General features: G+C 39.6%; 2 protein-coding genes across 10 annotated transcripts; one reads left to right on the top strand and one right to left on the bottom strand.

Moving 5' to 3' along the window:
- Positions 1-424: 424 nt before the first annotated feature.
- SHC3 (SHC adaptor protein 3) lies at positions 425-76,353 on the top strand. 7 transcript variants are annotated; one of them, XM_032095967.1, is made up of 15 exons: positions 425-518; positions 17,910-18,050; positions 18,341-18,425; positions 19,310-19,474; positions 34,857-34,927; positions 47,165-47,228; positions 49,894-50,013; positions 53,126-53,179; positions 57,329-57,380; positions 61,380-61,506; positions 62,538-62,691; positions 63,666-63,762; positions 64,679-64,873; positions 66,979-67,274; positions 70,308-76,353. In XM_032095967.1, exons 4-15 carry the CDS (start codon positions 19,325-19,327, stop codon positions 70,434-70,436), a joined length of 1,509 nt encoding a protein of 502 aa, XP_031951858.1. In that variant the 5' UTR covers positions 425-518; positions 17,910-18,050; positions 18,341-18,425; positions 19,310-19,324; the 3' UTR covers positions 70,437-76,353. The 7 variants fall into 7 exon arrangements, with proteins under 7 accessions (XP_031951858.1, XP_031951856.1, XP_031951855.1 ...); XM_032095965.1 differs by lacking the exon at positions 425-518 and adding an exon at positions 16,978-17,406; XM_032095964.1 differs by lacking the exon at positions 425-518 and adding an exon at positions 16,978-17,390.
- A 3,456-nt stretch (positions 76,354-79,809) lies between these two features.
- Positions 79,810-89,813, bottom strand: S1PR3 (sphingosine-1-phosphate receptor 3). Of its 3 annotated transcripts, none has more exons than XM_032096996.1 (3): positions 89,689-89,813; positions 82,891-84,210; positions 79,810-81,842 (listed from the first exon to the last, which is right to left on the bottom strand). In XM_032096996.1, exons 2-3 carry the CDS (start codon positions 84,026-84,028, stop codon positions 81,793-81,795), a joined length of 1,188 nt encoding a protein of 395 aa, XP_031952887.1. In that variant the 5' UTR covers positions 84,029-84,210; positions 89,689-89,813; the 3' UTR covers positions 79,810-81,792. The 3 variants fall into 3 exon arrangements, with proteins under 3 accessions (XP_031952887.1, XP_031952886.1, XP_031952885.1); XM_032096995.1 differs by lacking the exon at positions 89,689-89,813 and adding an exon at positions 89,507-89,631; XM_032096994.1 differs by lacking the exon at positions 89,689-89,813 and adding an exon at positions 89,285-89,391.
- Between the last annotated feature and the right edge of the window lie 54,366 nt (positions 89,814-144,179).

A 144,179-nucleotide genomic window follows, 5' to 3' on the forward strand; every position in this document is an offset into this window, starting at 1 on the left:
TGTATGAAATATTAGCGTACTTTTTTTAGTGTAGAAAGAAGATTCATGATTTGAGATGGGTTATGTGCATAAATTCCTTGCATTCTTAGATGTCTGTGAATTTCTCTCAGTGGTATACTAAAGAGTATGTACACATCGTAAGAGTGAATATGTTCATTTTTTAGCCTAGAGGTCAAAATGTGCATTTACTTCCTCACTACTTTCCATACATTTCAGGTATCCTTTCAAGAGTGTTTAGCAGCATGGGATTTTCTTTGACTGCAAAGTTTCTATGGTGGTTTTTTCTGTTTGGGTTTTTTTTGGTTTTGTGGGGGGGGGGGGGTGTTTCCTTTTTTTCTTTCTGTTTTCATGTAATGCCTTCTATTCTGTTGATATGGTGCATGACATATATCACTGAAATATGAATAGTGAAGATGATGAGAATTAGAAGGAAGATAATGGTAGCAGGATTTCAGTTTGGTTTTAAATGAATCTAGACATTTTGTTTTGAGGAGTTTAAGACGAGCCTTATAAAGCAGGTGAGAAAAATTCCTGTAATCTTGCTCTATTTCCATATTATTAATTAATGGGCTTCACTGAACTTAACTGACTCCTTAACATTGTAAATGAGAGTAGCATAGTATTTACTTGGTCCTGATCTTTGTCTTAGATTATTCTGTAAAGCATATCCTATCCGAGGGAATAGTGAGCAGTAAAAGTTTCACAAGAGAACTGAAATATCATTCCATTTTATAATTGCATGAAATGTATGTTTATTAATTAACTTATTCATTTATGTATTACTTCACTTCCAGAAGTTTTGCTATCTTCTCACAATGAAAGTAAGAAAATACAGTGCCCTTCTGAAGTGTTTATAATAGTGTTTATAGAATCAGTATATATCCACAATTAATTCCTTTAAATGTAGTGGGGCCCTGCACAGGTAAAAAAAGGTCTGCTGCAAGACTGATTGTGGAGTTGCCTCTCAGATTCTCATAGGATGCAATAACAAAGGAGAAGTTTCCTGATTTTTTTTTTTCCCGAATGAAAGCTAGTATATTGCATGTATGACAAATACTTTAATATGCAAGGTAAATACCTGGAGTATCTTATGTATGGACTTCCTAGAATATCAAAAATGGTAATGAGGAAAGCTGTACAGATAGATTTCTGAGTGGCTATGATGGCATGTAGAACTGAAACTGTAGGAATATATTTTTTTGTCTCAGGATATATGTCTGTTTGGGGTTTTTTATTTTTCTGAAACAAATGTTTTAATAAGTATGTTTTGTAAATTAGTAATTAGAAGATAATTATATAAAAAGATATTTAAAATTTAAGTACATTTGAGTTTGTTGGGTTTTTTCCCCCACATTTCCTTTGTTCTATTTTTGTAGTTGCAGCCCATGTTTCTGCCTCGATTTAGTCAACTATATTTGGCTTGGAAAATGTATCATTGCATTATATACACTGACTATATGGTTTCCTGTATTCACATTTTTAGTATGAAATGCAAAAGGCAATAAATGCCCTTACTTTTCCTATTACCATTTTCCAATACTTACTGTTTCATCCTATAAAATAAATTTAACTGTGACACGTTCTTTGTCAGAGATCTTGCTTTTTAGAGTAAAATTGATAAATAATGATACCTTCCCAGGCTTCCAGCAGAGGTTTTGGTTGTGAGAATAAAAAATTATTGAACACTAATCAAAGTATTTGGGAGCTACAGATAATTTTAAAGTAATCTAAGCCATTAGGTGGGCAAGTTGCTCATTCACCTGTAGTTACAAAAATAACCCAACTCTGTTGTGCTACTATGTTAGGGACTAGATTTTACTTATTTGCTACCTAAGGAAACAAGAGTAGAAAGGAGGAAGAATTATCTCTTTAGGAAGATAATAAAAAGAGAAAGAATGATGATTGAAAGGCCAGCAAGTTGCTGTTCATAGAAGTAGCTATTGAGAAGACTGAATAAGGGGAGAAAGTATACAGCTCATTTAATGATTAGATGGAATTTGTTTGTTCTGAACAATATTCAAACATTTGATCTGCTAATAAGCAGATAGCTTCAGTCTGAATACTGAACAGGCATTCACTAGATGTAATTCAGCTGCACTAAAATCTTACCAGCCCTTAGTCACTATCTTTCCATAGCCTGTAGAGAGAGTTTAGGATGACTTGGTTTCTAACTTTAGCCCCTCCACTAAGTGCCTAAAATTAGGTGGGTTGAAAATGAATTTTGGGAACATGCCACTCAGTGGAAAAACTAGCTTTGAACCTAGAAACTCCCACCTGCAATCTGCATATTAACGTGTCAGAAACATGTGCTATATATGGGTGGGATAAAAACAGTTGTACTGTTTATGGACACGTTGCATTTCTGCTGAGATTCCATAATTATACTTGAGATGGCTTTCTGTGGCTATTTTAAACACATTGAATTCTCATTGGCATATCTGAACTTTCCAAGCAAACATTCATAGTTTTCATTCATCACCTTTATTTGTTGCTCAGAAAAGACTTATGTTGGTCCACCTCTTGATATCTAGGAATTGAATTTTCACAAGTACCACATATGGCAATAGTGAATTTTAAAAGCCATGGGATCTTAGCCAGCTTTTTAAAATTGAAAATCTTTATCTTTCTTTTTTTTATCTATGCCATGAACATTGAGAGAATATTCTCTTTTCTATAAAATATGCAGTCAAAAAAATCTGGCTTACAGCAATATTAGCAGTGCCCTTTTCCCAAGTTACTAACATTTCTTGAGCTAAGCCCCGAAATGAACCTATCATGGATATGACCAGCATTTTATGACCTGGCCATGATAAATGGAGAATTAGTCCTGTGTTACTCTTCCATTCCAGTTAATCATTTTTCAATTTTGAAACGGCAGAGGGAGATTATATTACATTCTTTATTGACATTAGGAAAGCTATTTTCTCCCAAGCAATGTCACACAGTTCTTAACATCACACAAATGTGGCGTTACCTAGGAGCTCAGTAATCTTGGTTCCCAGCATTAACAATGTTTGATTATATAATATGATTTATTGCAATGTTGATTAATTTCCTTCAAAATGTAAGGCAAATGTTTAACAACAATGGTAATCATTAGTACTACATCATTGGGAGACAGGAAAATTTTATGCTCTTTTGATTAATTACATCTCATGTTGTCCTGTCCTAGCAATAAATTTTTGTACTAGAATTTCAGTGAAGAGTCTGACCAATGAAGAACACACAGGACAAACTTTGCCATTTTCAATGTCATATTTCATATGCTCTGCAATGCTCTCCTTAGCTTTAATGCAGGTGGAGGGGAGGAGTTTGTTATCCAAACTTCCATGCTGATTCCTAAGTCTGTCTGATAGCAATGCTTTTGAAAAGACCATTCTCAACTCTGAGAGGTTCTCCAAACTCTTAAGTCTGGCAGTAGGATAAAACACTTTGTGTTTTTCCAACTAATTGTTTAATGTGTCTCCTTGAAGACTTTGCTATTTTCAAATTTACCAATTACTTCTAAATTAAATTTGTTCTATTACAACCATTAATAGATATCCAAATTTCTGTTTTCATTTTCTTCTTCTACTTCTCGACTGCCCATATATGATTTTCTCTTTTCCTACTGTGAGGACCTTAATTCTTTTTCTCACGTGCATGCATTTTTTTTTCTGCAGATGTAGCATTTTGTATATATAATATATATATTTAAAATTTACATTATTTATATATTTAAATAACAGGGGTTTTCATTTTTAAATCCCCTTTGGTTTTTTTTCAGTTTCTTTTTTTGGTTTGTGATAAGAAACAAATTAATTTCCCTCATTCCTGTATGCTTGAAATCTGTGGAGAGTTCTGTTTTTATGTAAAAATAAAATGAGTTTTTATTCTGATAACATTTCAAGCACCCGAATTTGTCATTAGGGAATTCTGCAGCTTTCAAGCCTTTCTAAGAGATCATTACTTTTCATTATAAATGAAAGTTAAAATCTTTTGTGCCTGTGCTTGGATATAAGATATGAAGCTGTTACATCTGCTACTAAGAATGATGTAACTGATCTGGTATTTAAAAATGCCAGAGTGAGTAGGTAGTTGTGGGAGATGATATGAACACTTTTAGCAGGTGCCTTGCTTTCCAGTAACCATGGACCTTAATGTATGCTTATAGATACCCAAAATTTTAGCATTTATGGGTTGATTTTTTCACTAGAGTCTTGTTTGAGTTTCACCTTTGTATGTGGTATACAAATAATCAAGCAAATAAACAATTACATCTAACAGTAGTTAGTTAACACGCATATGAGGCATCAAGCCAAAGATAGAATTTGTAGTGAGTTAACATGGGATAGGAATAGCAATGTGAAGGCGGAGGAATCTATTTTGGAACAGGGAGTTGTTCTTGTGCTTTAAAAACCCTCAGGAACTTATAACAGGCTTTTTTGAGCTTCACAGCTAAAATTGCTTTGTAGATTTTACACCTTTCACTATTCACTTTATTGAAACATTTTGTGTCAAAAATTTTGTACCACAGATATTACAAGGCATTGCATTTGTTTTGCTTCACCAATTAATGAATTCTTTTATTCGTTATTTGCTATGAGTTTGGATTTTTTTATCTGATAGTTGTCATTGACACGTGGGAGATACATGCTGAAAAGAAAGTGAACAGGTCCTTCTACCTTAAGGCTAATATTTGCTATTTTTACTGCATCCAAAGAAAAATATTCAATGAGAAAAAGTATTTTTGTGTCATTCTAGCATTAGTCATAAGAGCTAAAGCATTAACCAAAGGCTGCATGCTACACCTACAGTGTAGCATTTTGCTCTTCTGTGCTGGTACTGTTGGAGTCCTTTCCTCGTTGCCTTGAATGCCTTGAATTCAGCACTGGATGCTGCAGTCTTCTATTGTGGTGCAGGTCACGTAGCAGTGAATGAACAAGGTTGCATGAATAATGTGCTTTTTATTCAGCGATTGGATAAAAATTAATGCCCTCAACACCTACGTACATCCAATCTCCACTGCTTCCTGTGTGCTTATTCTTCCAGAAGCTTTAATTATTTATCCTTGGAGAGAATTTGACAGTTACAAGTAGTCACGACTCAGCAGATTAACCATACGAACACCAGAACCAATCTCCATGTCAAGTACACTCGAATGTCTTATGGAATCAAATGTTGATTTTGAAGTGATGTGACTCCAAATTAAGAGGAAAAAAAATAGCATCCCTAACTGCTGCGTATTTTTAATCTAACAGTCTTTAATTAAATTAAAATTGGTTTAATATTCTTGCTAATTTCAAGAGGTAGTCTGAAGTGTGTGATATGCTCTAAATACTGACACAGACGTTCTGCAATGGGAATACATTTTCAAGAGAGAATTAGGGGAAGCAATATTAATTAATAAGCCAAAATATGTGCATAGTTTTCCCATCATGCAGTGTTGCATAGTGATGAGGAAGACAAATGAATTACATAAGATACCTGCAGAGTTTGCCACTTGATCTTTACGAAGTATGTTCGAATTAAAGCAAAACTGCAGGCATAGTAGGAGTCAGAATAGCTGTATACACTAAGAGGAAAAACAGCCTTGGAAATGAACTGTAACTTCTTTATATTGGCTAGAGAGGTAGAGAGGGAGAAAAGCATGTGTGTGCATGTGTGTCTATATATAATTAAATCTATAAACACATTTTGTCTGCTTGCTCTGTGTGCAAGAAGATCACCAAACAAACAGTAAGATAATTTTTCATGTGACTTTTTTATACTAAAAATATTTATTATATGGCTGTATTTTAGAAGGCAATGCCAGAAAGGCCAATATTAGACTACCTTGCTGCAGCTTGTTGAATAATGCTACTGTATTATTTGACTGGACCGCATGAATCACAGCAGGTGGGAGCAAATCTGTCTGCATCATCAGACTGCATAATGTAGGAGTATGCCCAGCACTAATGGATTGTAGCTACTAAGGGATTGATTTAAGCCTTAAGAATTACCCAGAAAAACTATACCTAATACTGACCTTCTCTCCCCATGCTAAGAACAGATTCGAAAGTGTAATGTGCAGTGGTTTTGTTTTGTGCTTTTGCAACAGTAAGCAATTGGGTGACTGATTACAGGAGCAATTCACCTAGAGTTGTGACAGCCTCTCTGAAGTTTTAATAAACACCAGCTATTTTCCTTGAAAGTCACTGACTAGTTCTAGTAAGAATTCACTCACAGAAGACATGTTCCTTGTGTTAAATGAAAGAACAGAGACGATATTAACAGCAGCTCCTTTTTACCTTTTGTTCTAGGAATTATTAACTGTTAAGCTTACTTCAAGCCAGCTGGTAAACTGCAAATTGCACAGTATCATATTTAGTTGCATTGAAATGAATGTGCAGCTGAACACCTGGACCAGTGGTTGAGTTTTGCCAAACTAGTGAGAAATCATGAGATGTGTATTCTATTTAGGGACAGTAATCATGATCATGGTGAGATTAATGTCTGAAGGATGAACTGAACTAATTGCTTTTGTATGTGGAACTTGGCAAACTCAGATTGTTGTAGTGCTAGGTTTAGTTTAGCAAGCCGCAGCTTTCTCTGAGAGCTCAGCAGAGCTGCTGAGGGCAGGGCAGCCATTCTGTCCTCCCGTAGTCCTTTTCAGATGGCTCTGCACTCTTGCTCCAGCAGCTATCAGCTCTACAACACAGTGACGGCAAAGGAGGCGAGAAGGATCTCTCCATAATGATTTCAGAGGATCTTTAATGGTTACATCTTCTCCTGGCAACTCCCAGAGGCAGAGAGACCTTGTGATCTGGGCGCAGGGGGGTTTTGTCAGATCGCAGGGCCAGTACATAGGCGGAGTTGGGGTACAGGAACCAATAGGGAGAACCTGAGGGAGTGGCCAGGACTAGGGGCAAGGGAAAGCCGGGGGGAACAATATGGGATAGGAAAAGCAATGGGTGAACAGATCACTACATCAGATGTAAAATTTTTGAGTGTTAGCATGAGAGATATTAGATGGGGTAACCATAGTGAAAACAAGTGTGCCAAAGTATGATGGTGTGCCAAGGTACTGTCAAGTGTCTCTTTTAAGCATTGATTACAGGTTTATTCCACTCTGCATGAAGACACGGGTGACAGGCAGGTTGGCATACTTCGTAAGATAGATTAAGGGCATTATGAACAGCCTTAAGATTTCAGAGGAAGGAAAATGGGATCTAAAATTTCAAACTTTTATTGGAAAGTCATTAATGATTCTATGATTCTTATTCGCAAATGCAAGCCCTGCTCTGTGGCATATACAAAATCTTTTTGTTCCAGTAAAATGACAGCAAAACAACTCCTGCTAACCATGTTGATTATATTGCCAGTGTCTTGACATTTATCTGTGAAGTTTTGTAATACTGGTAATACCTCAGATAATATGGAAAGCATGTTTATTAAAAGCGTTAGACTTCAAGAAATACAGGCTAATATTGTGGTGCCTCTCTCTCTGGAGATATAGGTATAATTTCACCTTTTTCTCTTCCTGCTTATTCCATGAGTGTGTTGTTACTTAACATCTTCCAAACCTCCCCTTCTTTGTAGTTTTTGGCTGAATTTGGTCAGTGGTTTCATTAACTGTCAATCTAATGATGATATGCAGGTAGAGGGTACTGAGCAGCTGCAGAGGTAACCAAGGAATGGAAAACAGGCTAAAGCGTCATGTATCTCATAGTCACTGTGTATATGTAAAGGATGCTTTTATGGTAGATGCTTTTTATGGTAGGAGCTAATTTTAATTTTCTTTGGCCAAAGTTCTATTAAAAACAAACAAATTAATGATAGTTTAGAAAAGCAATAGCTTTCCCAAAAAGGCACTTAACAACCCTTAAAAAGTATTTTCATGTGGTGAAGTTCAGTTACATCTCTAGCGATGCCAAATGAATATTCTGCTGGTTTAACCCCGTGCTTATTTATTATTAGGATTATAGGCATCTGCTGTACTGGGAAGTTTCATTTTTTTTTGTCTTGAAGTAAAAATTAACTGATAAAAAGGAAAACTTGAAACAGCCTCTTTATTTTTGACTATCGATATACAAAAATTTACCTGGGTTTTTTTTTCAATCATCCTTTTGATCTATTTGCAGTTTTGTAACTACAATATGTTTTTCTGGGCATAATTACAGAAAGACCAACCATATGATCCTACCTACACTGCTCATATGTCATGCTTCTGCATCACCTTTCCTGGCAGTATATATCCCTTCTTTTCCTTAAGTGATGGAGAGAGAATTTCTGTTGCAAAGGACACCCCCAAGGCTGAGCAAGATGGTTTATGTACTGATGATATTTTATAGACTGCTTTCTTTCATGAACACAAAAAGCTGAAGGAGCAATAGATATTGGGTTGCTGGTCAGTACTCTGTGCTTCTGAACAGATGACACACTCAGGCATGACATTGCTGCCCTCTTAAACTGTGGTCTTACATTTTGATGGTCCACACTCACTTCTTGCTGCCATAATATGGTGTTGCAGTTTAACCCCAGCCAGCAACCAGGCACTACACAGAAGTGCTCACTCCCCCAGAAGTGGGATCAGGGAGAATTGGAAGGGCAAAAGGTAGGAAACTTGTGGATTGGGATACACACAGTTAAATAGGGTTTGCACACTAGCAAAGCAAAACAAGGAATTAATTCAGTGCTTCCCATGGGCAGGCAGGTGTTCAGCCATTTCCAGCAGAGCAGGGCACCATTACATTTAATGGTTACTTGGGAAGACAGACACCATCACTCCAAGCATCTCCCCTTTTCCCTTCTCCTCTCCCATTTTATATCCTGAGCATGATGTCATAGTCTGGAATATCCCTTGGTCAGTTTGGGTCACCTGTCCTGGCTTTGTCTCCTCCCAACCTCCCCTGCACCCCTAGTCTCCTCACCAGCATGGCACTGTGAAAAGCAGAAAAGGCCTTGGCCCTGTGTAAGCCCTGCTCAGCAATAACAAAAACATCTCTGTATTATCAACCCTATGTTCAGCAGAAATCCAAAACACAGACCCATACTAGGCATTGTGGTGAAAGTTAACTCTACCCCAGCCAAAACCAGCACGTGGCCTTGCCGGAACTTTTTTCATTCTCCTTATTCCATCTTGTGAGTGTGATTTGCTGCCTGGGAGGTGATTAAGCAGCCTGTAGATGCTAATGCTCTAGAGAGAATTAATGTGCTCTGTAGAAAGAAAGAGCTCCTTCCAGCTTTGTTTGCATCTTGGACAGCAGAGGGCAGGTGTTAGTTTTGTGTGACTGAAAGCTTGTGTGGAATGGTTGTGTGTAGACATTTCCATCTGCATGCTAGAAAGGGTTAGAAAGATGTAGTATAGAGCAGTTAAATACAGGTTATGCTTTTTTGTGCATGTAGGAAGTGTTTTTCTAGCAGAATATTCTTTTGCTCTTCCTTAAAAAAAATGAACTATTGTTTTGGCCAAAAAATGTAAACACAAAATTAAAATGCTATTGGCAAGGTAAGAAAGAGTGTAAGTCCAGGAACATTACCATCTACCTATGCATCACTATACTGAAACCTCCCAATATCCTCCTGTTCTCTCATTTGACTCTCATCATAGTGGTCTGTATATGTATTATGACACAGACATGTATAAATATTCTGAAACAAAATTTTATATAGTAGACTTACTTTTGCCTTAACTGTTGAGTTTTTGATTTAATTGCACATAAGGATTTTGTTGCTGCATGCAGTCCTCATGCTTGTAGCTAAACAACAGATTTCTTCCAGTTTAGGTATTTCAATCAAGCATATGTTGGTCAGGTGCTGTTCAAAAGCAGGCTTAATATTTGCACACTGTTAGGTGCAAAGTTGTGGTTTTATTGGTAAAGTTTCTTACATTTGGGTAGAGGAGCAGCTTTACTAGGACAAGGAATCACTGTGACTCTGTCTTGGTAGTCCTCGACAGATAAAGTTCTGCTAGTCATTAAAATAAAGTCTTAGTTTAAGGACAGTTGCAGTTCACAGTGGTCAGTAAAAACTGTTAAAACAGACATGTAACAGGTTGCTTCAGTGGCACATGATAATTTCATAACAGTATGGATCCTTACCCTTTCATATCCTAGTCAAAGTGAATAATAACAGCAGACAATCAACATCTATGCAGTGCTAACATGTTGACTGTAATGATAGTGTTCAGTCAGTCTCAGATGTGCTGTCATTTAAACTTGAACTAACTGGAGACAACAGCACTACTGTTGCCACTGGGTAAAAAGGCTGATGGTTTTCAGTCCACTTGGTAGGATTTTTCCTTCTGCTTTTCTAATTGCCATAGCACGCCTTCTCAGGCCGTGTGGTGGTTTCAGCATCTCTTTTTCCTTTCTCTCATCTGGAAATGTGAGCTGGGGTCTGTGTCTCAGTGGCATTTCTCCTCTACGTCTTCATCCTGGCACCAGTACTTTATTGAAACCCAATTCAAAGTGAGAACTGGGCAGTTCTAAGGTTGGGCTGTTGATGCATGATTTCTCCACAGACCCTCATAGCTGACCATTTTTCCCCATTCTGGTATCTCCTCTGACCTGGATACCCATCAATTACCTGTGCTTGGCCAGTGGGCTTTGGTTTCTGCATGTCTGTTCAAGCACTTGACATGTTTTTGCTCCAGCCTTTCTTCTGTACATCCTTTGCTATGTGTCTTTACTGTTACTGAAATCTGGTCCTAGTGCATATGCCTAAGGTTCTTTGGAGAACTGCTGACCCTCAGAATGCCAACAGTTTTCATGCCAACTGAGCCTTAATTGTACTGAAGCTTCTCAGGGGCTTGCCCTGCTTGAGCAAACAAAACACATTTTCTGAGTACTACAACAAAGAAATATACAAGTTGCTGTGTATGACAGTAGAGCAGTAAACACATCTTTGTCTCAATTTCTCTGCCATTCTAAACATTTTTTAATCTTGGAGTCCCTTTTAGAGTTAAGGGTGCTTGCCTGCCTTCTGCTCTGGTTCAGTTCATGGAGCTTAAAACAGAATTTCCCAGTCTTCACATCTCCAGCCATTTCACTTAGTGCCTTTCCTTACATTACTAGCAATGTAATTTGTAAACTTCAATCCAATTAAGTGAACATTTAAACAGATGTTTAAATCCTGCCATCCGGCCCTGCCTCATTATCATGTCTTTCACAGATTTGCCATCCTACTTTCCATATGTATTGTTGTCTCTAAGGTAGGCCAACTCAAATGCAAGGAAGAAAAGCAGCCCAGCTAAGAAAAGAATGAATCCTTAACACATGCAGGCATGTGGGCATACCTGCACATATACACTTGTCTGCAGATGCCTCTTTCATTTGACTGTACCCAGAAAGAAGTGAACCATCACTTCAGGTCAGATAACAAGCAGCATTAGCATAAACAGGTATGGTGATTCATATCAGCTATATGTACAAATAATGCAGAAAGTAGTCCTTATTCTCAATTCACTGGGAATGAGTGCTGTGAGTGCTGCTGTGAATAACCCTCCACTGGTGCTGTTATCCACTACTGCAGAACTGCCAGAATTCTTTCAGTACTGAAGCTGATCGATAACAGCTTTGCGTGTAGCTCCATGTTTGCCAAGAAAGTATGTATCGTTTTGTGACACAATTTAATGGATTCTGTTTCAGGGTGAAGTGGGTACAAGTGGGTATTAGACACTTGTCCTGGCCTATGCAATTCATTTCTTCTCCCTCTTCAACGTTCATGACTGTGAAGTGATTTGAGGTCTAGAACTGATCTATGAGAAAGGCACCCCCACAACCCCACAACAGTTTTTTCTGTGCTATTCTTCAGCCAGATGCCACAGCATGCCACTTTATGGCAACGTGGCAAAGGTGGTGCAGTCTGAACAGCTCTGCTGTCCCCAAATCTCTACACACACTGCCAGAATTTTGATCTGATGTGCAACATAAGACAAAGATGGTAATTTATACTCTCCGTTGCTTTTTGGTTCTTACAGTTTCGAGGATAACCTTTTAATTAGAGGAGGGGAAACTAATGGGTTTGGGGAAGTCTTTTTTAATGGATTGCTGTCTGCTCAGACAAGGTACAGTTAGCCCTTCCTGATACCAAGAGTTACAACAAAGTGAACTATGCATTTTTTCACATATCCTTTTCATTGCTGCTCTTCTTGCCAGTATTTCTATCGTAATAGAGTAGATACTAGAGCATAAACCTTCTTATGGTGGTAAAGAATATACTGGTGTCTAAGCTGTATAAGTATAAATAATTTTTTCATGGTTTTAAAAACAAAATATAAACAAAGACATTTACGTTTTCATAAAAGTAAGCACACTTTATGAGTGGAAAACAATCTAAGAAATCTTGTACAAAAGGTCAGACACAATTAAAATTCCCAGACTTGCATTTAGATTTGAAAATGGAGAATAAAATTTGACTCCTATTGGAATCAATAGGAAATTTGTGAAGTCAGATTTCATATACAGAGGAGTTTTTAAAAGAAACTTTGCAAACCATTCTTAGAGAAAAAAGATATGAACAAAATAAAAATAAAATGCGGAAAAAAACTATCAAAACCCAAAAATAGACACATTATTACAATGTAGAAAAGAAAACTACTGCATTATTAAATGCATTTCTTGAATGAGAACCAAAAAGATGCTAGGTTAACAAATAAGTAAATGACTGGCTTTCAATCTGAAGAAGACAGCAAAAAAATTTCTAGCATAATTTGTCAGTGAACTAGGTTGCTATTTGCTTTCTCCTCCAAATCACTGGTTTTTCTGATTGTTTAAAATAGAAACACCTGGAGACACTTGGACATTAATACATTATGCCCAGAAGAAGCACCGTTTCCATCAGTATGAATAAATTGTGGGACCGTGTCATGGGCCTCTTATTACATTATTCACAACGCAGTACATTTTGTACACCATGCAACGGTTTGTGGACACAAAAGAAAATGTGACTGGGATGTATTTCTTAGAGAAGCAGAGTCTGTCTCTAGGGCAAAGCTCCAGCTAGAGTGTGACTCTTGGTGCAGAGGGTGGAAGCTTGGGACAGAGAGAAAGAGGAAAAACTAGAGAAACACAGGATCATTTAGGATGGAAAAGACCTGTTAGATACAAAGGTCTGCAGTGGGTGCAGGTATCCAGACAGACATGGCAGAGCTTTAGACTGTGTATTTTTTTAGGAAATACAGCTCTGTTACACTGCTGCTAATTCTCTAGCTTCAGTGTCCAGCTGAAAGAAAGGAATAATTTACTGTAAAATTTGGGGGTTAGTAAGAGTTGATTTAGTGTTGGTTTTCAGATTTTAGTGCATTTCCCTGTCTGATCCTTCTTCACAAAAGCTCATTGTCATGTTCGGATTTGGGTATTATCTCAGATCCATCTTTTCTCTGAACTTCTGTAGCGTATTGACTTTTAACAGTAGGCCCTTAGGAACCACTAATGGAGCAGAAGGAATTACAAGTCTCATTTTCTTCCAAATATTTCATGTCATATTTCATATGGTGAACATGTCTAAAGACAAAATTGTTTCAGTATTTCCAACTAACAGAAAAAACAGCCTCCTAAACATTGTTTAGGGTCAGCTTCTGGTTCAAAATATAAACATCTGCACAAAAATTTGTAGGCGTATTTGAGACCTTAATTTGCACTGATGTAATTTAAGTTGGAAGTTCATCATTAATGATTAATGATCAGTGATCTTGGATAGTAATACTTCCAAAAATATGGTTAAGCCACAGATAATTCTCCTATTTCCTGATGCAGCCCACCCTTAGCAATAATGTTGCCACGGAAACAGCAAAACTCTGATACAGTGAAAGAAAAGGGGTGAGGATGAAAGGGAGGTGGGGGCAATTTATAACACTTTTTTTTTTTTTTTGGTAATAAATTAACTAGAATTTGTTAGAATAGCTTTGGTTTCAGGTTGGCCTTTTTGCGGGGAGGGGATATTCCTTGGATTTTGATTGGTTGGTTGGTTTTTTGCTATGGGAAAACAGCAACCTTTACCTACAGGCCTTCACATTTTTTTGTATAGGACAGTAAGCTCAGGTCAGACTCAAACATCCATTATGGAAAAAAAATCTAAGTGATGTGAGCCCAGTCTATGCTTTTATTCCTGCAAAATGTTTTGAAGTTGAGGTATATAGTGATGGCAGTGATGGGAAGTTCAGTGCCTTTCAATATTTCTGGCAGCTGTGTGATGAGCCCCCCTTGAAATCACAGTAGGATGTAACTGAGTTCTGTGTGCACATAAATCAGAGAAACAGGAATACGGAATATGATATATTAAGTGTGTACAAACAGAACAGATAAAATTGTTTAGAATTTTTTTTTTTTTAATTAAGATAGCTATGCATCTTCTTAAGAAGATTAGATCATAATGCCTTTTAGCTTATCTTGATGTTATCTTGCTTTTTTGTTTCTATATTGTCTGAGGTTGTCTCACATAAAGGAAGCTGGATTAGGCTGATTAATAAATACATGGATAAGAGATTTCTGATATACATCTATCTCATGTTGTGCAAAGAATGCTGATATTTTTCCTTCTTAATTATTGAAAGAAGATATGTTCCCACAGGATATTAGAAATCTTTGTACTATATAAATGCTATCTTTTTATTTGATTAATTGACCATTTGTTAATATTAAAGATTCTGCAAGAACGTTTACTAAAGCAGAGCATTAACACTTGTGTCCATCATATTACAATGTGGGGAATAGCATCCTGTTTGCTGATGACTTAATGTTACATCACAGTAACACTAATTGGGCTTGTCATAAAGGAGAATGTCAACTATGATGGCCCTATGGCTACTTTTTTTGTGTAGTATTAAAACTCTTAGCAACATCTATATTTATGTTTGTCTGACATATTCAGTGTGTCTTATAACTAACTCAAATTCAGTTTGGAGGGTTTTTTTGGTCCAAAATCAAGGTCTTTCTCATTTGTCTTAAATTCAGTTTAGTCTGCAAGTAATTTTATTGCTACTGGGCAATAACCCTGAAAATGCAAATAGTTTTTCAGCAGAATTTCAATAGTTTCTAGCACGTACTTGTATAGAGTACATACTTGACCACAGTGTGTTACAGGAACAAAGGTATTTTTGCCAATTCTGATTATATGATTAATATTTCTCTGAATATGATCACTGAAAGTCACCTCTTTTGCATTCGGGAGAGTTTCTTACTATAGGTTGGGGAACACAGTGGTTGTATTCCCTGTGTTTCCTCTTTATGGTGGTCACATCATCCTACCTGGTTTAGCTTGTGTATTGGTAATGTCTCCTACATTCACAGCAGTTTAAAACCATTTAAACCTCAGCAAAATGTTGTTTCTCCCTCTAATCATGCCCCCAGCAAAATTTCTTTCCTTGCCCTTTCCGGTTAATAAAAATTACTAGCTTCTGAAATACAGGCTACAGAGGTTGTTTAGATACAGAAGGAAAAATGTAGCAGCTAAGGATAAGCTCGTAAGAGCTGCTTGGAGGAAGAAAAGAAGGAACAGTGATGTGAAACAAAAACTGAATCAGGGTAAGGAGAGTATCCATGAAAAAACAGAGCTGAAAAAAAAAACCAGAAAAAAAAATCAAAAAGGAAGGAATGGTCTAAGATGCCAAAATTACCAGTGGTTCATAAGAAATGCTGTATTTTGTCAGAGGCAGTGTACACCCCCTGACTGTGTATGTATTTCTGGGATTATATATTATTTTGCACTTACTGACACTGAATTTCCACCTGCCATTTTATTACTGGGTCAACAAAGAAGTAATTGTTCCATGGCCATTTATTAATCGTGTTGTAGTGTTGGGCTCACAGCCTTGCAAAAAGAAATAAGAAGAAAAGAAAAAGGCCCATTTTCAACTTGGATTCACTTTATGCACGGACTTAGAATTGCTTGCAAATAGAAGTAAGAAATAAATAGTGCTCTGAATGTCTTGCTGTCTTGCTATGATAATAGCAGCAATGAGCTTGTTTAAGGCAGGCGTGGTACAGTCAGTGTACAAGCTCCAGACACAGTGTTGGAAATGCAGAAGACATTATAAATGCTCTGGCAATAGCTAGAACGAGCTAGATCCTAATTTAAATTGCAGTTTATGCCCATTACACAGTCTCGTAATTTCATTCATTATTTCCTGGAGTTCGATTTGAACCTGCTGCCTGTAGGGCAAAATTATGTACTGTTTCTAGTCCCAGGAACTATAAAAGGCAAGGTTTTAAAATGTTCAGTTCTCCCACCTTAGGGCTGAATTTATAAAGGAGACAGTTTCCCAATCACACACTGAAACAGGCACCGGATTGCAAGCCCTGGGTAATTCAGTGGCTTCTACTCCTCTGCAGTGTCTAATGTCGGATTTGCAGGAGAGCTCTGCATCCAGTGGATGCCTTGGAAGCGTTTCTATGTCTAGGGAAAGTTTCAAAAATTAGACCTTTTGCTGGTGCTCTGGGAAGCTTTTATCCTCTAGCTTTCCCTTTGCCTACCATCCCATGGAGTGATGATCATACTGCCTTTAAATATCTACTGTGCTAACAGGGTAAATAAGGGAGAAATAAGCATATGTAATTTTTTCTCAAGCAGGGCTTTGGGTTTGTTTTTGTGGTTATTTTTATGGGGTTTTTTGTTGGTTGGGTGGGGTTTTTGTTTGTTTGTTGTGGGTTTTTTGTTTGTTTGTTTTGTTTTTTTCAGAGGTCTCTGAAGACAAACCTGTAAAATCTGTGAATCTGCGGGCGCACAGAGAGCAATCGAACATCAAACGAAATGTGCGCATTCATGTTCCTATCCTGAATGTAAATGAATTGGCTGAATGAACACAGTCGGGGAGAAACCCACATCTGACTCCACGGTTTTCCTCACCTGCTGCTCCTGTGGACACCCCAGGCATTTCTGTGGCAACACCCTGTGTTCCACAAGGGCTTCGCGACCCCCTCCAGTCTGCTTACACGCCGGCTTCATTTTCTGGTGTTGCAGCAAAAAAAGGTGCCGCCTGTGCTCGAAATGGGATCTTCCACTATTTAGCAAGGCTTTGCTGAATGAGTCATCAAAGCCGGCTGGTATTGGCTGGGCTGGTGAGCACCCAAGGGATTGCCTGGCAGAGGCTGCGAGGCCTCGCTTCATTCACAGAAATGTGGGGATGCTAGCCAGCCCTTTCATTCACACGCGCAGCATCTCATTCACATTTTGCGGTCCTGCTAGCCGCTTCTAATGAAGAGAGCCATTCGGGAGCAGTAGGGTTTTCTGGGCAGTAGAGACACGTAAAAATAGGCTGTGGAGTGTATATTTGCTGTTGCTGTGCTAGGAGGATGACGAGAGGAATGAATGCTGTGAGGATGCTGTAGCAGGTTTGCAGTGTGGTGATGAGAGGCTGTTCTGCAGATCAGTAGAAAACTGCTTTACATTGACTAGGACATTGCTGTTATTCATCACTGCTGGGATAAGAGGTGCTGACTTAATTCAGTATGTCATGAATATACTAATTAAATACCTGTATTTGAGCCGGCTGTTTCACTGTATTTGCATTTTGTATACTGCAGCCTTTAGCCATGGGAGAAGGAAGGAATTCCATAGGATTTTTTCCTTTAAGTTGTGCTGCAGTTAGTAATTTATTAAAAAAATTACTTTGCACTATACAACTTCTCTGGTCTGAATTTGTTTATAATGCAGTGTATTGTCCTACATCCAAAAAATGTTTTGCAAAGCAGATTGATTTATAGGAAAAAGCCATATGGCTTGTGATGGGCATTGTGTATCACATTGCCGTAAACATTTTGACTTTTAAAGAAATTGCAGGGGAAATGAAATACCTGTTTTCTGCATGGTTTGCTACTTCTCCAGATCAAATGTTTGTGACTGACATTTATACTTAATAAAGGCGCTTTTTTTTTTTATTTTTCACTGCAGGATGTCAGTTTGCTGCTACCTGGACTTTTAATATTCTTTCAGGGTTTTTTTTTTTTCAGTTTTTCAGAACTAAACCAAACATTCCGGTGAATTGAAGATCCTCTTCATGTTTTTCTTCGGAGTGAATATCAGTTGTGAAAGAAAAAACATCTGTTAAGCCTGTTGTTGGACATCAGAAAAATACTTTTCTTCACACATAGGTACTTATGTAATTCCTGCATTAAAATAGAATGTTCTTGTGAAGTAACAGGGGAGAAGGATTTCTTTCTCTATCAAAATTTTGATATAACAGTTTCTGTGAGGAACAGCATTGACAAAAAGGCACTGTTAGGCTGCTTTTGTGGAAAAAAATGTATATGTTCTTTAGTTCTGCTCATCTGTTCTGAAAGTCTTTAAGGTGCCTGTGTTTTGCTGCAGGGGCAGGAGAGGGGGACTATATGTATGTAAATATTATCCAGATATTTGCTATCTAATTGTGATTTCTTTATAGGTTCACAAATATGTGAGGTGGAAGAACATTTTAGCAGAAGAATAAAGAGTGGTGTTTCATAGAGGCTATTAATTCAGTTTTAAAGGTAATTGCCTTTGGTACTAAAAGGGTGGTGGGAGGGGATAGGAATTAAAGGTTGGGAGGAAGTATCTGTTTGAGAAGATAGGAAAAGGGAATTTGAAAATTGATTGGTGCTAGTGTGCTGTAAGTGGGTGGATGTGGGTTTTTTTTTCTTCTCTCTCCTTTTTTTTTGGCTACAGGAAGTGATTTGCAGTGTTCACAGCCTTTTGTTGAAAAGGGTCCTTCTCATTTGTGTGAGTCATGCTTTTGCTGAGAGCGAGTTGGCAGCTCTAAGCAGGACTGGGATCTCAGTCACAGAAAACTGTTACTTCACCCAACCTTAACAGGGAACCAAAAGAAATTTCTTAAAAATATACTTTTTTTTTTTTGCTTTTCCTTATACTCTTTTCTTTTTTACCCTAAACTCTTGTTATCCATCCGTGTCGTTATGAATTGCCTGCTATGTTAGTACAGGCATCTCCTGCATTGGCATCAGACTTGCCAGAACATATGCAGGAAAGCAGATAGAAGGGCATGCTTCAACGTACCAAGTATAACCGCTTCAGAAATGATTCTGTGACATCTGTTGATGATCTTATTCACAATTTGCCCATGAACAGCAAGGTCTCAGCAGTTGCTACAACTTCAACTTCACCTTCGTACCTGGTCTCACCAGAGGTTCTCCGCAAGGACCAAGAAGATGGACCCAGCACCCTGTGTACCCTCATCCATAAAGTGTCCCACTTGAAACTCTCTAGCACGGGGAGCCTTTTGGGTATCAAAAACCTCTCCTCTGCAGTAAAGGAGCTTGCTGTCTCCAAATTGCAGGGAAGCTCGAGTGCTTCTAGTTCAGCAGCAGGGGCTTCAGACAACACATGTAACCTTGTCTCTGCCACTTCGTGTTCTCAGCAGGACGTGAGCAAGATGAGTATGGGGAAAAAAGCACGGTCAGAGGAAATGCACCTGGCAAGTGAAGATTGGAATCAAACTAGCAGTTTTGCCAATAAATCCTCTCAAGGATGGCTGCACTCGAGTGAGAAGATCCTGGGACCTGGTGTGACGTACATTGTGAAGGTTGGTCTGTTTTCTTCCATTCTCTGCTTTTATCAATGAAAAATTCTCTGCTGGTTTTGCTGACAGGATAGTCAGGCTGAAAGGATCTCTATTTGAATTTTTTTTTTTTTTTTGGTGCATAATACATGAAATGTAAATGCAGGAAGGCAGGGTTGGGAAGCTGTGTTAATTTGTAACATTAAAGCAAAACTGCAAATAATGTTCTACAGCTGTGTAAAAATCTTTTTCCTAAGCTAAAAGCTGATTTGGTTTGGGTTTTTTAGCCTTCTTCTGAATTTAGGTTTTCAGTGTTACCTAACATACTGTATATATCTTGGACACGTAGGCTTTCAATATGTCTGGTGCAATATACAGGAGGAAAAAAAGACTTCTTGATGTGAGGAGAACTGTTAATCATGCATGAATTTTTCAGTTTGAAAAACCTCTAAGGGCAAGTGTTTTTTTAAAGTGAAATGATATTTGAAATCTTACAGCCGTTAGGCAGAAAGCACAGTTCTTACTGTGTTTCACAATTAGAAATGATGTTATGGGTAGAGCAGGAAAATGCAGCTTGTTTTACATAATGAGGATTCAGCCACCTTAAATGTTATTGCTCTTTTCAGTTAATTGATACAGCATGTCAAGAGCAGAGGGTCTTAAGTTTACAGGGTAAACTTAATGTTTCCATATGCTTTGAAAATATTTTGAAACCACCTGTTAAAGTAGAGCCTTCAAGATAAGTGTATGTGCAATGTTTCTGCAGTTAGGTGAGAGTCTGGTTACACCATTCAGCATAGTATCCAGAAAGTGTAAAAATAACATTATTGTCCAGAATTCATTCTCCAGTTGCCATGTTTCATTTGCCAAGAGGCTTTTGTATCTTAAGTGTTAAACTGTTTTGCAGCAGGCTATTAATATTACAGGTCTATTTTTAGTGTTATCTTATTTTTGGTGTAAGAGTCACAGGTGACTTTATTTCAGGATGCTTTAAGACTGAGTGGCACCCTTGTTACTTAACTCTCACTGCTTTTTCTCAAGTCTCATTATCAAAAGCAGAGTGCATATTTAACTGTTGGGGGACTAGGAAGCAGTTTTCATTTCTTTGTGTTAGTGGTGATAATAGATTTAGCAGGTGGTGGTAGATTGAGTAAGTTGGCCAATTCAGAGCTCTGTTGAAATTGTACTGTACTGTCTTTTTTACTACTCTGAAATTTACTGGAACTACAAAGGAGTCAGTGCCACCTTTCAAGCCACAAACTGCTGCTCTGTTACTCTTCAAGAAGTGTCTTGATAAAAATAACCCACTGATGCTAGACATAGTGGTGTTGAGACTCTGATGTTCTTTTGCACAGAAATACTCTGGTTAACAGAAGGTCATTTACCATTTTCACATTAGCTCAGGGGACTCAACCATTTTACTTTTTATTTTTCTTAGGATATTATAAGCCCAAAAATTACTGTGAGAATACACTGCTGCTGTTTGTTTTACCTGAAGTGATCACTATGAATCAGAACAAACACAGTATTCAATTTCTTAATCTTTACAGTAGTTGGCCTACTATATGCTAGAGGAAGGTGGTATCTTTGAATTGAAAAGAGAATTAAAGTTATATAGAAGTGGATTAGCATTTAAAGTCATTTACCCATATCTAACAGAGATAGTAGAACAAATATTTAATTAGTGCAATTGATGTTGAGTACATGAAAGTACACTGTATATATCAGAATTTTCCAAATCAATTAAACAACTTACTTTTAGGTGTTTGTTAATAGTTTATTAGTCATTAAAATGTATGGAATCTAGGTTATTGTTTCCATTAAAAAAATAGGAGGATTAATTTAACTTTGTGGTTTCTGGCGTAAGAGTTGCAGAACAGTACTCTAAATGTAAAAACAAAGGTTGAAAATAAATACCCAAATAAGTGGTTAATGAATGAATGAAAATAAACTGGTCTTGATTAATTCCCAATTTGCTTGCTTATTTTGTATCTCAGTTTTCCTTGGCAACTGCAGCATTCATATGGATAAGAATAGAAGTGCAGTTCCCAAACCCTTAAACATTGTTTGCAACCAGGACTTTTGTCCATTCAGACTATCAAATCAATACACAGATAATGTATACTGAGGGGTAACATTCTTTGGGTACCTCATGGCTATACTGACTGTTTGGGGGACTCATACCATGTTTAATTAGTACCATATGCCTTGCAGAAAATTCCATATGCCATTTGTTAAAGGAGACAAAAATTAGATTTGTTGTTAACCAGCAAAGCTTTTATCTTTTTTTTTTTTTTGTGCAAATGTGCACTGGGTTACAATTTTCTCATTAATCCACATTTAAGACAGAAAATTAGTCATGGGACAGGGTTAATTGTAACTACTGGGCAGTTTGATAACTCACATTGGAATCTTCTGAAGTAAGAGACACAAAATTCCTACGTGCAATGTATGAAAAATCTGAAACTTCACTGCTGTTCCCACATTTTCACATATTACTCATTTTTAAAATAGGCAGTGTAACTCTGTGCTTAAAAAGGTGTAGGATTATGGTAAACTGTAGCTATATTCTGATCTCCGTGGTCTGCTGCAATGTAATTGTTTTCAACCCTAAAAGTGCTGGCACTTTCTGCATTTTTTCCTCCCAGTGGATTTCATGTTGCATTTTTATATATTATAACATAAAAATTTTCAGAAAACTACCCCAAAAAACATTTTAGTAAGAAATTAGACAATGAGCATAATCATATTGGGGACATAAGGTGGTCAGGTACTGATATGTTACTTAATGCTACTGCTGGACAGTTTAACAAATAATGAATTAATGAAAAAAAAAGTTTGCTGTGATGGAAGTCCTTAAAGAGCTCAGCGCTTTCCCTATAGTGGGACTGATTACTACAGGGAGAGATTATACATGTTCATGTTGTCAGAAAAACAAATACATAGAATAAAAAAAGTGTAAAAAACCCAGAGTAATGTAACAACAGTTAAATGTTTCATTGTAATCTGTTGTTTCTGGTGATGAATATCAACTGATGAGTATAATTGGGTAATGCTATAGACATTTTGGAGTTTGTTTCATTTGAATAAGAGCACAACAGTCGAGAGGCAAATGCATTTCTGTCTTCAGGTAACTCATGGCTGGATTTTGTAACAAGTGTCAATGAGTTTAAAATGAAGTTGAAAACTAAAGAAACCAAAAATACTGTCTAATTTTATATACCTATATGAAGTGTGTCTGAAAAAGCCTGTAAGATTTAAAGCCAACACAGTAGTATAGAACAGACCTGGGTAAATCTAGTTTTAAAAGCCAGATAGAAATATAGTATCTGAGAGAGAGGAAGGAAGAACTGTTTCATCCAAAAGAATCACTGCAAGTTAGGCAAATAATATTTCAATTAAAAGGACAGGAAATTATTAATATTATAGCAAAATATTTCAAGAATACAATCCTAACTGAAATTATTTCTTTTAACATTTTTAACACTTTCATTCCTTGGGAGGGAATAACAGCAGTTTATATCTGATGTGGAAAACAGACATCATTGTGAAGCTGTTCAAACACATCACCAAGTAAAGGCTTCAGTTCTGCAAACATTCCTGCATGACACTGTTTACGAGAGCATTCTCATTGAAATAATTGAGGCTACCTTTGTACACTGGAAGTTAAGTGTGTGCTTAGGGATGAACTGAATGGCTGTGTCTCTTTAGTGGCTAACCCAAACTGCAAAGCACAGCCTTAAATGGAGCTAACAAAGTGGGAACTGCATCATATGTTGCCTTCCTCTAGAAGACTTCAGGACTCTTTGAAAAAATATTTCTTTTTTTTTTCCCTTTCTGTTTTAACCAGAATTGATTTACTCTCACTAAAAAAGAGAACTTCACAGCAAGACTTTTTCATATCTCTTTTTGGTTAAATTTATCTTCTTTGTAGAAAAAACTTGTGCAAATTTGTTTGGCTTTCTTTTAATCAGATTTAAATTCAGCTTTTGTCAGTCAAATTAAGGTAGTGCTGTTGGTTAATCACTGATTGTTTGGCATGGCCTGGCTAAAAACATACTCAGTAGGATTTAGTGCATGTAATTCTAATAACAAAAAAACATAGTCCCAAAGCATCCTGTTTGTAATGAGGTTTACATGTTTACAAAATGTGTTGTGTGTTTCAGTCATATGGTAATAATAGGATAGAATACTGAGTTTTTACTTCAGAGTCTGCTACCCTCAACCCGGGTACCCAAACAGTGTTAACAAAAACTAATGAAACTGGCTTATCACTGTGAATTTTAAAGCTGCATGCATGCAGATTAGGGGAGAGAGAAGTAAGTGACAAAGACAGCATTGGTTAAGTAAATAATCCCTCCTATTGTGCCATGTTCCTGAGAGATCAGTTAGTATCCTTTCCATTTTCCTTTACTGTTATTTGGACTATGAAAGAATTATATTGCTGCCTGTTGCTCAGTTGAAAACCTTTCTTTTGATCTTCATGGACCTGAACTGCTGTGGGTCTGTTGTACAGCCCAATAACAGGAAGAGAACATTTCTCAGAGAAACTAGATCAGATTCTACGAGCAGAAATCATACCATAGAGTCTTTAATTATAATATTATTCTAATTACATGAATCAAGTACTATTACTGTACATTTGCACACGTTCTGTACAAAGCAAAGCATGTATTGATTTCAGAGTTGAAGGATTCAGCTGTCAACATGAATGTCTGTTCTCCAGTACATTTGGAGTGTTTGCACGGAGTATTTTTGTTTAAAGCAAAAATTATACTCTTGCTAGTTATTTATCCTGCTAGTTATGTATGTCCTACAATTTTAAAATCCCTAAATGAATTTAGCTGGTCAGTGTAGGAGGTAAAATTGCATTCAGGCAGAATTCCTGCTCTGTTTTTCCTTGGGAATTGGATGGTTGATTTTTTTACTCGCCTTCCAACAATGTTTACAGTAAGAATATCATGTGCCCAATGTAAATATTTGCCACTACGAACATAAAGAAAACACACAGATGAATCAAGATCTTCAGGAAAACCCATGCCCTTCTTTGCTGCTGGAGACAAGGCTCTCCTTCGTCCCAGTGGTGGGGTGCTTCTTTCTCCCCTAGCCGAAGAGAAATCTTGTCTCCACTAACACAAAGCTATACTTGTGCTCCAGCCTGGCTTCATTTATAGCTGAAAGTTCAAGTGAATGCACAAAGTATCAATATTAAATTTTCTTGTTTACAATGAGAAAAAGCTCAGATCTGCTTTGGTGTAGTGTCAGAGACAACCAGCCTTCCCAGCTGCTAATGCTCTTTCAAGGTGATTTACTGCCCCATGCAATGAAATAAATTTTGTAGAGGGAGGGGTTCAGTATTGCTTCTCTGCAATTCTGCATAGTCATGCAATATTAATTTCATTTGATGCTATATATTTATGACAAAATGTAATGCAGCTCGACCTTTGTCAGCTGCAGTCAGGTCAGATCTGAGGCAGAGCCTGTCCATTTGTGTTGTGATAGGAATAATGATGGGACTCAGTGCAAGCACAATTTCCAGTAATCCCTTGTTTTCTGGAGGGACTAGGTGCAATTCAGTAAGGATAATCTAGAATGTTTGTTTAATAAGCTAGATATTCCCCTAGGTTTTTCAAACAAATTTTCATAGGGCCAGGTAAGATTTCAGTCTCAAAAGGCTGAATCAGACAATCCAAGTCACAGCTAAAAGTCTAAAGATTGAAAAAAACAGATTTGAAATTAGACAGAAATGGCAACCAGAACCATAAAAAATAAAAGTAGACAGGGTGTAGAGTGACACAAAGAAAATAATGTGAGGTAAACATAAAAAGCTATCTAGGTTGTTTTTTTGGTACAGCATCATCACATTGGATTTACTGATACAAGTATTTTTATCTTTTTTTTTACCTGAGAATAAATCCTGAAATTAGAGACATAAGTTGAACAAATACCTTAAATAACAAGGACCAGACCAAAAGAGAGAGGTTTATCTTAAGATGTTGTCTTAGCTTATTCAGCATCATTTCCATCCTTTGGATATGTTGTTGTACTAAGATGCCTTTATTTCTATTTTTAGCTCTTACTAATTTAGGAATTACACAAGAGAGAGCATGTCTTATGGGGCAGCAACATCCTTCCTGACTGACGTTTGACACTGTTTATCTGTGATAAAGTAATTAAAAGAAGCAGTATTGTCTCTTTTTTTATAGATGAATTGCTTTCATGAACCACAGGACATTTTAGAATCACCTGTAACTTCCCAAGGAATTGGAATGTTTTAGAAACACTGTTTTTGTCACCAACTGTAGGGCCCATGTTTTGTCACCACATGTTGAATGCAGATGCTACCATGTTATTCACTTTTACTAACTTTTTTTTTGTAAATTAATTGTGTAGAAAAAGTAAGCATCAAGCACTAAGTAACTAGAAACATTGTATGAATGCTCTCTTGCAATATATTTATTTCTGGCAAGGAAAGAAAAGATGGAAAAGATGGAAAGGCAGGGCTGCCTGGTATTGGGCAAAGGCTGGAAGCTGCAGGTGCCGATTCTGAGATGACCCTGGCCTTGGAAGTTTTGGGAGTGGCAGTAAAAAGGGGTCTCAAGTGAGCCTGCTTGGGGCCATTAAGGGCCTGGTGGTACCCCCAGCCTCCCAGAGCTGCTCTGGTTCTTCATAGCCTTTATGCTGCAAGGATACCTTCTAGAGATTTTTCATTATTTAAATCCAGCCTTGGAAATCTCTCCCCTTATCCCTTTTTTCTGCACAGTGGAAGTCATCTTTTGGGGACTCTTACTAAGAACACAAGAAACTATGGCTTCAGCATAGGAGAGTTAAATATTGATAAAGACTCAGAAAAAAGATCTGGTTTAATTGCTGAACTCTTGTGATGAAGACAAGAGGTATGTGTGGCATTCATATAAAAAAGTACTCCCTCTCCCTCCCTGCATGTTTTGGATTTTCAGTTTTAACAGTGACAGGTCCTTCCTACATCACACCTCCAAATGCACAGTTTAGAAAGCAGAACAGTATATGCATTTCAGATACTTAACATGGGTTTGTATTTGGCGTAGTGGAAAAGCACCTGTTAGATCGTCCATCTTCTGAGTCTGTGCTTTAGTGATACTCATCATCAGGAAGTTCTACTTCCTAATGACTCTCTTACTCTCTAATGACTGAGGAAGAACAAGTTCTTTAATAGTTAGATATATTTACAGTGTCCATATTTACAGTTTCAAATGTCTAATATGATTTCCAACTATTGAAGCATATTGTTTTGGCTGCAGAAGCTTTTTTGTGTTTGTGTTAAAGGAATTCTGATGCAGAACATAAGCTGCTGGAACTAATCTGCATGGTGCTTTAAAGGGAAGTATATCTTAGTGGATATTCAAGGTAGCAGCAATAGAGTCTGGAAAGTGTTCACTGAATTAAAGTATGCAGCTGTGAAAATGAAGCAATTCATCTATGCTACTGCAGTGCATAATCTAAGTGGTTCAAACTGCAATAATTGCATTCACTGTTATTATGTATTTTTAAAATTAAACCTAAAAAGTATAGAACTAAAACTTGTGGGTTTTTTCCCTCAAATATAGTGCTTTTTTAAAGGAAATTTTTGGCCCATACAAAAAATTGAGGCTTAATACCAAATGTGTTTACATTTAAAATAATAGAATAAGTCACTGTCCAGTGTGTGAACTTCTGATTCTAACATTTCTGAGGTTTTGCATGCAAGAACAGTTATCTGTAAGATAAGAACATAAGAAATATTGTTCATGCAAAACTACCAATATGGGATTTTTCTGAAATCTTATGAAGGCCTCATTTGTTTAACATGTCTACTACAGAAATATTTTTTGGCATGATGTTGGCAATCTTGTTTCACTCACCTGCAAGTAAGAAATAAGAAAAAAGTATTTTATTTGAAGATGTTTTGTTTTCAACCCCATTTGAGATGGAGATTAGAAAATAGTCAGACACAAAATTTGTTTCTCGGTTATGTCTTTCCCCTCACTAGCAAGAATGAGACCTCAGAGTTGACTTACTAAATTGCTTTTCAAGATAAGATAAAATACCTTCTTCTTTTCCTAGCTGAATCATTTGCCTTTTTTAAGGGATTCTGAATCCTTACTGTTGAGTTGATTGTGAGATGCTGCCAGTATGCTTTCATAGGGTAAGACAATTCATAGAAAGTGTTGGCTATTATTTGCCACTTAAGAATTGTTAATTTGAATATATTGAGACATATAACCTGGTTTTTTGCTGTAGAAACCAGTTACTGTGCAAGAGGAAATAGGAAGGTGTTGGCCAGAGTTGGAGGTATTCTTGGGAGAACTGTGTTCTCTCATCCACTGCTATAGAAGCGAACCACCTGTTTTCAAGAGGAATGCAATTGATTGTCATATCCATCATCATTTCTGCTAGTGTGAAAGCTCTGTTGGTTTAGTTGTCTCAGGGAGGATTTTTGTGATGATAAATTTACACTGAACGGTTGAGGCTTATCTGTAGTTGAACCCCAAAGAAGATTTTCTGTTCCGTTTCTACTCAATCAATCCTTACTTAGAGTTTTCTGTCTTGATTGGAACATGAATTCTTTAATGAGAAAAAAATCTTTGGGGGAAATATTGATTCACTGTAAAGCTCTGTACATGATTACTGGTATAAAAATTACCAACTGCAAAAGTATGAAAGCACGGAAGAGAGCCTTTCTGTTTTTCATGGCAGCATATGTTTATGACACATTTTTGGTGCCGGATTCTGACAGTGTCTAAATATAGGGCCTTTTCCTCATTCAGAACAAGGCTGCCAGTGTTTCTTTCATGCAGGATTGCTGCTTCCACAACCAGGTATGCTGTTTTGCATATAGCAGGAAAGCACGGGGCAGAGGTACAGACTGAGGGCATTGGCATGTACTGGTAGAGCACAGTCATCAGGTGCCCCCAGAGACCTGCATATGTGTCTGAAGATACGTCTTGCCCCAAGGGGAGGGAAGGGCAGGAGGCTATGGCATGGTTGGGAGAGTAACACCCATGTTAGCTAATATTTTAATATGGTGTTAGGTGATAGTTAAGCAGAGAATTTAAAGACAAATACCATTTATATTCCAAACTATTCAAACTTTTTAGAGAAACTGAAATCTCTAGCATCTGACTTAAAACTCTCTGACTACTGCTTATACAAATTTATTTCTCTCTGAATATCTAGTCTTGGTTCTGCCCACAGCTTTTTCTAATATTATAACTTAGTCTACATTAGAAATGTCACAGAACAAATTTTCCATTCCATTCTTCTACTGGAAGTGTCTAGGTAAACTAGCATAAAACTGAATGGTTTTGTGCATGTAGGACCTTCTCCTAACAACACTGCTATCTGCTCAGCTGATGGGAGCCAGCATTTTCAAAGGCTGCCTCTTCTGCCCATCAAAGACTTTGCATTTTCAGCAACACCTGAAGTGAGAGGGTATCCCGCAGACTTCTGTGATGCCAGAGTTTGGGTGAAATGTTTGCTGTGATAATGGTAGGACAATGGTTGTCCACCTGCCAGGTAAAGGTTTCTCTGACATTTGACAGCACCCTCTTAGCAATGGGAAGCTCTTAAAGTAAAAAAGAAAACAAAGAAGCAAAACCCCACAAAACAAAGAAGCAAAGCCCCAAAAACCCAAGAAACAAACGAAGCCCACAAAAACAAAGAAAAAAGGTTTTTGCACGTTAGAATGCAGGTCTTGCTAATCATTGAGTCCAGAAAGATTGATCAGATTCCCAGATTATGTCCTAGTTGGGTAGCTGAGCATCCTTGGGTTAATTACTAGCATATTATAAGGGGCCTTTACATGTACTTTTCTTCAGTATGAATGCAGTACCTCTATATTTAAAAGGTTTCAAGTGTTGATTCAATCAAATCATATAAATAAAATACATATAACTACACTATGATCTCCCTATGAAGTAAAGAAGGAAATGTATGTTTTGGTAAGCTATCTTCTCTTTTTGTACCCATGTCTTGCTGATTAGCAGAGTTAAGTAATTTTGTGGTGCATGTCTCAGTCAAGCTAGTAAGGTATTCAGGGTAATAAATGTTCATGTAAAGCACAATTAAAAAACTAGAAAGCATTGTGGCACTTACTATTTTTCTTTAATTTAATTTATTTTATTAAAGGGAACACTTTCTGATTGCAGTCCCTTCTTAGGCTTGTCCCTCTTTTTTAAATTATCTTTTAAAATTTGGTTAAAATTTTTTTTAAAGTTTTTAAAAAAAAAATTTTGTGGGTGTTTTTTTCCCTACTTCAGTGGTTTAGAAAGTGGGTTTTGTAAATTCAGTTAAGCTGGGAATTTCATCTGACATGATATCAAAGGGATTGGAGGATTGAGTTTCATATTAATTTGCTAAAGAGAAAAATTCATTTTATAAAATACTTGTCAATCTCGCAGTCTCTGGCTATGCCTTGGGCTGCTTTTGGCTGAGGCTGTTTTTGGGTTGGGGTTTTTTTTTTTCCCTCCCCTTCTCCTTTTCACACATCAATATGGTTATTAAAAATCCTGACTGTATCCACAGTTACATGTGGACAAGCTTACTATCTTGAAATCAAGTTCTGGGCTGTTGCTATTTTTATATTATGGCCTGCTTGTTAGTGTGCATCTGGATTTGAGTCTTAATATGATAGCAAACCTGAAAGTAATTTTTAAGTATTGTGAAACATTGTGGAACTCTCAGTGCACATTTCACAAGCTCCTTTAGCTGTTGATGGTGATACCTGAAATTAGAAGGAACTGTCACTTTGATGCATAAATAAATGCATATTGCGGTAGTAGCAATAGAATCTGAAATAAAAGCTCTTATTTTTAAATAAGGGAGTCCTCAGCCATAGTTAACTAGCACTAGTCAATTCGTACTAACTAACTACTCCTTTACTTCCATGGCATAATGTAATTCTGGATTAGCACTTTGGCTAATGAGAATAAAATGTAAAACAATAAAACCCACAAAACCAAACAAGCAAATTCCCCCACCCCTCAAAAAAAAAAAAAAAAAAAAAAAAAAAAAAAAAAAAAAAAAAAGAAAGAAAAGAAAAAAGAAAAAAAAAGAAAAAAGAAAAAAGAAAAGAAAATGTAGGCATATGACTTGAGATACACATGAGAACCAGAGAACCAGATGTGGCAAGTAAAAGATGCTCACTTTTTCTCTTTTGCACATGACAAATAAAAGCACAGCCTAAGCCCATGGGTGAGAAAACTGCAGTGAATTGCCCAGTTTATGACAAGGTGTTTTATATCTGTTTTCAAAACTTGTATCTCCATACAACACACAGAACTCCAGAAATCACAATCTAATTTTTGAGTCCCCAGGCTATTATCTGCAGCTGTGTAATCTTAGAGCGTACTTGGGATACATCAATATTTGAAGGCACAGGCTAATTTTTGTCTAACAATGCAAGTGTATGTCTGTTTGGTGATGCAACCATGTTATCTCCTACATGACTTGTACTGGGCAGGTACAAGCTGCAGAGTAGTGAACCACTCAGATCTGATGGTGGTTGTCTGGTTACACAGATTAAAACCAGTAAATCTTAATTTACTAAGAGTAACCATGCAGTTTTGATGAGTTAATGCTACTCTGGTAGTTCAGATTCAGAGACTCGGAGTTCTTATTTTGTTTGAGAGTAGCTGATGGGTAGATCTTCATGCTATGTACAAGGCAGACACTCATCTGCTAGACGTGTATGTAGGCTGGACTGCTTCAGTGTTGTATGGAGCTACATCCTGATGCAATAATAGAATAAGTCTTGCTATGTTTTTATAAATGTATTTCTTGCAGTTGTTACTGCTAGCTTCTTGGTCCAACAGTGGAGAATTTCTTCCAGTAACTTGGTATTTTGAAGAGCTTGTTAGGAAGCACCGAACAAGGTTGTTCATATTTCTGGAGCAAAAGGCTTCTCTGACAATGACTATTCTCTTTTTTTCTTTTTTCCTCTTGGCTCCAAGTACACAAATGCACCCAGCCAGCATTCATGTCTGTTTCTGACAAGTGTTGGGAGAACTCAATATCCTCTCTTAGACAGGCTTCAGTAAAAAGTTTTAGTTGCTGAACAAGAATTTTCTGAGCCATAAGGAAGACAGGTACTTTAGGGAGTACAGAAGAAGTCTTCACATATGGGACAAACCAGAAATCTGGGACATATAGCCTTCTCTTACACTAATCTGTCAAAATTGTAACTAGGAAGGATGTTGGAACCACATGGAATGAGAGCTACATAGTCCCACCTGTATGTGGCACTCTGCTTCCTGCAAGGTACTGTTTAGCATGAAAAGTACAAGTTATGAATCTAAAACCTCTGAATGGGAAGGTATTCATTCATGTGAAAGACTTTTTCCTTGGGACATAGTACCTTTCAATGTACACAAGCTGGAAACTCATTCAAATATTAGAAAGTCAACAGAAGGCAGAATGTTTTCTGAGAAATCTTGGAACTAGTAGTCCCAAATCCTCCTACTTCAAGGTGGGCTGCATCTCGATATATTTGGTTCCTGAGCAGTGAGAGGGAGGATGATAGTGGGAGCTCATAAATTTCACAGTGCACAGTAGCTGATTGGTTAGAATATACATTAAGTGCTGGGTGAAGAGGAGCTTTTTTTAGAAGTACACTGTTTTATAACTATATTTTAAATGTTTCATGGAATGCCTAAAGCAAAAGATAGCATTTCTTTTTAATCAGGGTATTTATTTGTTGAAATAAATGAATAATTTATTTCCTTGCTATCTTGGTTGTATGTCTTCTTTCTGTGGATCCTTGTCAGGATGTACTTCAAATGGATATTTTTAGACAGCAGTGTTGGTCTTGGGGAATAATTGAAGCATAGCAGTAGGTGAGTTATATGTCCCTGTAGTTGGCCTTTGGACCTTTTGAATGTCAATTTTTATAGTAATTTCGTTACTTGAAAACATGCCGTGGTGATTAAGTGTTCACATCTTTTATCCCAGAAAATCAGTTGCCATCTTTGCATTGATCAGTCAGGAAACTGCAATCCTTACTATGTTGTGTTCAGCTGTCTCTGTGATATACATAAAAACAAGTACAGGGTAATTTTTCCATCTGACCTTCCTTCAGTCTGATCTTGTCTCTACTTTTGTTAATGCAGATGAGGTAGTATGACTCAAAGGAGTCTGAATGCACGTCTTCTAAGTATGTTTATGAGTTTTTGTCTACTTATTTGTCCGTTTATTTTGACAGTGACTTGTGTGCACATGTTTTTGTGTATTTATTTGCACGCCTGCATGTACTTGTCAAAATACCTTCCAGAGTTTGCTTCCAAAATGCTGGACCTGGTTCTCAAACTTGTACAATTACTTTGCTTTAAAAGACTTGTGGCAAATATAGGTAAGTGAAGGAACAAGTGCAATCCAAGAGTGTTTTAGTATTGAGAGGTCTAAACTAACAGGTTGATGAAATAATGAAATTTCTTTAACAAAAAAAAATCACAGGGATACCTTTAAATAGTCATACCATTTACAGCATATTTAATTATAAAAGCATTTTGTATGAAATAAATAATTGGCAAAATTAATTTATGAAAGCATCATAGACTAAAACAAAATGACAAGGAAAGAAAACAGGAAAACATTGATCATTGCTGTTTATTGGCATAAGTTAAATGATTTCAGCTGATTATCTCAAGTGATGCTAAAGAATTTAATCTCCAAGAAAATCAAATCACCCTCTGAGATAATTAAAAATAGAGTTAATGGCGTAACTCCCGTCATCAGAGCAGGAATATGTTTTAAGTACTGAGGCAGAAGTAGATGTAAAAAAAGGAATTTATTTGTAATAAGATACAAGGATTGTCTAATTTTGCACTCATAGATGACAGTTTGAGAGTATGATTTTTAACTTGAAAGCTCCATGTGCCAGGGTCTCTTTAGACAAGATACTTTCCACTACCATTTTATAAACTTTCAGAAAACATAAATTTGCAGGAGATTTCTAAAATATTCTAGGAAATGAGTCTTGAGATAACCCTTCTCAGAAACTGTGTGCTATAATAATGTAAGTTCGAGCAATTTAACGAATAAGAGTCAGTTGATATTCTAGCTAATTTTGTTCAGTATTGTAATGACTTCATAGCCTTTGATAGAAATAAATGAAATAATAATGAATATGTGAAAACAAACTAGATATTTCCTCAGCCTGTAAACAGTTTATGACATACATGCTTCTATGGAAAATATTTTCTGAAATTGTAGATATTATAGTTACTGATGCAGTAATTCTCTAATTAAAAGATTACTTTTTCAGCAAAAATAAAATTCTCAAACAGCCAAAAATTGTGGCCTCACTTGATTTTTGCACCATTTTCATACCCAAATAGATTGCATTATGCTGTGAATATAGAAAAACTGATACAAAACTGATATAAGAGCTGATATAAAAACATAATGGTAGAATAGCGTCATGATCATCATTATTAGGCTCATGATGTAAAGACTCATCCCCAATTCCCTTGACTGTCAAAAGTCAAGTGTATGGTTGAATACTTAACCTACACGCAAAGACACTGCCATGGGATATGCCAGTCATGAGGCAGTGTGTACAAAGCCACTATCCAAATACCTGATAAGAGCTTTAGCTCCTGTAGACTTTAGCATATGCAAGTTATGCCCACTTTTGGAAGCAAATCTAGAAGATGCACCTGAGCTTTTCTCACTCCCAGTGATAGATACTGTTGAATTTTAACATCTTTCATGATGGTTCTCCCTTTTTCCCACAGAGATGCAGGGCAGAAATCTGGGTCAAAAAGTCTGGTCTTGTCTTAATATTAGCTAACCTTCATGTCATTCCTTTCTTGAATGACCCTGTTAAAGCCATTTCCCAGCATGGGTTATTAGTATATTGAATTAGCATTTTTCATCTGTTTACTACTATAATAAATGAAAATACTAAATCACATCTATCCCTGAGCTGTTTATTAAGGAATTTGGTTGCTGGTGTTCTTTTCAGCTTTCCCTGTTATAATTTGCCTTTTTTGTTCTAATGAGACTTAGTTCTCTCCCTGTTAAATAAGTTTGTCCTAGATGAATTTCCTTTACCGCACTTCCTTTCTCATTAAGATTATTTTTTACTTTGATTATATCTAAAATGGATCAATTAAGACAGAAGAAAACTAAAAAAGCACATCAACACATTATAAATTGGGTGTATTAAAGTGACTAGGTTAAAAATAAAATTATATGTTGAATGAAATGTGACAAATAAAATAAAATGTTTATGGAACAAATCTGTGACATACAATAGCAAATTTAGACATAGGATAAATCAAATGTAAAAATAATAATTGCACATTGCCTTTTAATGGTTAGTTGCATTTTCTCCCAGAACTCAAGCACAATTATAATACATTTTCCAACTGTTTCTTTTTCCTTACAGTACTTGGGGTGTATAGAAGTCTTACGGTCAATGAGATCTCTTGACTTCAGTACTAGAATGCAGGTTGCAAGGTAAGACTTTGTACAACTATGTTTTTTAAAGTAACTTCTGAATTGTGTCCCCAGAGTGGAAAGGCCAGAAAGATGGCAAAACACACAGTAAAGAATTTTTGGATACAGTAAGTCCGCTTTTCAATTTTGCTTTTACAGGTAAATCCCTTACATGGTATTAATACAGTTTCAACAGGACTTAAAAGATATTTTCTCTTTGGATTTTTGATATGCCAGGAACTACTTTAGAAAATTTTTGCCATTTGTTATGCCTAGTAAGGCACTTATCTGGGTACCAATTTCAGGACATTTAAGCCAGGGAGAATTAGAATATGCTTAAAATCTATGATCTCAAAATTAATCTAGGGAGCTGGTTTGGAGTTTATTTTTATGGGTTTTTATAGTAATTTCTTATGAAAAGTTGTCAGATAACAAACTATCTGCACAAAGGATATAAATGAAAATGTATCACCACGATGATACCAGAGACAAAGCCAGAGAATGTTTCTTTTTCAAACTGTATGTAAGAAACAATAAGCTTGTATTAGATTCCTATGGCAATTCTTTTAAATTCATTCTGGTATTTTTGTAAGAGCAGTACATAAGTACAACACTAAAGAAGTAGAAGTGTCCATGAATCATTTTTTTCTATGAAGAATATTTTCTGAGAACTATAGGAATGGTGTTTTGCAGGCATTTTCACTTGAAAAGCTGAGTCATTGATTTCAGAGGAATGTAGCACTGATGTCTTCTAGGAACTGGAGACCACTTCTTCGAATTCTGGATTTGAAATGATAAAGAAATACTTTTCAAAGAAACACATATAAAGTGATATGACTGAATACAGTGCTTGAATTTCACCTCTTTGAGGCGTCTTACAGTTGACTATAAATAAATCTGTCATAAACCATTTATCATGCCATAAACAGCTAAATATTTATTTTATTAAATGAGAAAAATCACTTGGTTTTAGGCTTGGATGCAAATCATATGGTCTATATGCATTGACTTTGAGTTACACTTGCATACAGCAGCTTTGAATTGGACTATATAAGTCCTCACAAAAAATTAACCATTAATTTGTCAAGATACTGCACTGAAGAGAGGCGTAGAAGCAAAAGGACAGGTAAATGACAGAATCCTGTTTTTCAAGCATTGCAGAGTATGGAGGCATTTGATAATTTTACTACTGTACTTTTTAAAACGTAGCATGTACATTTCTGATGTATTTCAGCAGTGACCTTTGAAAATTATTTCATATCTAAAGCAGACTTGTAGTTCCAATGCAGGTGGTACATTTATGTTTACCACTTGGAAGTTCAGTGATACTGGCTTATGAAACAGTTGTGATAATTATTTGGTTTGTTTTCTATATCTGGAAGTGAATTAATCTTTATTTTTCTGCACAGTTTCCTTCACTGTATGCTTTCATTGGAATAGTGTTGTACTTTTCTCATTATCTAGCTTAAAGGCACTACTCGGACATGAATGCATAAGCATATTTGGTGATCTGAAGCAATATGGTCTACACAAACTAAATATCTTTGCCTTGTAGTTCCTCCAATAAAAAACCAAAAATCTTCTTGGCTTTTACTGTGAAACAAATTTGGCATTACATTTTTTTTCTGTTGAAGTTATAGCATATTTCACTACATGAAATCATTTTGTTATCCCATGTTCCTGTAATTATATCCAGAGCAAAGTATTTTTTTTTCAAGCAGAAAGCCATATCTTCCTGTTTTGCTTTTTTATTTTTCATTCATGATTTTCTGTTTACCATGAAACAATGAAATCTCATCATTTATGTAATGTAGTTCCTGATCTAAGATATTTAGGTTTTTAGGTAGCTTTTGAATCAGGACCTAGCATCTTAATCTGCATTTCATTAATTCATCTGGCTCTAGAAATCCCCTTGTCATGTCCTAGGTTTTCAGTACTCACATGCTTTGTCATGTAGTATTTAATGTACAAGCCTATTGTTTATTAAGAAAATATTATTAAGAAATTGCTAAAATTTACACATGCTAATTAACTTTCTGGTGTGTATTAAGAAACATAACATAGGCCTCAAGGTATGTCCTGAATTAATAAGGCTGATGTTCTGATATTACAGGCACCAATTCCCTCTTAAGAAGACAGCTGGCACCAAGTGGCCTGTGCAGACCTTTGATTACAAATAAAATAAAAGCACCTGAAAGTTACATTTATATCTATTGCATCATACATGTATTTTTAGGTACGTCCATTGCTGACTTCTCTGCAGCTTTCCAGCAGTAAAAAAACCTGTCCTGGTAGCCTGATGGCTTCTGATGTGGTGTGGCCAAGGCTTCGGTCTGTAGTGTTAGCTGTGACTACATCAGGCAAGGAGCCTCGGTCCACAGCTGCAGTAAAAGCTTCTCTGTGTAAACTTCTCTGTGCTGTTTCCTCTAACCAGAGAAACAGGTGTCACAGCAGCTGCGATCCCTTTCTGACCCGCAACTTTATAAATTGATCCTACTGCATGCATCACACCTGTTTGATCTGTTATTTTTTCAAGACCTTTCAAGACCAGTCTTAGAAGAAAGTGATCTGTCTTGTTCTAACTTCTGGCATTATGCAGTATTTACTAAGTATGATTAAAAAACAGAAAAAATGAGTCAAGTTTCTTGATTTAGTGTGGAAGCCTGGATGCATTTCTTCCTAATAAGTAGACATCATATTTGACACATACAAAGCACTTACTCCCTTTCTAGCACTGTGTCACATGCCTACCCCTGCCTCCTTTTACAACCTTACTTTTTCTCCATGTTGCAGAGCTTAAACATAGGAAGTCAGTTATTAGGAATCCTAAATTTGCTTTTTTTCTGCCTTCTAGTTACTGCACGTGTCCTTTTATGTCTCTGTCAGCTTTGAGGATGAACAAATCCCCAAAGTAAAATAAGCAGCATCAATTCCTAGAAGAAAAAGCTTGTGAGACTCAGTAATGGGAGGGTAAGACATGTAGTCTTTGGCTCTGCTTGAAAACTCTGGGTATTATTTTAGACAAACTGTTAGTCCCAGTCACAGACAACTCTGTGATTAAATGAATTAGTGCTTGTAAATGGCACTTAAATTGTTGAGTGAGCACTTAGAAATTACTTAAAAATCGGACTGAGATTTCCACTTATCTGGTGAATTAGAGATAAGAAATTCATGGGAAAAGGTTGTGTAGACAATTTGAATGGCTTTGAAAATCACAGCTGTTATAATGCATTAGGAAAGTATATACATCAGCGTGCATGCATGGACGTATCTGACAAATGAAGAACTTTGGCTTCAATTTCAGGACCTGCATCAAAGCCCCAGAGTAAATAGTTTTGTCAGCAGTCTTTCCTTCCTTATAGCTGTCCTGTGAAATATCAACTTGTGCCATCTAATGCTGTCTTACCTATCCTATCCTGTAACTTGTGTTTGTTTTGCCTTTTCACTTTTTGTACATTAAAATGTTAAAACTTACAGTAATACATTTATCTTCATGTGAGAGCAGTGAGCAAACACTTTACTTGGCATGCTCTTCATCAGATCTGAGTAACCTTGGTGGTGCCTTGCACTGCTATTACTGTCCTAATTTTGAGTTTGAGGAAAAATGAACAGTTATTTACAATTTCTAACAGTTTTTTGCCTTTATCATTCCACATTTGAAGTCACAATGTTCTCTCACTACAGGAGAAATAGAGGAACTAGATTAATCACTTGTATTGCATTTATTCTTTCCTGTAATGAATGTCATGTGAATTCTTGAGCAAATAAATGGATGCGCCAGACAACGGTCAGCCGTTACACATAATGATAAATGAAAGCCAGCTAAATCCACGTGTTGCATCTTTAATTACCCAGTGATAATTCTTGTAACACATGTGAAGTCAAGATGACTTTCTTGGGCAGCAAGACAAACAAAAGCATTTAATTTTCAACATAGTGGAGGAACAGGAGGACTAGCACGAGACTACTGAGCTAACTGCTGGTGGCAAGTGGTTAAAGTTCATCCGAAACCTACCATCATCGTCATAGAAAGGGGCCACTCTTAAGCTTCTGTGGCCAGGCCCTTTGTGCCTTTCGGCTTTTTATAAAAAAAATAAGTTAAAAATCAGGTAAAATTCTTTTGCAACATGTGCAGTGTTTGCAGTTCATGTAAAATGTTTGTATGCGTATTGTTAAAGCTGCTGTAGAATAATGAGTCCTCACTTTTGTGTTGTAAGCATGAGTGACTTACGCACTTGTTGGAATTCGATGTTGCATGCACTGTTTGTTGTACATCCAGGTCTGAACTACAAGGATGCATGTTCATTGGCATTTAATTGAGTGCCATCAATTTATTGCATGCAGCATCATAAAGTCACACCTCCCCATGCTGAGTAAAACATATGTTGCATGCTGTTTTAATAGCAATAGGTCAGAGGACTGAAATGCCTCATATCAGCAGTGGACCCAAATCCAAACTCTGATCCCAGTCGTCTCCATTAACTGTATTGGGATGGACAGTTTGAAAAATATTCCGCTCCAAATATGGGGCCTGAACTTTATTAATAAAATTATTAAAACAAATTCATTTGTGCCAATATCCCTGGAGACGAGATGGTGGAAATCTAAAGTTTAGAGCTGTATTTGTGCCCAATGCTAAACAATATGAATGAGTTCAGTTGATGTACTGTTTCACCTGTATCTGTATTGTTTGCAGAAATTAATTGCCAGCAAGCATTACTGAAAAAAGGGTGGAAGACATTGAAAGGAAGAATGTTTCTCCTGTGATTTTTGAATGCAGATAGGTAATCTGTTATCTGCAGTGAATTCTGTATTTGGTATCCTCCTTAACATGCTGTGTTGCTTGAAGGTGAGTGTGTTTTCTCTCTGCCTTCTTCCATGTGAGCTCTGGATGTGGGGTGGTGCTTGGAGGATGGCAGAACACATAGACCTTTTGCAGTTTGCATACACAGCTGTATGCAGGACGAGGTGTGCCCAGTTAGTTCAGAGTTAAAGCTGCGGGAAGCATGGGGTGCTGGCTGCTGCTCAGTTCACCAGGAAGCAGGAGTCTCAAAAGTGGATGGAGACAGCCTTATAGTTCATACAGCACACCTCTGAGTGGGGCAGTGACAGCTATAGTGCCTGGTAGTTTGAGAATAATTTATATTTGCTAGTTAAGCTGTTATTAGCACAGCAATGGGGTAGAATAAATAGGGTTTTGTGTGCCTACGACTGGAATCTTTCATTTTCAATGTAGTATTAGTGTGGAAATTGTTACCTAGTATTTGGAATTATGGAATAATATGGTAATACAAAGCCAGAGTGGGAGCAATTAATTGATCTCCCCCACTCCATTTGCCTTTGTAAGAAAACAAAGAGCCTCTTGGGGGATGGGGAAGGTGGAAAGTTGAAAGCCAAATAGTCAGGGAAGCTGTTAGGGATATAGCTGTATCCTGGACTTTCAGAAAGATGATGACTCCACATGAGTCTGCAGAGGCAGGACCTGAAGCAGAGTGGCCTTAACATGTTTTAAATGCAAACTGCAGTACAAAGCTAACAAATCCCAGAAACCTGGAAACCGAGACACTCTCATGTTCTGCTAATAACACCTAGCAGCTTGATTTCACAAAGAATCGATGGCATAAGGAATTTGTGTGTTGTTCGCATGACATGTCCAGTCACACCAGAGAGTTCATCAACACTGAATAGTCCTTTTTGGCAAACACAGCTCAGATATTTATAAAGTATCATCTGTCTTATACAGAGCTTTTGTAAGATACCTGTCTCCAAAGTCCTGCTTTGGATGTGAAGCCAGTTAGGCATTAGAGAAAAATATTTGTTAGACTAAATGTTTTCACTTTACTTTTGTAAAGTTTCTTGTGTCTGCCTTTGAAGTATCTGCTAATATCTACTCTTTGAGAGAGAAAATACTTTAGTGAATGATCTGAGGCTGGACCCAGTTTGGAGATTACTATGATCCTAGCAACGGATTTAGCAACAGAAAACAGTTTCAATTTCTCTCTCTCCATTTCTCTGGCCAGGACTATGATAAATAGCTAGAGACCCAGCTGAGTGGAGAAAAGCCTGGTGGTCATAAAAGAAATTAAAGGATTGAGCTCCTTAGCAGATCTAAAACTTAAAGTACATTTCAGTTTAGATTTTTTTTTTTGTGTCATTGACCATATTCTTGACAGTTGGAGGGTTGTCTATAAGGAAGGTTTTGTAGCTGTGCATTCAACACCAAGGTTTTATATGCCCTTACTTTATGTTCATCAAAGCTGTGTATGCGTGCAGAGTTTAGAGATATAGCTGAGGTGTGCTGGTAGGATAAACAAGTTTCACTCTACATTTCCTAAAGTAAGACCATTGTTCAGAACTACTGTGTTGGAAGAAATCATCAAGATCAGGTAGACTGCTCCATTACTGATGAATGAAACTGGATTTTCTGAAACTTAGTTGCATGTTATGAAAGAAGGTACAAATTGTACAGAAACTGTCTCAAATATTCCTTAAAAGGTTAGGTCATCTATAAATACAGAGAACAGAGCATACCAATGGATAAAAAGTTTCTTTGCCAGTAAAAGCAAAAGAGTCTTTTGAGGTGCATTTGTTTCCCTTAGGAGATTAATGGAAATCTCACACTGAAGATGCGGGAGCATAGGAATAACTATCATTAGATAGATTGCCTACTACACATCTAATGACATGTGGTATTCTATGCCTAATAGTTGCCAAAGCCAACCACTTGAGTGTATAAAGTTTATTCAGTAAACCAAAAATTAATTTGGCCAGCTTCCTTTCATTTTCTGCTTTTAGATTTTCTACATGTGAGAAAACTCCATTTGAAGAAACAAAATGAGGAGCTGACAAAAAGAAAAAGAAGAGTTGTCATCTTGATCTACGAGTGACATCAGCTTGTGTGACACATCTGCTTGATGTCACCTTATTCCACAAGTTTAAAAGTTTTCTTCCAGGCTTCCTACCAAGACAGGCTTCACTTCGGTCAGGATGGTGACAAATGGCATCACTCAGTCTCTCTGCACGAGATTCTGTGGGGGATTCCCTTCAGGGGTGCTGCTGCACAGTGCTCTGGATTTGTGGCAGTAGGTGCATCTCCGCCGCAGAGTTAGCCTCCCCTTCCTCTCCACACCCTGTGATTCGTTCTCCTGAGCTACTGCTTCAGCCTTCCATCCTCCAGACATGGTCAATCTTCCATCAAATACTGGTTTAGTCTTCAGACGTTGGGAATGTCCCCTGTGCTACTTCAGACAGCACATGCTCATTTGCCTTTGCAAATGAACAAAAAATATTCCAATTATTAAACAGACTTCTAAAAATATGGGTTTTGTCTCTGTTTTTTTTTTCTATTTTCTCAGAAGCAAGTTATTTTTATATTTAGTACAGACTTTGTTTCTCCTCAGCAAATACTGGTACAATACTTGGTAATGATTAAAAGTTACTAAAATTGACAGGAACTTAGTAATGTTAAGAAATAACTGTGAGCCTTCTGAACAATTCTTCCATTAAGAAAGTCTTTCTTTTGATGTCTGTTTTTCAACCTGTGTAGTCCTAAGCTTTTGAGGTGAGGAAATATAAACTTGGGAACTACAGGACAGTAGAATATCTTAACAAAAGAGTATTAGTAGGTTTTAAATATTGTTACACAAAGCATTTCAGACAAAAAGTAGTCACATTTTCTCACCTCATTATTTGAGATGGCTTTACTTTTTCCAAACATGTTGAGAAAATCTGTGGGTTTTGTATGTATCTGTTATTTCCCTGAAACAAGAGTTCTGCAATTCTGGGGTTTAATTAATTAAATCCTATTAATTAAGAACAGGAACAATAAAACATCACAATCAAAAAATGGAGAGTATTTTCATGTGATGATGTTTCCTAGAGGAGCACATTTGAGCTTCCTGTTATACTTTGTATAACAGAATAAAATATCACTAAAGCTATGAATGACACCAGGGCATTAGCCTTTTTAATGGAACTAAATGGCAATATAAAATGCCCCTTTTTCTGTCTCAGATGTCAAACCACTTTAAAAAAGGGTTGGTCAGTCTCAGAAAATGAATATTGGTGATTTTTTTACTGAATACACTTGAATGCTGAAATTATATTCAAAATATGCAACATGTTTTGTGCCAAGAAAATGACTCCACAGTATGGCCATCTGCAAAGCAGAAAATACTCTTGGACAGATTTGGAACTCAGCATGTGGTCCCTACTGCAGACAGCACAGTAACTAATTTTACAAGAGATCGGCATAACTCTATACTGATTTTCGTCTGAGCCTAGCTAATGAAGCAGGATGTAGCTTAGAAAGGTGTAATATGTGTCTGTGTCAAATAATTTTCATATTGGAAAGGAACCAAATGTAGTCGCATCCAACTTTACCAAACTGCACAATATTTAGCCATGCAGATATATACAGAACTTTTATTTTTGCCTTACTGAGGCGAGTGTTTCTTTGCACAAGTCAGGTGATGGCAGCCTACCAGCAATACCTGTTCCTGGGCTTGATTTGTGACTCAGGTGTTTGTGCTGCTTAGACATTTGCAAATTTGGTTTGCTGCAAAAAAAAAAAAGGTTACATCTGCCTTGTGCTACCTGGCAATGCAAGCTGGGAAAAAATCTTTAGGCCAGTCTTTCCACATCACCAGGCTATCTGTGCACAACCTCACCCCCAAAATGATCTGGAGTATTCTGAACAGAGTGATCTGGAAACTATTATAGAATCATAGAATGGTTTGGGTTGGAAGGGACTTTAAAGACCATTGAGTTCCAATCCCCCTGCCAAGGGCAGGGATACCTTTCGCTGGACCAGGTTGCTCAGAGTCCCATCCAACCTGGCCTTGAACACTTCCAGAGATGGGGCACCCACAGTTTCCTTGGGAAACCTGTTCCAGTGCCTCACCTCCCTCACAGTGGAAAATTTCTTCCTAACATCTTGTCTAAACCTACCCTTTCAGTTTGAAGCCATTCCTCCTTGTCTTACCACTAAATGCCCTTGTAAAAATCTCTCTCCATCTTTGTTGTAGGCTCCCTTCAGGTACTGCAAGGCCACATTAGTTCACCTTAAAGCCTTCACTTCTCAAGGCTGAACAATCCCAATTCTCTCAGCCCATCCTCGTAGGAAAGGTGCTCCATCCCTCTAATCATCTTGGTGGCCTTTGGATAAAATGCGTATCAGTGCAGTGACAGATGTTCAGTCGTCCTTTTTTTTTTTTATTATTTTTTCAAATACTGCTTTTAGACTCCTTCACTCCCACACAGGAAAAGTACTGTGCCTTCTGTTTCAGGCATGCGAAGAGTTGCTGCCAGGACACTCTGACCTTGATTACACAGAATTGCTCTATGAATATGTTTTCTGAAGTTCCCAGCATTTTCACTAAAAGCATTGTTAACTTTAACTCTGCAGTTGCTTGAATACATTTAGTATTCACAGAGTTTCAAAACCCAAAGGGTCCCAGTCTTCCCACAGCCTTTGGGAACACTGAGTTCTGTAAAACTGAGATATTTTACCAAAAGGAAGACAGGTAGCTGGAAATTGTATAGTGCTTTTTTACTGAGTGAGAGGATGTGTAGCCCAGCTTTTCCACTCTCAGTGCTTTCTCTGCTCTACCAAGACAGGGCGTGCAAGGAGTAGTCAAGGCTGCCTTGCCAAGTCTTGCCCTGGCCTTCAGCCTTTTCAGCTAGTGTGTTTCCTCACATATGCTCAAGTGGTAGTTTTGATCAACAAGGTCCTTGAGTCAGATGGATCTATTGAGTAACACACTTAATGTCTGTTTGTCAGGAGCTGGCAGATAGAAGAGCTAGTAGCAAAACTGCTACAAAACCCAACCCTGCACTAGAAAAATCACAAGATTGCACACATTTTTTCTTGGGTGCAGTGGCCTGGAAATCCCCTTGTCTTTCTATAAGTTCCATGCTGCCACTAGAGAGAGAAGATGATGGGGGCAAATAGGAAGAGAAAGGAAGTTATAGACTAATTTATGTCTCAAGAATATATCTCTGAAATCCAAGTCTTTCCTGTGAGACGCAAAACCTGCAAGGTATCTCAATGCACCAGTTGGAGCACTGGAAGAGACAAAGATGAGACAAGTGTTGGTGATGTCTCTCTGAGAGCAACTTGCAGTCAAAATGCCTGGGAAACGAAGACATATCTGGTGAAGCAAGAGGCATGGGTCTGAAAGACTGAAGTGGGCTGGAGACTGCCACTGGCCTGGACTTCCCATTCCATTACCTCCAAATGGTTTGCTTCAGCAGAAGAAAGAGCTGGGAAACAACAAGTTTTAGCTCATTAGCCAGGGAGGCTGACTCTGTAAAAGATGATGTCTGTTTGTTTTTCTTGAGTCAAAGACAAGCATTTATGGTGAATTTTTCTATTGAGAGGTATACTATTTACTTTCCCCTGATTACATTTTCAGGAGTGACCTATGTCTCAGTATCATGGTGATCGCTGTGTGATGCTTGCTGTGCTTTATTTCTAAATTCATCAGACCTGTTCTTTTAAACCAACTGCTTTTTACTTGCTTTGTAAGAAAATCTAGCAATTACTTTAAAATGCTTGTTTGGAGTAAAAAGAAATTGTGGTAAAGGTGGGAACTAAGTACAAGCACTGAACCATGAAATGGGGTGCAGTTGTAGCTATAATGGCCTGAGTGCATATGTAAGGCAGGATTTGTAGTGAGAGGCAATTTTATTAGATAAACAGATGTAGTTGGGGGAATAAGACAAGTTATGGAACAATCAACCTCTCCTCTAGACCTAAGGAAGATAATGTGCTTGAAAGATTTTTTAACCATCTTAAAAAAGATTTTTTAACCATTTATAGCAAGAGATGCATCTTTATAGCATCTCTTGCTATAAATCTCACACTTCTTCAGAATGGCAGGACTGTAAACCTGCTTCAAGGCATGTTCCATTCCCACAAACACCCACTTCCCCAAACCAATAAAATGTGATTCTTTCAGGTGATTCAAACTTTGGATTGGATCCTAGCTAAAAGCTCACAAGGCATAATGATATAGCAATTACTGATTGCCACCTGATACAATCTGTAGCGCTTGCTGAGTCGTTATGAATTGAATGCTGCTATAAGTGTATGACATTGTTCTCCTGACTCACCTGTTGATCCTGTGCATAGTTGAAATACACTGCATATGGCACAAAGTTAAAATCATTTATGTCTTTATCCAGATGATGTTTCAAGGTTTTGATTATTTTGACTATTCTTTAGCTTGTAGTTCATTGTCTCCCATTCTGTTGTTTTCTAGTTTGGGTTGGGTTTTTTTTGGTTGGTTGGTTTGGTTTGCGGTTTTGGAGGGGGTTTTTGCATAAAATATGTGTTATTTTCATGGTTTTGGCTCTAAATATAATGTGTTGTTAGTCTCAATACATATTAAAAATAGTTAAATAAGGTTTGGAGTCACCTTTGCTCATTCCTGTGAAGCTATTCTCTCTTGCAGTATCAGGGGGACAAGCCTATTAAAGCCTTGTACCTGGTGGTCAGAACAAGGTCTGTGTGTACAGCAGCAAATTCTAAACACTGACCAGGCTGACTATTCAGATAATAAGTTGCTAAATACTGAAAGGAACTATAAGATTTGTTTGAAGCAGTATGATTTCAAGAGTTTTTTGGTGTGCAGTTACTCTTCTATGAAAGGGTATGGATTCAGATCAGTTTTGGACATACATTTCTTTCAGTCAACCTGAGTGTGATGGGAAAAAATGAAGCAATATTAAAAAATTGAAGCAAAAAGTTGATGGCATTAATTTTCTTTATAATGTAAACATAAGGCCACTAATAAATTACTCAGATTGTATTGAACTAGTATCAATTAAAATGTTGTACATCTCATGTACTGTATAGAATGGACATATTACCAGGAATATTTTGGGTTCTGATACTATCTAAAGCCTGGTGGTTTTGCTCTCACTGGAAAAGTGCATAGTATAGTAGTAAGAAAAATTATGATTTCTAACTCTCTTATTAAAATAAACATTTTTTTCAAAAAGAAGATGTTAAGCAGTGTACAAAAGTGAGACTTGAAGGATGGTATTAAGAGCAATATGCTAATTTACAGTGAGAAAAGGTCTTTTTAATAGTGTGAGGAAACATTTTCTTTTTTAGAACAAAGCTAACTGACCTGCTAGCTGTCCTCACTTGTGAACAGAAATACAGTCGAAGTTGTTCTTTCCAGTGTATTTCAAGAGTAATGAAGAAACCCACACATTCTTTTGCCATAAAGCTTTTTTCTGTCTCTTCAGGGAAGCAATCAGTCGTGTTTGTGAAGCCATGCCTGGTGCCAAAAGAGCCTTCAAGAAACGAAAGGTATTTTTCTCTCTTGTAGTGCAGTTGACTGTATTTTCTGTGTTCAGCACAGTGGAGACCAGGCACAGCAGGCAGGTGACTTTAAGGCAGCTTTGAGAATTGCAGATGATTAATCATTTAAAGTATTGGCTGTTTTCACCCACTGTATATTGTTGCTTGCCCTTTTGGTCAGGATCTGCTTTTCTTGGCATCTGGAAGTATAAATACATCCAGGATGAAGGCTGTGCCTTTATGCTCCTTCCGTAGAAACCTCCTCCTTTTATTTTATTTCTTTTGTAGATTGGAGGTGGAAGAGTTAAAACAAAAATGGGATGCCTTTTCGTAAAATGCATAACTAAATTATGAAAATAGGTGCTGGAAGATACCACAGAAGCCCAAAACATATATAGTTTTGAGAGTGACTAGATTTGTTATTGAAGCATAAATCTACTGATGACATTTAATGAGTTTGGTAATCACTGATTTCTGGAAATGGAAATAGCATATGAGGTGATCCTTTGTTCCCTGTGTTCTTTCCGTAAATACCTGTGGCTGGTGCTCAGTGCCCAGCGCTGATGGTGAGTCCACTGTGTACCTGACATTTTGTTACCATGCTTTTATTTTTGTTTGTGTGCTGGGAGTTAGAGGCTTCAGACAGGGAGAGAAGGAAGCCTTGGCTCAGCTCCGGCACTGATGGCTCTCAAGAGTCTCTTCCAGAGGCCTGCTGGCAAAGCTGGGATGTAATGCTGTCTCTAAGGGAAGAAGCATAGAAAGTAGTTAATTATAGGCCTCGTGTGTGTTCTTAGGCATGGGAGGAGAATGGGCAGGTGAAGGGAAAGGTCTGCCTGCCTCCCCAGCTGCTCCACCATCTAGGCAGAATCTCAGCAAAAAGGGATGGGATGAAATGCCGCTTGTTTGCAATGGAGAATCATCCCCTGGTAAAATCAATCATATGTGACAACGTGTGTCACGGTGCCATGGGAAATTGACTCAGAAATTAAGGTTACGGTTTCACCACCACCAAATTTATCTCATTGGCTTTTCTTGGTTCTCTGGCTTTTCATTTTAAATCAGAAAGTAAAGACGAAAGTATCTTTCTTCTTGGATAGCAAAATGACACAAAATATAGTTGGAAAAATAAGTTAAACAGAGTTCCAAGTGCCTAGTGACACACCGTGCTGCATTACAGGTTTTACAAGTAATGTTGCTTATCAGTTATTGAAAAGACATAGCAACAGAACTTCAGATAAATGTGAAAGACATGTCTCTGGTATGTATATTCATCATGTTTCTGCCAGTAGTGGCATATGAATTTGGTTAAGGTGACATGTACTTCCTGAGGCCAAGTTTTCACACTTTACCCACACTGTGGATAGGTGATCCTTAGGCATGACCTGGGAATCATGACGGATTAAGGAAAGAAGAGATACAAGAATATTCAAAAGAGTTTTTTTTATTGCAAAGTTAATGAAGGACTAGCTCTGTAACATGACATGGTTGAAATAGTGCAGCACAGGTTACACAGGAGCAGTATGTAGGTAGTGTATTTTTAATGAGTTAATCAGAAGGAAAAGAAACTAAAATTGAAAGTATGTAAAATTTCAGGACTACAGAAGCTCAGGTGTGTCCATCCTGCTACGAACAAAACTATGTAAGCTTGCAGGCAGCTTAGGACAAATGCAAATATAGTGGCAGAAGAACACTGCCTCCAGTCACAGATTTGCTTTTATGTCCTAATGACCAGTATAAATATTCATCAGTGAAAGTAGAGCAAGTGGAAGGACTTGGTCTGTTACTGCTGGGCAGTCTGATTTTTTACAGGCTGTGGTTACTTGAATGAGGCTGCTCTCATGCAGCTATGTGGCTCCCCATAGTTGTCAAAGGAGAGAAGTTTGTGAATTTTGCTTTGACAGCATAACATCTATTGCAAAAAACCTCCTAAAAGATGGTGAAATGCCTACAAAACTTATCAATATTATTACATTCCCTGTATTACGTTCTTAGACTTATTCTCTGAGAATCTTTAATGCATGTTGTACCCCAGCATACAGAGGTTTTATTTCATCTATATCTGGCTTTTATCTACTGTTAAGTCTGCAAGCAAAGTCACAGAATGGTTTGGGTTGGAAGGGACCTTTAGAGGTCATCTAGTACATAACACTCCATATCCCATTTTGTGAGCATCCCAGTATCACTACAGTCCCACTTTCCATGTGGCAAGGGGGTAGAACAGTTGGTAGATGCAAAGCAAACAACAGATTTCTTTTTGAGAGTTGAAGCTATTTTTACAGAATAAGAGCATTGTCATTTTAAGATATTGACTGAAGGCATTCATCTTAGGCAGCTTATTTGGTCCCTTGGTGAAGACGAGACCTTGCTGTCTCACAAAACCCCTATATTTTTGGTCAAGGGTAGATGAATAACTGCTTGGCTAGTATCACTACTACTACTACTACTACTACTACTACTACATTATTATTATTATTGTAGTAGTAGTAGTAGTTAGTAGTAGTATAAATAGAGAGAGAAATAATTTCCAGAGGAAAACAGCTGTTGCAATTAAATGATCTTTGAAAAGTGATAAACTTTTGAGAAGCCTTTAAGATCACCACTAACCCTGCATACAATGAAGGTCATTAAAAAAAACCAGAGAACAAAAATCTGCTTTTTCCCCCCCTCCTCACAGCCACCAAGCAAAGTCCTTTCTAGCATCTTGGGAAAGAGCAATCTTCAGTTTGCAGGAATGAGCATAATGTTGAATATCTCCACCAGCAGCTTAAATCTAATGAATCCAGATACAAAACAGGTGAGTGTAACTTCTGTATTAATTTGTGAGGCTTTTGATGAACAGCCTGCTGCACAATTATTTGCTGTCTGCCAAATAGTTGCTCAAAGTCATTATTCCTCAATAATATCATAAAATGAATGAACCCAAAATATAAATCAGAGTGGAAGTCAGATAAATTCACTAATCAAAACAACTTTGATGAATTATTTTCTTCATGCCATGTTTCAGGTAGATTGGTTTTGCTCTTAAAAGACCTATGATGTAAAATACCATTTTCTGGTCATGGGAGTTCTTACTGAATAAGATTACGAACTTTCAGAGTGGTAAAAGAGATGTGCTTGGAGTAAAAACTAAAATACTGAATGTACATTCCCAATTTTGTTGTTTTCTTCCCATTTGGAGTCTTAAAGGGCAAACTATTCCTGAGGCACGGCTAAAAATACAGCCTCAGGGATTTTGCAGTGCAGTGAAAGGCCAGTCTTTTAGAGAGACAGGGCAGCATTTTTAAAGTAACTCATTTCTTCTTCTCTGTGTTGAAGGTATAGACAGACTTTGGGGAATCACTGCAGTGGTTTGTGAATGATGTATGAGACGAGAAAAATCCTTGCTCAGAGTATATATAAAGAGGAAGCAGACAGACATGCGTAGTCACTGCTGTGCTATTTGCTGTGAACCACATACTGCGTTGGGGCACGCAACTTTCTGCCCAGATACAGCCAGAGAGGAAAAAGTAAAATTCCTATTGTCCTTTGGAGCCTCAGGGTTAAGAAACAAGAAAAGATATATATACTAAGAAAAAGCTTGCTGTTTATTACTATGTTTTCATTTGTATATCTTCATTCTTATCCTTATTTAGAAAACATTATCCTTATTTATCCTTATCTTATCCTTATTTAGAAATCTTCTACAGTGAGCACTGAGACTGTGGGAGGAGTGCTATGACGGGCTGCAGTAGTTTGTAGCTTTACTATGGAATATACACAGCAGTGCTTTTCATAAGGACAGTTACCCCCCATCAGAAACATAAGCACTTGATGTTAATTAGGTCTACTAGGAAAGTGCCAAATCCTGAAAGTCACCTTGTAGTCAACCAATGCTAGGGCAGAAATGTAGTTAAACTGATTTATTCCAGAGAAGAGTCATCCCCCACATGTTTTGCCTTTTCTCTGAGTTGACAAAACTGTTGATCTTTCTCTCATATCATTCTTTTTGAGGCAGATTCTTCTGGGTGCTGCAGGCCTGGGAAATGTCTGGTTTCTCAGTGCTCCCTAGTCTGGCTGTGGCCGCCCCTGTTTCTTGTTTATGCCGAGGATTTGATTTGCAGATGAGCACGGCCCAGCAGCTTTGCCCTTTGAGGCCCCCAGCAGGAAGATGGCTGCAAACTTTTATTAGCCTCTTTTTCCCAGCAGATCTGGAAGAAAAGACAGTGTTGTTGGCCCGTGTGGTAGAAGGAAAGTAACTGCACGTACCGCTGCAGAACAGTTTTGTGAACATATTAAGCAGGGATGAGTGGTAGACGATTTTGTTTTGTTTATTTCTTTAAAATGCAAGTTGGCATAGATTGAAAGGTTTCTGAACTATACGCCAAAATTAGCGAATTATTTTATTTTGAGCAATGCAAGGCATTGGTAATTTGCTGTGTCTCTTTTCAGTATTTTGGTATTGGCAGAAGTGAGGTGGGGAATACCCCTACCTCAAACTAAGCTAAACCAAATAAGCTGTGGAGTTAAAACAATAAAAACCCTGACTTGAAATAATGGTTTCAAGCACTTTTCAGCTTTCTTAAAATTTGGAAAAAATTAGTTTAGTGACAATCTGAAATAATTTGTCTTTTATATGATGCTGAAGTAAAAGATTGGGTTATTTGCATAAGTCAAGACAGTGGTAATATGAAATAGAACATCAGTTCTATTGTTAGGCTATTCTACATGCTGTATGTATTCTATATTGCATATACTCTACTGTTACTTTATCTTTATGGGAAAAACAGAAGGAAATTGTCACTGATGAGTAACAGAACACTAATTCACCAGTGAACACTTAAAAACTAACCACATCTTCAGAGGCTGTTGTGGGACAAGCAGGGCTTTTGGAAATGAAGGGCTCTTTATACAAAAGAAACACTACAAATAGTAATCAGCTCTCTCTGACTTAGCAAAGCAGCAAGATACAGAGAAAGTCCTGTCAGGCTTTTTTCTTTACAAGGATGGTAGTTGATAGTTCAGGTCTTTAAGAAGCAGATTAGAGGAAACAGCCCAGAGAATATCTTTCTAGCCTATATTGTTTTTTCCATAATGGTTTTTTGTATATGGTTCCCTCTCCATAGGCACTAAACAGGGGCCTGTCCCAACCCAGATTAATTCCTTGGCATGGCTTTTGTGACTCAAATATCAAATGAAAGTTTCTTTCAAATGATATTTTCTTTCTTGGTTGTTACATGATTTCATTATTAAAAAATTCCGTAAGTTAATTCTCAGAATAGCAGAGATGTTCTGCTTTTATTAGAGGTTCAGGACAATTTGTCTCTTCCCAGAGAAATATTGTATTAGTTCAAATTGTACATAAGCAATTTGAATTTCAAATGCCCTGGAGTGTGCCTGTGAATTTGTCCACAATGCTACACTGCAGCTAGATTCACAATTCTGTTTGTATATTGCAAACATGTTGATGTTTGAAACATAAAATGACAGTAGATGTTGGATGCAATGTTAGGAGCCTTAGCTGGTGTACAGGTTGGCATGGTTTCATTGATTTCACCAGAGTGGCATCAGCAGAAAAATGGTTTGATGAATAGGACCTTTTGTTTCATTTATCATTATCTGTAATAAAGAAAGTGAGTTTTAGCAGATTAGAATTTCTCCAAAGATACTCCCTGACAGGTCTGTTTGATTTACTGGAGTTCTGAGCATGTTTAGCAATTTTACAGTGTCCTGGTACATTTTTAAAAACAGCAGAATAGATACATTCATCCTAAAGTTTGTTTATATTATCATTCTACTCTTTTAAGTCCTTGTAGGTAATTTTGATCTTGATTTTGGATTTTCACCAGCATACAAGCAAAAAAAGAAATCAAAATTGCAAACTGTAAGAAAAGGATCTGACTCACTTATTCTTTTTTTGATCCATACAGATCATAGCAAATCACCATATGCAATCCATCTCCTTTGCGTCTGGAGGTGATCCGGTAAGCATTTCTCTAAAGCCTTCTCCCACATAGATACTGCTTTATGAGGACTGTGTGATAAAATTTAGTGCATATCTTACTAACAGAAAAATATAACCACAGTAGCTCCTGTTTCTTCTTTCATAAATTTTTCTTGATTGTTGCCATCAAGTACTCTTTGAGGGGAGCGCCTGACAAGCGTTCATAGATCCTCCCCTTTGAATGACTGAAACAAAAAGGATCAAGGGACTATAAGCATTCACATAATAACTGGTAAGCAGGGCTTCCTTTTTCAGAGTAATGTAGTATAGTCATATGGGCATTGTATGGATTTTTATCCTGACTGTTTCTCATCTTGCACTTTTTACAGTAATAGAATATGTTGCAGTTATATTTATAATATTTATAGTAATGCATGCTTGTTTTTTTATTTTTCTTCTTCTCAAGCGTAAGTGTGCATTGAGAAGACTGTGCTAAATTCTGCCTGCAGGTATATTTGATGCTCTCATGCAGCTTGAAGACAGGCTTTCAGGAAAAGCACAGATCTTCCTCTCTTGTTTTGCAAAGCTTTTAGATACACCTACAAATTTGATTCATTTAGATCAAAGGGCAGATTCCTGCTTATTGTGCTTTTCCTTATTTTTATAAGCTGTTCATCCAAAGGTATATTAATAAATGGGCTTAAAATGTATTTGTCACTCAGGAAGCAAGGGGAAAATTATAAATTAGTGACAGTGCTCACCTCTTACCCTAGAGGTTTGAAAGCTTTTAAACTTAGATTAATTGAATGAGTACCTTTTTCTTCGTCATATGATTATCTGTCATGTATCAGTCATGTTCTAGAGGTAAGGCAATTTCTAGCCTGCTTTGTGCCTCTCAGTTCAACTCTGTTAAGGTGAAGATGCTTGGTGCTTTCTCTGTTCATTTTGCTATTGTCAGAAAACATAAAGATGAATTTCAGTCTTAGTATAGCTTTGCTGAGCTCAGTACGATTACAGAAGGGAAAAGGACACAATATCACAATAATTTGGGGAACAAAAAATGGATCAACAGCAGCTTTGAAATACAACAGATTGCAATGGATGCTGTAAATGAACAATTCCTGAAGTGGGCAGAGGAGTGATTAGCACAGTTCCCTGCCTCCATAAGAAGATTCTTTGCTGCCCATCTGCCATCCCAAATGCTAAGTCCTGGAAACACCATTTCACACTGCCCACTGATGAAATGATTTACCAGGAAAGAGGAGAGGAACAGCAGTGGAGTTCTGGATTTGGAGTAAACAAGATCTTCCAAATGTTTTAGAGAGAGAAAAATCTCGCTACTGAGTCAGTGTGCTACCAGAGAAATAAAATTGCATGGTGCAAGGGAGCCTACAAGATACAGTGAAATTTTAAGTTTGTGTCCCCAATTAGACTACTGCATGAATTCATTCTGGAGTTGGGAGGAAGAAGGTATTTATGAGGATCTAATGTTGTTCTACCAGCTTATCTCCGTGGTCTAGTAAGGACCAACTTTAAATCAAAAGCTTGTGCATAAAGCAGGTAGTTCTTTGTCCTGGGTGCACATAGAAGATGATAAAATGCAAGGATGTGATTTAGGTTACAGCTTTATTTACTCATCAGAGGGCCTCCTGGATATAACTTTCATAACTTTCATAACTTTCAAGTGATTTCCACTTGGTGGAGGACTGCCACCAGCAAACTGTGTCTCCCAGCCACAGCTGGGCTCCAGACCATAAGTTTATCTCCTTATATGTGTTTTAAACTGGTTGGAGAAAGGCCATATTGACCTAGAAAATTTTATCTGTGCCCATGCTTCTTCAGTAAGTGATTCCCTTGTTTTGAAGTAATTTTGGAGTTTGGTTTATTAGGAAGTGAGACTGCTCTCACTTCTCTACCCCATCAACCTTCCCGCTCTGGATATTTGCCTCCCATTTGTGAGAGCAATTAGCTTTATAACCTTCCTCACACTCCATTACCATTAATTGTATTATTCAAAATATAACCCCTGGAGAATTGTTCCATAGGTTTGGAGAACAGCTTAAAAATCTACGTACCAAATCCTTCTATACATCATTTCAGAAGCATTTTTAGCTCACTTCCAAGACTGTGTTCTCAATCCACTTTAGCTCTCTTCAGCCCCTCCTTATGATACACTAAGCAATTTTGCTCCATAGTAATTTCAGGTGGCTGTTTCCAGGCTGCCAGACAAGGCATGTGTTTTTGAAGATATCTGCAGAAATTCTGGGACAGAGGATCTCATAAAGTCTAATAAGGCAGGTCTCTCAGAGGTCCCTGAAGGCAGTAGTTTTTCAGCTTCAGCCATACCTCCAAATTTTAACACCACAATGCAATGTCTTTAGGTTGAAAATTATAGTTTATTCATGCTTGTTTTCAGTCCTTGAATGTCAAGTATCACTTTGCTGCATCAGCCAATCCCTGTATAGTCTTTGGATGGGGGTCTTCTAACTGAGCCATGGTGAAAAGTGCCCACCTTAGGTGCTTCATGGTTTGTTATAGTCAGCTTCAATCGCAGAGCTTTGGACGAAATAAGGAGTAGGTGGTCTCAGACTGTCACACCCACGCTAGCTATGAGATAGATCTATGATTTACTCAGGCATAAATGTATCCATTAACTATGCCTGAAGTAGTAAATGAATTGATCTGTGGCCCATTTTCTAGTCTTTCTAGCCCTGAAATAAATAACACAGTGCAATTTGCACCAACACATTCCCTCTCTTCCCTCATAGTGGTCTCTTGGGGTTGATGCTAAGCGTGTGCTGGTCCCTCAGAGAGTTTCAGGGCATGCTGTGAGAAAACAGCACAGAGAGACAAGGGCTCTGTATTATTTGCTACTATAGACATAGTCACTTTTGTTTTCCCCTTGCTTGTTGATATGAATCCTTTCTTCCACTGTAGTCACTGCCCAGACACTGTGCCACACGATGTGTGAGAAATTACTAGACAAAATGGTAGGGCAATGCTTTTTTAACAGACCAACCTCACTGCTGCTGTGTCTGAGTGCCTTCCAACAATGCATTAAATGATATGGTTACACATCTGTCACCAGAACCAAGACTGTGCTTCGTCATTTCCCTTGCTCTCTCCTTAGGAAGGAAATGGTACAGACATTTGGTACAGTGACTTGTTTTGGGTGGGTGGTGGTGGTGTGTGCTTGCGCTAGAAAAAACTGTGCTGAAGAAGTCTATCTTTTAACTGAAGAGTGATGTTCGTTATGACATTAGATCTTGGCATAATTGGGAAAGGTCTTGGGTCAGTCCCCTGAAAAGGCGTTGGGTAGATTTACACAGCCAGCTGTAGTGTATCCTGTATATCCTTGTGTTTAGTTGTACCTGACTAGCCAGGCATGTCAGGAAATACCAGATCTAACCAGGTCTTCCTGATTCCATCAAGGCAATATGGCATTTTTCAGATTTATCAGCAGGCCTGAGTATTTCCCAGAAACACAGGCCTTTCTGTTTCATCTGCATAATGATAGAAGTCTGCACCACTTGTGCACAGGAGCATAAGGGCGGCAGGAGAGGAAGCAAAAAAATCCCCCAAGAAGATGTCTATGTGCTTTTGCCAGAAAATCCACCAGGCGTGTGGCAACAGGTGTGGCAGGAAGCAGCCTAAGGGCTGGCGGAGGGTGTCCTGGGATACTGCTTGTCAGAGCCAAGCAGGGGCTGAGCACCTCTGTGCCATATGGCACTGCTGTCAGTAAAGTAAACACCTGCTTGTCACACATGAATAAATGCCATTGCTCAGTATTTCTGGGAGCAGCACTGTTACTCCCACTCTTTCTGCTACAGAACCAGATGATTATTCATGTTATGAACCGAAATCTCTGGGTAGTTTGAAGATAAGGACTTGTAATTCTACTCCCTCCTAAATGAGGCCTGAGCCAAATCCTGTTGAGTTTGTTTAATTGACAGAAGAGATTTTAAAATTCTGCTGGATTAGATCACATTCTCTAAAAGGTAAAGTGGTGCAATCAGTACCAAAACCCATAAACATTTATATGAGGTTAAAGTAGTATGCAACTGTAGGGCAAAATATGTCATTTGGGGCTCTGCCCACAGGACTGTACTTACTCTGGACTGTGATCTTTTGCTGTAACCAGTGAAAATATTTTTTTGCATTCATTGTAGATATCTTAATTTTTTGACAGGATACTTCAGACTATATTGCATATGTAGCTAAGGATCCTGTTAATCGTAGAGGTAAGTTAGAAATATCTATTTGAAGTCTGTTTTTCCTTTGAGAAACACAAATTATTCATGGTTTAGGTCAGATTCCACCCCCCACCTCCCCCACCCTCCACCCCAAAAAACATAAATGTAGCACAATCTAAGGATTGCCTTTGACAGAGTCATGGAAATATTGTGCAGCAATAAGAAGCAGCAGTTTGTTTCTCGGGCTTGGAATAGTTCATATTTGCTGCTCGTTCATACTCAAATATGAGTTTGGTTCTCTTCATCTCTTAAATCAAACACTTGCCTTACTTGGCTGTGTGAGCTACTAGGCAACAGCCGAGTCTTACCTACACCCAATCACTGTGCAAGAGCTAAGCAGCCCTCTGATTAAGTCATTTGATGAGGCAGCTGAATCTGCTAGGTCTTCTCAGTACATGCCTAACTCTTCCTGGCAGAATCAGATTCTTTATCAAATAGCTAGCTTTTGAGCCAGCTTGCCATAATTCTCTTTTTCGATGAAGTTTTCTTCAAGGTTGTATTGCTTTAGTAGCTATCAGTCAGGGACAGGGACCTGCTGGTTGATTGTGTTCACTAGGTCTTAATGCACAGTATTTTGTAGTGTACTATTCATAGATCATAGACAAGAACAGATGAGCTCCAAAAAAATGACATTAAGTACTTCCAACAGGATTTCTGGAGAATTCAAACACTTTTAACTCCAAAATGCCAATCGTGCAGACCCTCAGCTGCCCACCTTACCATTGGCACAACTAACTCAATAGCTTCTATATGTAGTCATCTTTAATGATACCTGAAGAATCTGCTATGTCCATGTGCAGAAATGTCCAGGCTTGAGGATATTAGTTCATAAATAATACCTGCACTAAGCATACTAATATGCTGAATATCAGTGAAATACCTAGAAAATTTATGGGGAATGGGAGGTAGGGAATAGTCCAGCTCTTTGTAATGCTTGTTATATTACAACCTGATGTGTCCCCTGTCAGAGAAGTTCCAGTGTCATACTACAGGCTGCATGGTACAGAGCTGCTCTCCACCCCACCTGCTTTAGCAGTACCCTTTTGCTAAATCCAAGACTGATTTAGTTGTTCTGAGAGATCTCGGTCCATTGACTAGGGACTAGCATTGTACACCAGATATTTGCTCTGTAGGGTTTGGAGGAGCCCTGTGCTCCGTTTTCTGTCCCTGTGTGAGTGGATTTTATATACTATATTCCTTTTGTACTATGTTCTTCCTGCACTATGTTCCTTCCATCTTACACTGAATATGTTTATCTCTAGCTTCCTGTGACTGCTCCTTGTTGAGCTAGGCTATCCTAGACTGGGGAGTCATCTGAGCACCTGATATCGTTGTCTTCCTTTGGTGTATTTAGGTCAAGTAACTTCTTAGTTTTCTTTATTTGAGATTATATAAGATTGACAGATTGAACTCTGCAGCATTCCAGCTGCAGTGCACATCCTCCATCTTTCAGATAATTTCTGTACCTCCTTTCTTCATTTTTCTGCAGCTGTTTTAGAAAGGTATATGATATCTGCATAACAGGGGCTGCCAGTATAGCAGAGAATGCACCTTCCTTGCTTTTGTCCTCATCGTCAGCTGGTTCCTCCTAAGCCCTCTTTGCTGCAGTGAAGCACTGTTACCTCATGTGAAATTCCTTCACGCTATGATCTTTAAGCCTTCTGCATTACGGCTTTCCCATGCGTGGTTTCCCCACTCGTGTGTATATACATCAGTGGTTTGCAGATCGGTGACTTTGTATGGCACCTGTATTAAAACACATTTTTTTTAAAGGGTCTAATTTACCAAGGGACCTGAATTGTCATCTTTCACCACCATTTGCCATTCTGTCATTCTTTGTGTTGTTTGCAAATTACCATAAAAGGGAATTTATCTTTACATCTGTATCTAGCAAAAATTGACTGCTATTACTGACGCTACCCCACTGCCAGTGCTGTAGTATAGCTTGCATATTAGACTCATTTCTTCCCAAGGATGGAGAAGCTGTCTTTGTGCTTTGCATTCTGGGTCTAGCAAGCTAAAGGCTGTCTATTTTCTGCTGTAACATTCACAAGAAATCATCTCTGTGTGAGCCAAGCCTTCTCATCCTTTTACAAGAAGCATATCTCCTACCTGCTGAAAGTCCATTCACGTATCCAAGGAAACAGGTTACTCATTATGTCACCTACTGAAACTACTTAGTGACTCATGCTTCATTTCAGCTCCAGAAAGGTTTAGCAGTGAGCAGTGTCACCTCTTTAAATTCGCACTCTAGTTATAGGGTGCAAACATTTTAGCTTTGTTTGGCCTAACTACTTTTGGTCCACATTTACTGCACCTTCCATTGAGGCTAATTTTTCAATGCCAATAGCAGTGTTGTGGAGGGCGTCAAAACAAACGTCTCACTGCTAGTCAGGGATGTCTGCCTCTGTCTTTGGACACACGGAGGTCCTGTTTTGTCTGCTGAATCCACTTTCAACATGTAGCTAAGGGCATTTTCCCTGGACAAGACATTTCAGCTTGCTGGTTGGCACAGTAGATGCTCTAAGGTGAGAAGAGAACACCACTGTATCTGTTTAGCACTGTGACTGGTGCCATCTCAAGCTGAATGAAGTGCTGCTGCTGCTGAGGAAGAGACAGCAGACATTCCATACTCACACAACTGCAGGTTTCTTGGCCCTTTATTCTGGCCTCTTTAGAAGTCTGTCTGGTATTTCAGCCTCTGAAAAGTCATATCTAAACCTACTTAGTCTCCCTGTATTATTTTAACTAAAACAATTTCACACAAATGTCATGACCAACCCTTATATGTAGGCCACTGGCATCTAATGCACTTGTTGAGTGAGTTGGACACTGGGCATGTACTAAAGCACAGTTTTTCAGCTGAAAAGTTTATATTCAAGTTATTAAAACAGTCAGGGGTGAAAAAATCAGTAACTTTGAACAAGAACCCACTTTCCTGTGGCAGGACTTGGAAAAGAACCATAGTTTGAAATCCAATCCAGGCTATAGCCAGTAAGGCAATATGCTTGTCCAACTCTGAATATGGAAGATTAACTCTCTTGGGCTTCTCTGGATATCACTGAGATGTTGTTCATACAGATCTTTAGCTGCCAGGTATTAGTACCCATCTATGCTCCTGTAATGTTGAGTGAGCTCCTCACAAGTTCACCTCTTTGTGTTTTCACATATTTTATGTCTTCCCATATATTTCAGACCTCCAAGCCATTCTCTGGTTTAAAACCGTTACAGATTTGGCTGCTCAGACTTCTTTAAAGGTTTCTCAGTCTTCTGTAGGAAGAGAGCTTGTGTTACTAGCCTCCCCCTTTACTGCCTCTGTCGCAGTGGGTTCAGGGAGGTTGCACATGGGGAAGGGCTGGAGTTAATCATGTTGCTGGCTCTGCACTCTTCACCGACCCGTCAGTTTGCTGGGTGTGTCTCCATGCAAAGAAGCAGGAAAAGGTACCAACATTTGTACTCTGTGTTCCTGGAATAAGATCAGGGGTCATTATCTAGAAAGTATCAGTTGATACTGCTGCTCCCTCAGACTGTAATTTGGGAAGAGAGAGCAGCTTGTGAACTTGGGGTGATTGGACATAAAACTGAAGTGGTAATAAAATTGAAGAAAGCAAATAAAGCTTTTATTATTATTATTATAATAGATAAATATTTTTGTAATTTCAATTTAAAGCTTAGAATTCTTGCATAATCTATTGCATTCAGGTAATAACAAGTGAAATTTTATGAGGTTTTTTCTGTTTGTGGACTTGTTAAAATAATGGAACAGATTTGTGACCTTGTCTATCGCACTTATGCATCAGTGCAATTTTGTGTAACCTTTAAAAAGTTGAGATTGCCTGAAATTCACTGTATCAAAATTGGGTTTTATTGAAATGTGCACATCACTAACAGGGTGACTAAGCTTGACAAGTAGGTGTTTTGTCATAGGTCAGTGCATCCCACAATTACATAAACAGTGACTTGCATGTGTCAATCTTTTTCATTTAGCTTGTCATATACTGGAATGCTGTGATGGCCTGGCCCAGGATGTCATCAGCACCATAGGGCAAGCATTTGAGCTTCGATTTAAGCAGTACTTGCAATGTCCCTCTAAGACACCTACTTTCCCTGATAGGTGAGTGTTACTGCAGAAGACTGCTAAAGGATCTTCCTTCGCTTTTGGTTTACTTGATAAAATGTGGACAGTGTTGCTGGAGGCAGACAGGATTTGAATGCTTTAATAAGATTTCTGCTGTATTAGCTAAACAGTGTTTACCTAACGAATATGAAAGGAGCACAGTAAATTTGAAAGAATAGGCTAAATATGGATTTCACAGCGATGTTGAAATGATCATGTGTTTTGTGCTGTAGTTAGGCAGAGTTGGATGGCCAAGAATGGTTGTTATTTGTGGCATTTCCTCATTACTGTCATAGCAGCTGTGTCAGTTTAGATGGAGTAGGTCAGACTGCTGGGCTTCCAAAATGACTAATGATGTTTCTAGGAATATGATGTATTGCAAGGAGGTTTGACTGCATTTTTCTCTGGAGGATACAAACTCTGTCTGTTTGTATATGTACAAAAGGCTGGGATATAGCATTCTGTTTCCTTTGGAGACATGGATTGCTATGTGCCTACTGACATTACTAGAAATCCTTGTGAACTTGTGCCCTCCGTAATGTCTTATATCAGAGCAAAACAGGTATATGGGAAATATAAAATGCTACTATCCTAATCTGGGAGCATGCCGTATTCACATCTCTTGACTTTGTGAAGTTCTTACAGAATTATATTTGTGATAGAGCAATCAGAACTGAAGGCAAAGATTTAGAGCCTAGTCAGTCAATCAAGTCATAATATTACAAGTGATATTTTAAAGTTAGATGAACTGCTTTGTTAAAGCAGTTTATAATGGTCTTTAAAGCCAAGTTAAAACATCCTCTAGTCAGCATAAAGAATTTGGTCCATTGCAAAGGAGGTTTATATCAGTCTGTCTAAACAGAGAAGATCTGCTGCATGATCCATCATTGCTTCCTGACTTAAAATGGTAGCTGGAGTGTCCATAAAATATGCAATAGTGATCCCCTGACAGGCAGTTTTAACCTGCTGAAAGTATCTGTAAGTGCTTTGCAAGTGAGGGGCAAAACAAACCACTCTCTTCCCTACAGGATGCAGAGTTTTGAGGACCCATGGACGGAGGAAGATATCGAGGAAACAGAGCATCCCTATTACAACAGCATCCCAAATAAAATACCTCCCCCTGGCGGATTCCTTGATGCCAGGCTCAAAACAAGGCTTCCCACTGGTGCAGACACAGCTCAGGTCAGTACAGTCTCATCTCTACTCTCCCGTTGATTGATCCAAAATTTTAAAAAGACGTGTGTTGTATGGCGGATATCTTGGGACCGTCTGTAACTCACAGCCCTTCCTGTGTGGCCAGTTTCCATCTGAATGGCCACTGCAGATCAAGGGGGCAACACATTAGGCAGGTTCAGAACAAATTAAAGGAGATGAAATCCTCATGGTGTTAAAAGATTAACTGGGTTCGAGGAACAGAGATCCTCTGGGGGCTACTATAGTTGTAGAAACTATGTCTGCTTCAGAGTATCAAATAGTATACATTAACTGGGAATGATTTAATGCAGAATCATTTAAACAATCTAGTGCAGTCATTACTAACTGTTCATTATGTTAATGACTTGGCAGCAATCAATACTCAGCCAGGTTCCTAGGTAGGTTTTCCACCTCATATTGAACTAAGGTCAGCTTTAATAATTCTGCCAGCATTCCTGTTGGAAGTTTGACTGCAGTATCAATGTAGCTCCCTAAGAGGTGTTTTCAGATCCAGCACAACTCTGCTTAAATCCAGAGGGGTCCTGTCTGTAGCCACATCCTCCCCTCAGTGCATCCCCTGGTACCAACGTGACTCTTTCAGCTCATTCTTTGAAGAGTGCTGGGGCTGTCTTCTGGTCCCACGTGTGTTTATGTGGAACACTTTTCCCAGCAAAAGGTTGTCAAGACTCGCTGTGTGAGTACAAATGTACAATAGAAATGATGCATCATTTGGTATCGTGGGGGTCACTAAAAGCAGAAAGCAGGGAAGAACACATGAAGGTCACCAGTAATATCTTACTCTTTACACAAATGTATTTGGGATATATATATATGTTCTGACATTACGATGAATTGGAAAGGAAGAGTGAGGGTACACAGAATACATCCAAGAGAGCCACTTGTGATGTATCTGAGCATTTTAAAGGCAATTGAAAAATTCCTTGCATGTGTGTCTGTTCTAGTCTGCATCAGAAGTGGGAGGAGAGCAAATTTATTATCAGAGCCATCACTTAGGAGAAAAATTCAGTGAAGAATGGCATCATGGGCCTGTTGAACAAGGTGAGTTTTGCTACTTTTAGCTGTAATACTGCAGGTGGTCTTGGGGGGCATGTGAAAGTCTGATTCCTCAAAGTTTTAAGGCAACGAACTGCTCTTGGTTGATTAGGTTCCCTTTGTCTGAGTTTTAGTGTTGATACCAGTGAAAAGCATTTGATAATTATCTCTGGATAAATTATTAAATGCACGCCTTCATGATATATTTTCTTCTGCAGAGCAGTTCCTAAATGGAATTGCCCAAACTTTCAGCTAATTTTCTTAAAACTCTATGATATTTAAGGGTCTGCTGCATGATCTGTTGGGAAAATCTGACCCACTAGGGTATGCAAAATGGAATTTTCAAATGAAAAGCCTGAAGTGAGAAGACTAATTCAAAATGTGAAGTAATACTCTCTGCTCAACAAATAGCAAATAATGTATAATGTTCCTTTTGTTGTCTTTGAATTTCAAGTAAGTAATTTCAATACATGTATAAAATTTCACCCCATCCGCCTTTATGAGACAACTTTACTGTGTTTCTAGGGACACTTTCATTCAAATGCCAGAATGTGTTCTCTGTTGTTAATCTGCACACATCTGAGGATTTTATACCTTCTCCTGCTCTCATGAACTCCCCAACAGAACACAATTTTTGAAATTTACAGTATTTATTTACAAAGGTTTCCTTTTCTCCTGGAAAACAGCCCCACCATATCCTCATTGAAACACAGTTCTGAATCCGTTAATCAACTTTTTTTTCTACTAAATCCAGCAATTATTGACTTTACATCTCCCAGTCCAGGAAAATTTAAACCTGTGCTGATGAGGTGTGATGATAATTGGTGATAATACCAACACTGTTCTGTCAAATAAAAAAAATAAAAAAAAAAAAAAAAAAAAAAAAAGAAAAGAAAAGAAAACAAAGTCTTGCATTTTCTAGGATCTCTGGATATTTGTAGTATGTCAGAAGACAAATCAGAAGTAGCATCAACAGCAGAGCTGCCAACATATGTAAACACCCAGCATATAAATAGAGAAGCTCTACTGGCACTTCAGGCAGATGCTGAAAGTACCTTCAGTGGAACAACAGAGAATGCTGAAGCAAACAGCCCAGGAAAGGATCTGTTTGACATGAGTGAGTTCCCTTCCTATTCACTTCCTTTCTAACAAGGGACCAGATATGTTTATGCATTATTTCTCTATTAAGAAAAAAAAAAATCCAAATTTAGTGTTCCCGATGTAATTATGGTGAATTTTAGAATCCATTGTGTTTTCATATTGGCCTGAGCTAAAAAAAAAAGCTGGCTGAAGACTTGAAGCCGGGCTATATAATAAGGTGAGTTGCAGTCTATGTTATCCTTAACATAACAGGCAATTATGCCAGAAGAAAAATTAATCAGGAAGCTTGCCATACAGGAAAGTGAAGGAGGGTGAAGGTGTGGATGGGTGGAGAACCATCTTCAGCCTGTCCTGTGAGTATGTTATGAGGAAGTCAATACATATATCAAAACCTTTGTGCAGCAAGGAATCTGGCATGGAAATCAAAGTGCTGAGTTACCTCTTGCTCTGGGTAGGCCTGCTGTCCTACCTGTTCCAATTTTGAAGGCAGCTTGTCCTAGATTAGAATCATCTCCATAGCTGCAAAACCATGGCTTAAGCATCAGCTGTAGTTTGGTATTGGTGCTACTAACACACATAGTTTTCAGCCTTGAGGAGATACATAAAGTGAAGTAATGGTGAAAGCATTTGATGCACAGAAAATTTTCTTGGTTTTTTTACTCTTCCAACCTCAAATAAACTGTTTGCCCAAGCTTTATTTAATTCAGTTCACATAATTAAAAGGCAATGAGACAAAGCAGTTGGTGCCTACAAATTATTTGTAAAATAAAGTATCTACAATTCAGTTATGTCAGTATAGATAAAACCATTTCCTGGCATGTTTTTGATGAGATATGGCTCTATTTCCACAGCTTAGTGAGACATTGGATTGAAAGAAAGGAGGAGGGAAGAAAGTTGAGAGAGTATCTATCTGTGAATATAGATCTGAAATGAGAAAAATCTGCTGTTTGAAATCAGGGATGTTAACTCTTATCAGCCATTGGAACACCAGAGAAAAGTAGTACTAGAAAATGTGCCAATTAGCCCAAAGTTAGTGGTTTGACAAGCTAAACATATGTTGGACTTTGTGCAGACTGCAGTATAGTGAAAACATTGATAAGCTACTTTTAATAACTGGCTGAGATATAAATAAGCTGTGATAGTACAGTATTTTTCCTATTTCTCTGACCTAAACTTGCCTCTCTGTGGCCCCATGCAAGCATGGCTGTGTACTGCTTGCATCTGAACAATCTATTTACAGCTGGTATATCACTTCACCATACTGCTCTCCAGATGTCCTTTTGTAAACCTAGTGGGCACAGAACAACATTTCTTTTTGATATGTACTGGTGGGGAAGATGAAGGTCTTGCAAGAGTAAATAGCTTCTGAGAGGTCAGTACAACATGTAATGAAGCACCCTATGACGTATTTGCTATTTCTGTATGACTGTTGGGATCCATGGTGGCACACCTTTCCATGCAAGTCTACAGTTGCACTGAGTTCAGGACTTAGCTGAGGTTTAAAAGATGCTTCCCCAAGGCTGATTTTAGCTACGGAAATGATGGTAAATGTGTTAACCTGTGTCTGTTTTGCAAGGTTCTCTTCCTAGATGGAGCTAGGAGTAGGTAAGGGTGAATGTTCCCTTCTAGACATAGCCTTGGGCCGGAGACTCAGTAATGGACAATTTTTAAATGAATAAGTTGTTTGAACAGAGACCAGATATGAGTATAATGACATTAGGTACCCCTATTATGCAATTTATTTGAAATTTAACTGTCTGACATACCTAGAAAGATAGAAGGAGAGATTTGCCTGGTACCAGATCATATAAATACAGCTGTTGACAATAGCCACTACTGAAATAAAACCAGTACCTTTCAAGAGATTCTGACAAGGTTCAGTCCGATTTTTATCAGTATCTTTCTGTGCATAACATACATTTTAAACATTACACTCCTCAGTAGTAATATATTATATAATTCAGTGAGTCTGTTAGTATATCTTCCCTCATTTTTTCATAAAGATAAAGAGAAGCGGCTGTAATGCAAAATAAATCCAGTTTTAAATGACCAGAATATCACCATTTTGCTACATGGTTTACCTCTGAATGATCCTGCCCTTGTTTCTATTTCCATAACCAGAACCATTTGAAGATGCTCTCAAGAATCAAACATCTGAGACTATGTTAAAGAAATCCACCTCCATGGGATGCACCAGTCCTCCTTTATCCAGAGCAGCTGTCCGGACTGAAGCTGAAGAGCTGAGTACAGAGCCGTGGTATCAAGGAGAGATGAGCAGGAAAGAAGCAGAACAGCTATTAAAGAAATGTGGAGATTTCCTCGTGAGGAAGAGTACCACGAATCCTGGCTCCTATGTGCTGACAGGCATGCACAAAGGGCAAGCCAAGCATCTTCTTTTGGTGGACCCAGAAGGAACTGTAAGCACTGAGTCCTCACTAGTAGATGAGGTTTCTGACTCCACACTTTTTCTCTAAATGTCTTTAATCTTCTTTACAGCTTATTCACAACTGATCATAAGCACCACCTCATATCTCTAATATGCCATCACCTCTCTAATTTTCTCCCTGATGCCTAGCAGAAGACCTAACTCATGATTTCTGCACATTGCAGGGAGCCTTAGGGACCTGACTCCCACGCAAGTTCACACTTTGACCACTGCTGCACAGTCTTGGTCTAAAGTGCAGCTAAGCCACTTCAGCATTGTTGCTAAAGGAAGGAGGTTTGGCTAGCCTGCATGCTGGCAATTTCCACTTTCTCTGTTAGCTGGGATATGGACCAGGCCCTCTGTGTTTTCCTGCATGTATGCCCAGGAGAGAACTGGGCTAAGCCTGCTCCATCTACTTGCTGCACAAAGACTCCCTTACCTGACGAAGGAACCTTCCCCACAGCAGGATGGAGGGGACAAGGGAGCTCTAGCTTTCTGTAGCTGTTCTGTCCTGCTTCTGTGGAGGCATAATCTCTTCAGAGAGATTGAAATCATTGTCATGGGTTTTATTCTTGGCCCCTGGCAGCTGCAAGTAGGCAACTCCTTTTCTTCTGTAAAGGACAACTTTAGCTAACCAGCCCCAAGGTAAGTGAGAAACTCCCATAAAGGACTTGGCCTGTTGGCATCTGAGCTGAGAAAGCTGTGGCAGAGCTATGCCAGTCCTGCAGAGTCTGTATTGCAGTGGTGAGGAACGCCCATTGCATTTAATTACATTTGCCACATGAGGCCAGTCAGAGAATGGTTTTGCACTTTTGAGGTGCAAGCTGCCTAGTCCTGTGTTTGATGGGTACACGAGCCCAGGAGAGTAGCTCTACACCTCTTTAGGGGCAGCCTCCATCGCTAAAATTTGCCAACAGTTTTGTGACTCCTGCAACAAGGTCCCCTAATTCTCTTTTCAGCATAAACCCACAAATAACCGTTACAGGCTACTGCAAGGGAAGCACTGCTGTGTGACGTGGCAGGAATGCTGTGTCCCACCGGCAGCTCTGCTGGAGGGCTGACTGGCATGGAATACTCAGGTCCTGTGGTGACTTCCGCGGTATTTTCTTCCTGCACAGGTTGCAGGGCCCCCCTCCATCTTTGCTGTACTGCCTCTAGTGCAGCTCTGATTTACTGACCTCCTTGGTTAGGGACCTGCTTGTAATCTGCACCTATCCTTTCCCTCAGCCTGCTTGTATCATCACGGCCCAAATGGCTCTGAAATGCCTTGCTTGGGAGGCGCTGTTCCAGAGCAATGATTTTCTGCAGCTGCAGTTAGTTACAGACAGCACAGCTGTCTGTACGATTTGTGGGATCCTGACACAGCTTCTGAGCAGCCCTATCTGCAACTTGTCAAAGTGGAGAACCATCAATAAAATGCCAGTGTGTGGCCAGGTGCCACAGTGTGCCAGTGGCTTGCATCTCATCTGCGTGGTCTCAGCATGATTGTTCTTAAAGACTGATTCACACAAATGTTGCCTGAAAATTAATTTCACACACATTACCCAGTGACACATAACAGGTCTTAAGGGTGTGTTCTCAGAGCAAAGTTAGCTGTCCAGTTGCGTCTGCTCTCATCCGGCTAACAAAAAATTAAAAAAGGAAAAAAGATCCCTCGTCCAGGTAATGGATGTTTAAAATAGAGGACTGCATGATTTTTCTGGATTTGGAATTAGAACTCTAGTGATGGTAGAGTGTCTAACTTATGGTAAGAACATCCCAGAATATAGCTAAGTAAAGTTACTGCTTTTTAAAGATATCTTTTAATTCTGAAAATATAGTTTGATTTTAGAGAAAGTGACGTTTCAAAGCAGTATGCTTCAGAAATTGGGAGAGCCTGTTGGTTTGACCGGATAGCATCATATGCCAAAGTTATTTGTTTCCTCTTTATTTTACTCTGTGACATCCTGTGCTAAGCTTCTAGAAATTTTCCCAGAACTTAATGTTGAAGACTGAATTATTTCAGAATAGGTGTCCACCGCAGCGTAAGATGACTTTTGAAAGTTTTAACACAAGTTGTTCTCTCTTCCTGAGAAAAGTTCAAGGAGAATAGATGACATTCCTTACCCAGAGCAGTGCTCACAGGCATTTGCTTGAGGCAGTGTAGAGCCAGCCCAATAGAAAGTTGTAGTCCAACATGGTGTTGGCTTGATTAGACCTGTGCTCTGCCTGTAGCAGATGTATGCCTAACTCATTTGAAACATAGGAGGAAAAGTTTTGTGAACATATTTGTGGCTAAATAATTAAAGATCGCTTTGTAATATAGGTTAGTTTTTGGCTTCTGGCAATTTTGACTGTTTCATCCTGCAGTGTCAGTTTATTCCTATCATGTGTGTACTATTGTGTACCAGCAAGATGCTAGTATAGAGAGCCTTTTTCTAGCCCCTGGGCTAGAAAAATGATGTTTCCTGCTCTGAAATGTTTCAGTTCCAAAGGCACAGGGATGTACTGTGCAGCACAGGGCAAACCCAAGCTAAGCACATATGGTGGCTGTATCACTTTTTAGGAAGGGAATTTTCGAGTAGCAGAAAAGGAATGTCTTTTTAAAAGCACAAAAATGCTGAGGTGCACAAAGAAACTGGGTTCTGACGTACCTGGAAGGATAGCTCTTTCTAATTAAAAAAGTGCAAACACCTGAAAGAAGTAGGTGGTCCCTTGAAGAAGAAAAATTGATCTAAAAATCTGACTTACAGAGAAACAAAATCAAGTACAGAAAGTTTTCAAGCAGACCTATTCAGAAAGAGTAATAAGAGTAGGCTGGTCCATGGAATTGCATTCAAAATATCTGTTTAGTGAAAATAGAGGGAGGAAGAGGTAAAATGGAAGCCACTCTCAGTAAGTGCCAAATTGCCACCAATTTTGATTGAAGAGGAATCAGTCTCTAAAATATGATTTTGTCATTTTATTCTTAGACAATTTTAGTGTGAAGTTAAGGGGAACAGTACCTTACTCTTTAATCTATCTTCTTGCATCCTTTTTTTTGAAGGTTCGTACAAAAGATCGTGTCTTTGACAGCATAAGTCATCTCATCAACTATCATCTTGAGAATAATTTGCCTATAGTTTCTTCAGTGAGTGAACTCTGCCTGCAACAGCCTGCTGAAAGAAAACACTGACTCCAGATAACTCTTCTAGTTATTGCAACTTGCAAGCTATAAGTGGTAGAAATTGCAGATCTGAAAGGAAAATATACATTTAAAAAATGCGTATTCATATATTCACATACATTTCACAAGTATGTTTTATTTAGGTTTAAGAAGCCCCATTTCATATGGTACACTTGAACATTTTCAATGCTTTATGTGACATGAAATCACAGCAAAAGGCTTTCTTAAAAGTAATTTCAACAAAATTGTTCAGATTCTTTAATGTTAATGTTGATAGTGTATATACACATTATATATATAAATACAGTATATATTTATATTTTTCAAGTCAGTCTGTTGACAGTATAAAACTATCTTCTGTGCCATGTGTTTTTACCAAAAAGAAAAATGACAATTGTGATTGTTCAGATAAAAAATAGAATTCAGCAGTCTCAATTTCTTGAGAGATTTAGTAACATGAATCTTATTTCTGATTTTGCCTAAGAAGCACAACTATGGGGATTACAGATGGATTATGCTAGTTAACCATGGAAGGAATCTGAATTCAGTAACTAGTATTCCAACTGAGAAACTTAGCATAAAATGTTTTTTAAAAGCATTATTCAGTGTCACTGATATCAAAACGATTTTATCTTTCTGACGTCAAGTTTGAATTCTTATACGATGCTATTTAAAACATTTGTATCTTGCTTTAGCAATGACTTGGTGTGATCTCTCTGTGTACAAGGTGTGCGCTTTGATTTTTCTAATGATATTGTAACAATATACTGTAACTTTATTAATTTCAGTGCTAAGTTTATTTATAATTAGTTTTCTGCTTATGGTGAAGATCTAGGTGTCCTTGAACTAAGAGTCTCAAACAAGATGTTGCGTAACGATTAGACAAGTTCAAATAACTTGTGTTTAATAGGCTTAATACAAGATGTACATGACTGTTCAAAGACATAGCTGAAAAATCTTTTCTTCTTATAAGCAGTGAAAACTATCTGAACTCAGTGGTCAGTTTTGCAAATGATGTCACTTGCATTTACTTGCCAAAGCATAACTTCATTTTGGCCTTCAGCAAGTGATAAGTATTGCAAATACACTGTTTTTTTCTAAATACCAAGTTTAAAAAATGAACACAAAATAAAGATGCATTTCTGGCAGAAATGCCCTTGACTTTTGGTACTTGGAAATGCTTTAAGGGATATTTGTACTGTTCACATTTAAGCATTATATAAAGTTATTCTCCCATTCTATGAATCTTATTATGAGTCAAATTCAATAGACACAGTTCCTGTAAAGGCAATACTTGTGCCAGAGTCAAGATTTAGCCTTCAGCAATCAAAGATCTTCTCTAGCACCAGTCTCTCAAATCAAATCTTCAGACTTGATTCAGAAAAACTCAGCAGGGTAAGTCTAGGTTAAGTACCTGCCTACTCTGCACTATACTTAAGTTACATTTGGTTCTAAGGATTTGCTAAGTTTCAAAATTTGTCAAACCATAATCAAACTGACTAAAGAAGTCACTTAGAATATATTCAGGCAGGACTATCATGTTAAAATTCTGAAATAATTTTCTTGTACCTTCTGCTTTTAAACATGGCGAAGTTGCAACATGAAGGTTTGATTTTGGGTAATCTCAAAACTGAAAATTATTGAGACACCTAAGACTAATCATGTAATCTGTGCCTATGTAAAAATTCACTTGATTCTGTAATTAAGACATCCAGAAGCTAAACTAAGACATTAGTGAACCAAATGCTTGTGATTAATTTTACTGCAGATAGTTATTATTTGATATTTCTAGGTCTGAATGGGAGCTGAGAGCAAAGGAGAGCAATTAAATGCTGCATTTGAAAACAAATCAGTATGGCACTGAATTTAGTGGAATTCTTAAAACTTTGTTTTACCAGACTGGGAGTGGCAAGGAAACAGGAACAGATCTTATATCCCAAAGTAGTGTCCACCAAAATGATTTTATTCAAGAGTCTCAAAAAATGACTTTCTTTATCCATGTCTCACCATATTCCAGTTTGAATTATCTCAGTTCCCACTTTTTTTCATATATAATGCTTGTTATTCCATGCTCTAAACTTCCCTTAGCCGTGTTCTGGAAAGTTTTCAGTGTGATGTCACTACCTATAAGAGAAAGTGTCTTTTTTTCTTTGAATATTGCATATCATTTCAGTAAAAGTCTGCTGCATAATGCCCTTAGGTATCTCCAAAAAGCCCACCTGCTTCCTATGTCTGTTTTGGAATCCTAAATGTCCTGGAAAAATGTGGCAAGATTTGGGTGTATGAATTGAAGGCACAAAACATACACTGAAATAAATGTCTTAATTTTTTACTGCTGTCCTAGCTGTAGCTTTAATAACTTAGCAGCCACTTAGCTGCATGTTTTGGAAATTTAAGCAGGTATCAAGGAGACACAAAATGAAACAGCTTGACAGAAATATTAAATTTCCCGGACTGCATTTCACAAACTCCGCCTCCGAGGAAATGTGGCTATTTCAGCACAGCCAATTTTCCCAGCTCAGCATACCCACTGATGATGCAAAGGTTACATATATCTTGACTAGATGCAGTTTGGTCCCAGGTGGCAATAGCGCCATTGCACTGTGACAGTGCCCTGCTGAAACAACAGGCCAGCGGATCCTGTCTGGCCACATATGGGGATACAGAGGCTTTTCTACATCACTGGGAGCCAAACGGGCTCAAAACTGTCCAAGAAAGAAGAGCATGTGTGCCAGTCAGTACTCCATTTGTAGATCCTGCCACATTTTTTGTCTGTCGCTCTGGTGAATTTGGCTTTCGCCTTTATGAAAAGGGCAAATAAACTGTAAAGCTATTTGGATAGCAGTTCCAAAGCAGTTGTCGTTAGAGTCAAAGACCATTTTAAGCTGATTTCAACAAGAACTAACTGAACTTGCTAGAGCAGCTGAGCTCATTTCTGTGAGGAGCCAACGCTGCCACCAATTTAAGAGATGCAAAAGTAATGAGATAGATTTAAATGCTGAGAAGTTAGCTGAAAGCCTGACTACTGGCAGCATAATAATGTGAGTCTTTTAATGTTCACCTTCGGTTTGGAGTCCCTCATCCTTATTTTTTTTTTTTTTAAATGCAATCTCAAGGACTAGACGCTTGTGGTAATTCAGTACCATGACTTCAAGAAGCTGGATTTTACTGAAAGAAAAAATTTCTAGACTCAATAGAAATCACTGAGATTAGGCGATATTATAGTATCTTTCGATGTTTTTCCAACAATAGCTGAGAAATCAGAACTGAAACTCTAAATATTCTGCAAGACTGTCTACATTGGTTTTGAGTCCTATCTGATAACAGTTTTGATTCCAGTTGTGTTGCAACTATAGGAACTAATGGCAATGAAAACACGTTCAATGCCTTTAAACAAAGAATGTTTATATGTGAACCAGATGATGCTCATTACTTTTATTGCACACCTAGACTAATTATTAAGTTAATGAAATTCATCCAGTGTTGCTGGCAGTGATAGGCTGGACATCTAGGTACAATCATGTTCCCAAACTTTCAATTATTTCAGATTCTTCAGAAGCAATGGAACCTGAAAATGTGGTTTGAAAACTGAATTACCTTCTGACAAGTGGGAATTTGCTCAGAATGAAGAGTCCCAGCTTCCCTTCCTTATGCAAGAAGAGAATGTTCAAACTAACCATGTCTGGCTGGTCACCATATAAGAAGTTGCAATTTCCATGGCTTAATGCCTGCCTTCTTGCCCAGGGCTTCGCACACACAGTGTGGATACAAAATCATACTGTAATTTCACTCGACTTCACTTCCTACGGGGTTCACAGTGGGAGGTAACACTGGTTCTGCCAAAATCTCTCTGCCAGACATGTTCAATAAAAGCTGGAACACAGGACACAGTCCTGGACCAAGACTTGATTGCAAAATGTGCACTGTCACTGGAACAAAATGTTTAACAATCTGGTAAATATCACCTGCCAGCATTAAATATTTCTTAGCCTGTATTCATACTTTTTCCACACTGTGGAATAATATAGTCACATTTCTTATCACCATGGTCCCCAGGCATCATGTGCAATAAGATGAGGAGAATTTTTAAAAAATTATACCACAATGTGATTGCTGCTGACACATCAATGCCAGATGCCAGCTAGAATGTATTAATAATAGAATTGATGCATATTTAGATATTTGTCAGTAGATTTGATAACCAGCAAAGTTTTGCACCTTCTAGGAAATTTGCAGTTACAAGAGGGATATTTGGAACTTGTGAATATTCTGAAAAAAGCTTACAAATCCTGCTTTCAAAACTTTGTTCTTAGCTTCCAATGTTTATCCGAAGTAAGTGTTAGAACCAAGAATTTATATTAAGTAAACCATAATCCATATTTGCATAAATAAAGTCTAAGCTGAAGTAAGAGAAATACTTCCCTTTTTATCTTCCAGACAGTTTCAAAATATGTCTGCACAAGGTCTAAATTCAGATATACCTTAGTGTACTGTCAAAACCACTTGACTTTTTTGCCCAGACTGAGGTTTACACTCTTCACAAATCTGTATGTGTTCAAAGCTGTCAGGATGTGGGCGAATTTCCACTTAATGCTCTCTGATCAGCTGGGCTTACTCTACTCACTCGCACACAGTGTCTGTGGACCTTGGTCATATCTGCATTGGATGCAGCAGGAATAAGTGCACACCTGTGGAAAAGATAACATGGATATACAGTTTGCCTGCAGTTAACTAGAGGCTTGGGTAGAGAGTGAAAAGCTGTCTTGGGAGAGAAAACTTCAGGAATAAGAAATGTGAAACCTGGAAACATGAGCCAGTAGGCATTTAAGCCACTAATGAGAATAGAGAGCTGTTGCCAAATTATAAACATGCTAATTGGTTGATAGAGTTAAAGCAGAACCTCTGGGGATACCAAACCTACTGCTCATCTCTTATTGAGACGTTTATGTTCACAAGCCCTGATCTGTTCCTCTGCACACTCCGATGTAAATGTCTCCTAAGCCTTCCGGGGAAAAAATGCAGAGGGCAGGGCCTTTTTTTTTTTTTTTTTGTCTCAGTAAAGGGGATAAGATTTCGGAGCTACACATTTCTGGCAAAAGCACCATATAAAGAGTGTTTAAACCTTGTTTGACAACAGAATGGGTCACGGAAACCAAAGGAAGAAAGAAGCTAGAACTGGGTGACTCATTCTGCTACCCCACTGTGTAAGAGACAGTGCAGATGACTCAGAAAACAAAGGTGGCTTCAGAATTTGAGATTAAGATGCAGATTTATGTAGCTAGCATGAAGATCAAATACAGTCCAGGTCAAATGAAAGTTTTTCCAGCAGTCCTCCTTTTTCTTCCATGAGGAAAAGGACACCAAACACACCCAGGCATACATTAATTCAAAATTAAGTGAAATTTTCTATTCAGTGGAGAATGTGAGTATTTTAATTAGTATATATTTGTGTCCTTTTTGTCTGGATTGGTGTGATAACTGCTTCTCAGTAAAGTCCTGCAGAGTCAAAACTTGAAAGAAGCTAGGTTTCTTCTTTCAAGGTAAATGTCTTTCTTTGCATTGTGTGGGCAGCAACAACAAAACTAAGAAGTGACTATTTTGCTGTAAAAGGGAGTTTTATTGTACAATTGTTATTTAATAATATTTATTACTTTTAGAAACATTTTTAACTGAGAATTGCAGGAAAAATAATGTATGTGGAAATATTGTGATAATTTATATTCCTAACCACTTTTGTGAATCTCAAGTTTTTGCCTCTCTGCTGACTGTGATATTCTAGCTATAGAGACAAATTTTGTCTCTGAGGAAGTCCTTGAGCAATGTAGTTTGGAATATAAGTGTCATGCAACTGTTTTCTGATTATTCAGTTTGTATATGTTTAACCAAAGTAATAAAACGGTGAGCACTATTACTAGATTGAAATGCATGTAGAGTGGGCTTGAGTCTGTTCTCTTATGCTCAGGTTCCTTAAAGGATTTGTTTGTTGGGTTTGGGGTTGGGCTTGGGTTTTTTAATTGACCTGAAGGGAGGCACATTTTGTAGCAGAATGTGTGCCATTCCAAAAGGTTTACCTGGATACTGAATATTAATAAATCAATGAATTACTCAACCCAGTAGAATCAGGGATAAAAAATGTCAGAGGACCAAACAGCACATGGGGAGCTAGACCTCAGTTACACTGGTCTTACACCACCACAGGAGCTCCACGTACTTTGACAGAGAAAACACGTGTTTGTTCTCAACAAATACTATTTTCATGAATGCATGTAAGTGTTAATACAGGCCCTCCTTCTGAGCCAGATGATGCCCTATCCTCGAAAGGTAGCCTTTCCATTTGGCACATTAAATAGGTGAGAATAGAAAAGGGTAGTCCACTCCATGATGTTTCTGTGGAGAGTGACTGCAAGGACAAAAGCAGCCATTTTGTGTACTGTGGACAGGACAATGCTGTGCTGAGCTCTAACCCTAATCCTCTTCCTCCACTGACCACGTGTCTTCTTGCAAAAGTCCTTCCTTCCCTTTTGACCACTTGGAGAAAAGCTGAGCCTGAGCATGCCCTGGGAAGTTACACTGCTCTTGGAGAGAAGAAATGCAACTCTGAATGCATCAGGAGTACCTGCAAACTCTGCATGCCTCTGCACGGTGCTTCCAGCCCTCTTCAGGTGCTGGGGAGCCTCAGGGCAGCAGCAGAAACCCCCAATCCCTGCTGCTGTGCCTGGCCCCCGTGAGTCTGGCTACAAGAAGGGCATGTCTCCAGGCCCGGTGTGGCCTAGGTTCCCAGCTCCTGCTGGCAGTGTCCTTAGTTGTGTTGGCAGGTGAAATGGCACCTGCAGGTGAACACCAGCACATCTCCTCTCAGCAGCAGCTGATCGCTCAGTTTTAGGACCCCAGCTTTTTGGTACCTGACAATTCACACACAGGTATGCTTTCCATTTCCTTACTCGAGCAGTCGGAAAGAAGCCTTGAAGGCAACACAAACCTTCACTACAGGTGCTTCTTGCAAAATATGCCTTCCCAGGGAGCAGCCATGCCTGGCATAACTGCAGCAGACAGTCCCCCAAGCAGATAGGCCAAGGGACTGACCCTGCTCCCAGAAAGCAGGGACAAAGCCTTCCTCTGGCCCTGGGGTGGTGGATGCAGAGCCTGCCACCCTCAGCTGCACAGCATTCACAGAATCATATAATAATACCCTGGGTTGGAAGGCACCCATCAGGATCATCGAGTCCGACTCCTGGCCCTGCATGGGACACCCCAAGAATCACACCATGTACTTGAGAGAGTTGCCCAAATGCTTCTTCAACTCTGTCAGGCTTGGTGCTGTGACCATGTTCCTGGAGAGTCTGTTCCAGTGTCCAACCACCTTTTCCTGATGTCCAATCAGAACTTCCCATGACTCAGCTTCATTCCATTTCCTTGAGGTCTGTCACTGGTCACGACAGTGAAGAGGTCCCCTCCCCTCATGAGAATGCTGTAGACCGCAATGAGTTCTTCTCTCAGTCTCCTCCAGGCTGAAAAGACCAAGTAACCTCAACCACTCCTCACACGGCTTCCCTTCCAAACCCTTCACCATCCCCATGGCCTTCTGTCGGGAATTCTCCAATAGCTTAATGTCTTTTTTATATTGTGGTGCCCAAAACTGTCCCCAGAACTCAAGGTGAGGCCCACCCAGTGCAGAGCAGAGGGGGACAATCCCCTCCCTTGCCCGGCTGGCGATGCTGTGCCTGATGCACCCTACGACACAGTTGGCCCTCCTGGCTGCCAGGGCACCCCTGACTCATGTTCAACTTGCCAGGGACCAGGATCCTCAAGTCCCTTTCCACAGTGCTGCTCTCCAGGTTCTTACTCTCCAGCCTCCCTTTCCCTGGTCTACACACACAACCAGGGCTCCCCAATCACAGGTGCAGAATCCAGCACTTGCTCTTGATAAACTTCATATGGTTGGTGATTTCCCAGTCCTCTAATTTGTTGAGGCCTCCCTGAAGGGCCTGTCTGCCCCTGAGGGAGCTGGCAGCTTCCCCAAGTAGAGTACTGTCAGCAAACTTACTCAGTATTCTGTAAAGTACTGCATCCAAGTAATTTATGAAGATGTTGAAGACCACAGACTGAGGACAAGGCCCTGTTGAACCCCAGCAGTGACAGGCTCCCAGTCTGATGTCACCCCATTCACTGTAACCCTTTGCGCCTGACCCATGAGCCAGCTGCTCACCCACCACAGGATGTGTTTATCCAGCTGTGGGCTGGAAATTTTGTCCAGAAGGGTCCTGAGAGAGACATTATGAAAAGTTTGGCTGAAATCCCGAAAGATTACATCAAGGGAAGCCCCCCTTGATCAACGAGGTGGGTTACCTTGTCATAGAAGGAAATCATGTTTGACAAGCAGGACTCTTCCCCTCTCATGAAGCCATGCTGACCGTGACCGATGACTGCATTGTTCTCCAGGTTTACAATACCTCCCAGAACAAACTTGACCATGATTTTACTGATTTACTGATTTTACTGATTTTTACTGATTTTACTGATTGGGCACTGAAATGAGATTGACAGGCCTGTAGTTTCCAGGGTCCTCCTTCCTGCCCTTTTTGAAACTTGGCATAAAATTGTCCAGTTTTCAGTCAGCTGGGACCTCTCTGGATTCCCAAAACCCCATGAAAATCATTGAGAGAGGTTTTGCAATGACTTTAACAGCTCTTTGAGGATTCCCAAGGCCCCATAGATTTGTAGGGATCCAGCTGGAGCACCAGGTCCTGCACAATTTCAGGGTCCACTGGGAGTTGATCATTCTTGCAGCCATGGTCCTCCAGATCAGGGCACTGAGACCCCCTTTGTCTGTCATCTGTGTTGAAGACAGAAGCAAAGAATGCATTAAACACCTCTGCCTTGTCCATGTCCCTGTTTGTGAGGTGACCATCCTCACCCTTAATGGGTTGATTTTATTTCTAAGCTGCCTTTTGTCACTGATATTGAAATAACTCTTTTTATCATCCCCACAGTTCTGTCAGCTTCATCACTAATTGAGCTTTGACTGCACTAATTTTCTCCCTACACTGGCAAACAGCATTTCAGTATTCCTCCCACGTCACTCGACCTTGCTTCCACTGGGCACACACCTTCCAGTTTAGTTTCATTTCCAAGAGAAGATCCCTGTTTAACCAAGCCAGCCTTCTGGCTCTGGGGTACTGCCTTCAGGCACAATACTCAGAGTCTAAATGAATGTTTTCCATAGAAGGCCAAAACCTTTTCACAATTCTTTGAAAAATGACTGCTACTTGACACCTTTAGTTTAAAGGTCTGAGACTTTTATTAGAAGTTTTCAAAATGTTTCTGGTACCCAATGAGTTGAAAACACTCTCTAAGACTGTTGGGAATAAAAGACTCTTGGAAAGCAGATTGTGAAAACTTTTATTTTCTACATACATGGCTGGATTTGCATTTACTTCATAATCCATAATCAAACCAAATATTCCAATTCACGAAATAATATGAATGAAATATTAGTCTCCTTTGTAGCCTTTTCTCCATGTAAAACCAATTGGAAAGGAAAATCTAATTTGGTTTCCTGTATGCGCAAATCAGCCTAGATAAAAGACTTAGATTCTGGGATGTGTTTCTAATATTTTAGGGTGAAAGAAGATATTCATCATCTTTTCTCAGCTTCAAGGGTATGTTATTTTCCTGGCTGTTTAAGGTCCACTGCTGTTAAACCCTTGACTTGTCCTAATTTAAAATTCTGCTCTGAAATCTTCCACAATCTATCCCTTATCTAATACTTCCCAATGGGATGTACTCAGTGAAGATTGTATTGACAATAGGTTTTTTTCTCTTCAGTCATAAGTACTTTGTAAATTGTATTATCAGTGTTACATGTGAACCCATGAATCTTAGAAACCTGCTTCAAGTACAGCAGGGCAGTGAACTAACAAAATATCCCCACAGCTCCAAAATCAGAGAAGGAAATCAAAGTAGGATGAAATGGTTTTGTACTAACAAGCAATCACATGGCCTTTAACAGTGGATTTCTTTGCATCACTTGCACCTTGCACCAACACTGACAATAGCTAAGGGTCAAACGCAGAAGTTAAAACTCACTTTTATGAACATTTTCTTGGACTCTGTCCGTTAAAAATTTTTCTTTATTTTTCACCTATATAGCAAGAATCATGTAACATCATTGACATGAGGGTTGGTGTGGGTTCAGCCACCATGTTTTTTCAAACCATTCTGTTCCTAAGGCTTATCTGCTCTACGGTAGCAAGGAAGCTGGCACATGCCACCACTTTGGGAACTAACACAAGTATACAAATATTTTAGCTGGCAGTTTTAAAAGCCACAACTTCAGGGGAGAACTTCCACAATACAGCCCAACAGCAATGTAACATCTAAAAACCTAATCAAGCCATGGCAATGCAATGTCACCAGTTCTATTTCTCACAAAGCTACAGAGCCTGCAGCCTGTATCTACAATTCATATAGTTACATCATGCTTAGCTTGGTTCAGCTTTTTCTTTTTGTCTAAGTGCACTGCTTGTCAACATTTTTGGTAGAAATTATTTAATATTTACTACTCTCTTTCACAGTTATTTCATTCAAATACAATTCTTTGTTCTTATACACTTTTCTAACAGCATAAAACATTTACAGACTGTTAATTTGTAAAAGATAATCACAATGCAAACCTCTACATTTCAAAGGCTTTTGCTACATACAATACACAACTTATGCACTATCCATACATGAGGAGCATCTAATGCTGCTGCTTTAAATGATTAAGACCAGAGTAAAGCTAAGGATGAGACCTTTCAGGCTGTGTATTAAAAAAAGCCTCAACTACTTCTGATTGTGCATAAGGCAAGGTGTGTTTTGAGACATTAAACACAAATCTTTGAAAGAGCCCAATAAAGTTAGATGTATACATTCTTACTGAAAGACAATGGGAACTTGTCCCAGAATTTCGCATCAAATTCCACTGAAGCCTCCAGCCATAAAATACAGTTGATGGAAGTACCACAGGCCACTTCCATGGGGACCTGAAACCAGATGTCTGTGAAGTCTTTACTGCTCCAGGACTCAGGGAACCCCTTTGACACTGAACACTATCCTCTACTCAGGTTGGTAAAGCAGTGATGAACTATAAAGTTGTTTTCAGGTTTCTCTGGAACAGCCTCTCAAAAGGTCGGGGCTGGGGCTCAGGTCTTCCAAACTAAAGAAACGTTCCTTCCAGATCCAAGTCAGGGTCGGGTATAAATGGAGATATGCCCTTCAGCATGATCCTGTTGTACCGCATCTTCCCTCTTGTATCTGCAGAAGTGTCCAGAGATGGCAGAAGCATAGGGTCCCACTGACAGAAAATGGGACATTGTCCCACTGACTAAACTTCCCAGGGAGAATTTCTAACACAATCCCATGCTGTGGTAGGGCCTGGAGAGGAAAGAAGAAATTCCACAGGAAACCACTGTGGTTCACTGCTCTCTGAAATGATACGTATCTGTTTCAGAACTGAACGATCTCAGCTTAGGTAGTGCATTCACAATGTACACAGGTTTACATAGGTTGGACATACATTTTTAAATATATTGAAAATAGTAAGCAAAAATATATGCATTGAAACAGCACATACACTTGTTACACATGTATTGAGGGATCACATTTTAACTACTTTAAATAGCAAACATATATATATATCTTCTCTCAACGGTTATTTACTACTGCTTACTTAAAATATGTTGTGAAATGCCACAGTGACAACTGCCATGTTGTCTTTCACTAAACATGACAAGTTTGAATAACAGTGGAAAAAATAAAAATACTGCATTGATATGACTTGCTAAACTTTCTGACAGTTAAAAGCTACTACTTCATTTTAAATATCCCCATTGTAACGCATCTATTTGTACAATTAGTCACCTTACACTGTATACTGCAATACAATGTTTAGCCTGTTGTAAACTTTTACCAATCAATGACTTTTTAATGAGAAATTGTACAAATATACAGCTATTTATACCACATACATATAAGGCCATTAACACAACAGCAAGATACATATAGAGAACTATAGTCACCAACTTATATCATGAATTCTCCCAGTTGGCAATAATCGGGCTCATCTTCCAATTGTCAGAAGTCTTTAGTGAATGCTGAAGTTTCTAAAAGGTTTTAATGATGTCTTGCAAGATCAGGAGGTGCCAAATGAAGCCTTAGCATGCAACGCCATTGTGGCACGTGGTGTCGTTAGTTGTGCATGGACTTTGTCCTGGCTGCTGGGTAGCATGAAAGGCTTTTTCTGAATCAGGTGTGTTACTGAATGAACACCCAAAGCAAATGATTGTTGATAAATAAGTCCTCAAAGTTAAATAAATGGTAGTGTTTTCCCCTATGACTGAAGTGCATGAATATTTAAACTACACTTGTAGCTTAAACCTAAAAACCACAGAAAAATATTTGTCTCAAGGAGTCCTTTACTTACAGAAGTTTCCGTTGTGAAATGAAGATTCATTTTTCTCAGCAATACATGAGGGAACATTCATTGGTGGGAAATCTTCCTTTGGCTTCTGGGTATTGCTGCTGCTCGATTTACTTCGACTGTGATCTGGTGTGGGCTGAATAGGCAAAGATCTGGCCACCTTGGATTTCACCAGGCAGCCACAAACAAGGCGAAAGAAAGCCCGACGCATTTCCTTACTGGCCAGGGTGTAGATGATGGGGTTCATTGCGGAATTGATGACAGCCAGAGCAATAAACCAGTGGGCTTTGTACAAGATAGAGCACTCCTTGACTCTGCAGGCCACGTCAATGAGGAACAGGATGAACAGTGGAGACCAGCATGCAATGAAGACACTAACAACGATCACAACAGTCCTAAGGAGTGCCATGGACCTCTCCGTGTTATTGTGGTTGGTGACATTACGACTGCTGGACTTAACCAGTATGTAGATACGGGCATAAAGGATGACAATGGCAACCAAAATGGCTATGAAGATACTAATGCAGAACACAACATACTTTTTGGAGTAAAGAGGCAAAATTGTTGAGCAATCTGGTAAGTTGTTTATACAATTCCAGCCGAGGATGGGGAGGGCACCCAAAGAAATCGAAATAAGCCAGCATGTACCAATGAGAAGGAACACTCTGTATTTTTTATTTGCGTCGTAAGGCCTCATTTTAATCATGGTCAAATGCCGCTCAATAGCTATTGCTAGCAAGCTGAAAGTGGAGGCTCCCAGGGCAACAAACATGCTACCTTCCCTAATGAACCAGATTGTGGAGGACAAGCTCAGAGTTTTCTTCCCAGACATAAGAATGTTTACTTTGTAAACAATCCCAGCTAAAAGATCACAGAGAGCTAGATTGCCTATAAAAAAGTACATGCGGTTGTGGAATTTATTGTTTTTCCATATGGCAATCAATACCATCAAGTTTTCCAGGACTATGAAACTACACAGGATCAGAAATGAAATAGTGGGCAGGTCTATTTTATCAGTTGCCTTTTCCCTTAAAATAAGCTTTCCTGTGTAATTATAATGCAGTACAATCAGAGAGTCCACCTCTTCATTTCCTTGAGGGCTGACAAGAGCATCAGGTGGCATGGTAACTGCTGCCATCATTCGTTCCCTGATGGATCCTTGACTTTTTTTCTTCAGTATCACGAGAATATAGTTCCAATAATTTTCCACAAGAGGGAGATCAAGCCACGTTCCTCCCAGTGCTCCTCTGGGCAGGCGTTGTGTATCCCCAGCTCCAGCAAGCCTCGCATATTAATTCGGGAAAGTGGCTCTCAAACCAGGCTCTGAAAATAAAATTAACAAATGCAACATAAATATCACTGTCTTATCATGTCACCCAGTGCTTAAGTTGCAACATACATCCAGGAGCCAAGGGCGAGGGACTGTGACTGACGAGGCACCAAGGTCAAGCACTGCTGCACGCCTCGCACGGGAGCTGTAGGTAAGCTCAGACACAGCCTGGATGCAGAAATACAAGGGCAACGTAGTGAACTGCTCAAAGGTGTTTCCCCCCTACAAAATTTCCATGCTGAAAAACACACAGAAGAGCCATGAGAAGGACTAGAGCAAACAGACCCAGCAAGCCCCAGTGCGCACAGAAAGCAGCTCACCTCCTCTCAAAAAGACTAAGTGTACATTGCACTACCAAGACACTGCCCAGTCATCACTGCCTCCACAGCAGTAGGGCAAACTCTATGCTTTCTAAGCTTATTCTTGTTTGCCATGCAGACCCAAGGTAGGACAGACCCTGAGAAAGTTGGTGTCAAGGCTTGATGGCAGTGTGCATGTTGTCAATGCCCAAAATAACTTTCCACAGTTAATGGTATAAACTCATGCTATCTACAATTGAGAAGATGCACTGAAAGCCAGTCATCAAAAAGGCAGTCCTACTTCCCATTCAAATTAATTGGATTTCTGCTACCTTTTTTAAAATAAACATTGCAAGTCATATTTTTATAAGTATTGTTTTTCTTTATGGTTAATTTTATTTTTTTTCCTTTGCATAGGTATACAGGACATCTATTTAATGTTCCTTGGTTTTTTTATAAATGAAGAAGAGTTACACCAAATTTGTCTTTCTCAGAAATTCTGATTTTCTTTAAGTTACAACTTATATTTACTGCAACATCTTCCCATGGACTTTGAAGTTCCATTTGCATAGCAGATCTTCCAATATGTCTTTTTTTCAATAAATATCAGATGAAATCTGCACAGTAAAAATATCAGAAGATGTCAGAAGCACTTACTATTTTACCAAAAATGTTGCAGTTTAGTTGCTGCATACCCCAATGACAATCAGTGCTCATGCCCCAAATGTATGCACTGCAGATGAGCAAATGGCCAATTTTTCACTTCTCTAAGAAAGCAAGGATGGTGATGAGGACAGCACTTGTTTCACGTGAAGCAAATTTGTGATTTTTTTTTCTGGGAAGGGTAAGAAAAAAATTTGTGCTGAAATAAGATATTTCTCATGGGCCCAAAATTAAATAACTTCGTTTGGGGAACTTTTTAAGAGTTAGAGCTCCTGACCACAGCATTTATTTACTCAAGGGTCATAAAGATTTTCCAAACACATTAAAGACACTTTCAAACGACAGGTATCAAGGGAAGGAGGGATGGAACCAGACGATCTTTAAGGTGCCTTTCAACACAAACCATTCTCTGATTTTATGATTGTATATACAGGTTTCTTAAGATCAGAAAAATGTGTGGGCCACTGCTGACCCAACAAACTGTTTTGGGCACTTGGGAAGTCAGAGATGCATTTTCAAGTGCCTTCTGAGGATGAGGGGAGCAGCAAACCACATCCCAGATGAAAGTAAAGGGATTTAAAGGATGACACACACCCTGTATTCCCACCCTTCCTTTTCCTTGATTCCCTCCTTCAGCAAGGAAGTCATCTGATAAAAGCCTGCAGTGAACTGACTTGAATTCTTTAGTACAATTTAAAATTACTTTCTGAGAAAATAATTTGGTGTTTACCCTTTGTTATTTCCCCATTCTAGTTCATAGGTCCAAACTACTTTGGTTGAAGAGGTCCACTGGGAAAGACATCCGAGAAACACACAGGCTGCTTGGTGTCCTTGGTCCTTTTTTACTCTGAAGATGATAGCAACCACCTCATTCCTTTCCCAAGAGCTGAACTGGGCCCTTGAGCTGTTAAATTCTTTTCTGAAGCATGCTAACAGTGAAGCTCTCAACAGAAAAACTTCACCTCAGCTAAGGTTCAGTGTACTTGTAATTCAGTTACAATCTGTGCACTGTTATCACATAAACTGTCACAGTCTTTCATTGTATTGGCTTATAACAAAATCCTACTGTGTCCATATGAATTGCAAGTGCTTTCCACTGTAAAATAAACAATTACATTTGACTAGAAAAGTATTTTTTAATAATAGTTCAACCAGCAATACTCACCACACTGGCTGATGACTGCCAGAGAGAATAATATTCCTATCATTTAAGAGCACCACATGCAACAAAATAAATGTTTCTTTAAGTCATTTTCAAGTGAGTTATCACACTGGTCTATCAAAGGGCAAATACATTTCTTTCTGTGAAGAGAATTATATGCCTGACATAGGAGTTTATCAGCCACAACTCAGCAGATGTAAAATGTCATGACTCTACTAAAGGTAATGGTGCTATACCAGTTCCCCTGGCTGAAGGCAAGGATGATGCACTCAATCAGCAGAAATCAGTCTCTGCCATTGTTGGTAATTACTTCTCTTAAAATTATTATAGCAAACTTAGTATCACAAAAGTAAATCTCTGCCTCTGACGAGCTAGTAAGACAATGAAGGTCGTAACATTATTATTTGCCAAGACTCTCAGTGACTGAGTATCACACATTTGAAAGACATTTGAAAGTTAATATAAATAATAATGTAATAAATTAGAATTTATTTCCAAGTAATATCTTTCAGCCATACTCTTCTTTTGTTTACCTCCTGCTTTGTAGCCAGTAATTCAGAAAGCACATTCTTTCTTTAACAATTAGAAAAATTAATGTAGGTTGTGCATTACAATAACAAGACAGCGACAGTCAGGTTCAGGATAACCTGTGTCACTGCTTTGTGACAGCTCAAGGATTTACTCCTCAAAACAAGTTTGCCCCAGTCACATCCTAGCTGCAAAGTATGGACCTCAGTTCAAAATATTTAAAAATAACCTGAAGTACCTGTCTGTGGCATGTTGCTTGCCCAGCACGGCCACAGTTAGGTTCCTCAGCATCCCTGACTCTTGAAACCACTGGAAATGAGTTTTATTTTCTTTAAAGCAAAGAAGAGGATCCCTATTGCTGCACCACCAGGTACCACTAGAAGGATAAGCCTCTTTGCAGGGCAGGGGCAGTCTGGCTATACTTCCTCATGGATGTGCTGGCTAAAATGGTGATTGCTAAATTACACAAATTAAGGCAGTGGTACAATGTCAAGAACCACAGTCATGCGCAGGACAATTCAGCTGCCTTCTCCAGCTATTTGGCTGATGTCTGTCATCCCAGCTCCAAGGACAGAGAGAGCAGTTGGGGTCAGCTGCGAGCACCAAGATATTGCCCATCCTATGCAATCTCCTTGCCCACCAGCATGCTTTGCGGTTTCTCCAGTGGTTAATGTGGTCTCCTGCAGACGTCAAGGATCGTGGGAGGGTCAAGCACTCCTTCAAATTAGAGTAGGGGCTCTTTAGCGTGGATAATATCTCTGGGGTCCACCTAGGGTCCAGTGTCTGTATGGTCCCTCTGCCACACATGCCATGTCCCCCTGTTTTCTGCCACACGTGCTATGAAAGAAGCAATGCTGTGTGGAAGGCCACAACCCCTTGACCTGCCCTACTGCAAGACAAACCTCCTCTGTGTTCTCCAACTGAACCACAAAGTGGTACAGGTAGAAGCTCAGGGTCACAGTTCTCACTGGCTGCCCTGGCCTGCAGCTTTTCTCTGGGAATACGCAATTCCCAGGGCCAGGACGCAACAGGGAACTTGTGATAATGGGGATGCCAAAACCCTTCAGCATCCATCTCCCTCCTGTACATCTCTGCTCTCTGTTTCCAGTGGGCTCTCTGGTTATGAGTCTCACAGGGAGCTGAGAGCTTTTACCATCTCATGAGTCACTGGGCACTTTGTATCTAAAAGAAATAATTAATTTCTGTATTCAAAAAGTGAGCCAAACTGCTCTCAATTTTCCTGAAGTCAAAGCAACAAGTGAGAATAAAGTGAGCATAGGACTTGACCTTTCTCTACCTACTTTTGCCTGCAGAAGAATACATGATACCCTGCATTCAGTACACTCGTAATTTCATTGGAATAGTATTTTCCTGTTTTCCAAATAGACACAAACAGACTTGACTGAAGAAACCGGATGCCCATTCACCACCACCACCACACATACTGCAGTTATCCCTTCTCTTCCATGTACAACAATACACTCTGGCCAAAAAAGAGAATTTTAAAAATGGCAAAGGGAAAGACAAGAATGCAAATCCGAAACCAAACTTTTTTATATTTTATGTATCTGTAATGCCTTTCCAAATGGAAAGTAAACACATCTAATTTATCAGGCAGACCCTGGTAGTCTCATTAACAGAAAGGGCTTTTGGGAATAGCAGCACATTTCAATACACATTTCCACTGAAATTAAGCTGTGCTAGATGCAAATGAAGTTTAGACAATAAACATCTGCTACAGAAAAATGTCTTAGACAACTCAAACAAACTCAAAAAATACTTTTTCTTAAGTGAATGTGCTGGCTTTTACAGCCTCAGAAAAACAAACAGTTATTTTTCTTGGCTTCTGGCTTTTAGACATCAGTTTAAATTTTGTAATACCGAGTAGCACTCATGCACACCTCACAGGGGAGCTCCCGGACGGTTTAATTCGTGGTCGTTAGAGGGAAGGCACTTTGACTTCTTCCCCCGCCTCCCAGCGCTCCCAACCTATTCCCCGCACTCCAAACTTCAGTAATTGTTCTCAAATTTCCATTAGAGCTGCGGCCTGAGCCTTCTGGGGTGACAAACGTCTTGTTTAAGTTACCCGACGTGTCCGCGGCGTGACGGTCTCACACAGGGCACACCGCTCTACCCACGGGATGTGAGGACCCCTAGACCCGGGGTTCCCACGCGGCTCGCCGCCGCTCCGTGCCAGCCACCACTCCTCTACGCCACACCCCGAGCGGTGGCGTCCCGCTCCGAGAGCCGGACTGGCACCGCTCTCCCAGCCCGGCGGCACGGGGACACCTCCGCCGCGCTGGCCGCAGCGGGACGCGCCGACGGCCGGGCGGGCAGCGGCGGGGCATCCTGGGCAGCGGAGAGGGGCACGGGGCGGGCAGGGCGCGGCAGGGCTGCCCCGCAGAGCACAGGTACCTGCAGCGTCCGGCCGCGTCCCACGGCGCTCCGGGGCCGCCGCATCCGACCTCGCCGGCTGCTCGGCGCCGCTCGGGCCCCGGGGCTGTGCTGGGCAGGACCGGGCCGGGCCGGGCGGGGCTGGGATCGCCCCGGCCCTGCCCCGCCGCCGCCGCCACTCCCCGCGGCTCCGCGCTCCCCGCTGCTGCCCGCAGCCGCCTCGCCCGGGTACCCCCGACCGACCTCCTGACCGCCCCTCCGGGCTTTTCTCCGAGCCCCCACGTCCGTCCGCCCTCGGCTCCTGCCTCCGACACGCTGCTCCCGCGGCGCCGTCGCCGCCGGACAGGCTCCGCTCCCCGCTCCGGCGGCCCCTGCCTGCCCCCGTCCCGTCCCACCACGCCTCACCCCGCCCCTTGGCCGCTCACCGTGCCCCATGCCCGGAGGAGCAGCTCCCCAGGGCTGGATGTTGCCGGCGGGGCACGGCCGCGGCGTAGCAGCGGGTTTAATGCTTAAACGGCGCTTCGGGCAGCCAGGGTGAAAATGTGAGGCGGCAGAGCACACCGCCGAGTATTTATAACGTCCAGAAGAATGCGAGGTGGAGGGTTACTCGAGTCGAGCGATCAGAATGTTCAAGTGGGGTTGTACGTATGCTACCTCTGCTCCTCTGTTTCACTGTGTCCAGCAACGCGACCTTCAGAGAGCTTGAGTCAAGAGGCACAGGGTAAAACATTCAGAAATTCTCAGTAAAAGTACTTCTGGTTTGACCCAGGACTGCCGATTACAGCATGCTCTTGGAAAGGTACCTCCTGACAGAACTATTGACTGAATAATAGCAACCCAAGGATAGTGATAGGCATGGGGATTGAGTCAGTGATGGCAGCAGCACTCTGAAAATTAAATTGGAACCTGGATCCCACAAGTATCTTATTTAAATGTACTTGTAAGATGCTTGTGGGTACAGCAAATCTTTCTCTCAGAAGTGCATATGATAAGCTGGCAAACAGGAGCACTACAGCAACCTCGCTAAGCACAGGCAGACGTGTAGTGTTGCCTATCATCTCACAGCAATCAGTGTTTTTCTTGGGAGCCTCCTGTCTGGACCTGAGCATCATCACCCTTGGAGTCATGCCATGGGCTCGGCTGTCGGGTTGCCTGCACTACTGTTCTGCAGGGAAGAAAAGTCCTGGAAGAAAGCAGAACTAGGCTTTTTATAGTCAGAAGTTTTAACTGATGGAGCAGAGCAAATGGTTGTTGCTGTGACTGGTTTTTGTCTTCTGAAGAGGAGTAATAAAATCCTTCTTGTTTAGGACTTTGGTAGGAAATAAGGACTACACAGAGCAAAATGGTGGCAAAATTGCTTCCAAGCTCACAGACCCAATGGATATGGCCCCACTTAGCTATGGATAGGACTATACTGCAGTCTGTAGTGGTCTTAGCCTTATCTCCTATCCTCCCATTCCGTGTGCTGTGTGAAAGCTGCTCTCTTGTGCACAACAGAATGGGAGTGGAAAATTCCTTCCATGTCTCATAAAGGTACACACCACTTTTTGGCCACAGGGGAGCTCAGGCCTGTGGATCACTACTCTCCCAGAAAAGCCTTTTTCTACAGATTCCCTGAAAACCACCCCAGGAAGCTCTGTAGTCCTCTTGGCAGCTGCTTGCTACACACCATCAAGATCCAGTTCTTGTATAGTGGATGTAAGTAGCCTGTATCCTGGCTCTGTGTTCTACTATTATTCCTTGTTATTTTCCCCTCTGTCCTTGTTTTTCCTTTACTACCTTTTGGTTACTTGGAGAAGGAAGCCAGAAGAAATAGTGACTCTCACCAAACTGTCATGGATGAGGAGACAAGATACTGCCACCACAAAGATTTTCTGGCAATAGTGCCAGGAGGTAGCAAACTGTGTCCTGCTGCCTGTGATGGTTTTAAATTGCCTTCAGTTGGGCTTACCACCACCAGCAACCTACAGGAGCAGCTAACAACAAGACTCCACTACAGTACAAGGGAAGTGGTGCATCCATGGTGAGGATCAGTTATCTCTGACTGAGACTTTCTGATGGTGTCTGAGGTGGTGGTGTCTAAAACCACCTTGGCTGCAAAGCACTGTGAGCAACGCAGTCCCACCAGTGAGCACAGCGATCTCATGCCCCAGCTTTCCTCTCCATCATGGGAAGGTGACTTCACCCACAGCTGTGCTGCACGCATGTCTGGTTCATCAGCAGGCAGTGGTTTCTTGCAGATGCCTCTTGACCCCTGTGGTTGCAGTGGCTGCTGATGTCATTGAAGGAGGTAGGTGGCAGGATCCTGACGGGCAAGCTGGAGAAGCCACGCAGGAACGAAGGGCGGTAGAGAGTCCCTGTTCAGATGCTGCAGATTTCCCTGGTGTGGCATCTCAGGCCAAAGCAACTGTTGGCAAAAACCTTCAGTGAGCTCAGCCTCTTTGGCAATAGCTGATACAACCCACTGGTTCAATTCCAGATGTCATACAACAGCCAGTGAGGCACCCGTGGAGAGCTTTCCATGAAGATCTCAACCTTAAAAGAAATTACATTTTTTGGGGTAGAGAGATTAATGACTAAGAAAGACAGGGAAAGAGAAGGCCAGGAGCAGTGATGAATTTTCTTAGCAACAGGAGGTTAACAGCTCAGTTTTCTGGGGGTGAGAAGTCCTTTCTGGAACTTCTTCCCAATCGGGAAATTCCAGAGTGATTGGGCAAACAGGATGAATAATGGGAAAGCACTATTTGCTGATGTTATTGGGGGTATTTGACAGTGAAACTAAAACTTAGAACAAGATGTTTCCAAGACCTGGAGGTCCTGAGTGACCTGCTGATAAAATACAGTGTTCATTTCCATGCTGCTAAGTGAAACATAGCAAAACAACTCTAGAAATAGAGCACAAAATTGTGTGGAGAGTTAATACTCAGAAGAGAGGTCTTTGTGGATAGTCCTTAAAGAGCAGCTGACATTCATTAGCTGTCAAAGGGAAACTGAATTCTAGGAATGAGTGAGAAAGGAAAGAACAAAATGAAAACATGGTTGAGCTCTTCTGTGAGCTTGAGTACCATTAAGTGTCTGTGGTTGCTTCATCTCCTGTTTTTTAAAACACAAAAAGGCAAAAAAGGCAATGGAATAGTTAGAAAAGTTATCCACAAAGGGAAAATTCAGGTTGGCTAGGGCTAATCAGTGGTCCAAAAGAAGATGGAAAAAGCACAAGACGGAATACTTTAAAACACAAGGACATAAATCTTTAACGATGTACTGTTGAATTGTGGAAACCAATGAACGAGAGAAAAAGTGGTTAAACAAACTAGATGAAACCACTTGGAGTAAAGGGCTGCCAATGGCTGTTAAATACAATGAGAAGGCACTGCAGGGCACAATGGCTGGGAGTCACAAGCGGGGTTGTGAATGATTCCAGCTCCAAAGTTGCCATGGGCTGAATCCTGTCTGGGCTCTTTTCTTCTGTGTTGCAATTAAGAGTGGTCTTGACTAAGGGGCAAGCCATGGCACATTTAAAAGCATGTCTATTGCCCACTTTATCAGGTATTGAAAAAAGGAGGTGTTTTTGTAGGGGATTTACACTGGGCATGGCTGAGGGAGTCAGCAGAGGGACTCGGAGGGAGAAGCTCAGTGAATGCCATGGGCTCATCAAACGTCCTAGAGAAGTTATCTGAATGGTCCTGGGCCTCCCAGCACCCTGTGACAGCCAATGGATTTGCTTTTCTGTTGTGGGTTTTACATGGAGAATAACTGATTAAAGAAACATTATTTTTTTCCAAATGCGGCACTTGGTCCAATGAATGCAGCGCATAATGAATGCCACTGATATAGATGGGTTTTCAGCACATGCTTTAAAGTTAGAAAAGTGGTTAAAGTTACTTCCATTTACAGATAGATACAATTTATAAATAGGAAATAAAAGCTGAAGTTACCCTCAGATGAAGGATATTGTGGTTTCTCTACAGACAAAACACATAATGTTTCAAGATTAATATTATCCTTCTCATGTAGTAGTTACAATTAAGTCCTTGAAGAATCTCTTTTTTCTGTTAACTGTTTAGGGCATGGTAAAAGCTTTGTAATATCTGTCTGTCAAGATCATGCAATATTTTATTAATGCATTAGTTATAATTTCTTCATACTGACATTCATCCAGTGCTTTGCAGGTCTGTCATTGATTTAGTTGCCTGAAGTTCCTGAAGTAATGCTTCATCATTTGGAAAATCAATAACTTATTTTGACTGTTGTGGTATGAAAGTTAAACAACAGCAAGGCAATTTTAAAATTACAATTCAAAACAATATGGTATTTATCTGATTCTGTGATAGCATGATTTAACTCTCTACTTTTCTACTGCTGCTGAACTATCATCTTTATATTAACCGATGTATTATGCATTATTCCAGCTAGAAGATGAAGTGCTGCACACACTTTTTTAGTAACACCATTTTTGTTCTTATTTCTGTGACTCCAACTTGGTGTTAAGACAATATTAAATGTAACACTGTTTAAATTAGAAATCATTGAAAGATAAATGAGTTTAATTAATATTTTAATTGAATATTTAAAAATTTTTTTAAAAGTGGGAGAACATTTATTTGGAGTGCTTTTAAATCATAATCTTCAGTGATTGAAATATATTTGCATACTACATCAAAGAAGAAATCTGTCAATTCAGATATTCAATGAGGATATTCCAAAACTATGACTTCAAAAACTGTGAGTTTTTCACCTCCTGGTGCACTTGTGTACCATGGCACATGCGTAAGTACATGCTGATAGGACATATTTTAGTTGCAAATTTTATATTAACTTCTGGGATCACGTGCTTAGCTAAGCTGAACTCTGTCTGCCTCTGCAACTGACACTTTCCTCTAGGGATAAAGGGGCAGATGCTCAGAGCATGGCCAGATATTTATTGTTATTGTTAATGTTAAGACTGACTCAGCTCAACATCCAGCACTGTGCAGATTGCACATGTTGAAAGAAAGATAGCTGTTATCATAGCACTTCCAGCCAGACATGATGTAAAAAGTGAAATGCAGAGAAAGGAGAAGGAAATTAGTTCAGTTAAACAGCTCCTTGGGTTTCCCTGTCTGCATCCTGCTGCTCAACACTCCAGACATGAAGACTGTACGCCTACATCACTGTCTAAAGGCTTGTCCCTCCTTTCTTTTCTGCACATTATTTCCATCCTTTCCCAGTAGTTGCAGTCTCCTCCTGTGCACTGAGCCTCAGGGTACCAGAGGGAGATGCCCTGGGTGAACTGGGCCAGCTCATGGGAACACCACTGCTGCAGCATCACCAATTACCCACAGGTCCTGCAAAGCTCCTGCTGCCTAGGCTGTATCCTGTTGATGGGCATTCCTGCAACCCTGCAAAGAGTAGGCAGAGAGTAGCTGAAGCATGGTGCCCACTGCCAAATCCATGGGCATAGCTGCACACACACCATCCCTGGAGGAGTGCTATGCTTCCCTAACACAGCATCACATGATGAGAATGTGCACATGCACTTTGGAGCAGACTGACCCCTTTTTTTTTTGGTCTTTTAGTGAAACCAAAAGAATGGGCTGAAAGAGTGGAAAAACTCAACTCTCAGCAGAAGTGGCAAAAAAGTGTGAAGAGAGCAATGACAAACTGTAGGTGATCTGATTGAACTCCTTCTAAACTAGTCAAGGACTACTGTATAACTGAAAATCAAAATAAATTTGAGGCTTTTGAGTAGCATTTACAGTGAAAAAACAAATTTTAGTTAATAAGAAAGTTAACCAAGCAAAGTCTAAACATATGTTATCAAAGAAAGATGGAGATAGAATCATATGATGGTTTAGGTTGAACCTTAAATATCACCTAGTTCCATCTCCATGGCTATAGGTAGGGACATCTTCCAGGAGCTGCATCCAACCTGGCCTTGAGCACTTCCAGGGATGGGGCATCCACAGCTTCTCTGGGCAACTTGTGCCAGTCCCCCACCTCCAAGTAAAGAATCTCTTCCTGATATGTAGTGTAAATATACTGTCTTTCAGTTTAAAGACATTCCCCCTTATCCTATCACTTCATACCCTTGTAAAATGTCCTCTCCAGCTTTCTTGTTGGTCCCCTGCAAGAAATGGAAGGCCGCAATTAGGTCACCCTGAAGTCTTCTTTTCTCCAGCCTGAACAATCCCAAATCTTGCAGCCTATCCTTGTAGAAGAGGGCCTGATCCAGGCCTCGGACCATCTTCATGGCCCTCCTCTAGACTCTCTCCAACACGTCCACATCTTTTTTTTACTGGGGACCCCAGAGCTGGATGCAGTGTTCCAGGTGGGGTCTCACCAGAGCAGAGCAGAGGGGCAGAATCTCCCCCTTGCCCTGCTGCTCACGCTGCTTTGGATGAGCCCAAGGTACAACTGGCTTTCCGGGCTGCAAGCACACAGTGCTGAGGCATATTGAGCTTCTTGTTCACAAACACACTCAAGTCCTTTTTGGAAGGATGCAACTATTTAGGAGTCTTGAAGGCCTGGGACAGGCCAAAAAACAAGCCAGAAAACCAAATTTACAACAGCTGGGTTCTTGGGACATCTTGCTGAAAATGGACCCCTTTTGGGACAGCACAGAAGCACAAAGCAAGAAGGTTTTCCCCTGAGCTTGTACTGATACAATCCTTTGTAATGCAGGAAGATTGTACTTTGTTACACTGTGATGCTTGATATGCTGTATTTAACTGTTAATAGTGGGGCATGATTTTCTTGCCCTGCTGAGATAAGTTGAAGGTATTGCTGCCCTGTTATGTTATCAACCATTTTGCTGTAAGTTGTTACCATCTCCGTAAAGACAATCTACAGCTTGGTCTTTTTCCTTTAAACCATTGGCCACCATGTTGTACTCTGGGTTGCCGCGCACCATGGGTTCAAGTGGGTTTAACATCAGCCTTGCTGTCTCATTTGAAAGGCATATCATACCTCAGGCAGGTATGGTAAGCTGTGATTTTAATGTCTTTAGTGTCTGGGAGCCTGGAGAGGGGCCACCTCACATGGCCAGGCCCTCATCTGTGGGTCAGAGTAAGGGGCATAGCAATGAGTAAGGGCTGCTTATGGGGTCATGGCCACCCTTGGTACAGACAGGGAACAGCAAGAGATGGGGCTGCAGATATGGCCCTGAAATGATTAGTGCCCCCAGGCCCCTGGCAATGAATCACCCCTGCTGAGCCCATGACGGTCCGTGAGTAGGAATTCTGAGGTATGCCATGCTTTAAAACAGCGCGGCTGTGCCCATATCAAGTTTATTCAGTTGATGAGTTACCTTCCCTCTAATGTCTCCAAATTCTCTCAAAGCCTGTTTTGGAAAATGCAATTCAAGTTGTGTTTGAAGCTCACTTGCAGTGTGAGGGACTGTATGGCCAATTACATCTTGGCTACCACCCACCTGGACAAGTCACTGCTGACAAGATACATCAGGAGCCAAGCAGGAGACGTATAGTGGGACATCTGGAAGTAAGCTGTGGAAACCTAACATATATTCCCTTAACAGCACAAATAAATAGATACCTAGACTAGACTGAAGTAATCCAGGTAATAGAGGGATGGAAAGAAAGAGGCCTTTAAGGGTCTCTATGTCCACAGAGCATTGTAGCATATATGTCTGAAGGCAACCTGTATTAAGGATACATATACCACCCCTAAAACCTGCTTGGGAAGACCAGAAATGCCTAGGAAACACATGTTCCCTCATAAGCCAGTTTACCTATTCCACAGTGGCCATGCGACACAGCCACAGAGGGAAAGGACTTCAAACAGAAGCCACTATTTGTATTAGTAGCATACTAGGCTAAATTCTGTACCCAGTCTGAGTGTAAAGGCATTTCATTCCAGGCACTGGAATTTCAGCTGTCTCTGCCATGAGAAATTTATATGCTGAGAATGATTATGAGGAAAGAAAAGTGGAGGTGAGTAGGCAAAGAACTAACATTTTACAAGAGATAACAGACCTGATTTTGAAAGCCATTGAGAAATTCTGAGAAATTACCAGGGCTAAGAGGGGCTGAGAGTGCTGAGAAACGTTAAAAATCCAGCATATGTATTGACTTTATAATAATGACTCAACATTATTAGAAAAGTAGAAAACAAGCACTGTTCAGAAAAGAACCCTAGGCCAGTCAGAGCAGCCCCTTAATGTTCTTATGCACTACTCTCTTTGACATCTGTTTCCCTTTACACAGGAGATAAATTCCTCCCATACCACATAGCATTCCTTAAGAAGTGTTATTACTTGCCTGAAACAAGAAGTTCCCCAGAAGCACTGCGTGCCACTGCTGTCAATCAGACTTTAAGAGCTTTTTAGGAGCTAATGGATGGTGTGTTTGTTGCTGTTTCATGGAACACGATGGCTGAAGTGTCACAGTAAGGATCTGTGTAAATAATGCCCAGATGGCAATATGGCCTGCAGGCAAGACTGAGGATTGTGTCGCTGAGTGGAGTAGGATTGCTGGTGGAAGACCTGAAGATGAGTGAGCCTGCCAGATGCTCTCACACATATCCACATGATGCCATCTGTACCTGCACATAAAGTAGTGGCTAGTTGTTCTAAAGTTTGAAATGTGTTTTTTGCTGTTCCTGTTGAGAGTCTCTGTGTGGTGTGAGGCAATGCTGTGTGGTAACACTCACACTGTCAGCCAGACACCAGCAGCCTTATTGATCCTCTGGCATGGGACACTCCTCTGTGACTGGCTCTGCTAACTAATGCATATTCTTGGTGACATTCTTGGTGACATCCTACTACCTCTGTAGTACCTAATACTAGGACCATACCTACTACCTAATCCTGTCTGTGGAATTCTCAGGGTTGTAACTCAGGCTCATGTCCTTACTGCATGCTATACACTTAAATTACTTATTTTATTGACTTCTTTTACACTAAGCCATTTTCTGAATGGCAATGTACACATAAGATGAAATATTGGCCTTTTTATGTCAATGCAACACAAAGATCCCCATTGATATTTCAGGTCCTTGTGTTATTCCTATTTCTTAAGGCTCCTCTTTATCCGTATCTTCTCCTTTGTGCACACTTCAGCTTTTTATATGCCTTACCTTTTTCAGAATGTCAGGTTCTCCAGCTACTGACTCTTTTTTTCCTATTCAATTTCCCATACTAAGTATTCCTACATTCCTACATATTTCTGTAACTCTACTTCCTTCTCTTAGGCTTGAAACCTCTGACACCATCTTCTTTTGCCGATATTCAAACTCTTCATGCCTTCTGCCTGCTTCTTTCATATGTCTTTTCTGCTCATTGCTACTCTTTTAAACGTCTTCTAAGGACAGCAATACTTAAAACGTCAGTGGTACCAAAAATTAGTTTCTTGTTGGTTTAGTGCTACAGCTCATAAGCTCCCAGGTGTCTGCTGGAGCAGGAACAAGTTGCTTAGTGTGATGGTGTCTATCAAACCTTGTCTCTGGAGTCTTTGGCAGAGCTGAAGATGTGGGACAAAATGCAGTTCGTGAGTCACCTGATATCTGAGGTGGTGGGTCTATGGCCTGAGGAGAAGCATTGTTCATAATAATTTCTCCCACCTCCAGAGAAGAGTAGGAATGTGTGTCTCCAGGGCACGTTATTTTCTGGGATTTTTTTGGAATAGTGTTGTTTATGCCCCATCCATTGGCAAGCCTGGGAAGGAAAGGCATAATCAAAGCCTTATTTAGCTTAAATACAGAGCTCTTTGGTTCTGGAACACAAATCCTTCATTTGCATCTGTGCTGATGGTCATGTAGAGTGTATGGACACAGAATAGTTACTGTTGGCATCTTTCCAGTTGTTACTGGGTAACTGTGCATGCACTGGGGAGGGAAACGAAAAGGGGAGGTAAACACCCTCACTGCAGCAGGACCATCATTGCTGTAATACATTCGTGTAAGAGATATAAGTATATGTCTCAGCATCCATGGCTTTCAGCTGCATGCAATTTCAGATGTCTGCTTTGAGACACCCTCACCAACCACCCCGCTGGGATAGGCAGCATAGGAAATGGAATGGCATAGGAAATGGAATGAGCCCAAGGTAGAGGATTGCTTGCATATTTACACCTCAGCTCCAAGCAGCTGAAAGCCTCAGGAGCTCGAGTTCGTCAGGGAAGACCAGAAAGCAGAATCCATAGCTCAACATGAAATTAAATTCAAAATCTGTCATATTTCTCTGTATTTTCTTCAGTTTTCGCTGGAGTTGTATAAAGGCCTGTAAATCTCGTGGATGCTTTCATTTCCTACAAAGAATGGTCTTCTAAAGAAAACTGAGTAAGTTATACATAGGAGAAAATTTTACATAATGAAATAAAGGTTTTATAAGCTGTTTACATCTCATTCTGAGAGCTGTTTGATGTTTGTGGTAATTATTTTTTAAAAAGTACAGATATACACTTATAAGAATCTCTTATTTTTCTATTTCATTGACAAAAATCAGTTTCTGCATCAAATTACTACTACTATATCACTTTTCTGTGTATCTTTATATTTTAGTATTCATTTTCAATAGCTAATGAATAAGCTGTCATTACAAAAAAAATTGAGGGGTTTGATGTTACAGTACTGCCAAGGTCTGTGGGACCTGGACCAGGTCCCACAGTTTTTTAGTCGAAGACCAGTGTGTCTAGGAGTGGATGTCAACACACAGAGTTTTCATTTGGGCTTCGTGCACATCAAAGCTATTGTTCTGTTAAGAGCATATCAGGTGATCTGCAACAGGATATTTTATCTAGCAGCAACATAGTATTTCAGGCTACAAGGGCACAGGCTCTCAGTACCAGACACAAAGAGAGAGATCAGTAAATAAATGACTGTAGTCTGCTTTCATTTAAAGCACCTTGCCACTATTAATTCTGATGGAAACTGCACGTGCCCATGTATGCTTACACCGTGCATAGGGGATGGTGGCTGTGTGGCTAATCCTTGTGTCTGTATCAATCACCTTTTCTTTGTAAATGCTGGTTTATAGCCATTCCTTTTCTTATAGGTCATTGTCTCGTGCTGCCTCTGGACAGAGCTGTACTTGTGTTGGAACACAAAGAAGTAACACACGATAGCGGCTGTGGAGAAAAATAATTTGCAGCATTCCAGTTTATTTTCAGACTGAAGATTTGTATAAGAAATTAATTCTGTCAGATTTTCACTTTTAAATCAATGTACATCTTTCACTTCATTTCGTCAGTCACTTTATGAAACAGAAAATGAAGTGTTCTTATTTCCAGCTATTAATTTGATTATGGTCCAGAAATGATGCATTACAGCTCTGAACTGCTGGTCAGAACTTCAGCCTGAAGCACTGAAGCTAATAGACATTTTGCCATTGACTGGAGCCCACACTATCTGACTTCAGCACATACAACTTTGAAACCTACTTATGCAGAAATAATATTTTGTCAGTGGCATTACATGGATGTCCTGTGAATCAGGATTTTGAAGAGCAGGGAAAGATGTAGGAAAGACTGGAAAAGGTCTGACGCTGTTTGTGATACATTCCTTCGACACATAGGAGATTCCTAAGGACTCTGGGCAAGTAGAAATACTATTGAAAGAGTAATTTCTTCCAAGAAATCTCATCCATAATGTAGGCATACAACAGCTTATAGATGAGCTTTGGAAAAAAATTTGCATTATTTTCTGTGCTGTTTGATGATTTCAAAATCTGCTTTGTTTTAGTGTGTTTACAAGTGTTGATTTTGTAGTCTCAGTGAAAATAGCTATGCTACTGAATTTCTGTGTATACACCTTGTACCTTTTGCATTCTTCTCTTGGTTTCCTTTCACTATGTTAAGTCAGTGGGTTGCCTTCAGATGAATCTGAAAACACCAACTGTTGCGTCACTAGAAAGTAATTTGTGTGTTACCTTAGAGTGGTTTCTTAAGATCTTCATAAGCAGAAGCTTTCTATGTGAATAATTTCTAATTATTCTTTTAAAGTTCTGGACAGAGCTGGATCATTGTATAAATTTGTTCACTTGAAATTATTTACATGGTGGTTTTTGCTGATGTTTTTTTCTCCCTCAAGCATTTAAAGAGAAGAATGAAAAAATATGTTGCTTGCTTTGGAATTGAATCTGAAGGACCTTGCGCCTCTTGCTCTAAGATGATTTTTAGCATATTCTTGCAGTCTTCGAGGGATATGCATATGATAAGAAGGTGGACTGTAATAACAGATACCAGAGGTGTATGAGGTGAGACAGCTATCTACCACTATGAGCTCTGAAGACACACATGATTTCATTTTGGAGAACTTCTGTGATCTGTATTTGCTGTCCTGCACTAACTAATGGTCATGCTGACAGTGGCTGATATTTTCACAGGCTTGTTTGGTGAGTTTTCTGTTGAACCTTGGTTATTGTCCTGTCAGTTAAGGTCTGCTAATGTATGGCCACCTTAAAATAGTGTGGCTTAAAATAGTTCATTTGGCAGGAATTCTTCCTGTTACAAGAGTGGAGAATTGGGCATGATTCCCTAGCGCAAAAAGAAAAGAAATGACACACTGTCTTAATAGTTGTTGTGGAATGTGACATGATTCCAGGTATAACCATGTGGCCACTTGTTAGAGATAAGAGCTGAGAAGCTTTCCTCACAAATGCTGTGCTGTGGGTCACATGAGGCTGCAAAGATAAAGCATCTGCCTGTACTTCTTATACAAAACTCTATTCCTTCTTTTTCTCTTCCCTGAGAGAGCTGGAGAAATACTCACTAATTTTATTTCATCAGATACTGTAGTCTCAGCAATATCCTCTTCAAGTATCTTCTTACAGCAGTGAAGAGGTCCCCACTCAGAAAATGAGGACCAGAGTATTTGTGTAGATTAGATCTGTTTCGCAGAGGGGGAAGGGATGTGCCAGCCCACTCAGCTGACTATTTTTAGCTGTCATGAATAATCACAGGATGTAGGGGGAAGCATATCTCAAGAGATCACCCACAAAAGGAGTGAATTAATAGCAGAAGTGCTATAAATATACAGGGGGTGGATGACTTGAGTGAGAGTGGCTACTTTAATGGATGAACTGTGGAGAATTGCAGGAGGGAGATGTGTGTGTGGCAAAGCAACAGGAGTTTTCATTAGCATATAATCTCAGAGACAAGCTCAGAAGGACTTATTTGTAGAAAACGTCTCTTCAAGGATGCTGGGATTTTTGCCCCCTTTTCTATAGCATGTATTATTGTGTTCTGCTTTTTCTTGGCTTTTGTGTTGCTTACCTTTTCCACTATCTGTGGGGTGTCTTCTTTATCACAGCCATTCATTAATTTTTCATTAAGAAAGCATCACAAAGGCAAATGGATCACTTAGGGTCCTTCAATACTAATCTGATATGAGTGGCCTGATAAAGGAGCTTGAAACCAAAGAGAGAATCCTCCCAGGCCTTTCCTGGAGTGGTTGCACTTTCTGAAGAAATGCTTCTGTGTTTGACTGAAAAGAAATAGCATCTGGGGCAGAATGAAGCCAAAGACCTGTCCCAGTGAGCAGGAACAGGTCGATTTCTGGGTGTCAAAGGCAATGTTATTGGTGATGTGCAGAACTTCTTCCAGCACTGCTACAACAGACACCTTCACAGGAGCCCAGCTTCCCGTGAAGTAAAGTACAGTCATTGTTCCGAAATTTGCCATCTCTGGTTATAATTATTTATGAACTGGTTTGGTGTGAGTAATCACTGCCATAGTTATGTGGGACTAGGTGTATGCATTGCTCCTTTTCTGTGTAATAGAACTGTTCTTTCACTCCAGGGCCTTTAGAGATTTTTACAGTGGGAATTACTGAGTAGTGCATCCCAGCATATTGATACAAAACATATGGGTACTCTTTGCTGAGAAACATGTATTTATGTACTGAAAAGATTATTACCTCTTTGTATTTTCAAGTCTGTTTGATTGCCTTGAAAGATGTCCTAATGTTTATGTTATGTTTATTTTATGTTTATGTCCTAGTGTTAGGACATCCTAAACGGTCTATGACACCAGGAACTTTGAAAGGTCTGAAGTGCTTTTCTGGTCGCAAGTGGAAGATTTGTGCTCAGAAGCACCTATAGCATTGAAATTCTTTCATTCTTTCTAGGGCAGTGGACTTGTATATAATTTCTGCAGCTTATGAATCATTTTACTGGGCAATCAGAGAGGGGAAAAGAACTGGTAATTCCCACCTGAATAATGCAGAAATAAATGTGATTTTGGAAGATGGACAGATCTGTGGGATCTGTGCTGTTCAGAAATATCTGCCTATTGAGACTGCTGCTTGCCATAGTTTGCAAAACACTTTTTTATGTAGAACACCTCAGACTGATCAGGCAACAAAGTCTAAATAAGCCTTAACTATAAACTTTGTTTAAGTTACTGCTTGCCTACGGTGAATCAGAGGTGGTTTCTGTTTGTTAATCTGAGAACAAAATTATCTGATGTTTCATAAACTAATGCTTTATTCAACTCAAAGTATTTTGTAAATTGTGTTGAACAGAGGAAAGGTTCCAAGGTGCTTGTATTTGTGACATATTTTATTTTCTCTTTGTGATTTCCTACATGAAGGTTAGGTTCCTATTGTGTTGAAAATAAAAGCACAGGCAGTTCCACTGAGCCTTTTTAGTTTTTCTTAAAAAATGACCAGTGTGTTAGTGTGCAAGTTGGCTGAAGTGGTATGGCAGAAGTTTTCATTACAATGTGATGCAAACAATTGGTTTACCTCACCTCTCGTAGTGCAGCTTTTGAACAAACATCATCAAACTGCCACAATTAAGGTTAAACATCCAATGGATCTTTGACAATTACAATAAATGCTGTAAATAAAACTAGGATTAAGCACAGCACAACTGGTGGCCTGGCACAGTGCTCTTGCAGAGACCGCTGCACACTGCTGTGGGAGAGAAAAGATTTTTGCTTCTTGGGTTCATTGCATCCTGCTGGGATTGTGGAGGGGAAGTGCTAATGGGTAACCCTGAGATTTTTGAGGTGGAATAACATAGCAGCAATGTTGCTGCGGCACCCTTCTTGGCCACCTTGAGAGGATATAACCAGGGCTGGCTCTGAAGGGGCTGACAGCCCAGCCCTCCATGCCTCATTATGCTGGGAGAGCCAGAGGCATCTTCAGACACAGTGCAACAGGTATCAAATCTGACAGCATAACCCCATGTAAAGGGTGTGATAGTCAAAAAGCAATCAGCCAAGCAAATCTGTGTTAAAGCTCGCTTTCAAATTCTCTGCTTTGTACTAATCTCTCTTTAATTCTGCATACGACTAGCACAGACCAAAGGCAACCTGTGAGAGAAGCCTGTGTGGACATGCAATATTACCATGTTGCTCGTTGCTGTGATCCTTGGCACAGGAAGAAGTCTTGTCTGAAAAAGAATTTATATTCATTTTTCTTTATCAGGAGCTGTTTGATCACCAATTTTAAACAGCTTAAAGCATAAAAGAAGATAAAAATCAGCAGTCATGAGGCTGTGAGGAGAAAGTACAACAGATTTTGTCAGTTTCTTTGATGTGCAAGTTTTCAGGTTGTGAAATACCTTTGTTATATTTCTGAGAAATAAATTTTGCTCTTGCAGTGGGTGTGTGGAGTATGATTACTTTGGAGCCACACATTAAAAAGACAATCTGAGGTGACAACTGATAATAAATTTCAGGCAGAATGCAATTAAAACTGAATCTCTTGATTCCTGGTAAGCTGCCTGAAATGAATATTTAAGGAATTTGACTTCAGCATGAACCACAGTTGTTACAGGCTCACCCATTCTCCTATAGTCAACTCCTGACACAGACAGGTTGGAGTAATTCTCAAAAGGTCTTCAAGTGACAGGAGATAGTAGAAGGAGTATTGAGAAGGAGTACAAATTCCTTATGTTCCATAAATACTGTATGGAGTGTGCTTCATGGCTAGCAAGCAAATACTTAACAGGAAACCTCAATGGCTCTGTTCATGGAGTCCTGGCAAGAAGAATTTCCTTTCATATTCTTGTAAGCTGACCTGGCTCACACATAAATGAAGTCCCCAGGAGGCTTTCTTCCTTCTATTTTGTGATTTCCACTGGGAAAAATTGCAATTAATGTGATCTAAAGCAGCTACACATGCAACTGCAGCCCCGGGAGTGCAGTGGAGCTGTGATGTCCAGGCACTGTTATCTCTGGGATAGCAGTTTGCACTAGCACGAGGCCATGCCATTCTGAAATTGCTCCTGTCTCATTGTCCTGTTTTCAGTTAGCCTAGAGTTAATTTCTGCTCAACGGCTGTTACACTGCTGTGTTTTGTATTCAGAATGGGAATAGTGTTGATAACACACTGATGTTTTGGTTTTTGCCAGGTTGTGTTTATCCTGAGTCAAGGACTTTTTTCTTCTCTCATGCTCTGCCAGTGAGGGATGCAAAAAAACCTTTGAGGGAGCACAGGTGGGACAGGTGACCCAAACCGACCAAAGGGATATTCCACGGCACAGAATGTCATGCCAATATATAAACTGGGGGGATTTATGGAGAACGGGGTCTGTCTTGGTTCAGGATAGGGGGGCTTGGCATTGGTCAGCAGGTGGGGAGCCATTGCATTGTGCACCACTCCTTTGTTTCCTTTTTATTGTCATTATTATTATCATTTACCATTAGTATTGTATTTTACTTCATTTTTCATCATTAAACTGTTCTTATCTCGACCTACAAGTTTTACTTTGATTCTCCTTCCCTTCTTCCGGGGTGGGCGGTGAGTAGAGAGAGGGCTTGGGTGAGTGGCTGTGTCGTGCTTTCTTTTCCAGCTGGGATTAAACCACAACAATTCTTTTTGATGCCCAGTATTGGACACAAAGAGTTGAGATAACAACAGATCTGACCAGAGTGTGTTAAAAGAAAATTGTTATAAACATTCATTGTATTGGTTTAGCAGTTGCAAGTTACAACTCAGACATATTTGCTCTCATATTTGTATTCTCTCTTATACCAGTAATACCTTACTTGCAGTTTGTGTTCTGTGTGGTATTTCCCAGGATGGGCTTATTATGTGGGAATGCCTTTGTTCTGGACACCAATCTTGTGTCTGTATTCAGTATCACAGGCACCTCTATATTTTGGGGGTCATCTACTGGGAATGATTAATAATCACGTCTTTGTTTTTTTCTTCTCAGAGGAACAAACTGTGATGAAGATACCTTCCTATCTTTTTTCCCTCCTTTTTTCTTTCCTCGTCCTCCAGGCTGGTTACAGTAGTTGATAATTTTAAAGAATTTGAATATCCTTTGACTACCCTGGAAACCAGCCTCGTCCTTTTTATGTTATTGCATACGGTTCAGGTCTTGTTTAAAGTCAGACAATTAATTCAGAATATTACCCGGAGATCTGCCCAAAGGTTGCATAGTTTGGAGTGGCGAGGGGTATGGGATTGTTTGAGCACGTACCTGGGACAGTGGACACCTCCAATGTGTTTGCACCTCACTCCTGAACAAATGCAGAATCCAGAAAAACTAGTGAAATATTTCTTTTACAAGTGTGCTGGCACTCCAGAGAGGACCTAAACCACTGCAAAGTGTTGGGCCCTGGCCGGGCCTATTGAGCCATGTTCAACACTGCTCAGTGGCCTCAGGAGGGCCTCTGAATCTGGCAACGGGATGACAACAAGCCCTGCAGCTGCTCCCACCACTGTGACAGACTCTGACGCTGCTCTAACACCAGCAACAGGCACTGCCACTGAAACCACTGAAACAGAATCCACAGGTGCCCCTGTCAGTAGCCCCTGCAGAGAAGTGGAAGAAAAGTACATGAAAGTCACCTGGTAAAAAAGCTTTAGCAAAAACAGTCAAGGAGGACAGGGAGAGCAAAGAGGATGAAGAAGCAGAACCATCACAAGGGTGATTTTCAGGGCCATCATCAAGGCTATCTCTGGAACTGGAAGAGGAGACAGAGGAGACAAACACCACTCAACCCCTATCTCTGAGTGAGCTACAGGAGCCAAGAAAAGATTTCAGCCATCATCCATGTAAGCATTTTACTGCCTGGCTGCTCCAGTGCTGGGACAATGGAGACAACAGTGTGGAGTTAGAGGATAAGGAAGCCAGGCAGCTGGGACCACTTGCTAAGGAACCAGGCATAGACAAAGAGAAGGGAGAAAAGACACAAGCCCTTAGTCTCTGGAGGAGACTCTTGTCAAATGTGAGGGAAAGGTATTCCTATAAAGATGATATTTTGTGTAACTCAGGCAAATTGACTGCAATAGAGAAAGTTATTCAATACTTGAAAGAAATGAAATATGAGAGAGAAATGAAATATTTTGACCAACAGATCCAGACGACCTCTTATATCAATAACCTTTGTGGAGGAAATTTATGCAGAGTGCACCAACAGCATGTGCTGACCTCTTGGCAACATTTTTTTGGAAAGGTGATACACCACCAACAGTGGGTGATGTGAGTTGGCAACTCTGGGAATATGAAGAGAGCGTTCCTTCTTCCATCATTGCAGCTGTGGAGAAACTGACAGATAAACTCATGAGTTCCACGAATGTGTCCTACTCCCCACCTGTACAGGCCTGTATTTCAACAATTGACACCAGGTGTCCTTTTGCTCAAGGAAGAGGATATAGAAGGTACACACCATGGGGTACCCTGTGGCTTTACCTGTGGGACCCTGGAGAGCATATGAGGGAGTGGGATGGACAACCGACCTTGATCCTAGATGCACAGGTGCAGGATTTGCAGGGAAAAACAGCTACAAACAGGTTTTTTTCAGGAAAGTTGCTGCTCAGGTCGCCAGTGGACAGTTTTCCAGGAAGAAGGGAAGCTTTTGAGACTTAGAAACATTGAGGCATACTGCTTTTGCAGAACAGAAAGCAAACCAAACTAAACCAACCAACCAAACAAAACCCCTAAACACAATAATTAAATTGTTAGCACAGGATATCTGTTATCCTCCTACTTATTTTGTAGAAAGTACAAGGAGGTTTTATGAAAATACAGCGAATAGGTAATAAAACAGTAGTTGTTCTGTTGCATGACAACTGTTCACGGTCATTTGACATGGAGGTAGTATATCACTTGATAGAGTGGACTTATCTAGCACTTCTAGCAGTATCTTGCAAAAGCAAAACCATAGAAGCTTTCTACCATATCTATTCTAGCTCCTACTTCTAGTTGTAGTATTTTGGCTAACTGGTTGGGCACAGCATCCAGCCACTTCTAATTCTCCTTGAGCCATCATCTTAGTCAAATGCTTATGGGGAATAGCACAGATGGATGCAACCTAATGATTAGATTTTGATTGCTGATTTTGAGAAGAATCAGATCTTGTACTTCTGGACATGATTTCACATAAATGACAAACAGGTTAGGCCAGAATGTCTGACAGGAGAAACAAGGCTCATCTTTCATCATGCTGCTGTTTCTAAGAGCAAGACTGAAGTAAAAGACTTTGGCTACTTGCAATATGCATCCAGTTATTTGGGAAAATTTTTGTCTCAAGACTCTTTGGCCTCATACAATTCACAACCATACATCAGGGCTGTGAAGGTTCATGTGGTGTGAAAAGAGGTCCTAGCCCTTTAGTCTTGTGGAGGAATAAATACAGATCTGTAAACTACTTCTGCATCCTTCTGCAGACTCTCAGGAACTACGAAGTACATAAATATAATTCCAATACTTTTCTTCATGTAATTCTGAACCCTGTTGTGGCAGGGAAGACCCTGATAACTCATTGCTGAATGTGTGCCCTGCCACAGTAGGCACTTAGCTGAGGTGGTTGTTCTGGGAGGGCAGCCTTTTGGAGGGACACATGCACACATACACATATGCACACACCCCTGTCCCAAGAGCTGGTCAACAAGCTTCTGAGTAGGTTTTCTCCCTATACCAATCACAGTAGGACAATCTCAGTTGAAGAAGCATCTACCTTAGTAGGTTAACTACTCAGTTAACTGTAAAAAATTTGCTAGGTCATAATACCACTTCTGTTTTCCCTTGCTCTAAAACTGCAAAATGTGTTTCTCTGAGGTATTGAAAATCCTAACCTAAATTACACAAAATACAAACTCTAGCTTAGGTGCTGGGCAATGGCTTCCTCTCCTGCTTCTCACTAATGACCACTTCATCTGGCAGCAGCACAGGAGATTTTTAGAAATAGGCTGGCTACAATGCAAATAGGGCTGCCAAGACACAGTTACCCTTCTGAGATATGGAAACACAGTTATATGTACCTCTGTCCTCTTGGCAGATAGCCTCATTCAGTATTCAAAGACAAAGATAGTGTTTTGTCAAGATGGAGAGTATATATATACATATATATAATTTCAGGTAAAGTATATTATGGGAATATTACAATTCAAACAATAATGCTTTGTATAAGACAGGAAATTTTCAGCTTATATAATGTTTAATAGAAATCCAAACAACCTTAATCCTTTTTTGTAGGTATACTTAATAGTGTCCATGAAATAATGCTTAATTACTGATTTTAATGGCTTTCCCTTTTTTTTTTTAATGCAGTGAGTCATATTGGAAGATAGAAAAGGCGAGGTTGCTCCAAAATATTCTGAAATAAATATAAGACATAACTCTTAGTCATTAACAACTAATTTTTTTCTTGAGTGATTCAACATCCCCAGAACAACTGTGACTACATAAACGGCTGCTCTGAAGCTGGTCCCTCTGGAGTGATCTTCTTTCATTGATGGAATTCTTTTTTCTAGAGAGGAGAACAGAATAGATGGATGCCAGGATTATTTACAAGCAGTCTAATCTCCCTAACAGCTCTCACAAACCATTCATCTGATTCAGAATATGAAGGATACTCAATTATTCAATGAAAAGGTTAAGCTTGTGGTAATTATGCATAGTCAGTAATGAAATGTATTTCCCCTGGGTATTTTTTTAAAAGGATGCAGCCTGGCAGATGTTTACCACATCCTTTCTGGCAATGTTTTCTGAGGTTTTAGTTTGCGACACTGTTTATGCTTACTTTCAAAATGCAGTTTGTTATCTTTAATGCTTTACTGAAGTTGTAACTGGGTGACAGTGAAGTAAGTCAGCCACAAAAATCCATGTGCTTCCAAGCCAAGGCAATGCTACTCATACCATTTCTGTGTAAGTGTGAATATTCTGCTGCATAAGAAGAATGTCAGGAAACAGCCCACCTAACTGCTGGCTCCACGCTTTCATCCTTCCTTACATCTATTCATCTCTTTGCTTTCAATATAACACTTTTCTTGCTAAGTATTTTGCACATAGACATAAATTATGATACACATGTAGGAGCTTGTAACTGTACTGCTGCTGTCATACTTGGCTGTAGTGACTGGATGTGAGCTGGCTTCTGTCTTCAGTAATTGCTGAAGGTTTTTTCTGTTAATAAAATCTTATTGATCAAACAGCGGGACTCTAAAATGATAAACAGCGTGGCTTAAGACATCCTCTACCTTCAACCAAAACTATTACTATCAACATCTTGCCTTGAGTATCAATACTTTTGATGAATAAATACTAGCACATCATACTATGTCAGTATGAAGAGGCCACACAGAGATTTCACTGCAGGACTGAGCTTCATGCACACCACCCATCATTGAGGTCTCTGCTGGGGAAAAGTGTAATGCCCCAGTGCCTTCATTGCCAAGAGCAGGGGACACAAAGAAAACTAACTTAGAGTGTCAGAGTACTGCCGTGGGCTCTCTGCCAAGAGCAACAGTGATTTGCAAAGCTTGATCCTTTGAGCAGTGCTGTTTCAATCATTTGCATCCAGAGGCCACACCTGCGGGCTTTTCTCCAGGCTTCAGGGCTGTATCAAGCAGCTCCCAATTCATGTTTGGGTGGCTGTGGGCATTAACACCACTGTGGAAATCATCTGAGTAAAAAGAAAAGGTGGCAAAGAGTTATTTTTAATGAAAATGTTTTCCAGAGACAGTGCCCAGAGGTCTTCTTTGTGCTTCATAGTTTCCCTCTGAATCAGAAGGCCATCATTTGGGCAGGAGGTGGCTTTCCCTAGATGTGCCCAAGGTTTTTGAATAAACCTCATGGATAAAGAAAGGTTTTTAGCCAGAATCAAAAGGTTAAAATTAATACCTTTATTTAGTGAAATATGGATCATTCGGGGATAGGAAGGACAGATTTGAAGAAGAATACAACACCAGTTTGGATTAACACAGTTAAATATTCCCTGTATCTGATTCCTCTCTTTAAAGGCACAGAGAAGAAGAGTGTGCAAAAAATAAGTTCTAAATTTAGGTGAGTGCTTCATAGGCAGAGGGTTGAGGTCTCCTGAAGCTGTTACGGACTACAGATACATTTAATTATGGCTTTATTTCTTCTTACTGATCTTTAAAACTTTTGTAGCTGTTGTCTATATTTTGACTGTGTATTTTTCACTTCATCTGAGGTTTGCGTTAATGCTGGTTTCTAAGTGATAGGGCTACCTGTCTGCTTTCCAGTGTTCCCATAGTTTTTTATTTGCCCATAAAAAGAAATGCAGCATTCCTCCATTAGCTGCACAGAAGATGTCAATGGACAGATCCCTGTGCTGCAAATGTTTTAGGGTAACTAGTGTTATCCAGAAGTACCACGACCTACAACAGGAGACTGGGAAGTGTGGCCAAAGCCTAAGGGCTCCACAGTTCTGAAAATAAGACCTTACTCTCTCTGTATATTCTCCTGAGCTTTCAGGGACTGAGAGCAAATCTGCAATATTGTGTCTGATTGCCAGTGTACACATGACCAGTCAGAGTCTGGAGTTAGTGGGAAGGGATGTGAGACCTCTTAGTGTTCACAGAAATCCATACAAGGAAGAAAATAAAAACATTTATAATGAATTCAAGGTAATCCCTGGAGTGTGGGTTTGGAAAGTTGGGTGGTTTAAGGAGACTTTAAAAAGTGCCTTCATTTAAGTAACACCACTTGCGCTGCCTTAACATTTGCGAGCGTTTGCTCTGAGCACTGATCACGAAGGTCCTTGGTGTCATGTGTAGCAGACTAACTAACCAAAATGTTTTAATACTCATTAAATCCCATACAAAGAGAAAAGAGTTCAATTAGACCATCACATCAAAATGCTGATGGTTTTTCTTATTTCCTGTGGAATCTTTAAGTGAGAAAATGTCTTTCTCGTGGTGTTTCAAGAATATTTGTTGTGGAGGGAAGAACTTACTGAGTGTGGCTGGTTTTCTATTCTCCTATTGTATCCTTATCATCACTTAGTGTTTATGTTGCAGTAATGCCTGTACCCGCCAAGCAAACTGTGGCTGCCATTGCAATAGGAAAAAACAGGGACCCAGCCTTTGGCCTGAAGGATTGGTGAACGAGTTTTTGTTCACTTTTTTCCATCTTATAAAAAAATATGGTTTTGGGAGGTCAGATGACAAGTGCAGCAGGGCGGGCTGTTTGTAGACAAAGCTGCATTGTGCCTCAGCTGTGGGACAGTCAAGGAAGGCCAGAATACAGGTATAACTAGAACTTCCTATAGAAGTACAGACAATAAAAATGCCCAGATATTGTAATAAGTATGTAATGAGCGCATACGTAGAAGGAGAGATAAACTGAGAGAGGTATTTAAATGCATGTTATTGTTTGGGGGATTTTTCCATGAAAAGTATGAAATATGAAATTGGACTCTATTTTACAGTAAGGCTGAGGTCAAAGGAATTATGCTGTTGCAAAACAGCAGGATGTGGTTCACAGGCAAAGGAGAGAAATCTCTGGAAATAGAGGGAGCGCTACATGAGAACAAGAAGGATGAGTTATGTGTCTGAAATTTACCATGATCTTACTCTCTCTTAATTGATGATATTCCATGCCATCTCAGTTCTGGGGAAGCATACAGATGGATGTTTACACATAACCAGTGCTCCTGCATGAGAGGTTAAAACAGCATTGCAACTGCAGCAGTGGAAAGAACCATCATAATGTATCAAGTTCAAGATGAGAGGAAGTTGTTTTCTGAGCGGACCCTGACCTAAACAAGAAGTTGATAGCTTCCTTTAGCTTGCAGCACATTGCAAAGCAGCAGAACTCCCTTTAATAGATATTGCAAGCTGGCAGCACAAGTCTTACTTAAATAAGCAAGAAAAAGTTTTGAGTGTGAAAAAAAAAAGCTAATCCAAAGTTAATTGAAAGACCAGGGTGTTGCATCATTACCTATCACAATGTATAAAAATGGGGAACAACATACTACAGAACAAAGCAGTGCTCAGGTGGAAACTCTGTTTGCAGTTCGTGCACACTAGCTGCACCTTCACAGATATAATAATCCTGTGTCATGACTCAGATGACAGATTTGAAAGGGGAAGGATCAAATTTGAGGTATCGCTAATAAAAGACTAGCTCAAGCTCTCACACGGATTTAAGAGAACAAAACTAAACTACTTGCTGCCCAGGTAATTTTCCCCATTTACGAAGGCCCAGCTCAGTAACTTTAGCAGTGTCTTTTTTTCTCCAGCTATTTAATTTCTTTCTTAAAACTCCCTGTAGCACCAAAACCCTTTCTCTGTTAAATCCTCTGAAGATTTCTAAATATATTTTATTTTTGTTTGTTTCTTTCTTTCTTTTTGGTTTTAGCCTGTGGGCCTCAAGGCAAGGAGCTTTTCCCCAGATGGGGGAACCACTAGTGAGGGGCACATGTGCACATCTGCTGGTGGCCCAGGTTTCTAACCGTGGCTGCTGTAAACTTCCCACTGCTCCTGATGTACCTCCAGCTTTTCCTTTCTTAGAAGAGCATCCTGATCCAACTCAGCAGCTTCTGAAAAATAAACAAGTTTTGGGTCTGGCTTCTGGTTCCTTTAAGCTGTGTCTTTCTCTCTGCCAGGTGTAGACAGAGGTCCTCTCCTACAGGGAGAGCTGGTGGGGGGAAGAGGAGGGCATGACAGAATGAGCTCTTTTCTCTTTTAGCCCAACATAGGTCTTTTTTAGCTGCATATTTACAGAGATTTATGGAGTCTGAAATATTTTAAAGGTTTGAAAAATTTTTGAACATTACTTCTTCTTTTGGTTATTCACCTTATGTATATCATATTAGTTCAGAATGCAAAGTCATATGAGCTGGGATTTTCAGGCAAAGATAAGGAGATTTTGGACAAAGCATCTGTGCACAGCCTGGAGTAGCAGAAACTTCCATCCAGTCACTTTGCCTCAGATTAAATCTTTACAAAACAAACTTTGCAAACATGCGTGCAACCACAGCCTTACTACCAGTTTGGCTACAAACCTCTTCTGTTCCCGGGAGCATTAGCAGAGGAAGTTTCCCTGGGACCAACAGACAAGGCAGCACTGCAAAGTAAATGCAAGGAAAGCAGAGGTGGTCGGGGTGGAAATACAGGGGTATGTCCCAATTTTTAAAAAAAAACAGAAAATGAGGACCTCCGGGATTGCTGCTTTTCACAGAGCCTGGGAGAGCTGGACTTTGTTTAAAATCATGTGAAATTTAAAAAAGGGATTTGTTTGGTTGGAGTGGCTAAACCTGAAGCCCCATTATGCTAGACCACAAATGGCTGGGATGCCAGTTACTTTATGGTTGCCCAAGGCAAATCAGTTGCTGTATCTAATTTCAATGTACTGGTGCCACAACAGTTCAAGGGCTGTCCAACTTCTTCTTGTATTCAGATTTCATCACTGGAGCAGCACTAGAGAATATAGTGACTATATGGGTATTTATTTAAGTTTCAGCTTTCTTAGCAATAGCTCAGCTATAGAACTGACTCAAAAAAAAAAAAAGAAAAACAAGCAGTGGAGCCATGAGTTAAAAGCATGTGATTTATTTATGTCATTGAAACTATCAGGAGAATTGGGACAGGGAGGTTAAAAAGTCCAGGCTAATGTTTCTTAAAAAGCCAGGGACACAGGAACATCCAGCCCTATTTTAAGATAAAGGGGTAAAGGCTGCCTGGAGGAGAAAGATTCTTTTCAAGTTGTTGACATGTTAGATGATGCTGTGCTGCAGGGAGGTAACTGTAACATAGTGACTTCGCCATGGATATTTACTCTGACTTCAAGTCAGTGACGCTGTTACTGTCATAGTCTCCATTAAGTGTGAGCTTGAGGGCATTCCAATGCTACCAGCCACTGCAACTGTACTGAAGTTTCCCCTGCTAATACTGCTTTTTTTGGTAAAAGTCTTAGCCGCATCAGTCAGGTTTTTATAGGGTCCTTACAGATTTAGCTTTTAAAACAAAAGTCACAGTTTTAGCCATATGGTTACGTGGAATCCAATCAAAGTGCATGTGAAATGTTAAAAAATGGCAGGAAAATAAAAGCAGTACAACATCCGTCATATGCTTTTCAAACCCCACAGTTTTAAAGCTGATCTCTGGGTTATTCCGGGCATGACTCGTGATTTCTGTATATCTGGGGTTAGCTATAGCACATCTTGATTTACTGCTTTCTCTAATCTCTGTATCTACACTAGGCTACATCTAGGCCATCTGGCTAATATCATGGTGGCGAGAGCACCCACGACTATATAATTTTGTGGATCTGTGCTGTGCTCCTCCTTATGCTCCCTGGACTATATGAGTTCAGCATTCTCCATGGATATCCAGAGCACCTCACAAGGGCCAGAATAAAAATAAGGACTAGGATATTTCCCACTAATGCATTCTCTTGCAGTGAATATCTGGGATAGAATGGATTTGTGTGCACCTGGTTGCACTTGTGCAGCCGAGGACCCATTTTTTCAAAATCTCCATGGCATCAGGGAGACTCTCATTTCCTCGCCTGTCAGTATTCGCCCCTGGTCTGTGCTGACCCACGCTCAGCATCTTCCCTGGGGCAAGAGCTCTGCTTCCCTGGTGGCTTTCTCCTCTCGTCCACAGTAGTTCATGTGGCAGGTAAACTTGGCTGACATTTGGGCAGCCAGCAGTCACTCCTTCTGGAACAGCTGCACCAGGAAGGTGGCTGCAGATGGGAATCCAGCACTAAATGCATCCTGCCTGCACATTGTTGTGGTGCCAATCTATTCTTCTCTTACATAGAGTGCAAAGCACTTCAGTTTTCCCTGGGTAAAATGTCACTGCTCAAACATTAGCTATAGTCTTCTGGAAGCTTGTTTCTGGAAAACAGAAAAAGTTCCTTTATAAACACTAGCACCTGCTGATCCCAGGAGTCAGGTCCATCCTAAGAGCAGATGCTGCCCACAGTCCCAAGAGCAGAGGGATGAGCATCCCACAACACCTGGGTGTGAGGAGCACACCACACTGTCCAACACTGTGCTGCCGATGGGGTCTTCCATTGAAATGCCTCATGTTCCAAGAGGAAGTCATGAAAAATAAAGCTGCATACTCTGTCCCACCTTTCACGTGGCAGGCTGCCTTGGCTGCTGCTCATACTGGCTGTGAACACGTGCAGTGGGCATGGCGTGGGGCTGTGTAGCAATGATAAAAGCAGGGATAGCTCCTTGGTCTTTGGGTGGCACCAGATTCATGTATAGGAGCCACAGCAGGGCAAAATATCTATTTGGTTTTCTGGGACTGGAGAAGAAAATGGCTCAGTATTGCAAACTGTGTTTTTTCAGAGGGAGTCAAGGAACAATATAGATATGTCAATGAACTATTGAAAGGCTAGGTTCAACTCTAGCTAATTATGAAACAAAAAAGTTTATCTTGATGATTTGGTATCTTAACAGATAGACATGTGCTTTAGTGATACTTTGGTGGGGGTTCCTGAAATAAAGGTGTAATTTCACAAGACAGGCAATGGAGAGAGGCAGAGACCTCTGAAGACCTCTGGTGTGTATTGAGATCAAAAAGAGATATAAAGAGCTGTTACCCCTTTGGATCTAGGCTGAGTGAGGAGACAGTGGGTTCCCTCTTGCCTACAGCACCCACCCTGGGTGGGTTCAACAAAACCGTTGGTGGCAGAGTCCCAGTGTCTCCAGCAGCCAGTATTTTCTGCTTCAAGCAGGTTATTGACTGACCCAGTCTCACACAGGCATTAACAAGGTATGTTCAATTTACCTTCTGTGAGGCCCTCAGCATTCAATGTCATTTTTCTGTCCTTCATAAAGAGTTACTCTTTAATTTCAGCCCCTGAGTACAGATTGTGAGTTGGTGGGTTTTTTCCTCTAATGTTCCTTAAGATTCCTTCTGAGGAAAGTTTTTGCTTTGGAGACATATAATTGTGTATTACAAAGCCCAGTTGTCCCAGGCAGACACACAGAACAGCCACCTGGCATCAGTGGAAACATCAAGAATAAGAGTAAGATGTGTCTTGGGACTTCTGAGAGCTGGAGAGAGGCCAATTGTGGACAGAGGGACTGTGTGAACTTGAACATCAACCCACATTCTTCTTTTATTTTTTTTTCTTTCTTCAGTTGTTTTTAAGGAAATGTGGGCTGAGGCTTCGAAATACAACAGAAGATGCACTTTGGTCTGAAGTAGAGGGTCTTGAGAATAACTGAGCAGGTTGAATGTATTAAAAAGTGATAAGTTCCTTTTTGTGTACTGTATTTCAGGGAGCTATAAGAAAGAATAAAATATGTAATTTCAACCAAAACAAAAGGTGAATAAAAGGCTGTTCACAAATTCAGATGGTGTGGGCAGAAAGGATTGGACAAGGGACTTTGAAGAAGAGAAAAGGAGTGAAAAATGTACAAAGTTTCAAAGACAGGGGAGATTTTTCAAGGCTTCTGGAAAAACACCAGCTTGGCATTAAATAACAAAGGGCTTTAGGATCAGATTTCTCTGAATGAGGCAGAAAACCATCCACTGGAAAGCTGTTCCTGGATGTTGGGTCCCCTGTGTGTCCTAGAAAACATGACTTTTTTTATTCATGTAAATAGAGGGATTTTTTAGTGCCCAAAAAATCCTTTCACCAATTATTCTTTTTAATTCAAATAATTTCCAAACCTCCAAATGCTGAGCCAGTCAGGAAAGTCAAGAAAAGTAACACTGGTGTTTCACAGTTAGGGTACTGCAGTTAAGAGGTAAAAAGAACCCAAGAGTTGTTGAATGTGTGGCAGTAGGGAAAAACAGCATGTGTAGGTAAGTGATGCCTTGGACACCTCCTCTCCCCCTCTGCATGTTTGGATGCAGATGCTGTGTGTGCCAATCTGGGATGCAGATCCTGCCTCCAGCCATGGCCTGAGCCCAGGGGGCTGCCAGATATGCTGTGGCAAGGCAAGGCTAACTAACCTAGGCATGCTATGCAACGAGAATATTTTGGCTGAGGGGTACTGACAGAGGAGACTGTCACTGGTTTCACCAGTTTGCTACTTCTCCTGGTTCTCCTGGGAAATTTGAAAAGCAGCTACCTGCAACCTTACTGCTCAGCTTGCACCATATCCCAAGGCAGGGTTTATCCATGCATGCCTGGCTAGCTGCTGGCAATGGTTTGCCTCAGTCATTGCTGACTTGGATAATTCCACCCTTGGGTCAGGTAAATCAGTTCATAACTATGTTCAGACATACGTTTTTCCAGACCTTACTCTCTCCCTGTTAGCCTCTGCAGTCTAACACATTAAGAAAGACCTTGGTTTTAATAATTCCAGTTTAAATTCAGGCTCACTTTAACATCTGGTACCATTTCTTGATGACATCTCTTCTCTCATTTAGGTAAGTAAAATTTTGTAAAAAGTCTCTACTTCCATGTAAAGAACAATGCATTAACTTGGCCCCTCTGGTTACATTTTTTTTCTGCTTCTAAAACTCCTTTCTACTTCCTTCATATCCATGTACCTCCATGTTATTCTATTTCATTTGCTATTTCCATTGCTCACTTTAATTTTCTCTGCTGTGCAGTCTCACTTGGGAGGTTTTCTTGTGCAAGACTGGTGTGATGCAGGTAGAAAATTCCTGTGCAGGTACTATTAATATATTAAAATATACATTTTAAAATGTTGTCCATCTGAGGCATGAAATGCTGCATTTAGTTTCATGATAGCTAAGAAGGGAGAAAACATCATGAGGCAGAACAGTGGTAGATGCACCAACACATGGCAGAGAAAAAATGGTTGACACCCTACATGAAGTGTTTGATATTGCTGATTCTTAATGCTTGAGCCTGTGTATTGGTCTCTGCAGGAGGGATGGGAAAAGGTGGAATGAATACAATCTCATGACTTTAAAACAATTGCAAACTATTTTCAGAAAGGCACAGCAAAAACATGTCAACTTTGTGGAAGGCTGTGCTACATTATCTCTTTTGTGAAAGCAATCACAAAGACGTGTTTTTGCAGCAGGATGATGATGCTGGCAGGTACTGACATTTACTACTTACGCTGATATCAGTTTAAATGAAACCAAACAAAACTGAATGATCAGCTTTTTAAAGATGTTGAATAAAATATTTTGTGCCACAAATTCCATGTGAGGTTTTTGCCTGCTGGAAGCCTTTGTGGATCTTTGAGAATTTAATGCAGAAAATTGCTCCGTCCTGTGGTACACACTAATAAAAACATAGTAAGGATTTGATGAAGGAAAATGAATGTTAGCAACTGAGAGTGCAACTCTCCAGTTCTCTTCACTTTATGCAATTGTCCAGGCTGCTGCAAAGATGATGCACCCTTGTTCTTACTGGCATCGATGAATGAAAGCTCAGCACTGGTGAACTTAGCACGCAGTGATCCAGAATAACATGAGAAGAGTATACAGGTATTTGCTGGTTTGTAAACAAGGCTGGTAGTTTAGACTTCACATGGTGTCTAGACAGCAGCAATTAGTAGTAATTAGTAAGTACATCTGCTGTCTGCTTAGTCTGTTGTAGCTCACATGCTGTGGAAGTAAGGGATCAAAGAGTTTTACTTCAACACCAATACTCCAAGAAATAGAGTCTTGAATTATATGTTGAGTGCCTGCTTTCCTCTGATGCTCTAGTTTAGAGTTTTTGAGGTGCTTGTTTCCCTGCTCAGGAACCAGCCTGGCAAATAAAAATGATGGATTAGTAGTAAACACTTAGCCTTGTAGTAATAATAGTAAACAAAAAAAGTCTTGAACTGGATTCATTTCAGGTAAATAAAATGCTGCTTCTAAGTAAGACCTGATTCAGTAGGTCAGAGCTTCACAAAACATACTCCAAGGTATAAACTCATGCCTCTGCTAGGTACTTGAATCTGGCTTTTACTGGGCTTGACTTAGTAGAAGGCAGCTGTTGTCATGCCTTCTTGCCACCATGTGGCAGGGGCTAAATATGCCCGTGCCTTGTCTCAAGGCGGAAGGGAGGTGGGAATATTGCAATATACTCTGTGTCAGAAACAGAGCAATTAAACACTGGACTTCCTGCTGCGGCTATCGTAAGTTCCCTGACGCTTGAGAACAGCCTTATGCATGATTCTCCAAGTGGAAAACTACTGCTAAACAGTTGAGGAAGATGCTGTTGTCTGCTGTTCATGTGAAGAGAGAAGAGGAGTGTAAACAGAAATTATTGTTGGCAGGGTTGGTTGGTTTTTTCCCCTATCTGCTTTCAGGTGTCTGTATAACACCCACACAGGCACTGCTGCTAGTGGCTCACATATTTCTGACAGCATCTATTTGTAATAGGGTTGCTGCCAAGTATACTGAGTAGTTGCAAGATTAAATCAGCCTTAGTCACAAAGCCTGTCAGCTGTGCTCATCATATGATGAGCAGCATTACTACAGTGGAAGAGGGATGGCCAAGAGCCTTAGAAACCTCCTGGATTTTTCTCTGGCACACCTATCTCTTCACTTTTCTCCCCTAAGACAAGAGCTTATGCTTCTGGGAGCTCCTGGAACACATGCATATTGTCGTCCCTAGCAAGTAATATTTCTTTTGTGTATGAGAGGCAGAAGACCTGAGTGTGTTTAAAACCAAATAATTTTATAGTCAGTAATTGTATTCATTCACAAACAGCCAGGAACTCTTTATTCAGGGAAAGCATCCTGGCTGCTAGGCTACAGAATATTATTTTCAGACTTTCCTAATAAATACTATATGAGGAAGAGAAAAGTATGGCTGTCCCAGGTTTTCCCCAAGGCTGATGCCTTGGACATGCTCTAGGATGAGGAGCTGTAGCTAACATATCATAGACTTTGTCTCTCTGTGTTCCTGCCACATTACAGCTGTTTGATGATGAACATTTGTGGAATTTTAGCAAAAACTTCTGCTAGCTGTCTTCTCTCTGACAAACTACTGTGGCCTAAGAAATTTTTGCAGTGTTTAGGAAAATGGTTGCTCTTGAACCAAGGATTGTCTCCTTGCAGGAAACCTCATCCTATTAGCAGATTGCTCTGGAAAACCCGGAGAGCTGTAGTGCTAAGTATAAGACCGCTTTTTAAAAGCAGACAGAGGAACAAGAAAAAGAAAACTGGGTGAGATTTAGCCAAGCAATAAAGGTCTGGTTTATTGCTGATGTGTGGGTCAGTTGGTCTAATTGGCCTCAGGGAGTACGGTTTCTGAAATAGCTGCAGTCCATAATGTAAATCAATATTTCAACATCACAGTTAAAAGGCCTCTATTACATTAAATCTGCAACAAATATGAGATCCAAATTGTTATACACATCTGGGGATTCCCAAAGTGTCCAGAATGGATTTTCTGTTTCTCAGATAAACATCAAGCCAAATCTGTGAGTATTTTCTTGCTCTTAAAAGGTGAAAGAGCCCAGACAGCTAACCCACAATAGATTGATGAGTCCCATTAAAAAAAAAAAAAAAAAGAGTTTTCTATTTTATACAAACTGCAGACTCCTACCTGATTTCTTGGCTAGGGTAATCCATGTTGTAGAGCAGTAATGCAGCCTCAAACTGAGACATTGGTCATGTGAAGCAGTCAAAGTCTCCTAGTCTGACAGAGATTAAAACCCACTCATTCTGATCTTTGTTGTAACATGAATATGTAAGAACATTTTTGCATCCCAGAGTATCATCAAAATGTGAAAACCTCTGAAGGATAATTAAATTTATTTCCTTAGTCAAAGAGGCAGAGACAGTCTTCAGAAACATGTTCTCTGGGCTTCAGCCTTTTCTTCTGGTTTGTATGCACAGTGATCTGAAGCAGAAAAAGTACTCTGTGATGAAGCTGAGTTTACTTTCATTTACTTGCTGAACATGAGAAAAGCTCATGTTTTTAACACTGACAAAGCTATATGAGATGAACTTCCAGTTTAAAATGGGACAAGTAAATTTTGCCCAAGACTTGAAAGTTCAAATGCAAAAAGCAGTGATGTAAACCATTGGACTCATCAATGATGTTTAAAGAAGCAAACACTGCAGAGAAGTACTTGATCTAAACTAATGATTGTAATTTTTTTTACCAGCTACTGCTTGGAAAATTTCTATAAATCCACAAGTAAATTCTGCAGAAAATTACTTGTTCGAGTGGTAAACATAAACAGACTTCAAAATTAAAAGGGAAAGGGCATTCTTCAATATTTTGTCCAGTAATTGAGTAGCACTGGAGACACAAGCATCCACAGGCTGGAAAATACATGGAGTGGGAGCATTGTTTTGAGATGTGTAAAATGCCCTGTATAATTAGTTTAATATTAATCACTGTCTTTGTGGCTAATGACTGATAATGATTCCCAATATCTCATTAAATTTAACCTTACTAGAGAATTTTGTGCCAAACACAATTTTGGCAGATTCTCCATTTTCCTACCATCATTTTTTTCAAAGATATTCTTTATCTACACAAAGGCCTCTAACTCCTTCTGTGGGACTGGCATACTTTTAACTGGGACCACTGCTAAGAAAATAAAAGCATTTCTATCATTCTTCCTTAACACCTGAAAAAGGTTAATTCCACTTCTGCTTTTTTTTTTTCCTTTGTGTTACTCTTTTACTCTAAATAATGAGGATGCGGTTCTTTGCTTCTCCTGATCTGGTCAATTTTGGAGACAGCTGGAGCTGCAGACAAAATGTTTTGATGCAGATCTTCGGTGGCTGAAAATACCCAGCCTTTCAGTCAATAAATATATCATGACTTTAGCTGTTAACAAGGTAAGCTTTGTTCTGGTCTTCTGCAGAAAGGTATTCTTGTGGCTCCTTTATGGGTAGATATGGATGATATTCTTCATTCTGTATACTTGTGTTCTGCAGTTTCCTTCCAAATAGAATTGACCCCACATCCTTATCACCTGGTGTACTTCTGTCCGATGCTCTTCTCTCCCATCACCTCCAGCATCTCTTTATTTCCTGTCCCATGTTGTAAAACCTGGACATAGTACAAAATAAGCAACTGGTCCAAATGGCTGCTTTGTGGCTACTGTCTTTGCAAAGATTAACCATGGGCTGAGGCTTGGAGCTCATCAGATGCAAGTGTAGCTGTAAGGGGTATTCTCTTCCCACAGTGGCCACTGCATGGCCAGAGCCACCTCATGTCCTGAGTGGCTGTACCTGGTGACAGCTGCTTTTGCAAGGACTTTTGTCTTATATCTGGTAAAAAACCCTTTGGCTCTTAATGAGAAAACTTAGGGTTTCTCCGTGCTCCTTTCATCATTTTGCTTTACGAGGCTATTCTTTGTTGGACTCAGAGTGTTCTGAGTCTTATCATTCCATAATAGAGCAGTAACTTTTTACAACATGTATAAGTTAGCACTTCAGTGTGCAGACACTGAAGTTTGTAGTCTCTATAAATTACATCTCCCATGAGTGTCACTGTTGCTGCAAGGCTCAAAAGGGAGATGTATAGCAGCATTAATTTCTTGTTAGTGGGCTGTGAAATATTCACACAGTGAAGGTTGATATTCGATTTATACCATCTGCCATCACTGTTCATATTGCTCCAGAAGCAGTAAGGACAATGGTTTTCTGTTCTATTTTTGGAAAGCTGGGACAAAAATCCCTATGTGCATAGCTGTTTCAATGCCATCCCTTCCCTCAAATTTAATATGCATAACAGAAAAACAGCCCCACAGGGTCTGGGGCTAGCTTGAAGCAGTGGTGATCGGATGCCAGTTCATAGTTCATATTTGGCAGTCCTAGGAAATTTTGGAAAAATTCCTAGAAATCTGGAATTGCTACAGTTCATATTGCCTAAAGAAGATTAATTCCTTAGTTGACATCAGGGATGATCACCTCCTGTAAGGAGGCTGTAAACTGTTACAGCTACACAGTCCCTTTTGTCTGGTCTCTGATTGTGCAGTTGTTTTTTAAAACATAGATGCTGCAAAAGTCTGGGATCCATTTTTCATGGTTTCAGGACTGATTGCTTCATTTATAAAAGAAAGAAAATACTAATAAACTAAAAATTTAATATCTCTCTGAAAGAAAGGGAGAAACCCCCCAATATTTCTATCCATCCATGGAAGCACTCTTTTTTATGCGTTTTTGTTTTCTCTGTCACTCACCCATCCCAGCACCTCCTTCAGCTCAAAGCAGTATGTGAGAAATAGGACAAGGGAATAATATGCTCTCTCTGCTCACTCTTACACCAAGTGCCTCATCAAATTATTCCTCTTGTCTCCCTTCTCTGCCTTTTTCTCAGGTCCACTGCCATGTACGTGAGAAAGGGTGCGTCTTGACTAGTCCCCCGTCCACTTTTTCTTTTCATTGCCCACCACTAAGCTGAAATTAAAAATCTAATTATTTTCATCTTGCTGTGGTTTTTTTCCCCCCTAGGCTTTAAATGCTTGCTACCACTCTTTCAGGTGGTTTTTTTTCAGGTTTTCGCCTTTAGCTTGACACATTTTCAGGGACTAGCATTTCCCATTTCCATGTGAAGTATATAGTTTCTATAGACTAGCTTTAACAAAAATATCCCAGTCAAAGATGATGTGGAGAATTTTATTTAGTGGTTAAAGAATGGGATGCAGTTTCCCAGGTTTTCAGTTCCGTTGTCTTTCTTGAAATGAAAGAAATTCACCTTGGTTCAATTTGGTGTTATTCAATTGGTGTTATTCAATTTACTCTGGAACTGCTTTGTTTCTGTATTGCACACATTTCTTCTTCTATTTCTCCTGTTGCAAAAGCCTGCTCCAAAACCACCAGTTATATTTATCTAACTGTAACTGACATGACTCTTAATTCATTAATATTTGTGAAATATCTCAAAAAACTCTCTGGATATCAGACTTGGTAGAAGCATCACGTTTTGGAAGATTGACTTTTAATGAAGTCACTCAAGTGACTATTGAAGTAAGTATCAGACTATGGAAGCAGAATCCCAATGAAATAATTTTTCAATTGGACCTATGCTTTTCCTGTTGCATGGAAATGCTATGAAAATCCCTATAATGAATGCCTCTTCATGAAAAAAACCCCATATGTGAACACAACGGTAGTTAGGACATCTGAGAAAGGTCGCAGAAAACTAATTAAAAATCCAAGGTCAACACAAAGGTAAACAAATGCAAAGTTTAACTCAGGACTTCAGTGATGAGTAGGAGTGCATCCATCTTAGAACAAAGTGCTGCTACTGTTTCCTTTGTGGCCTTTTCTTTTTGTTGTCATGACTGCATTCGCTGCCTTTGTATTGAAGTGTTTGTACTCCAAATACAGACACTGCAGTTCTCATCCAGCATTCATTTACGTAAGTCAGGACCAAAGCTTTATGCCTCTTTATAACCCTTCTGTGAGTTCTGACTCAGGCCCAATGTGCTTAATACTTCTATACATCTTCCTGATGTATACCTTTATGAGCACCGATAGGTATCTTATGCTCACTAAGAGTTTCCCTGAAAGCATATCTTCCTCTGTGAGTTTGAAATTACTGAGAGCAGAATGACTTTGCATCTGAGAAATGAAAATATATCCTTAATGCGTCTGAGCAGGATGCTGGATAGGTAAAATGTGCTGTGCGTGATGGATGGATTTTTAATCTGCCTTCTCCATCTATTTTGTGGGCACCTTATCCAACAGAAATGCTGCTGAGCAAACTGGCTTTCATCCACCAAACCACTTAAGCTGATACTCATCTTGGGACATGTGAATCTTTCCACTGAGATATCTGAATAATGTGGGAGCATTGCTCTTTGGGGCCACCAGGCCTGAAACCCTCATGAGGAGAACACAGGGCCAGTTCTGGAAAAACAATTAAAAGTAGTATTACGTCTTGTTACTTCAACAGTTCAGTACTGAAGAAATTATCTCACTAGCCCCTGCTGAAGCCAACAGGATTTTGAGGGCTGTTCCAGAGCTGCCCAGCACCCCACACAGTTAGGAATGGAAAAGAATTAAATGTTCATCACTGAGTGGGAGCTGTTAGTGTCAGTGTAAATGGTGACAAATACACCCGACACTCAAATCCAGAGTTTCCAGAAAGGACTATCACCACTCCTTGAGCCAGCTGCACTGGGCCCTGCTTCTCAGAAAAAGCCCCATCAACCAGCATCACTGCCTGTAGGGTACCTCATCCCAAGCAGAACTGCCATGACTCTGAGGGCAGCTTTCCCCACAGGGAGTAGGATGCTCAGGAGGAGGTTCTTGGCAGCATGTAGGTATAGCAAGTGCTCTGCTGTAAGGAGGGAAAGGACACTGTCATACTCCTCATGTTTCTGCTCAGTCCCATTTCCTCCATGCTCAGTTCATTAATGTACATTTTGTTAGGCTGAATTAATGGTGGTGTCCTGGCTTTGACTGAGCAGCATCAAAAAGCTGCCATCTCCAGTGTCCCTGCAATCACTCACGGCTCTAGAGCACCTGTGGTGACACGGACCATTTGTCAAAATTAGTTTGGGAAGCAGCTGCACCTATGTGTTGCCATGTAAGCAACAGTCTCTGGAGAATGGGCAGCAAATGAGGGGGAAGGTAGAGCAGAAACCCAGGATGATGATCAGAACCCACCTTGACTAGCAAGAATTTAGTCTTCAAGTGTTTGGCCATACTCCAGAAGACTGCTGAACAAAAGCAGTTCAGTTTTTACCTGGAGCTCTGAAAAACTGGAAAAAATAAAGGTGTGTCTTGGAAAACAGCTTTTAAAATTCTGAGGAAAACTCCTTTAAATAAACAGCTTGTACCTGTGGGACTCTATCTGCAGGTGGGTCAGAGTATTCTGTAAGATTACAGCAAGTCAGACAATGAGAATTTGTCATATTAAGTACCAAATAGACAGTAACATTGTCTTAAGAACAGGAATTTTACTCAGCTGAAAGCTATTGTTTTAAAGGGGGGTCTTTTTTGTGTTACTGATCTGTGAGAAAAATATAACTTATGTCAGTGTAATCTAAAACTTGTTGATGCTATCCATCAGAAAGCCCTGTTGGATTACTTCTGGTCCAGGATCTCAAGGCCCTCCTGAGATTATTACTCGCAGTTTTTATTCCATGTTGATCTCAATCCATTTTACTGATATTTCTCCTTGATCCATGAGATCATTTTCTACTCCAGTCTGACCAGATCTTACTATTGGTAACCTTTTCATGATTTTGAAACTCAGTATTCTGTTGTCTTTTCCATTAAATGCATCTTACTAACTGTGACAGCAGAAAAAGTGGGATCTCAGTTGATGAGCTTAGCTGTAGTCCCAGAACAGAAGTAGGAGGAATCATACCAAGTAATGCTTCTCTGATCACCTCTGAAAAATACTCAGTGCTGTTTCTTTTTTGTTTAAAGGGGCGTAAGGTAGGTGGAGACACCCCCATCCTGTGCTGGCCTGTGTGGTGGGGTCAAGAACAAGGACAGGAGAGGTCCTGACATCTCTCTTGCTATGGTGATGGGAATGAATTTGTTCTCAGGGTTGCAGCTTGACAGGAAGAGACAGGGAAAATCTGGTGTCCTGACAAAACTTCAGGAAAAAAATAACATCCTTATTTTTTGTCACTGTGCCAAGATGGCCCCTGTGCTCTGGGACTATCAAGCCAAGCTGGACATCTGGTGTGGGGATTCATTTGATGGAATGAGGATGACTACATCAGAGTTAGTCACTCCAGGCTTTCTTCAGCGTCCACAGGGAGAAATGGATACCTCCAGGGGCGTGATTTTCCTTATTGTAAAAAAGTTATCTGAACCCATATTACATGAATTATGCTCCAGATAGCCCCATGTTTCTCTGCTGAACTTGTTAGCTCATTCCATTTTCCTGACACCAAAAAGAAACGTAACATCTATTATAAATCCCTACTGTAACTATTCAGGCTTGCTTCTTGCCCTCCCCTATGGTCATAAGAGAGCAGTAGATCACTAGATTCTCAACAACAAAGCTTTATGTACCAGAAACTGTTATCATGTCCCTCTGTCTTCTACATGAAATAAATGGGGTTTTTTTCCCTCAACATTTCCTGAAGGACATCTTTGTTCATTTCTTATCACTTCCACTGTTTTGACTGGACTTTCTCCAGCTTGCCTTCAACATGTAATATATTCTATAATGATTAAATAACTTGAGCTGAGTAATATCTCCTGTTGTTCACACCATAGCCTCTAATTCAGTTATCTCCTTTTATTCTCGTAAGATAAACATTGAGTCTTTATGAATATTGTCTCCCATAATAGATTCTGAGATATACATATCTCTGGCCTTTCCTCATGAATCTATATTCATACAAAACTTTGAACATGAAGACAAACTGAAAAACTCAGTTGTTCCTTCCACTGCTTGGCACATTTGCAGTGCTGACACTGACAGCCCAGTAAAGAGGAGGAAAAATAAGATTAGCTTTGACTCCAAATGCCTTCCAGGGAACTGGCTGCACTTGGGTTTGAATTTACATCTCAGCAGTAGACAGATTTACATTTCAACCATTAGATCTCTGTGAGAAACTTCTACTCCCTGTGCATCTGTGATTTTTCTAGTTCTTAGTTAATGAATACACATAGATTTAATACTAATGGTAATGAAGACACAGGGAGCTGTAGGATGATGAGAAGCAGGAAGCAGTTTCACACAGTTTCTGTGAATGAAAAATGTCTGTGGGTGTTCATAGTACTCAGAGCAGAAAAGTATGGAGCTCAGTAAAAATAAACGTTGCTGGATTATCCCTCCTAAAAAACTCTTCTGAGAACAAATCCTAGCCAGAAATTCCTCAAAAAAAATCCAGCCATGGGGCAATGTTATTTTGCTCTTCTGTTCTGCAGAGCCATACTGTTGATTTTAATGGACCAGGGCTCTGAATATGCTTTAGATATACAGACAGATGGAAAGCTGACCCATGTGCTGGGCATTATTTGCTCACCTTTCTGTGTGGGGCAGAAAAGAGGAGAAAAGCATTTATAAATTTCTGTAAAACTTTCCTGAATTGTAAGAAGTTCTTCACTTTATTTTAAAATGAGGCCCTATTTCTTTAAGTTGAGAATGGGTAATTTTTTTGGTGGCGTAATTTAGTGTTTTCTCATAAGTGCTGTTCACCAATCCAAAACCTGTCTTGTTTTTAGCTGTCACTGCTCTGAATAAATTCACTCTATGGACCAGTGCAGCATATGGCACCAAAATTCAGTGCAAGAAAAAAGTTAGCTTTCAATTTCTGTGTCTGTGGCCAGTACCAAATCCATGTGCGATGAGAAACATTAATCAGCAAGAACTTGTATGGGCAAGGCTGAAACATCAAAAGAGTCAGTCAGATGGTGCCCAGACCTTCCCCGGGCTTGTCTCAGCTCCCGCTATTTAATGCAAATGAGGTAATTTCACATATGCAGATAGTGGTGTGATCCTACCTCACATCTTATTCTTCCTTCTGGGAGTCAAAAGCAGCCAAATGTTTTGAGGAGCCCAGTACCCTGAAGGCAACCACTAACTGCCATGGTGCAGCACTTACAGGGTAGGCACTCACATGTGCAGGCCTGGGCTAAACCAGCTTTTCTGTCTTCGTAAGGAATAGAGCACAGACAGCAAAAGGGAATGAGGAGAAGTGTGATACCTGAGAAACAAGCATTCTCCTGCTGACTGAGGAAAGAAAAAGGACATCTAGAAAGAGAAGAACCTAAGACAAAAAAAAAAAAGTGAAATTGAATCAATTTCACAATTAAACTGAAATGCTTGAAGCAGAGAAGCCTTGTTCCCTTTCCCACTCCCCAGCAACAGCAGCAAATAAACAAAATGAGTTGGAAGCAGGGACAAACAGAACAGATGCTTTGCTCTGGATTTCTCCTTGAAAGTGTGGTGCTCAAAAGACAGTGCCTGATCATTATGTTCTCACCGAGCCTTTTTACATCATTTTTTTCCATTCAGTCTGTTTCTTATTCATTGCTCTCAAGACACAAGTCATGTCTTTTCTTCCCAAGTAAGTGATTCCTATTCTCTTTTCTTCCATAAGTCCTTGCTTTACTTCTCCCTGGTGTTGACAACTTGTACTGTAATCACTTCACACAGCTGACAATAGGGAGTCAGGTTTCCCTATGATGCCCAAGCAGACATTTGAGGGTGTCAGATGGAACCAATATAGTTAAAGAATAACAGAAAAGTTTGAGGATTATTTATATTTTTATGGCCTTTAGCCATGTCTCCATATGTTTCAACATCTGTTGTTTAGTAGACATTAAATGCTGCTTGAGCAGTGAGATAAGTTCATGGGTTATATTTGTACTTTAACCAAAGGGCCATGTGCTTTTATATGTATTTTAGAATTCATGGGTGCACTTAGTCAATAACAAATCATGTTGGACCATCTGCTATTTAAAAGCTCCGCAACTTCTTATGGTGAGTTTTTTTATAAGTCTTATCATGTCATTTAGGAAAAAAACTTCATCTGCCTAAAGAGACAGCTTCTTCAGTATAGATTCTTGAAGCCTTCACTAAGTGCTGGTTTAAAGCAAGGGACATATGGTTACCATCATAATGGCAATGATTGCTGACTGGTAGGACAGTGGTGAGAGGAGCTATGAAAATTTACTTGAAAGAGCCCAGCTTCCCAGGGCTTTTTTTCCACCTAGTAAAGGTGAAACAATTCAATCATTACCACGCTATTGAATTTGTGTCTCCAACACAAATGTGTCTCATAAATGAATTACAATAGCTCAGATCCAGGAACCTATTGTGAAGTACACCATTTAAGCAGAATTTCAGAACAAAAATTTACAAGGATTTGTAGATACACAACATCATGTTGATAAATGCCCAAATGAGCACTGAATTTAACCAACCTTTGCAACAGTTGCTGTTGATAGCTGCTAGTCTATTTAGCTGTTGCAATGATTTGGCCTTTAATAGTATAACTTGCTGATGACTATCACAAAATCTTCAGGAAAACACTAATTTCCATGAGGTTTGTAAAAATTATGCAACAGAATTGATTCTGACACAATTTGAAAAGTCTGTCTTTGCAATCTTTAAAATGTCTGTGTTTCTGTATCTTCTCTCGATTTCTCTTAAGAACTGGAAATATTCCTCCTGTGAATAAGGTGACATAAGCTCCTTTTTCACTTTGAAGAAATATGACTTCTTGAAGAGAAGCTACACAAAGGATAGGGAAGGGAATTTTCTCAGTATTTAATCCTCTCAATATTTTGTTTTTCTTTTCCAGGGTATCATTTTCAACATTGTATGCATACTTGCACCCCCCTTGGTAAGTACACTGAAGGTATGCTTCAATTGCAGGAGTAGTGTCTAAAAAGAACATTTTCCACTTTTTCTTCTTGAAGTTTTTATGCTTTTTTCAACTGTAAACCTTCAGAAGAAAGTAGCTCTTCTTCCTTGTTTGTTCTCTATGCATATAGGAAAGAAGCAGGAATAAAGCCAATGGTTAGACCCGATTATTTACATGCACATAGAGCCACAATCTGAGTAGCCTGTGCTGCTCTGGGCAGCTGGGATTCTTTCTGTACTTGTCCATGCACAACCCATAATCACAGCCTAACTTTAAAAGATATCTGATTGCATCAACCAAAATAAAATGTTCTTTCCAGAAGCCCAGTTGGCTGCATTTTTTTTCCTTGATTTTATATAATATATAACAAAATACATATAATTGACATTTCAGACACAGTGTTTAATCTGACTTTGGAAAATTAACAGCTTTTCTTTGCAGCAATCACCCCCTACTCTTTTTTTTTTTTTTTTTTTTTTTTTTGAGAAAGAGCAGATTTACAAATTTTCAAAGCAAGAGAGAAGCTGGAAACTGTGTGTGAGGTATTTGGTTAAAAATAGTCCCTGTAGTCTCCCAAGATTATGGAGAGAAAACTCCACCAAATCAAAGAGCCAACCATAAGCAGAGAAGCAGTGCAACCTCCAAAAAGAGAGATTTTGGGATGAAAGACTGGCACAATGAATTCTGAAACACTGAGAACTTTTTGTTACAATTGCTGTAGATTTATTAGAGAGCTAATGGTGTGTGTGTGTGAGAACTGCAAGACCATGGCTACCGAGTCCCCTGAGAGGTGGAGGGCTTATTCAGAGAACCAGTGACAAACACGGAGGTGCAGAGTCAGGAGAGGTTTTCCCCCATAGCTCATCAGCCAGAGAAGTGACTCCAGAGTCTTCCGGTATATTTTTGGGTGTAGGGAGGAGTTTTATCATTCTAAATAACTGCATATGCCTCATGTTCACAGCACACTTTGAGGTTTTGTAGAAAAGCATACTTATATCACAAGTCCTGCTCATCACCCATTAATTAGAATGGCTAGAAGGATTTTCACATTTTTCTGAAATTTAAGGAAATGCAATAAATAATATTTTGCAACATAAAGTTTGTGTTTTCAAAAACAATAAAAGTGGATGAATGGTCAACTACTGAATAATTTTGGAACTTGGCAAGAGTTCAGATGGCAATCTGCCATATCACAGGACTGACCTTCCTATTTTTTCCAATTGGATTTTTTCTAAATAAATCACATTGCTATGCCTCGAACATTTTGATGCAAGATGGCATCCCTTCTAGCTAAGAAGTCTTTTAACCCAAGGCCAGCTGTTGTTTCTGTTGTTCTCGTGTTTGTGGCATTTTTGCTACCTGCATTGAGTACTGAATCAGACACTTTTGAGGATCTTCGCAAGATTTAAAGCTGAAGCTAATGAGTATGTCTCTGATATCAAGCAGAATTTGGAAGACAATCTAAACTGTCAGAAGGGATATTTGACATCCAGTGATTAGTAGATTGTATTTTGAACAGTAATTAAGAATGTAGATTCTGTAATGCCAGCTGTTAAGAAGATATACTAGATTCAAACATATAAATGTAGTCTAAAATTTAAGAACTGGTGCTAATTATTTATCAGAATCCCTGCCTAAATATACATTTGTGCTACATAATATAAATAAGACATAATAATGTAAACTTAAATATAAATTTTTACTAATCCTAGAAGTCCAAGACTTGACCTTATTCTTGAAATATTTGTGCAATCATTGGAAACACATATTTAAATGTTTAGGACTCAGCTAGCTTAGTTATTAATTGGGAGTAGTATATATCCTTCTTGAAATCTGACAACTGGACTTGATCTCCTGTAACGTGTGTGTAGACTGTGTACCTTCTTCAAAACATTTGAGCAGATAACTTCCAGGTCTCTGATTATCAGCATAAGTACAACACTCTGAAAATCATAAGAAAATCATGGGCTTGGCTTCCTGTCTTCAGTTTCATTAAATGGTGATTATTTTGTTTTAAGCAAGCTTGTTATAAGATACAATTGTATTTTAGGTGAGACATAATTATCTTACATTTAGAGATAAAGAGTGTCAGTGTCCCACATTCCAGTAAAAAGATTTACTTTTTTTCAGTTGTCAGTTGTCAGCTCTCAAAAGGACTGAAAGCACCTTGTCTAAATATTTTGGAAATTATTAATATCCTACAATTTAAGATTCAATTTCACTTCACAGCTCTGTTCATTCAGTATCACACCATTGTGACTCTGTTAATCAAAAATCAACATTTAACTCATTTTCTACTTTGCTTTACTTCCTTATTAAGTCTTTTGGAGGAATGAGCTTGAAGTGAAATGAGAATTCTGTTTTCAGCCGAATTATCCTCACAGGTGCCAGAACCTGAAGGCATTCTGAAGTGCTTTAGATAATGAAAGGAAGGAAGGGGCTGACAAGGGAGGGCTATGTGAAAAGTTTTGCAGTGTAAAGGTCCAGGAAAAGGAATGAGCACTAAGAAGTTGATATGGTGGCTTAAGGAAGAGTAAGAGAAAGCATCTGGGAGTCTGGAGAATGTCAGAGGTCAATTGGGGTAAAGGACCAGGAAGAGTTGGCGTAAGGACCAGGCAATTCACAGATGTTTCAGACATATTTCAGCTAAGTTGAGCTGAAGGTGGACTTCACACTTTGACAACAGCCTCTTAAAATGACTCTGCTTGGTAAGAGCTTCTCAGGACAATAGATCTTGCAAGTATTCCAGGGATATTTCAACACAAAAATACATATCCAGTGCAAACCACTGGGGCCTACCTGATGCTGGTTGGTATTGTGCATGTAGGTTAGGAAGGCTGCTCACTTCTCATTACCTTGACTTTCTGGAAACTGTGTGTATACAAAGCCATTAAGACCCAATAAAAGCCTTAATTTTTTATGGGAAATGCATCGCCATACTGAAACAAAGATCAACATAACAAAAGTACAGTGTTTGAAGTCCTGTAGGCTCATTGAGGCAATATTTAATTTTTTTGTCGGGTGGCACTGTAAGTACTGCAAAATATATATATTGTGTGAGAAACAACAGTTTTCCCAGAAGGCAACAGACTGGAGAGCTCACCATTATGATGAAGAGAATTGCCTAAGAGGCAGAGGATTTTTGTCCTCTAATAACCACCCAGCTTATTTCTGTGTTGGTGAGAACTGGAACATAGAGTTTCTTGTATGGCTTGAGTTGAAAACTAATTTGTCAAAATTTAGGTATCAGCTGATATGCATGACTTGTGATTTAAGAATGCATGTTTTACCAACACCTTATGAAAGACTGGAAGAAATGACAATATTTAGAACATTGATATTAAAGTATGTAGAACAACTTTCAGAAGGAAACTAAACAAATATACTTCACTGTCACCATAATTAAGTGAGAAAGAATACTTTCCTGTTTTGAATAACTTCTTCCCACGAACACAGGACATGCTGAGAACTGAAGCACAAGCTCTTGGGTAACAGAGTCCAGCAAATGCTGAAACCTGTTTTTAATTGTTTCCCTTGTAAGCAATGGCATGTATGCAGCTTTGATTGATTTGTATTTACCAATCAACACAGAATATTTCAATGTACAATATAAATCACCTGGTTTTCTGAGCTAGCTTGTAAATCTTGATAATTTACAGCAGTTAACACATGCTTTCCAGCTGCTGCATTTATTTCAGTGAAAACAAGGCCAGAGACAGTAAAAAGGCTCATCTTGATTTCTGCAGGCTTTGAGTGATTCTCTTTGAGATCATGGATCTGTGTTAGGAGAAGACAGAGACCCACCAGCCACACAGATGTATCATTTATCACTGAAAACCTCACAACAAGACACTTTATGATTCTCTTAGTCAAGGTGGGACATTAGAGTTTTATTGCTTTGTATTCTTCATGTCAGATCAATTTTAAACATTCACTAATATAACTCAGTTTGGTGTTTCTGTGATAATGAGACAGACACACCTGAGCTGGAACTTGTGACACTCCTCCATACTGATAGACCTGCCCCCACTCCATTAGTAAGAATTTTTCCATAGATAAAAACAAATCTCAAGGGTTTTCAGCTACCAGCCAGTATGTTGAAAAAATCCACTTCTGCCAAACACTGTGAGGGTTCCAGTAAACAAAACTTGCATTATTTTGGGAGAAAAGCATAAGAGAAATGAGGCAGGAAGGTTTTTGGGGGTTCTGTAGACTTTATAATATGATCTGTCCAGTGGGGTGGGAGAACTTTCAGCACAGTTTTCACTCAAAGCACACATCTTCTTCTGGCTCTTCTTAGTTCTGCTGTAAATTAAATACAATGGATCCCTGCTTCTGTGTTCTAGACTGTCCTTCAATATTTTTCCCATTAACACATATGCCTTTCACTTTTCTTCTTTCTTTGAATTGGTTGGTCCACTTTTATAATTAACTAATGAGTATCAATCACAGGTGACTCCCTAGTATTCCCTTTTTCCCCAATTCATAGCCCTTGGCACCACTCCTCCATTTGGTCTCTCTGTCTGATGTGATACACAGATATCAGATTGTGTTTAGCATGGCTTGGACAAAACTGCTGATATTTTCCTGAGGTTTTGCTTCCTCCCACTGATTCTGAGATTTGGTATGATGCTGGATCTGTAGGTCATTTTGTCTCCCTGATCACTCATATCTAAACTGTTGCTGTCCATATTCAATTTTTAAGGGACTGATCTTGCCTTTTAGATAGCAGAGCTGTAGGTCTCAACCAGAGCCCTGTAATACCATATTCTTTCATCCCTTACATCTGTCTCCTTCATAAGCGCAGCAAGAAGATTACCATTTGCAGCAAACATTACCTTTGTTTTTTTGCCTATGCCTTCATTTATATCAGAGCCTAGAATATGGAGAGTGGTTGCTCCAGGAGACAGTGACAACTTAGGTGCTGAATTTCTGTATTTTGCCTCTCTTCAAACAGGAAAATAGAGAAAGGGCAGAGAAAAGGGCTCACAAAATATCCCTTAGAGCTCATCATTGATGACTCACAGGGCAAATCACTGCTCTTGCCTGTATTCTTGGGGGAACTGAACCTTAGTTTCACCTCCTATCTGTTTCTTTCTTGGCAAGTTGCTTATATACTCAGGTCTCACATCCTCTTGTGCCCACTGGTCTTGCTTTAGCACTGGTGCATGTGGCAACACCTACCAAGCTCATTTGTAGAAGTTTAGAAATCACCTATGAGAGAAATAGTTCAAAGAAGAGAGAGAAGGATTTAATTAAAACTGTGACTGACTAATCAGACTGCATTTGAACAGACCCATATTCTTCCCAGAGACTGGCAGTTTTCTGTACTTACAGCCTTTCAGAGGAATGTTCCATGAAACAGTGCTGGAAGATTTCGTGGTTTACTGCTTGCACCTCCCTGTCCCTAGAGATTAGAAGAGATTTCACAAGCATAATGGTAATGTAGGGGGGCATGTGTCATTACACTGTCAGCAGTCCTGTCCGGAAACTGACCAGAGACAGGCAACAGAAAACAGCAAGGCTGTGTGAAGAGAATACTGTGCTGATCACATATTACATTACTCTGAAATTGAAAAATTGCTTCTTCTGAAAGTATAATTTGTGGAAGGTTTAATTGCCACATAGAATATCTTAATAGGAATGCAATCTGTTTGTGGTCTGCTGGAAAGTACAGAATATACAGTTCATTGTTTCACAGATTTCAACACACTGACATTAATAAACTAAATTAATCTCTCCAAGAGATGAGTGTGGCCTTCAAGAGCACCTCTAGATGTTATCCTAATTGCTTGAGCAAAGCAGGCACTTACTGATAATGTGGAAGCTGCCTTGTACATAAAGAAAACAGCTCAACTCCAAGGTGTAACTGATAGACGAACTTTAAAAAGCTTCAGATATTTTGACTTAACTAAAATTTCTCTGGATTTAAACATGTGAAACCCATATCGAATCAGATCTTATAATTAAGAAACAAGTAAAATTAATGCTATTTATGCCATTATTTTTTGTATTTTTATTTTCTTTTGATCTTAAATCTTGCCTGTAATCCTCTTTCAAAATTGTATCTGATTTGAATTTGTCTCTTATTATGTTTGGATTATAACAGTAGCAAGCTAGTAGGCAATAGTCTGATTTGTTTTAAATGAAGTTCATCAAACTAATTGATTTAAGTAGAACATACCTGATTATAGGTGTACGCAAGTGAAAGGAATGAAGTAACATAGGCAGATTGCATGCATTCCACAGCACATGCAGCACCAGTTTGTTGAGTTTAGGAACACATATGAGAACAGTGTTAAAAGCACTAAGAAGTACTTATGAGGTACCATATCTCCATATATCGAATGTGAGCTATCTCCATCATCTGGAAACTGAAGGATATGCTGCCTCTCTATAATAGATTCAATAGTTCAGGTATAAGGGATAGATTCTAGTGGGGTCAACTAAGTCATGTCTTTTTGTGAACTGCCACTGAGAACCTTGAAAATGTGTATTGCAGCATTAGGCTCGCTACTGTGAAGCACAGCTGAAGGGCACTGCCATCAACTAGCTTAAGAGCACAGATCTTTGTAATACTCCTTGGTGGGTTTATATCATGCTTTACATCTTATTAGAGGCTTTGAGGAGTCCAATAAGTCTGCACTAAATTTCAGGAACAACTGATGTATCCTGAATTTGTATGACTGATGTTACTGAAGATAACACAAAATATTTTCAAAGGCAGTGATTTGTCGTCAGAAGGGAAAGTTCTTAACAATTGCAGCATTCATAGCATATCTATAAATAGAGATATGTATATTTTTATTCCCTTCCCTCTGTCAAGCCCCATCAAAGATAGCAGTTGCCCAAGGCTCCCTTTTGTGTCATTCTCCTGCCTTTTCTGTCTTACTAATATGTGAGGGTGTGAAGGTGATCAGAGAGCCTCTGTCATCCCTTTAATTTTTCACTTCAGAAACCTTTATAACTCAAAAAATAAAACAAGATTTTCCAAATGTAGCCCCTCATTTTGGATATCTCAGTGCCTACATCATTTTTCACAGGTATCTGCAATACTTTGAGAATCTTAACCACCTAATTACTGTTCATTCTGGCTGCAATACTTGAAATCTCACCTACTGCTTATGTACTGCCCTGTGACAAAGCTTCAATTACCTATTGTCCTTTTGCTGTTTTGCTACAGGGAATACAGAACATGCAACACCTTCTTCTGAGTTTTAGTTCTGTTTGGTCTACAACATTTGAAGTACTTGCTGAAATGTGAGATAAGAAACCAGCATTTTATACTTAAACAAATCCCACATTTATCTCATATTTAAAGGTAAAGTGAAGTATGGTAAAAGATTTCTGTGCCCGTCCAACTCTTCTGTGGCACATTCAATTTATATAGAGCCAATTGTATACTCTGCATAGCAAATGTTTTATTCTAGCCAACAGAGCTGTGCTGTTCAAAGAATTCTGTGTTAATGGCTTTTGCAGAAGTTGGAACACACTATGGGAATGTTATCCCAGTCAATGAGAGGTTCAAGACTTCCTCAAAAAATATTAATGGAAATTGTTGTCCGGAGATTTCCCAAAAGATTTGAAGACTTTTCCCCTCCTCTACTAAAACAGTTGCTGAAAAACTGCAGACCTTGCAGTGTTCAGAATCAAGAAAATACTCAGCAGATGCTGTTTCTGTCCCAAAGTGAGGAGTTCATGGCTTTTTTTTTGGCAGCGCCCATCCTGTGTTGGTGGAGTTCACACAGCCTTCCTGACAGGGTGATCCGAGGTGGGGGGAGTGCCGTGGGGAACGACACACACCAGCCCTGCAAGAGAGTTCAACTTGCCCTGCTCCTCAACTCTTCCCACCAGACAACACTTGCAGCACTGCTGTGCTGGATCTCTAAAGAAACGCTCATTTGTTCTATGGCAACCCTTGTCGCCAGTCAAAATTAAAGCAAAGCTTCTGATGAAATAATGACAACACCTGACATTGCACCCCAAGCACCCGTGTCCTGCCTCCCCTCAGCACAGAAGGTTCTGCCAGACCTTTGTAGTATAGCAATTTGGGTGCAAAACTTTAGGCACAAGTATGGGTTGGATTTGAACACATAGGTAAGTCTATTGATAGTGACAGAATATTCCTGGGAAGGAGACTAACAATCTGGGTTTGGGGACAGAAATGATGCAGAGCAAGTCCTCATCCCTTCTACCTGTCAGTCCAGCAGTCTCAGTTTTGCTGTGTTCTTCACAAGAGTTTGTTCTCTGATTCCTCACAGTGCTGACAGCTATCCAAATGATTGCAGCTTACTAGCAGATACCTAGATCCTTCCTTATTTCCTGTGTTGCTGTGTGTGCATTTCTGTCAGACCTTGTACTGTGTTGCAAAGACATACCACATGAGCTCAAGTTTTCTACATGATGTGGGATAGACACACACAGAGCTATAAACTGGAGAAGAACCTTAATATCCAGTGTCCTAAGTGATTACCTGGTTTGTCACATCACAACATGCTAACCTTTAGCCTTGGCAGCTTTTTCTATTCTGAAAGTTACTTTAAATTCTCTCTAATTGTATTTTGAGGTGAGAATGTGGAACCAGTGCCAGGGACCTTCATATTTAAGGGCTTAGGTTTCTTCCTCTACAATGATGAAAAAAACCTCACACTCTAGCAAAGGCTGTAACAGGCATATTTTGCCTTGCATATCTACACAGAGACACACTTATCTTTCATTTTTTTTAATGTATGTCAAAATAAGTCCAAGATGGTATAAATGTGATCAGGAATTTCCTCTTTCAGTTTTCTTTTCTTTCATATCTATATGACATCTCTGGGAAGCTCTTGGACTGCTGATCAAAATAAAACTCCTAACACTTACTTGTGACATGATACCTGTTTTTTCAGCTACTTTTTCCCCCCAAATTATATTCTAACGGTTCTTATACTTCTTGCATTTCCATGTCATCCTCATGCAGAAACACAAAAGACACCCTGCAGTGTTTTCTCTGCTCGAAATAATCTAGCACTGCTTTGGAGAAGTAACTTGCTCCAATTTAGTCCAATGGAGTACTGCTTGATAGTCAATTTATTCAGAAGAAACGAAAGCCTTGCATTATAGCCCTGAAGCAAAGATAAGCTGTACAACACATCTCCCATCAATTCCCATAAGCGCAAGGACACACACATGCAGGGAGTAAATTTCTGTGATAGTACTTCTGACCTATATATGGGCTTGAAAAGCTCTATGCTGCTTCTGAAAATCTGACCTAAATTTTCTTTCAAGATAAAAAAAAGTAATGTTATCAAAACGCTGACTGATCAATTAGGAAAAAAGTCAAAGTAGCAACAGTCAAGGCACTTCCCAGAATTGTGATTTTCTTGATGGTAATACTTCTATGATACTAACACCTCCATCTGAGTGTGTAAAAATCCTGAAGCTTTTACTTCATATTTTGAAATAAGACTTGCTGAATAATCTGATTTTTTTTTTTTTTTTTTTTTTTGCTTTCAGTACTTGCAACTATCGTTTTAGGAAGAATATATTATGTAAAAACTAAATTATTTTAAAGTAAATCAAGAGAAAAAATGTTAGCGCAAACTTCTAATGAAGACAGAGAATTAAATGGGTAACTCAAATGATCTGGTCTTTTTCCTCCACACTACACCAGCTACTGAGACAGTTTGAGTACACACTATAATTCCCGGTTTAAGTAGAGAGGATGAGTTCAGAACTGTATCATTTAGCAAGAGGAAAATGGCCAGTCATATACTACAATCTGGTATATGTTGTCTGCAAAGCTGCTTACCATACATTTCCAAATAGTTATCTGCTGTCTGCTAGTGGCTCATGTGGTCTGAATTGAAAAAAAAATTGCCTGCATATGCATTCTATCAGATCTTTTTGATCTTCGAACAGGCATGGACAACAACAAAAAAGATGGTGAACTTTTCAGATTGCAGTGGGAGAAATACAGACTGTATATGTAAATATAGTGTGGTGTGCTTTTGATTTACTGACATGGTTCTCCCAGCCCAGTTTCCACTAAAGATAAAAACTATAAGAATAAATATTCTTTCATTTTGACACATGAAGCTTAGTTGCAATAGAGAACAGTATCGAAAACATATGGAAATAGAGTTAGCTCTAGCTGTTCCTTCAACAGTTTTGTTATGCTTCTCATTTATTCAAAAACCACAGAGAGGTTCACCTCACCATTAAAAAGATGCACTTTTTTTACATTACTTTCTACTTTCCTTCATAACAGAGAAAGAGCTTGAATTCACCGAAACACTTCTGCTGCACCTGCAACATGAAGCAAGCACGATGGCAAGTTCACGTTTTACCTATGATGTTTTCAGGCTAACTCAGATTCAAAACCTTGAGGGCCAGCAGGGAGAGGTGGAGGGCGGCTGTAAGGAAACCACAGCTGTCACTGCCCAAGGAAGTGATGCTTCAGGTCCTCCCACATGTGCCGGAACGGAGAGGACATGTCAGTCACTGTGCAGCCTCCTGTCAAGATCTAATGCTGCTGATGCATTTTCAAGTTATGTTCCAACAAATCGTTATTTTCCTAACCCCCTCACAACTAGCTATGAAAAAAACATAGTAAGTACCTTATCTACACAGTGTCAGGAAAGTTAAGTTTTCTCAGTCCCTTGCATAGAAACAGGTCCATCAACAGCAGAGTCAGCCTGTGAAACAAGACCAGCACAGGACCCAGATGCTTTGCTGAAGGTCATAGCCCTAGAAAACGCCATGTAGGACATGGCATACTCTTCCTTCCATAACCCTGTCTTTCTTTTCATTTTTCTTGATATTTTTCAGACAGTTTCTTAGCTGTGGTCATAAACTGATGGGTGGCCTGTGACTGAGGAAGTGTGGAGTCAGAAGGACTTATTTCCCACTTACCTTGGGCCAGGGTCAGAGGACCTCTATGTGTCAAACCACACATGCAGTGTGTGTTAAGGTATCACGTAAAGGATAACACACCCAAATAAATATGTTATCCTCTGGTCCCTTGTTCATGCTCTTATGGACAGGGAGTAGCACAGCTCTGTGCAGCAGTCAGGAATTCACTTCTCAGGAAATGCCTCATGCCTTTTCTTTTACACTTTCTCATGCAGAGCAGGAATTTCTTTCATGTCCCTTTTATGTCCTTGTCCCTTAACCACAGCACTATTCAACTAAGACATCTGGCACCCCGTTTACCCTGGGGAGCTTTGGAGTGTTATCTTTTAATGTGGTTTTTTTTGTAGAAACACTGGCTGATTACATGTGTGCTGTTTCCACATCTTAAAACTACTTGTTAGTAACTATTGCTTCATTAATATTTCTAGTGCCATTGAATGCAATATTATGACATCACCATTGCCTCTTCTCCTGTGCTGGTTTAATTAAGGCATTTGTTTGCTTTACGGTTATTACTTCCTGTACCAGGAAACCAAACACACTCTTAAGAGGTTAACAATGGATTCAAAGTTGTCCATACGCAGCTTGAGGGAATAATTTTTAAAAGTCTATTAAAGGGATAGGGGTATTTTCCTGTATATTTCTGCTATTTCCCTGGAAGGTAGCAACTCAATTATCCGGCTTTATCTGCTGCATATGCTGATATTTGTTTACACTGGCTGTTTGCCTAAACAGCTCAATTTCCTATATTTCCAACTCAAGAATAAACATAATGGTACTCTATAGTGTGTCCCACTGCAGCCAAAGGAACATCTCAATTACTGAGCTCAGCTGGAGAAATTCCAGCAAAAAATCGAATCCTCTTTAAACCCTCAGAGTGCAGTCACAGAGCCACAACTGTGCAGGAAATCCCCTTGCATGCAGATCCCACTGAAAACACCTGGCACCCAGCAGCTGGAATGGTTTTGGAATGATGAACCTTTTTGCATACCCTTGTCTAGGGAAGCCATTGCCCAAGCTCTGAGGGTTGCCAGTGATTGTGCCTGTGGCTGATCAGATGGTTTAGGGCTGGGTTTAATATCACACAGCCTGCAGTTCCCAAACAGACACTCACAGAGTAAGCATACATGTAAAACAGGCAGAAAGCAGGGGTTTGCCCTTGCCTTGGCCTTCTCTGGGGTCTTGATGGCTGCGGGAGATCATTGTAAACTGCACTTTATCTCTCCACAGCTGCCTACATGGAGGTCAGACTCAGCAGATGAGGGCAAAGAGCAGGACATAGGTTTTCCAGCTCCACCAGAGCAGGCACTGGCACAGAAAAAATATTAGGACAAAAAGGTCAGTGCTCTCCTCCCTCACAAGGAAATAACTGTGGGAGAGACAGTCTAGTGACCCTTACAGGAGCATCAGTGAGAAGCTTCTGTTTCAGGGGATAACTCACATCACAGATATAAAGGACTGTGCACCTGTACCGGGACATTTGGCTGCTGTTACTGGCCGGTCTGGGAACTCCGTATGTAATACCTGGACATGCCACTGGGGTTTATTTTCACCTGGATGAGCTGATCAGATATGAAGGGTTGAACATTGCTCATAAATGAAATGCAGCCTTCAGCCAAGATCCTAATGAGCCAGAGCTGGCTGCTGGTCTGAAGGGCTAGTATGTGCACTAATTACATCATGATGAAGCATCCTCACTGACATGTCACCACACTGCTATTAGTACAAAGAGCTCAACA

Source organism: Corvus moneduloides, chromosome Z (genome assembly GCF_009650955.1).
Source record: "Corvus moneduloides isolate bCorMon1 chromosome Z, bCorMon1.pri, whole genome shotgun sequence".
NCBI lineage: Eukaryota > Metazoa > Chordata > Aves > Passeriformes > Corvidae > Corvus > Corvus moneduloides.

Bases quoted from the DNA above. Each gene is read 5' to 3' on its own strand.
- SHC3 (XM_032095962.1), top strand. From the start codon at position 18,935: ATGCTTCAACGTACCAAGTATAACCGCTTCAGAAATGATTCTGTGACA. The intron at 57,381-61,379 runs GTAAGTTAGAAA...TTTTTCATTTAG, and splicing joins GGATCCTGTTAATCGTAGAG to CTTGTCATATACTGGAATGC. The intron at 61,507-62,537 runs GTGAGTGTTACT...TCTTCCCTACAG, and splicing joins ACACCTACTTTCCCTGATAG to GATGCAGAGTTTTGAGGACC.
- S1PR3 (XM_032096996.1), bottom strand. From the start codon at position 84,028: ATGATGGCAGCAGTTACCATGCCACCTGATGCTCTTGTCAGCCCTCAA. The intron at 81,843-82,890 runs GTAAGTAAAGGA...TTTCCTCTCCAG, and splicing joins ATTTCACAACGGAAACTTCT to GCCCTACCACAGCATGGGAT.